Source organism: Pseudochaenichthys georgianus, chromosome 21, assembly GCF_902827115.2.
Source record: "Pseudochaenichthys georgianus chromosome 21, fPseGeo1.2, whole genome shotgun sequence".
NCBI lineage: Eukaryota > Metazoa > Chordata > Actinopteri > Perciformes > Channichthyidae > Pseudochaenichthys > Pseudochaenichthys georgianus.
The window spans coordinates 15,129,830-15,274,008 of NC_047523.1; the positions used below are offsets into that span (position 1 = coordinate 15,129,830).

At 41.2% G+C, this 144,179-nt stretch overlaps 2 protein-coding genes across 6 annotated transcripts; one reads left to right on the forward strand and one right to left on the reverse strand.

Moving 5' to 3' along the window:
• Window positions 1-1,285: 1,285 nt before the first annotated feature.
• Window positions 1,286-79,549, reverse strand: myo1b (myosin IB). Of its 4 annotated transcripts, XM_034109430.2 has the most exons (32): window positions 79,289-79,549; window positions 68,749-68,895; window positions 66,225-66,340; window positions 40,207-40,301; window positions 36,603-36,707; window positions 35,067-35,113; window positions 32,762-32,825; window positions 29,695-29,793; window positions 28,495-28,598; window positions 25,146-25,293; window positions 23,747-23,865; window positions 22,930-23,016; window positions 22,749-22,814; window positions 19,539-19,643; window positions 17,471-17,533; window positions 17,115-17,315; window positions 16,530-16,756; window positions 16,131-16,331; window positions 14,555-14,648; window positions 13,319-13,468; window positions 13,137-13,205; window positions 12,208-12,294; window positions 11,782-11,868; window positions 9,234-9,320; window positions 8,387-8,473; window positions 6,831-6,905; window positions 6,601-6,735; window positions 5,959-6,065; window positions 5,717-5,849; window positions 4,527-4,679; window positions 3,482-3,612; window positions 1,286-3,389 (listed from the first exon to the last, which is right to left on the reverse strand). In XM_034109430.2, the coding sequence occupies exons 2-32, from the start codon at window positions 68,872-68,874 to the stop codon at window positions 3,257-3,259; spliced, it is 3,501 nt and encodes a 1,166-aa protein (XP_033965321.1). In that variant the 5' UTR covers window positions 68,875-68,895; window positions 79,289-79,549; the 3' UTR covers window positions 1,286-3,256. The 4 variants fall into 4 exon arrangements, with proteins under 4 accessions (XP_033965321.1, XP_033965322.1, XP_033965323.1 ...); XM_034109431.2 differs by lacking the exon at window positions 9,234-9,320; XM_034109432.2 differs by lacking the exons at window positions 9,234-9,320; window positions 11,782-11,868.
• A 1,410-nt stretch (window positions 79,550-80,959) lies between these two features.
• Window positions 80,960-106,195, forward strand: LOC117466671 (eIF5-mimic protein 2-A-like). 2 transcript variants are annotated; one of them, XM_034110059.2, is made up of 12 exons: window positions 80,960-81,067; window positions 81,786-81,859; window positions 82,219-82,395; window positions 83,425-83,519; window positions 83,608-83,673; window positions 83,828-83,963; window positions 98,118-98,227; window positions 98,852-99,022; window positions 103,991-104,137; window positions 104,313-104,451; window positions 104,632-104,754; window positions 105,503-106,195. In XM_034110059.2, the coding sequence occupies exons 2-12, from the start codon at window positions 81,796-81,798 to the stop codon at window positions 105,532-105,534; spliced, it is 1,260 nt and encodes a 419-aa protein (XP_033965950.1). In that variant the 5' UTR covers window positions 80,960-81,067; window positions 81,786-81,795; the 3' UTR covers window positions 105,535-106,195. The 2 variants fall into 2 exon arrangements, with proteins under 2 accessions (XP_033965950.1, XP_033965951.1); XM_034110060.2 differs by having other exon boundaries at window positions 80,972-81,077.
• The last annotated feature ends 37,984 nt before the right edge of the window (window positions 106,196-144,179 follow it).

Consider the following 144,179-nt stretch of genomic DNA (forward strand, 5'->3'; position numbering starts at 1 on the left):
TCTGTCACTTTACAGCCCCGCCCACTTTTGGGGAAACCAACGCTGTCATTTGAACGGCGATCAAGTCTGAAGCCAGAGAGCTCTTCTGTTATTGTCCTTTCTTCTTAGAGGAAGTACAGAAACACGTAACTCTGGATTTGTTTTAATGTTTGAGGTGCAATAAACGACACAGCAGCTTTTTGGCATGTTAAAACTATTATGTTCTGCCTCGCTCATGAGAGTAACAGCTGCCGAAATTACAGCCTCGCCTACTGATTTTAATTTAACCATATATCGAGCCCGATTCTCGATTTCAAATGTGTGCTCTAAAATAATATTTATAAATGACTATTATCATTATAAGCAAGACAATAAATGGCAAAGATATGTAGAAAATAAATGTATTCAAGATACGTTCATAAGGAACGTAACGTGTGAGAAAATATGTTTCTAGAAGATATGTAGAAAATAAACGTATTTTAAATACGTTCATAACTAACGTAACGTGGGAGTAAATACGTTTCTAGCTAAACGTAATTCAGAATGCAGTTTAGTTCTGTGGGAACGTAATTTTTAGGAGACAGGGTTGCAAAAAGTACACAGTAAAAGTACTTGATTGTACTTTTGGTAGTAGTCCAAGTAGTACTGAATCCAACAGTACCAATTACATCAAGAACTTATTGCACAAAATCATTTTATCTCATCAAAGAGGGCAGAAAACATGCATTATTGTACTCTGGAGGGGAGTTTGACAGGGGATTACTCAAAAGTACACAGTAAAAGTACTTGATTGTACTTGTGGTAGTAGTCTAACAAGTACTGAGTCCAACAGTATCACTTTTATTAAGGATGTATCGCTAAAAATCATTTTCTCTCATCAAATATAGCAGAAGTTGCATGATTTTGTTCTCAGGAGGGGAATTTGAGAGTATTACCCAGAAAAAAGACAGTAAAAGTACTTCATTTTATTGTACCGAGTCAAACAGTGTTTTTAGTTGGGGCCAACCCCGTGGCGATACTGCTGATAAAAGGCAACCAAGGCCTTCGAAAGATGGTAAGATTCAGTCATTTTATTTGAAGTGTCTACATCATCATGCATATTGTATTCTGCCTGTTGCCATCACACAGTTTAACTCCTACCTGAGTGTTTATATCATTGTATTATATGATGTGTATGTATTATAAATATTTGAGATATATATATATATATATATAATTTCTTTCTTTTTTTCCCCGACATTCTGTATTGCTCATCGCATGCATGGTGTGGATGATGAAAATAAAAAATGTGACAGAACCCCAGAACAACATTTATTTATTACAGATTTTTATTTTTAATTTAAAAAAGAAAAAGATTACTTGTAAATGCAACACTGAGTTCTATTGAAACATGTCCATTTCGTGTCTCTCAGCACAGGTTTACATTTAGGCACACAAGAATGCAGACATCATTTTGCAGCTAAAGCCATTGTTCAAATACAAAACAGAGAAAAGGGAAAGGGATGGGGTGGGGGGGGGTCACCAAAGCAGAACTGCATTCAAACTGTCCGCAGCGCGCGGGACATCCACAACGGATTGCTCGAGTCCCTGTGTCGTGTGTGACATTAAAAAATACAAAAACTTACAAACCCAGGTTAACCGGATTACAAAACAAAACCAAGTTTGGCTGCGTTATTCCCTCACATACACCAGAGTACAAATAAAGATTATATACCTGAAAATATATCACTTATTTGACAAATTTGGCATGCATGTAAATATATACCAAAGTTGTAGCAGAACTGGTCGACTATTTCAGATTGATTATGATCATGTGCGCCTTAAATTTGGTTTTCCCCCTTGAAAAAAATACACATTTGGTCAGAGTGGGTCAAGCACTACAGCGACTCAAGCGGCAGTGGCAAGAACAGCCATTTTCTTTACAAACACGGCAATTTAAAATGACTAAAGAAACCCCTCGTCCATGCCAGGGCCACAGCACACGGAGCATATGTACAGCTAACGGTACAATGAGCATTTTATTTATTGCACACACAAAAACAGATTGATATTGGGGGTTTGGCTTTGAATCTGGCCTTGATATTACAGAAAGTGTATGTACTTTATTCGGTCTTAAATCGTGTCCCTCATAGCCAGAGGGTCTTCTTAATGACATATGAGTTAAGAATATCAATTCAGTTTAAAATTAGTCTTCACAGCAACAATTAGGTAAATGGAAGTTGATCACTTGTAATGCTGTAAAAATATTCAAAAACGTACATTAAATTGCCCTCCACAGGTTTAAAAGATTCCCCATGTCAAACATTTTTGGCAATGATGTCAAGAACAGTTACGGAAGAGGATTAGGGCCACATGTGATTTCTTTCTTTAGATCTGACCAGAAGTGACATTTTCTTTAGAGTTCAGAGATAAAGTCAGAATTTCTATAAAGAATTCTATAATCTCAGAACAAACAAAATAAACGACCTACTTCTCTTCCGTAAACAGGGAACAGTTTTATCTAAGTTTTCTATCTGTACACCGACAGGTGACAAGTCATGTGACCTGTTCAATGGCACATAAAGGAGGATACAAAAAGTGGTTCAACAATTACGTAGCAAATTACATTTGACTTATCAACTGCCCACTCTTCTTTGTTTCAGAGACAATATATAGAAAATAAAACATACAATCAAATATCAGTTTCAGCTCATCCTCTTTTGGTTACACCGAGGTGAAAACAAGTGCAGTATTTAAAGTTCTTCAGGGAGCCCCAAAAGTTCCCAGTTCATCTCAAATTCTAAAAAAAGCTGTCTGCTTAAAGCCAGAAGCTCTTAAAAAAATTGATGAGTCAAGGCCAGTTGAGGCTTGAAAAGTGTCACAAAGTTCTTATAATGACATTTTCTCTGAAGACTAAATCAACATACAGTCAGAACAATCAACATCGCCGCTGGTGGACACATTCCTCTCGTGCTCCACTAAAATGTTTCTCTTTGTTTCATCCATTTTTCAACTCTTTACCCCAGTTTTACAAAACACCAGTGAACATTTGACCAAACTCTTGTGGCATGCAACCCAGATAAGGGATTTCTTTGCCAAAAGTGGCGGCAGCTATAGTGGTGCCATAGTAAATCTGATAAGAAAGAGATTGAAGGGAAAAAAAAACAACAACACAACAAAAGGCGAATAACTGCACTGTCAGTATAGGGTGGGCACTGGGGGTGATGGTTCTTGAGTTCAGGAGTAGGCGGTGGTTTTGAATCGTCCCCCTAAACAAATCTGGCGAAGAGAAGCTGCACTATACCGTTGAAGGCACCGATACCTCCAGCAGGCGGTTGTTCTTGCGCTTGCAGGACACGCTGTTGCCGTTCTTGGGACCTCCCTGGATGAATTTCACGCAGACTTTGTCGTGTTTGAACTGCACCAGAAACCTGCCAAACAGAAACATTTAGCCACGTCGTTAAACATATTCAAACTTGGATAATTTGAGGAGAATTACTGGATTTTGACTTGGCTCTCTTACTCGTCTGAGATGTCGATGTTGAGCTGCTCGCTGTCTGCAGCCGTGGCCCCAGTGCGGTGAAGTTTGGTGATGATTTCGATCAGATGTTCGCTGCTGAGTAGGAAGTCTCCTTTGATGGCTGAGGCAGATCCCTGGAGACAAATAACACAATGGCATTTGAATAAAAAACACTGAAATTCAAGGCCACCGCATACCGTAGCTCAGTTGGTACAGATGCAGGTTTGAATCCAGCCTTAGGTCCCTTTACCCATGTCTTCCTATCCATCTCCCTCTAAAAAACGCTAAACTGGCCAATAAAATATTCTTTAAAACCTCAAGCACAGCCCTCTGTTGTTGAATAAAGATATGATACCATCTCGTTTTCCACCAAAAAATAAGATGTCAATATAACTTTGTATGGATGCACTCTGCTTAAGCTACCCATCCAAAACAACATCATGCTGAGACTAGGAAACAAGAAGTCTACTTCCCCAAAGGCAGAAATACATAACCCACAACATGACTTAGTAATGCAATACTGCCAAAACCTCCCCACACACACAACTTAAATGCAGCAATTTAGATGTTTTAGCATCATTCAACATTTCAAAACTAAATGTAAAGAACAACTTTGTGCAAAGGTTTTAATCTGAGTGATTATTGTATAATTCCAGTGCAAAATACTGGACATAAATCCACACCCAATGTAGCCTATACCTCAATGTCAGTTGTTCAACTAAACAGCTAAAAGCTAATGGATGGTATCGGATCATACTTTATTTTCCAATGAAGTGATTCTAGCAGGATCAGAATACATAGTATTGGATATTAGACACACTTACACTGTGTGCAGAAAATGCTGTATTGTGCAAACCTGTTTTCAGTGTCGTTCAAGATATTTCGATATACCAGACAACACAAATGCTGTTTAACACTTCTCTTTAGAGTCACAACAGACAACTTTTTGAGAAAATCCTCACACTTCTTCTCCTGCTGAGTTAGATGATGATCGGTACTGTATCATACCTGCACTAAAATCCCACTTCACATCGTACCTGCCCCTTACCTCTTTGAGTTTGAGAGCGAAGAAGCCGTCGCTCTGCGTGCTGACCGACACGCTGGTGAGGTCCGGCAGAGGGACACTGGCCTTCACCTGACCCGTCTTCTGGTCGGCCAGCACCACGCTGTTCTTAGTCAGAAGGAAGATCCGAGCCGTGCCCTGCAACCGGAGCAAATAAAGTACGAAATATTAATTACCAATATTCAACGACTAAACATGTTTTTTTAGGCATGACAAGGCAAGATCATTTAAATAGCAGATTTGTATAACATGGCAATTCAAACCTCTTTACAAAATATAGGATTTATTTTTGACATACTATGTCGTTTTATCAAGTATTTTGGATATACTATAGTATACTGTTGTTTTTAAAATATTTTCCACAGTTTACTTTGTCGTTTTTCAACCCTATACTATGTATTTATTAGTAATATGTATGTCAAACTATACTATTTTATTTTTCCTGATATTTTATACTATAATACAATATACTATACCATGTGGTTAAAAAAAAAAAACAACATTATAAGATTACATTTGTATACATTTAAAAACGGTAATTAAAAAGCCAAGATAATATAAATGAAACAAGTTATACAATTTAAAAAAATCAAATCACTGTGCTGTGTCTCATATATATATTGTTATTTTATTTAATAAAATGCAGTGTCAAAATAAAAATTCTTCAGCTTAGATTTAAAAATAATAAGAGTTGCAACGGAACTGCAGTTTTCTGGTAGTTTGCTCCAGATAAATGGAGTATAACAAAAACAGACGGCTTATTAATGTTTAGCTTTGACTCGGGGGACAAAAGGCCTACATGGATGATTCATAATGGGCTTTCAAAAAACAAAAGTAGTATTTTGAATTCAATTATTTTACAACCTCTTTTAGCAGCATCGTTTTATCTCATCTTGAACAGGATTTTAGAGTGAATCATAAATCCCCACATGTCTCCTATCTGCAGAACGGAAACTAATGCCAGCTGTTAAGGTGTCAGAAAACAGCAGATTGCCTCACAGCTGGGGTGAAATCCCCATCGAAACAACTTAATAGGGTTGTGCTTTACCAGGCCTGTGGGGAAAGTGGAGCTGAACTCTAAACAGCAGGGTGACGACGTACCCACAGATCAAATGTTGGATCCATTTGGCTTGTGTAGAAGCTAAAGATATTGCAGTGCGAGTGATCTCTGTTACCTTGCCGTTGGCCCTGTTGATCTTGTTGACCACGTCAGCCAGCAGGACCTTCTCGTCCATGGCGCTGTTCAGTTTCTGATATTTGGGGTTCTTGCTGATCTCCAGGTAGTCTCCCATGAAGGGCTGGCTCACACTGAGATAAAATACATTGGAGCAACGTGAGAAGTGTGAAGTTTTTGTGAAATTAAGAGATTTTATTTGTACCTATGAAATAAAGAGCAGTGTCCTTGTTAGTAAGGTACCTGCTGGCGTAGAGAGCCTTTTTATCTTTGAAGATCTCACTGGCCTCCAGCTTCTCCTCGAACACAGCCTTCTTCTCCTCTGTGAACTCGCTCCTGTATTTCTTGCACTGAATACACACATAGCAAAAGCAGTTCAAATAAGAGTTGTTGTATTAAGCATGACATATTTTGTACAGTAGGGGGTGGAAGAAGTATGTTATCTTTTCCTTAAGTAAAACAAATATTCATAATAATTAAAGGTATTATATAAACGAAGTTTGGCAAAAAGTAAAATATTAACCTTAAAACATGTAACATAGAGGTAAAGTAAGTAAAAAAGTAGTAACAGTTACATAGAACCACTGATTTTGTATCTTCTTTCAAATTAAGTTTTAAAAATCAGGATTTAGTGTGTTCTATGGAACTTGTTGTCTCCTCACTGATTGGATCTTTTGTGATTGGTTACAGTCTGTGGCTTAGATTGGTTGTTGTTATACTGCAAGTTTAATGCTTGACTAAACCATAATGCTCACTTTGTGCCTGCCCTCCAGGAGTGCACAAAATATTCACACAATATTCACTGACAGTATAAACCGCATGCATAAATATGGGTGAAGGGCACAGACAGAGGAGAGGGGTTATAGCTGGTTATTTGTGACCGACCCTCCAGAGATGGAAGATTCTCCGCAGGTCTGAGTGAACTCCATCCAGGAAGAGGTAAGGCTTAACAGGCCAGCTCTTGTCTATGGGGGACATGGAGGGCATGGTGCTCTTCAGGCCCAGGAAATATTTCTGCATCTGAATAAATTGACAAAAAAGCAGGTGAACGATGTTCTAGCAAAAATCTTTGATGAAAAGCAACACAAAGGACATTTTGATTTTGTTCCACTTACAATCCTCTGGATGGTGAAGTTATAGATCTTCTTGCCTGCGTTTGCCCTGAAGAATTTTCTGTACTCTCTGCGAACCTTTTACAACAGAGAAGGATTACAAAAAGCTGTCAATCCCCTTATGATAGCCATTAGTTGATTTGAAGCAGGAAATAGAGGGAATAGACTGACAGGGGGATGACACTAAACACAGTCCGCACACTAGAACAACAGACGTTTGGTTAGTCACAAACAATGAAGACCAGGCAGGAACAGACAACTCCAAAGCTGGTGGAATTATGTAAAATGACACTTACTAGATTCATTACAGAAAAGTCGATGATGGTTATGACAAACGACATTCATGCTGACCTTAATCGCACAAATTGAGTTGTGAACAGGTGCATGGTGGGAAATTACCACAATGGAAAGATTAACACGGCAACAGATGACCACTGTTACGAGTTATTTGGTAAAACATGGGGAGACTTAACGGATTAGCGCAACAAACTGGGACACACACACATTTAACAAACCTAAAGACAAAGATGTAAGAAAGGAAGGTAATACTGATGGGTACACAGAGCGGTGCCGCTTTATTTGAGGTTAGTTGCACAGTTTCAGAAGATAACACAGACGGAGGGGTTTAGATAAGAACAGATATGAAAAGGGAAACAGAAAGACAGACTGCCATGTGTGCCAAGCTCTGTTGGTTTCAATTTTCAGCATTAAAAATACAGAAATAAAGAAGAAAATAGCAACTTTCCCATAAAACTATCTCAGATATATCTAAAACCATGTCATTTCCAAAGAAAATTATCTTTAAATGAAATTGTTACATGTTCGTGAACTAATCTCTTCCAAATCAATCGTTGATGTGAGGGCTGTGAATTGTTTGAGCCAGTGTTTTGTTAAATATTTTGCAATGAGTGCCTGCAAAAGCTGCGCAATTCTTAAACACTTGCCCCGTGTCAATTTGCTTGCTTCTGTAGTTAGATGGGCTATTTAGAGTGCATAAGTATGCCCCAATGATCTCATTGCGGTCAAACGGATGAGTGATGACCACTGGACACTTCTCACACACAACGGCAGCCATCTTTGCTACCATTGCTGCAGGGAGCACTTATAAAAGTTATACATGTAGGTTTTTCCTGAATTTAATATAAGCACCACTATATGTGTTTTAAACAAAAGCCAGACATCATTTGATTGGGTTAATTGAGCAGTCTGTAATGATTTGCCATCACAAACGTTAACATTGCAAGCTAGGTAGATAGCTAACAGCAGGGATTGTCACTTCTGGTGAAGGCACAGCAGCAGATAGGGTAGTGTTGTCCCAAAGGCTGTCTAGATTCAGACACTTCATATGTTTTCACAGTGTATGACATGGCGGGGGACTAAAGGAAGTATCCGTACTGAGACACAGCAGTTTCCTTTATTGATAACGTGTCACCACAGCACCAGGCAGAGACTGGCTTCCTGGAGAAGCATGTATTAAGCAGATTGTTGATAAAGAGTGTCAGGGGTGATGGGTAGGTGTCAGATATGGGGGTGGCCTGCACTGGGGCGCTGGTAGGTACCTTGAGTCCCTTCCAGTAGGCCCAAATGACAGCGACAGCGTGCTTACGCCTGGCCTCCTCCTTCAGTCTTCTCAGCTCCCTGCGAGCCTGTTTGGTAAGGTGGGCGGGAAAAAGAGACGGAGAGTGGGAACAAAATGAAGCAAGAGAAAAGATGAGGAAGAAAAAAGGGACAGTTTGCTTTTGCCTGAGATGGGCAAACATCAAACAGACAGTTGCACACCAGCCCTGTGTCACAACAGTACTGCTCCAGTAACAAAATATTGCACACATTTATCAGGGGGGGACTTCTGGAACAGAAACAGACTTTTAGTGGAACTTTGAGAGGTTCAGAAAAAGAGCAAAAGTAACAGGCATCAGTGATTACCTAAAAGGGTCCATCTGAAAAAAGAAAATTGTCAAAAAGTACTGCAATGCAAAGAGAAAACATGCATTAACTACAGGAGAAGGTCATGCAAGAGGCAGGCAGCATGCACTGGTGAGGCGTGGACCTTGGAGGAGGAAGAAGCAGCTTAAAACACTTCAAACTTGACTATCATTCCTTGTGTGTTGTGTGAGTGTTATCTTCCGTGGCATGGGGGTACCTGTAACCTTGGGTCGCTAACTATTACTTACAGAGAATAATTAAAATATCCTGTTATACTGAGCTGTGAAAATTAGCCTCAAGAGGACTAAAAGACTCTTCCTTCCACTTCTGCATCCAAAGTGTGTGTGAGAGGGTGTATGGTAGAATTGTTTGTGCAGAATGTTGTTGGGGTTTGTTTTTGTTGGGGATGGGATGGTACAGTAGGGGTGTTTCGATGAAGGCGGCAAGTCACGGCAAGTCACGGTCGACAGGCTTCCAAAATACCTTGGTGCCTTGCCAGCCGGCCCAAATGACCGACACGGCGTGTTTATTCCTCGCCTCCTCCTTCAGCTGACGCAGCTCTCTCCGGGCCTGATGGGAAGCGGTGGCAGTTGCGGGAGGGGGGATGTTAATTTCAGTGACAATATAAAATATTGATTTGTTGAGTAGGTGTGACAAAGTGTTACGAAGATGAGACAACACAGGATGTCGAGAGATGGGAACACGGGGTGAGTCACATTGACATGAGCAACTTTATATGGAGCTAACAATTTGTGACCCAGTAAAAGTAATGGTTTAGAAGGACACGTGTCGAAAGAGTTTATTTTACTGTGCTTTCTCAAGTATGGCCAATGTTGATCATATTTTCATTAATTGGCTTTATATTGGTTGTTTTTATTTATTAGTTGTATTTATTTGATCTGTTATTCGGCTTATGTTTTACTATGATCTGGAGCAAGGGTGGGTAATATGAATATGAGGAAATATTCCAGTCCCATTTATATAATTGTCTTGCGATGAGTTTTCAATATGACTAAATCTGTTTTCTATTACTATGGTATTCATCTTCCCTTAATATGATTATTATTCATATCAAATACAAAATAAATTCAATTAATTAGTTAATAATAATAAGTTGGTTTGTTTTCTTTCCGACTTTCTGAGGCAAAACAAAATGCTACGGCCTGTTTCGTTATTTTGTTTCCTCCACGACAGTATATGCAAACTAAATAAATTGTTGAACAAGGTACATGACAAAATGAGTCAAGGAATAAAAAGCAAAAGAATATTGCTTCTCCTCGTTTTATATCATAATAAAGCAAATATATTTGGGTTTTGCTTTGAGAAAATAAGCTATGACATCACCTTGGATTTTAAGATACCGTTGTTGACATATTTTGTACTTTTTTTGGACATTTTATCGACCAAAGATTAATCAAGAAAACAATATCCAGATGAATCAATAATGAAAATAATTGTTGGTTGGCAGTCTGGATTGTGATTTTTCTAGAGCTCCATAAAAAAGTTGCCACTTGGTTATCTTTTTAAATGCTAAGCACAACGTTAAAATTCAACACAGAATAATCTTTAACAGCATCGGTTATGAGTCAGAACTGGTACTCATCAGCAGTCGGTGAGACCTTGACATGAAATATTGATTATTTACAAAAAAGGATGTGTCAAATGATAAGCGAACGCTGATAAGATGTTAAACATGCCGACTACAAAGTCGGCACAGTGGCTTTGATTATAAGCAGCCACTGGGATTTTATAGCAACGCGTGTGCAATCGTATTGACATATTTCCATCATCATTTATTTTGCTGTTAGCAGTACATAAAAAGAGGCGCCTCAGCATTGGAAGTCATCTGTGTGGTGGGCACAGTGCGGTTCAACTAATTAGATTAGAGAAGACACATTTAAAACACCACATTGGTTAGGAACCAAATCAAAAAGACACAAATGGAAAACATGCGAGGCGTGTTAACCCTCCGATTGGGTCGTTTACGATCCAAAAAAACACAATGTCTTTAAACTGCTATAACTTATGCAATGGTTTGAGCTAGAGACTTGTCTTTTCCTTTTTAAACTAGAGGAACAATGCTAGAAAACAAGCCCCTTTCTGTCCATGTGAGCCAAGATTTAGATGATTGCAAAGAAATATATTTAAAACAAATGATAAATCACCCAAGTATGCAAAAACTAAAAGGTCTTAATATTGGTCTCCGAGTGTCAAAAGATCTGTTGGGTTTAATGTTTGTAGAAATAAATGTTTAGCATTATTAGCAACAACGAGAAACATGAAGACAATTATACGTGTTAGACGCTACAAAACAGAAACAAGGATGAACAACGATCCGGCCATTAGCTGACGGAATGGCTGGGATCCATGTTCAAACAGAGGGGCTGATACTCCATAGAGTGGTGCAGGATGAGTCCTAAACACGGAAATGATTTAGCATTTCGGCTAGTTTCTGAGTTTTTGGTTGGCTTCCCAAAATAAGATCTATGGTAAACACAAGTTTACGAGATATTCACACTTTGTTCTACTACATCAAAAACATCAGTAATTACCCAATGGTGAATGTCTGAAGCATTTACATGTCATAAAAGAGGCGGGTGCTAACAAGTTGCAAAAGGAGAATACTAAACTAAACATCACATTTAGCTTAGCAGTGTTGATGTGAAGTCATGTCAAGTTATGTGGTTCGTTTATAGCCTAGCTTTAGCCTTCTGGCGATTTACGATTTTAAATCTTAAAAGTACTGTAAATATGTGGATAATATTCTGCTTATACACATGTCTAGGCATCTTAAATGTGGGTTTGACAGAGGGATTTATTCTGTAACAATCCAAAATCCAATGGGAAAATGTCATTGCTTTTTGTTGAGGGAGCCCTTGCGATGCCAACTTCTGAGTTGGGCTACGAATATGTCTTCACTGCACCACTCTATTAGGATATTTCATAGTGGGGATGGGATGGTAACGCGGACATGGAGAACACGGATGACAGGACATCTGGGACAGAGTGAGACACACTGCGGTGGAAATACCTTGGTTCCCTGCCAGTATGCCCATATTACTGTCACAGCGCGTATATTCCGCGCTTCTTGTTTTAGACGCCTCAGCTCCATCCGAGCCTGGTGGGAAGTGGTGGGCGTTTGGTAAAAGGAAAAAGGACCAAGAAAAAAAAGAAAAAGTGATAGAGTGGGGGGGTGAGAAAAAAGAGAGGTGGCGGTTGTGTGATCAGCAAAAAGAAGCAGAATCAAAAGGAGACAGCAGCATTTACATCAAGGGTGTTAAAGATTGATTGTAATACTGTCGGGTAATCAGGCGGGAACACTGCGTGAGATGAAAAATCAAATGTTTAAGGCAATACTGTAAAGACTACAAGGGCAGATATATAATTTTCTCTCCAACATGATTGAAACAGGTCAAAACCTTGCTCTGTGATGACTCGCGCTTTTATGACTCAGTACCTGTGTGCCGTGCCAGTAGGCAGAGATGGTGGTCACCGCCTCCTCACATCTCTTCTGATATTTCAGCTCTCTCAGGAGTTTGCGTGCCTGGTGGAAATATGACATGCAAACATTTGAATGTCTTGTAAGGATTTTGGCATGGCTACACGTGTGTCTAAATGTATTATTATTATGATTATTGTGTTCTTATTCACGTTATACTCCATACGGTAAACCTTGCACCACCATTTCTCTGCACAATGCTAATTATTTTTAAACTACACAGCTCTTCATTTTTTTTTCTTCTGATATACTGCATATCTTCATTTTAGATATATTTTTTATTGTTTTTCCATTTTAATAATCTGAATGCTTTCTTTTTTACAGGGGGAATTCAATTGTGACAACAGCTCCAATTTAGGATCAAATCTAAATGTAATAGAATATATGTATATAAACATAAAAGTGTGAAGTAAACATTAGCTAAAATGTATGAAAACATAATTTAAAGTTAAAATGTGCAAAAACAAATAAATACAATTGAAAAAAATAAAGATATTTAAATAAACATGCCGGTAAATGATAGTAAAATGTGTGATGAAAAAATTAATAAAATGTATATTTATATAAACACAAGAAGTGAAAGTTAAAATGAGCACATTGTACATTATATAACAATAAAATGGGTATATAACAATTAAAACAGTGGTGTATTAAAAAAGCTACAAATGCTGGATTGCAGTGTTTTGCATATTTATATTTCTTGTAAAGATTTTATTTTATAATGTTTTAAATAGTTTGATATATGTTAATTTTTTACAGCTTAATTCTTCTTACTATGTTCCATATGATCCAACATTATATACCAAAGCAAATTAATGTTACAGTATGTGTAAACCTACATGGCAATAAACCTGACTCTCCTTCTAAATTCAGAGGAAGTTGCTCACCTGCCATCCCCGAGTGTAGGACTGCACCACAATGGTGGCGCTCTTGATCCGTTTGTATTTATTGTGTTGCTGTGAGAAGAGAAAAGTTAAACAGAGGAATTATGAACACTCCAAGCATCCATCCATTCCATCTGTCAATCTGTTTGTTTAGCTTTGTGCGTGTGTGTGATTCTGAGCCTCACCGCGTATCGGCGATACCATGCCGCCACCACGATCTGACTCTTCTTCAGCAGCAGGAAGTGGCTGCGACACTTCCAGCCACGGTAGATCTTCTGAATGAGCGTGGCCAGGTCCTGTAGGCATTGCCTCCTCCTCTCCTCCAGGAAGAAGAGCTGTGGGGAAACATAGGGGATGTATTGGATGAGAAAACACCTGTGTGATGACTGCTGTTAAAGTTTGGAAGGTATCAAAATCAATTTTATCAGAGTATGGTGTCTTTTTAATCCCTGCAACAAGGTTACAGAGAAGTTGTAAATGAAATGTCCAACAAGTTTATAAATGAAATGTCCAACTATGAGATATATTATTTTTTGGATCTGATCATACACTGATTTATCTAATACGAAGTCCAATCTAAAAGTTACCCCTTTCCTGCCTGTCTCACAGCAATGACCCGTGTAAATCAAGTTTTCTTCATCATCATTCATGCCGTTATCCAATGTAATGTGTCCTCTTGTTAATATATCTTTGCATACGCATACTATAGAAACAGAATTCCTCAATAACCACCTGTTGTGGTAATGTAGGTTAGATACGGTCACTTATTTATAGCACATACTGTGCACATATAGAATAAATAATACACCAAGGGCTTCGTGATTAGCCCTATAAACCCAAGTATTTTTCAAATTAAGCAGATGCAAAATCGTGTTCCATGTTTAATGAAGGGAATTCCCCCTAACCTTTATGAGAATTAAAAAGTGGCTATATTAGATAAACAGCCAAAGTAAATATTGTCTGGGAGCAAGAATTACTATCCACTAATGTAGACGCTATGTTTTGCAGCTGCAGATATATAAGGCAGATCAGATAGAAAAGGCAATTATGGAAGAAAAAAGAAAATTCCCCCACAATGAGATCATGTTATTGTAAGCTTTGTTGGTCTTTTCGCAGGGTGGGGAGAACGTCCACTAAGACGCTGCAGGCTCGAGCAGTACCCTACGAGTAAAGACGCTCATTTCCCATGTTTCCGATGGGATGGATAAGTAAAACCATGTGTTTTTTTGTTTCCTGGGGGTTGCATGCTAATTGCTGAGATGAGGGGCTCTGGGTTCAGCCCACCATGCTTTGCAAACATCTTACTGTGAGAAAAGCAGCGCACACTGGATGCAATTTATTTTAAACACAGTTTGATCTACAGAAATACACATCAGATGTCAAAACTGGCGAGAAAATTATATATTTATTAGTTTTTTTACCGTTCTTGGGTTCCTGATGAAGACCTTGGAGCGACCGTAGGAGAACTCCTCTGCTGGGACCGTGAGGTCACCCATCAGTACCTCCACTCCTTCCCTGTGGAGAACCATAGGGGTCATACGGGTCATTCAAACTTGACATTTAAAGTGGCCATAAACAACATTTATAGGAGTAGTGAAAAGATTCAGGGTGTGAGGGAGGACAGCTTGTAGGGGTTTTGAGAAACAAAGAATGATTAAGGGGAGAAGGAAATCCAGAGGAACATGTGTAGGGAGGAAATAAGGAAACCACACAAAGCACAGAGGGATGTCTGAACAACAAGAGGCCGATGTGTGGTGCAGCAGATAGGAATCAGTGCATTTAGCAGCACAGAGGGACGAGACACGCACGTCTGGCTGATATGGAACAGGGGCGACAGATAAGATGAAACGTCTCAACATGTTGTGGCTCAGAGAGGGACTAGGCAAATACCTGAAACTGTCTATGTGTGTACTGAAAGTAATATTAAAGTTAGATAACCATCACAAGAAAGGACAATATTTTATAACATGGAAGATAAGAAAAGAGCATTTCCATAAAAGTACCATGTAAACTACAAGGTTGTACATCTTTTGATGACTAACGATTCGATTACCAGGGTTGGGATTTGATCCAAAAATAATATTTAATTCAAAAACAATTCCCTATTTAAAATGCATTTTTGATTTAGTGTATGGAAGTGCTGATTTCGGGGTCTTCTCCAGTCTTGTGCGCAAATTATGCCTTAAGAGAAGTGTGTGTAATATTTGGATTTTTTTTACATTTGAAAAGTGATATCAACTGATTGCAATAATATAAAACACCCAAAGGCAGACTGGACACAACGGCAACTTGAAACAAATATTAAACGTTTTACTAAATGGTAGTATGCTTAAATCCTAAGTGACTTCAAGTAACAAGTTCAAGTTAAACGAAAAATCAAAGATGCTGCCCGTTATGGTTATACACATTATTTTCTAAATAAATGTATACAAAATAATATTAAATTGGTATTTTTTATTTTTCAGCAAATCAAACAAGCTTTACACTAATATTATTTGTTGTTAAGGATAACTGTCCATCAGCAGCGATCTCTAGCTTATTTTTCAAAAGAATATTGAAAATCAATTTTTAAAAGTTGTGAATTGATCCAGAATCCTAAAAGAAAAAAGGTCAATATGTCAATATGTTGGGTAAACTTTTCTCAAGTTGAGCTAAATATGTCCTATAATTGACCTTTATTAATGCACGGAAAGCTATAGCAGCCCATCTCCAGAAATAACCTGCTTCACATTCACACAGCCCCCCACAAGCCCACCTGGGAGCTGACCACTGGAAGTGCAGCCTATTAGTGCCGGGCACAGTGCCTCCACTGGGAGTACTCCGAGGTTCAGTCCTTAGTTAAAGATACCCGGAGTATAAGTGTTGTTAGTTTTCGCACTCGCAGTTTCTCACAAAAACCTGGGAGGGATTTGTTTTGGCAACGATCCAGTGACAAGACCCGTTTTTTTCTTCTACCGTGCAATTAAGTCGCTGCTTCAGGATAAACAGCAGCATTACCTGGCAGGCCCTCTCCAATGGGGCCAGGTCCGCTTGCAGAGCATTTTGTAGCGCTCCAGGCACGGCTCGTAGGCCTGGCGGAAGGCGTAGCCGGCTCTCCGCACACGCACGTTCTCCATCAGGCCCAGGTAGCGCACCTGGTGGCAGACCAGGGAGTCGGTGAAGATGTGGGAGGCCTTCTTGTCATTAGGCTTGATGCACCTGGGGAGGCAGAGAGAGATGTTGTTCACACCGAGGTCACACTGAATGGATTTTTAGAGGGAATCAGTTGAATTTATTGGCAAGTATTCCTGAATTTCTCATTTAAAAAAAAGCTATTTTCTGAACTAGATAATTAAATAAAATGCTAGATTTTGATTAATAACTGATATTTTCCCTAGATGAATAACAGCACTTTACCGGATGTAGTTAGGGTTCTTGGTCTGCAGGTTCCTCATGAGCGTCCCGACTGAATGTCTGAACTGGAATCCAGCAGTGGGCGGTCTCTTCAGGTTGACTTTAGCGGGGTTGCCCTCAGGGAACAGCTGTTTCATGAGGCTGTGGTTGGCTTTGTACATGGCCTGCGACAGGTCCCGGTATAACAGGTCGTTGTTCTTGTCTACGAAGCCCTCGGCGCGGTAAAGCACCTTAATACAAATAGGGAAGAACATAAGTGAAGGAAGACAACTGAACAAATTGTCTTCGCTTTTTTTATTTATTTCAGTTTTTCATTCCCTACATGCGAACAGAGTAAACTTAACTAACAGCCATGAACATATTTAGATTTTAGGATTAAACATTCCAATAAAATATAAATGTTAACTTAAATGTTAACAAACTGAAAAATAACAAGTAGATGGTAATGTAATTGGACATTTTGTTGTATGTAAAGGACCCAGAACTGTGTTAGCTAACAGTATCAAGGCATTTCAAATAAAAAATGGCCTCCAACAAAAATCATCTTCAATTTCATTATCATCAAGTTCACAGAATGATGTATGGTACCTTGCCGGCATAGTGTTGGATGCGGAAGCAGTTGTGAGGCAGGCTGTGGTCAGTGAGGAACTTTGAACTCTTGCTGAGGCGACTCTCAAAGTGCAGGTGTTCAGCGCAGATGGTGTTCAGTTTGTCCAGGAAGGTCTCATCGGTGACCGTCCCCGGCCTCAGGCACTCCTCGTCCAACATGGCCAAGATGCCATTTTGGTGCTGTAGATTGAAAGGTAGGTGGACGTTTAAAGTTGGTATAAATGACCAATAATGAAGTGTTTAATACCCAGAGCTATTGCCTTTTTGCTATTGGCCTTTAGTCAGTGCTTTGATGACTAGTGGAAAAGTGCTACGGGTGCCTGTGGTGAACTTACATTCTCTATCAGGTCGCAGATAATGGCGTTGTTGAAATATTCAATATTGGTCCACTCGATGCCCTGTAACAAAAGAAATTAAGGTCAAAGGAACAATGGCTTTCTTTCGTCTTGCGCAAACAAGATGTCTTTTCTACAGCGGTAAGACACTCAGAATTGAGTGTTTGATGGTTGAGTTTCATCAGACAGAACTGACAGTACTAGAAGCAACTCCCTATGGCGTGAACTTGGGATTTTAGCAGAACATTTACATGCACAAAAAAACAATATAAACACACTACTGGAAAGGAAAAACTCAAAAAGGGCCTCTTTAAAACTCAACCTTTTGCAAAAGCAGATGCTAAAAATGAGTACCCACAAATAATTGCATTACATGTAATGTGTCTTTAACTATAACCTTAAAACCCCTACGTTTTACATTGTTATAGACTCTACAATATAGACTGAGGTTGTTCTCAGTCTATACCACCGGCACTTACCATTAACATGGGGAATTTGAGCCTAATGGGAACATATGTCTCGGAAACACTAAATTGACGAGGCCTCCTTAAAGTTAGTTATTTCTTATTTAAACATTCCTGTGATCATAAACTTTAGTGCAGTTTTTAAGGAATGATTAAATCAGTCTTAATGTTGGTACTTTGATCTTAATAGCCACATTTGTCCTTGTTGCTATATTCAAAAAGGGCTTTCTCTACTACTCTGTCTTTTCTCATCATCTGAGTAAGGACAGAGCCTTTTTAGAAAGGAAAGGGGAAATATTATCCATCTTACCCTCTTAAAAAAAAGGACCCTGAAAGCCCAACTTTGCCGACATCTCATTCACAGCTGCTAATGGGTTGGGAACAGTTCATGTAAGCAACGTGACGGTTATTTCGAGGGAGAGGGCGCAAAGAAGGCGTGGCTTAAACTGACTGGCGAATTCCTCATTGGCGGTGATCCCTCCTTTCTCGAGCGCTGTGGTATTTTCCCATGCAGTGTACTGGATAATGGCCAGCAGTGGAATATCGTTGGTGGTGGTGTTAGTGGGGATGGGGGTGTGGGCGTCACCACTGCAGCACTCACATACACAGAGGACTGAAAACAAACGGAGCTTAAAGGCCCACAACGGGGTAGTGTTTACTCTCGCCGGAGTGAGGGATCACTTCCGTCCTCGGGACTGCACAGAGGGGGAGAATAAACTCGGACTGTGATGGACGACGGGGACGGGATGGAAGACGTAAATGGAGTAGAAAATGTGTTCGAGGGTAAGCATGCAGGTTATGGCAAAGAAGGCGCAAGAGGTTTAAAAGATGAGTGACATGACCATGTTGCGATTACGCTTCAGGGGTATGCAATGATGAACGGCCAACCCGACAAGTGGAGTGCTGACATGTTGAGGGATGTAAATGTACAGTTGCAGGTGAGAGAGGGATCCCAGGGCTGAAAGCTGGGGTTGATGGGTAATCTATCCAAGTGCCCACCACCAGACTATACAGGAGTAAGCGTCAACCTCTGTCTGAAAAGTGAGGTCAATGCAGTAGTCCCCTTAACCTGCATTCTCTTTATTAAACAGCCAGGGGCGAATCTAGAAATAAGTCAATAAGATTGTATAAAAGTCGATGAGAAAATTAACCTATTTCTCACTTGATTCAGTAAACATTGTCCTGATTAATCCAAAAACGCAATGGCTAGTTTCAAGTGATCTTCAATATAGGATGATGTTCCTTTCTTATATTATGACAACAATAAAGGATTAAGGATAGGCTTTAAGGATAGGCTACCTTGTGTTTGACTGGTTGCTACCATCTTGTTTCCAATGTTGCTCTTGCCGTTCTTTGCACCTTGAAACTTTAACCCTCTCAGTGTGTTTTCAGTTCAAGAAAGTACATTTTAACAATATGCTTGACCCAGAAAATGTCTTGTTCAGCATTCATTCATACTTCGCTTAAATTCATTTCCGAAAAAACCAAGATGGCATCCTTCCAAAATGTAGTCCTCAAACCAATTGGTGATTGAATTGCACCCTTCTATGGTAAATTAATTATGTGGGTGTTGTATATTTGTGAATGTGAGTATAGTAACTTACCTCTCTGACGTACTCCTCCTGCTCCTCGCGGAGGGTCAACTCGATGAAGATCTGCTGCAGCTTTTCGTTACAGTAGTTGATGATGAACTGTTCGAAGCTGTTTTCCTGTTGGAGTAGCAACCGGAGAAAAACACCATTAGTTCCAGACATTGGTAACATGTGAAATTAAGAAGGTGCCTGTTAACTCAATCTCATTCTATATTGTGATATGGCCTTTTTTTCTTAAACTGGGGAAAGCAGACATGTTCCAGTTCTGTTCAATTTAAGAACTCATTTCTGAACATTGTTCTTGGGAGTTTCTGATAACACTTAAAAAAAACACTATTGTAAGAAAATGCTTCATCAACCATAATCAGCTTATTTTAACTATTCATTTTGCTGCAGATACTGTAGTAGAAGTCTGCAACAGGAATATCATTATATCTACATCCACCATGATGCTACCAGTCAATGACACTTTTTCAAAAACCTGCTAACTCAATTCTGAAGTGTTCTCACAAAATTGTCTGAAGATAAATCAAGCTAAGAAATACATTTTGAAATAAATTAAATCCCTGACCTTCAATCCCAACAACATATTTTCTGAGATGTGAAATCAGGAAGTATTGAACAGACTATAACCTTTAGCAGACGCATTCTACCTTCTAACGGTGGTAACCATCACTGAACAAACATGTATTCAATCTAGACAATGAACAACTTATGCCAGTAACATTTTGCAAGAACACTTCCTGTTGTCACAAAATTGTCACCGACTTTATTAAACATTGACAGAGTTTAAAAAGCTCGGGCCGTTTTAACTCCCGGCGTCACAGAATTATCATCGTTGTCAATTATGAGCATTTGGAGGTGAGTCATGCTTAGTGGCGGTCGGCCCAATTGTAGGCCAGGTTAGGTCAACATTCATTTTCTAAGGACACAACAGTGGTTAAAGCGGCATGTTTAGTCTCAGAGCTCAGAGTGAAAGACACGGCAAGGTTTCTCAGTGGCCGGGAAACAGAACACATAGCCTCCAGGACTTTGGTTATTAATGTTAAAACTTAATTTCCTTTTACTGAGAAACCTAAAGGTCTTCACCCCTACGACACACACGCACACACACACACACACACACACACACACACACACACACACACACACACACACACACACACACACACACACACACACACACACACACACACACACACACACACACACACACACACACACACACACACACACACACACACACACACACACACACACACACACACACACACACACACACACACACGCACACTCAATAGCATGTCTGTACCCAAGTGGAAGCAGCAGACACTGGACTGAAATATGACAAACTTTAACCCTACAATATTTCAGCTGCTATTCTATTACAAGCACTTCATGGCAGTTTGAGCAAACCGCCGTCGTAAAACTTTGTTTGAAGTTAATGGGCTATGAGTGTTGATTCACTTGCACAAAGGTAAGGGAAAGTCCTTGCGTCAAAAGTTTTAAATCAACTCCATTTCAAGAAGAGAAACAAATACAGTGGCTTGCCAACCATAGAGGGAGAGCTGTTCCTAACTGCACGTTTTTGCTTATTCTTGTACTGTTCTCAATATAGTTAGTTTGTTAAATGAGCATAAGACTACAACAACATCACAAAGCATCAGTCTAATATGTATCTGAAAAGTTCCCCATCATGCGTAATACACTTATTCACTTTGTTTCCAAGAGTCGGATCATTGTAGATGTCTCTAGATAACATATGAAGCTACAGTTTCAAAATGTGTATCTTTACTTAACGTAAAAAACTGGACGCAAGGAAAAAATAGCAAGCCTAGCTCTGTGAAAAGGTTGCAAAACTGGCAACTAGCACCTCTTTGGTTCACGGATTAATTTCTTAATGGTTTAATCTGTATGAAAATCTAAATCTGAAACCTAGCAGAACATTATTTGGCTGGGTGCAGCAACATCATGGAAAGTAAGGAAACCAGGAAATAAGACATTTTGTAACTAGTTAAGTGAGCTTCAGGTGAAGCTAGGTTAGCCATTTCCCAGAGTTTCTAGTCTTGACGCTTGGCTAACTAGCTTTAGCTTCATATTTACCACACAAACACAAGAGTGGTATCGATCTTCTTATATAACTCCCCAAAAGAAGAACATAAGCGCATGTTCCAAAATGGTCAACTAATGTTTATAACCAAAACACATAGGGTAGCCAGTTTATGAGGTGCACCTAGCTCAAATAAATGCAGTTTAATACAAGAGACGAGCAATACATCAATCATTCTAAAACAGTATTAGGTCTACCAGCGAAAGCCTCTACAATTTCCATTAACTTGGATCTCTCTAAAAGCCAAACTTATATTATAAACGTAATGAATGTAGAGTGTATTGCAGGGCCGCTTTACTACACTGCATTAGCACTAGCTAGGCGTACCTAATGAACTGGCAACTGAGTGTTATGTCATGATTCAAGCGATGCAAAGGCTTCTTTAACATCGCTTCAGCCGTGTGGCTATTGCTGCACACGGGGGGGCCAACGAATCATCGTTTCAATGAGGAGCTGAATTAACTCGTTGAGATCACAGCATGCACATTGGCACAGCAAACAGGCCGGTGCAGGTGTTACTTACTCTATCCTGGTGACCCAGACACAAAACAACAATGAGAGGAGAGGGAGGGACTTGAGAGTGAGTGGGGTGAACAGGCAGTGATATGAAACAAAAATAGACATGAACACATGGAGGGTAGGGGGAGTGAGGGCATCAGGCAACAGGGAAAGGGCATTTAATGAATATACATGTATTATGAAATGTATCTAACTCTATAGGGCATGTGTTTGCATGCACATACTTATTTACAAGCACTTATTATCCCAACCCTAACCCTAAGTGACATCTTGGACACGGTTACATTTGAATGCATTGTGCTTTTCCTCAGTATTTTAACTTCATTTTACTCTGTAATGCTGATTTAAGTGTTGGAATCATCATACCACGGAGGAAGAAAATAAAAAACACCTCTGGGAGCAAAATAAAGCTGAGCTAATCTGATGTGAATGTGTTTTTATCAGCCTTAGTTCTGGTTGATAAGCTCCAAACACGCACCCAAACAGCCTGGGGCTAAATCCTTTTAAATGTGATCAAATGTTTGGGTGGTCAGATCCCGTCCTTGTGGCTAAGAGCAGAATAAAGAGTGGGTTTGATCAGCCTCTTATCTTACCTCGAATATCTCAAAGCCATAGATGTCGAGCACACCCATGACCTTGTGGCGGGATTTCGGTGCTGCCTGCGGGGAGACAATTGTTGATATTAGACACACGATGAAAAGGTGCTGCCAGTTTAAATTAGCGTGAACAGCCTGAAGATGGATTAAAAGGAAAGACATTCTGGACATTACTTACTTTAATGCTTTCGTTGATCCTGGTAACAAGCCAGCTAAACAGGCGACTGTAGAGATTTTTGGCAAGGGCGTCTCTGGCATAGTAGGCCTGTAAAAAGACACATTACTGGTACAAATATAATAAATCATTTTCATTACTGCAACTTTATTTTTTTTAGCACCTTTCCGGCAAAATGTTTATAGTGGGTACTTAACAAGTCAACTTAAACACAATAACAATATGAGGAACATTCGAAAAAAGGAGGATTATAATATAAGAAATGGGGCACATGGAAGACCAGAACAACTAGTGGAAGAAGGTGGCTAAATGGAATAAAATATAATAAATTATAATACATTTCTTAAGATTTATTGAATTGGTCTTTGCAGATGTGTTGCCCTTTAGTACATCTCTGAAAACCCAACATGTCAAGAATCTGAACAGCTAATACTTGACTTTGCTACAGGTCAAACATTAAGGAAATACAATCTATCCCTGAGCGGGAACAAGGTCAGGTTAATTCTCTGAATCCTTTCCTCTTTATATCAGACCCAGCCACTTCTTATTAAAAAACAGTCTGCGTGAACTCACTAACCTCTAAAATGTGACCTACATTTGAATCTCCAGGAGGAATAAGGCTTATCTATAATGGAGAGGTCTTCCTGTTACATTGACATGGATGAGAGTCGGCAGCCAGAGGAGCAAGTCAGGGGGAAGAAATGTCCCTTTATCTTTTCATGCCCTGTGAGTGTGCAAGTGTGTGTTTATGTCAATACAAGTAGGGCAGATACGCATTGGCATAACTGGTGCAAGGCAGATTGGTAACTATGTCTCTGACCTGTGCCACGTTCAGTGTGGTGCAGACTTTCTCCTGCTTAGCCTCCACTGTGCGGTAGCTGAACGCTCGCTCCAGCACCGTCTGTTCGGTCCCCAGCAGCTCACACATCTCCTTCAAATCTGCAGAAGGAAAAATAACATGATTAACTTCGTGAGCAATATTGTATTCCAGTGAAACGTGAAGATGGTAGCCAAGGAGTATGACGGCTAGGCATGAGGGTAACATTTATTTGGGAGATTTACAAGTTTTGCACAATTTCATTTGTATTCGGCCCATCTTGCACTATTTGTTATGGTTTTATGTCTTATATATATTTGTGTTGCATTGTTGTAGGAGCCTGGGACTTAAGATTTTATTTTTGACATAACTACACTGTAGGTACTGTGCATGTGACAATAAAACCTTTGAGTATTGAATTGGATGTCAACTTGTTTTGCTTCTGAAGATTAAGATAAACGTGTTTTTCTCACTAAAATGTGCTCCTCACGTAAAACTAATCACCATGAAAAAAGTTAAGGTTGATAGTTGTGAGAATTCACAGCTACTCTTTTGGCAGTTGAAAACCTCTTGGTATTATAATGCTGCATATTTTTCAAACCAACCCTTTTTTTAAAAGTTAAACTATTTGAATATTGTTTGATGATTCTGTCAAAACACTGGTGGATTGATACATTATACCTTTGAAAATAAAATGGGAACACAGGTGCATGCAGTAAGCTGGATGTTCATATGAAAACAGACGTTTTCTTTCCAAGCAGAAAGGGGCACTGAGATGAATCATGCCAATGTGGGAGGACAATATGTAAATGCATTTGCCTAAAGAGAACAGCTGTGGATATGTTGATCCGAACAGCTATTGACAAGGAAATCATAAAATACAAAAATATGTATTAAGTCAGGACGACGACAAAGTGGCCAATAGGGGGCAGTGGCTCAACATCAGGCCAGTAGGGATTGTGGGAAAGGTGTAAATGTAAACTAATTCACAATAATTCATTGGGGTAGATTTATATGAACAGATTGATCAAATGATTCAGCATGTCTGATATTGATTGGAACATGAATACACCCAGATGGCTCAGGCAAATGTATTCACATCATTTTATTTTTGACTGATGCACTTGCAGAGATTTATATAATTAAATATTCATAATTGTTCATATTGGTATACAAGTCTATTGCTATTATTCTTTTCTTCTTACATTATTTGTTGTATCCTTATGTATCCTATTGACCTATCCTGTGCTTCAATCTTATTTCTGTTGCTGCTTTAACATCTCATTGTACCTTGGTGGATCATTAGAGGTTTATATTATCCTATCGTAAGGTTGAAATTAGTTATAAAGTCATGTTAAAAGGTGAGACTTTTTCCTTCACATTTTCCGTCTGTCAAACTCACCGTTTTTGTCTTTGATGCGGCTCTCGTCGTTGCCGTTGCAGCGCGACTCCGGCTTGAACTCAATGTTCCCGAGCTTCAGCACGGCGGCCACCAGCTCCAGCACCGACTGCACCTCGTCCTCCATGAAGCCCACGATCTGCATGGCATTCTGGGAAGAGAGGGCGAAAACATTGGAATGAGCTACAGATTAGTTTATGTTGTTAAATTACTAAGAAACATGCACACAGGGTGGCAAAGGGGAACTATGCATTGTATTGTGACAGTGTAAACAATTCCACAAGGCTGGCACATTACTACCGTCGCCTGCAGCTAGTATGGTTATGTTAATGACTTGGAATAGGCAAAAAAGAAAAAGATTGAACGAGCAGCCAATAAGCCGTGCCAACAGGATCACCATGTCCTGTTAGCCTCTAATTCAAGAGAGCAGTGCTTTCAGACTGAGGTCTCAATTGCCAGGGACTCCAGGCTAAACTACGGGTGCGTTTGATTTACATAATTCATGGGTGACGGGAAAAGAGGAGGCATGTCTAAACCCATAAAACATATCAGCTCAATCTTCCCATTTAAAAACAGCCAATTACCCAATTGAGCATTTAAATGTACTGATCTTAATTACAGTTTTCCATACAAATATGAAACAACTTCCTTTACCAAGCTAACAAAACAGACATTCAACGAAGAGCTTGAGATTATGGTGCATCATAAACCCACAGCTTTATGTTTGCTGTGATAGTGAAGCCTACGGAAGCCCTGAGAGGCAAAGTAGCTCTCTCTGCTGTTTATGGATGAAACAGGTAACAAGATCATATGTTCTAAGTTCCCATGGGAAAAAGGTGGGTTTGAAAAAAGGTGCCAGAATTCTTTTTCTGAATGTACATCTTTGAAAACGTGGAATACAACAATACTGGTGGTGGATTGTTTTAGTCGTTAGTAGTTAGATAGTTTTGTTTACTACACATGGAGTATTTGAGAAATTAACATTAATGCTTTCCCATTAGGAACATAGGGGAGGATCTTTACTTCAGTCTGTTGTGGCCAAAATGTGTATTACAACAACAACGGTTTATTTAAAGATAAAATCCTATCCAAACTTTTCTCTTTAACCGGATACACTTTTTTACCTTTGTGTTAATAGGTCAAAAACACAGTAGAAAAATACCTGAACGAGTGAATCATCAACATTTTATTTGCCACTTGTTATTTACCGGGCTTCCGTATAGTTTTTCACGTTTGTTGAAGTGTATCTCAGTATCATAGTTAGGTCAAATTTCTAAACATTAAAATAAATATTTAACTGAAAAAAATAAAGAGTGGCCATGTTTGGCTTTCAACAGTGGGGGCCATGTGGATGGACTCATTGTTTAGTGGGAATGTGCTCTTGTGTTTCCGGTGGTGGAACGCAGCTGTATGGGGAATACTGAGAAAACTGTGTGTGAGAGGTGATGAGAAGCAGGATGTGAAATGCAAGGAAACAAGTCAAGTATACTGTGACATAACACACTGCTGAGGCTTAACCCTCCTGTTATTCTTGGGGTCAATGTAATGTATTAAATTCAATGTTTAACGTATCTAAAAAAATGGTTCACACTATTTTCTTTGCTTAGTATTTCATGACTTTTCCTAATTTAGTGCGGACTAATGGGTAAACATAAAATGAACATAAAGATCTTTTTTAAATGTCCTGTCCGCACTTTGTACGCATCGGTGTTCCTTGGGGTCAATTTGACCACAGGTTTTAGTAGTATAAAGCAAATACAAATTTCAATATTTTACACATATTTGTCTCGATTGTGTCGGATGATATTGAGGTGACTATTACAATCATTCTAAAAAAAAAAAAACTATCCTCTGCTTTAGTTATTGGTCCTTTAACAACATCAAAAAGATCTTACTTTAACATTTTATTTCAATCAGTGAGATTTTAAGGTGATTTATATATTTTTCTATAGTCACATAATAGGAATTCTGGATGTATAAAGGGATCTGTGGGGGGGAAGGTTGGGGTAATGTTTTATTTAAATGGTTATTTAGGTAGTCAACTAAGATACCTAAAGCACCATATAGAATATGATCATTGTGGTCAAATGGACCCCAGAGGATAAAGGGTGTACATCTGAGGATAACAGGAGGCTTAAACAGCAGCTGAGTGGAGCATGCTGGAGCAGGACTGATGACAATAGGGAGCAGTAGCAGTCTCTTATAGACACAACATCCCATGTGTCACTCTCAGAGATAAGAAACGGTGGCGTTGTGCATGCGGACAATATCTTGCACAAACATATTTAAATAAAAGGAAGCAGCTGCCATGTCTCCTGTGGTTTTCCCCTAAATAACTACTGCTGCCAATGTGCTTTGACAAGTTGAAGCATTGTTGGCATTTTGTTATGATGCACGTGGAATTTCCCCATGTTTGATCAATGTGAAACTAGAAGCTCAGTTCAAAGTTCACCTGGTTTTGCAACATGTGGGAGGGAGAGTTGCGTGGAGTGTTTTCCCAATCCAGGGGAGGGACCAGGAGATAAAGCAAAATCAGGCCGCCTCTACCCCTCTGTACAGGATTGAGATTATCTCAGCATGTAGCAAGGGAAAGTTGGTGCTTAATGCTGCCGGAGCATGGCGCCGCTTGCGTCAAGTTTAGGCCATTGTTTGTGTTGCGTTTGTATATCTGGGGTTATAGGGAAAACTGTATTTAGGATTGTTTAGTATTTTAGATTTAGATAAATGAGATCATTTCCACCTGTACCCAACAGTTATTTAGTGGTATTCTTCAAATATCAGTTAGGATTGTGTCTAATTGAGGGTAGTTAGTAATAGACAAATGTGTGTTTTTATACAGAAAGTGTAAAGCATTCCGTTTCTTGAGGAAAAAGGCTTAACCCTCCTGTTATCCTCAGATTTACTTTACACCCTTTATCCTCTGGGGTCAATTTGACCCCAGTAGTTTAAAACTCAAGACAATGATCATATTCCACATTTTAACCTAAATGTATGTCTCTGGTGCTTTAGGTACCTTAGTTGACTACCTAAATAACCATTTAAATAAAACATTACCCCAACCTTTTATGTTTACCCATTAGTCCGCACTAAATTAGGAAAAGTCATGAAATACTAAGCAAAAAAATGTGAACAATTTTTTTAGATACGTTAAACATTGAATGGGGTCAAATTGACCCCAAGGATAACAAGAGGGTTACACAAATAAATACATTTTTGTGCATCTTCAGACAATATTGACGTTAAAGATTTCTCAGGAATCTGAGATAAATATCTTCGTACTTCAGGAAAAACTGGGCACATTTTTTATTTTCTCAACTGAATACATTACACTTCCATATAATGTCGTACTCACTCTGACTGTCCTGAAGTTGGCCGCATCATCCAGCCCGTTGACGGCGGCAGAGTCCAGACTCAGGTAGTTGTACTTGCTGAAATCCCGATCCAGCTTCAGCTTCTCTGTGACACACAAAACATGTGGTTGCCATTTAAAACTCACATTTGTTTGAAGCTGGTTGGCTGAAGGCAATGTAAGCCTCATTTACATTGAATGTAAATTACACAACTGCACATTCACAGCTGACGGGAGCTGATAAAAAAAAAAAAAAATCCTAATAACACAATCTTGTAATGATGGTGGAAAAGATATTCAAGGAGCTTCTTGACGGGAAACAAAGACATTCACTAGAATAGGTGCAATTTTCCCTTCCTCCAAAAACACTTTCTACAGTGTATGGTCCTTGAGTTACTGATGTGAAAACTGTTTCGGATGATCAAATGGCATTTTTAAAAGCCCCCCTATCTCGTTGCGAAGAAATCTATTCCTCTGGTGGGTGTATGTGTCGGGTTTCATTAGTGGCTGCATTAACTACAGCTGAATCAGGCCTCTGTGGTGTGTGTGTGTGTGTGTGTGTGTGTGTGTGTGTGTGTGTGTGTGTGTGTGTGTGTGTGTGTGTGTGTGTGTGTGTGTGTGTGTGTGTGTGTGTGTGTGTGTGTGTGTGTGTGTGTACGCTTGGGAGTCAATGACCCTTATTTTGTTCTCCCGTGTCCCGCACATAAAAACAATGCCCTCCGTCCGCAGAAAAACAAATAGAGGGAACAGGTTTCCTTGCTAGCCCTTTGTTCTCCGAAACTGTTTGTTAGGCAGGAAGATTGGCTCGTTAATGCATGGGCCATGTGTTCCGTGCAGCTGCTGGGAAATATTTATGTAAGATTTAAACATAAGGAATTGCATGCTGGTGTTTCCAGCTGAGAGTTTAGAAGAGGAAACATAGGACATTCAAATACAAGTGGCTCCAGAATCAAAACAATGTGTGAGGAGACCCAACAATGGCGAGAGTAGTTTCCTCTGTTGGCTTCTGTGACGTTTGATTTATTACTTCCTGTAAGCAGAGACGATACTCCAGGCGAACCTTATGACAACTCCAGTTTGTGGTTTTGGCCGATAAAGGTAGATTTCCTTTGTTCAGTCATTCAAACTGCCATTTTTCGCAGATTGAGGAGCGCTTCCACACTTTTTCATAAATATGTTTCCCCAATGCGTTTTACAACTTACTGAGTGTGTCATCGGAGGCGCCGGACAAGAGCTGATAAAAGATGTGGAAGTTCCTCTCTCCCCTCGGCTGTTTGACCACACGTGACTTCTCCAGCAGATCTATTAAAAGTATAACAAAAGGAAGCAATGACACATCATAGCAAAGAGCCATTTCCTCACAACAGGGAAATGTTTCTATGGTGATTCTCTGAGGTGTCCTTGAGTAGTAAATAAGAGGCTGAACTGCAACTTTAAGAATGAAAGATGCCCAAAATCTGAGCTTAGAGTGGCTTGCTGGTCCAACAACTATGTATTTGAGTTACCAAGGTGACCCGAGTTGGTAATTATTTCTGTGTGTATACATGCTACAGGAACAAGGAAGGAGCCGCTCAAGGATATCAAACGTCAGCCCTTTTTCTCCTGGGCTAGCGACCAAGTGCAACAGTACCTGATTAGAAGGGGAGCCATGGTCTGCTCACCGCATTAGGCTGAGTATGATCTAATTAAAGACCAACAGCGGAGCTCAGCATCCGAGGCTGCATGGGATCCTCTTCACTGCCACTGGCTGAATAATGGCTTTTCATTCGTCTGGTTGGAAAGAGTCTTATTTAAGGAGAACTAAAGGAACACTTCAACCCAAAAGGAGTATTTATATATCAGTAATTCACCCCGTGTTTCCTAAATACATTTGTGAAGAAAACATAGCTTTTCTCGCATGTCTTCACGGGGAATCCAAAAACAAAAGAAAGAGAAAAAAAGTAAAAGGAGGCCAAAAAAGCAAAACTGTATCAATGCATAACCAGTTCCACCTTGACTACTGTTTTGATTCAAATAGTAAGATGTAGTTTAATTTAACCTTTATTTAAAGGTGGGGTAGGTAATTTTGGAGAATCCAGCTCGAGTGCGTTATAATTTGAAAATACACAGCCGGAAGAAATCTACTACTTCCTCACAGAGCCCCTCCTCCAACACACACGCGCACATGACCAATGAGGGCACGAGATAAGTTTGTGCACAGATGAAGGCTGACAGGCAGGTAGGCCATCCAGTTATTTTAGCCGGGCCGGCTAAAATGATTGGTCGTGCTTTTTACAGTACCACGGCTTCCACAGATGATGTTTTTTTATGGATTTTTTGTCAAAGCACTTTAGATATTCATTGCTATCGGGATGTTTAGGATTCCATGGAATATAACAAAAAGTGTATCTCGAGCCGGTTTCTCAAACTTACCTACCCCACCTTTAAGCAGAATAAATCTCATTGGGATTATCTCACACCTCACGCTTGTATTGGCTAGCGCTGCAACACATTGTACATGATAGGCTAAGGGGTTGGACATCTCTAAGCGATTGATCAATTGAGAAAAGAGCCAATCAGAGCAGACTGGGCTCTGGTTTCAGACAGAGGGGGAAAAGAGGTGCTGCAGTATGAGAAGAATAAAGAGCTTTTTGAATATTAAAGTTGAGGCACAACATACAAACATGAACCTGAAAAATGAGCATAATAGGGCCTCTTTAAGGCTTTCGAAGAAAAACAAAAGTAAGTTATATACAAATGATCATTGAGAGGGTAAAGTACAGTACGTTTTTGTAAGAGTTTACATTATACTGAACTCACAGAAAAAAAAAGATCCACATTAAGTGCCTCTTTCAAAAATGCTTCTGGCTTTGTCAATCTTTAGAGAAACTGACTCGGCAGTCTGTGGGCGCTGAGAGGCGAGAAGTGCCACTTTGACTGCTTGTGTAGATACACTGCACTTAAAGAGCCCTACACAGCGACCTCAGGGCTGTCAGAGGCAGCGGGGGGGGGGGGGGGGGGGGGGGGGGTCAGAATCTGTGGCACCCACTGGCCCTCAATCACATAAGTGACTATATAAGAGCCAACCCATCAATAATTTAACATCCCTGACAGAGTGGCAGACAGTAGCAATACAGAATATGTTAAAAAGCGCAGAGAGAGTAAGCACAATACCCCTGGAGAGCCGCTTTTTCCATTACATTATTATTACATGTCATTTGTTAGACGCTTTTATCCAAAGCGACTTACATACATTGAATACTGTGGACAATCCCCACAGGAACAATTTGGGGTGAAGTGTCTTGTCCAGGGACACAACGACATGCTGACTGCAGTGGGACTCGAACTTGCTACCCCCTGGTTCGAAGTCCAGCACTCTACCCACTGAGCCACAGCCGCACAGCGTCACAGTGGATGTTCTTTAAACATTTGTTCCCATTCGTGTTGTGTCTGATTATTCAGTTTGTCCAGCCTAACCCTTCAGTCATATTGTTATTGCTTTTTTTTGTAAAGGCCACAGGGCTTCCCTATTTCGGGGAAACATCCTTAAAAGAGAATGTATTGCATGCTCTGTCCACAACATGCCCCGTCTCCCCAAGATAAGCAAACACACATTCAAGAAGCAACGTGGAAACAATATCCGGTTATGTTTTGGGTTTGGGCACGAAGTTTATGGCAACAAGACAGCTACTATATCATTAAAGCCACTTCTCAAGGAAGAAATTATCCAATTTCTTTTATAGAAAGCACTGAGGCCTCAAAATAAGTATATCTGGGGTAAAATAATGAGCTAAATTCATACAGCAAAAGTATCCTCATCCAGCGGTCTAGCCAACCCAGAAGCAGTCACATGTCAGTGGCCTCTCATCACAGACGGTCCGTTGTGTTGGACCAAAACCGAGAGACAGAGGGTTCATTTTGTCTCGGGCTATCAGCTCCTCGCTTTGTTGCTGTGACCTCTGGCGGGGAAAGTCAGCGCAGACACAACAATGTGAAGAGAGGGGAGATAACAGAGGAAAGGGCAGAGGGGGCGGGGGTCTGGGAGTGAGATCAATCAAGCTTTAATTCATTCTGAGGCTTTTGGAAAGTTGGTCAATCTACTTTAAACTGCCTTTTTTGACTGCTTTTAAAGATAAATAGCAGATACTTATTTTATTGTTTAACTGTCGTTGGGGCACAAATTGGTGTCGGTTAAGAACACAACAAGAAAAGGACACGATGTGAGACAAATATGATTAGGATTAGTAAAATGTTTGACTTTATAGGACATTTTCAAGTCAATAATACTCACAGTTGCTAATGACTCCACCCAGAGGATCTCCTTTGAAGTCAAACTCAATGTCCATGTACTTTCCCTGTGGATAAGAGTGCAACAGTTAGAACTCAATTCATAAAAGCTAGATTATGGCTGCTTTAGATTTCCAAATCAAATCCAACCATTTCCCACTTGTTTACAACTCATTCACACTCCTTCAGTTGCACTTCCTGCAAATTAAAGCCAGCGATCCGGCTAAGCGCCAGCCTTTCATCACCCGCCATTCAACACTTTTCCTCATGAATAGCTTTTTCTTGTTAGAACTAAACTTGTATTACTTTTACATTTTATGATATTTGATGTAGTGTAAGTCCAAAACTCAGTGCAGTTCAGGTCAGTGATTTTTCTGCATCCCATGCCACATTCAGGTTAGAATAAATCACCAGCCAATCATAAACGGCTATGAAATAACTAGCCTCTGTGGCGGGGAAATCCCTCTCAAGATCTTCCTACTGGAGAAGCAAAACAAAGCATGTCATCCCCTCTTCTCCTTTTCTGTCTGATTCTTGGAAGTTAGAACACAGAGTCCTGTATGTGTGTGACTTGTTCCTCCCCCCCGGTGTATTAATAGCAGACAGGCTATACTGGTGAGCCAAACTCAATAAGCCTGTTGCACTCAGCAGAATGACAGTTTGATTCACAGCCTTATGATAAACTGATGGAGCTCCGATGAGCTGGTGTCTAGTCGGAGGGTCCTTGTGAAGGAGGTATATTTACCAAGGTTACCTAAATATAAACAGATCAGGGGCATAATCCTTTATAATACTCCCAAGTACCGCCATGTGTGTGTGTGTGCGCCAATACAGGTTGATGATTGATATAGTGTCAAAGGGAATCTAAAATTAGGATTGGAAAAGCATTGGCAGTAGCTACTGTAGCTGCTACTGGCTGGTAGAACCAGTTCCCATCAAAACAAACATGGAGGTAAAACATCCCTTCAGTCTCCCAGCACCATGGCATTTCTTCCTAAAATTGACTGGCTTTTTGCAGCTAAATCAACATCCATGTAAGATTAATTAACACAAATGATTGGTGTGATAGAGGTGTACTGATTCAATGTCATGACAAAAGGGAGGAAACCGAAGCTGTGTTGGTAATAGAGAGCCAGAAATGTGTGAGAATGCCCTCTCGGGAAGAACAATAAGCAAAACACGCCCGTCTCCTTTCATACAGCTACAGCCTGGGAATTACTCGTTTTCTGGATGTGTCTATACACCGAATCATTGTTATGATGCCATCTCTGCACAAGAGATTAGCATTAGATTACCTCAGCTTCTCCTTTTTTAAAACCACAACCGGTCATTGGAGGAAACTGGAAACCTGTTAAGTGCCAATCTAGTTAAATACAAGAAGAATACTCTATTAATCCAGGGGGCAATTGGGTTTTGTGAAAGTTACTCCCTTTTAAAAAGGAAATACTTTTGTTTAATAAAATAAATAAATATATTTATCATTTATATAAACACAAGTTAAAGGGAGAATGTGCAATACAAATATAGAATAAATAAAAATAAAATACTGTATATAAATCTCTATAAAAAGGAGACGATATCCAGAAAAATATAACATTTAAATTAAATATATAGTTTGGAAAAACTGATTCCCCAATGTTAGTCTGCAGTGGCTTTCCACCACAGTTGTTAAAACCAGTGTATGCTGAATGTACAAACGCTATTTAAACATGTGTGACCGCAATTTATCAAGTGTGCAAGGCCTGCTGTACTGGAAGCAGTGCGTGGGCGGGTGTCATGTACAGATCCATCCTTCACATTATATGGTAAAGACACATTGGAACACACACGTGACGAAAGCATGTTTAATGTAGCTGTGAAACTCTTACTAACATGCATCATTTAACAAGGATGTGTGTCTGCAGGACACATCGGCCTTGACATCTTCAAACCAGTTTATATGTGCAAACCCCTGCAGGCCGAGTCAAACCATACAGCCCTTAAAAAGTCGGTGTCTAGACAGAATCATGAGGACCAGCTCAACCAGCTGTAGAAGTGAGAAGAATTAGCTACAACAACATTGTAGATCCTATTCTGAGTTCAATTAAGAGAGCCAGACTGATACCGGTGTAAATCAATCAGAATATAGAGGGAGAGGAATTTAGAAACACTGTGGCGAAAGATTTGAAGAGAAGAAGCAACACATAGATGAAAGTGGCGGATTATGCACAATCTGAACGGAAGCTGTGCATAATGTTTAGCAAATATGGCTTTATAAGGGAAGCAACATCTCATTACACAACACTAGTCATTTATTAGAAGATACTTACAAATCTGGAAGAGTTGTCGTTCCTCACCGTTTTGGCATTTCCGAAGGCTACAAAATTAGAACAATGTTGGAAACATTTCAATTATTTATTCTAATCCCTCCAGTGATAGCAAATAAAACCCCAACAAATCAAAGCTTGTTTACATGCACACCCAAACACATTCAGAATGTCGCATTGTGCCTCACTGCAAGTGCTGTCAATCATGCAAGGGCTGGATGTCGAAGCTATTTGTACTGATGAAGCCCCCATCATTCTGTATGGATTAAGCAAATCACCAGGGCTTTCCAGGCTTAGGAGAGCTGTGCTTCAATATGTGCTTATAAGCAAACAATAACAAAAGGTGACGTTCAAACACAGGGATGTAAAGGGTTAAATGCATGTGTGTATATGTGTCATGATATGTGCTTTCGATAACCTTTTAGAAAAGTATTATCCAATCCATAGTCCTTTCAATTTGCTTCCCACATTTCTACATTGAAATACCATTACTGTGTCATACTGCACGGCACTATTAGCGTAACTGCTGATAACGCCTGATTGATGTGTGTTTAAGTCTTAAGAATGAAACCAATAAAGGTTCTGAAAGAAAACAGAGTCACAGAGAGTGAACATAACGCAAGATAACTGTGCCCCCCCCCCCCCCTCCTTCTTCTTTTTCAGCAAATTAGATTGAGGGTAAGGGGGGGGGGGGGTTAAACTCTTGCAGATGTGCAGCTTTTCTGCAGCGACTCAGCCCGGGCATACAGCTTCATCATTCATGGGCATTTCCTGTCCACTGCCCCCAATTATAATACAGCTGTTCCTGTGCCAGCGCTGAGACAGTGTGTGTGTGTGTGTGTGTGTGTGTGTGTGTGGTGTGTGTGTGTGTGTGTGTGTGTGTGTGTGTGTGTGTGTGTGTGTGTGTGTGTCTGTGTCTGTGTCTGTGTGTGTGTGTGTGTGTGTGTGTGTGTGTGTGTGTGTGTGTGTGTGTGTGTGTGTGTGTAAAGGACATGAAAATAGGTGCTTTATTGGACTCCAAAAGTTATTTTGCTGATCAGCTTACTTCCCTCTGACAGCATTATTTTACATGCTTATGCGTTTGTCAGTGTTTGAAATCTAAAAGTTATGTGCTGCAGTTACTATGTGACTTTTGGTGGTGGTTAACTATTAACAATTGTTGTGCTTATGAAATGTATTTTTCTGGAGATTCTAAAACTAAGCAAAAATACATTAATAAACAAAGACATTAACATCATACTACTAATTCATCCATGTGTGGGAGACGGATAACTGAATGGTGCAAATCTACCACAAAAACAGGGCTCAAACGAATGAATAATGTCATTAATGATTAATCGTGTGTCAATAAACTGTCAGAAAATAGTGACACATTTCCTTAAAAATAAAGATTCCTTAAAATGTCATGTTTTGGTACTTTTAACCCAAAAATATTCACTTATTCAATTTGACGACTCTTTGGAATCGGACAGCTTTTGAGCTGTTAGCACAGACTTAGCCGCTGGATTAGCTTGATGAGTGTGATTGGCGTTCGCTCACCCTCCAGCACGGGATTGGACTGCAGCAGCTGTTCCTTGACCTTGTTCACCTCCTGGCCCTTCCCACACACCGCTGCCACGTATGACATCACCAGCTTACTGGCCTCTGGAACACACACACACACACACACACACACACACGGATAAATATTAGGTCAAATCCTTCACTAGACATGACAGCAACTGACGTGCCCACCCATCTAAACATCCCCGTAAAAAATCCCCCTGACCTCCTCTCCCCTGACACCCATCAAGACAGGGTGTGGCTCATCAGTTTTTTCTGGGGTGCAGAGATGAGGAAGAGGCCCAATGATGGAGACCCACTTTGTATGTTACCAATATTGCATCAGGTTATCATCATTCAAATGATTTTAATGGGAACAAGAGGACAGAACATTTATTTGGATCGACCGATGATCCCTGCTCATCTTGGTGTGTTCCAACTGAAAGGGGATCTGAAAGACTCAGAGAATGTGTTTTGAGTTCAGAGTGTTCCAAAAAATAATAATTTTCTGGATGATATAACTCGGCATGGGCTCAAAAGGCATCTTGTGCTGCCTGTCTGAAACAAGTGCCATGCCTTGTAGGATGACGGTTGTTGGCATCGGGATCATCGCTCCTGCCCGGCGAGATGACAGTGACCGACAACTGATGATGTTGCCAAGCAGGGATCAAAAAAGATCCTGACAGTAGACGCTGGTACAGACTGCTGATGAGCCTGGCATAGAAAAAAACAGCTCCAGACACGCTCACACACATTTCGCAAAAGAAGAGGTAGCACAATAAACTAGACAATAGCACCATGTTATGTCTCCTGTCCGCTATTGCCTGCATATGATAATAATGTTCGTCACAGCTCCGTGCTCCTGTACGACTCACGGCAAGATGGAGCACAATACATGAAAGCCAATGACCCATATCGATGGTGTTGGCACATTTTTGATGGCCTTATTCTGCAACATAGCTCGGAGGCCGATGAGATTACTGAAATCCAAATGTATCTCCTCGACTTGGCTGAACGGCTTCTTTGAGTTGTTTTTTATTATATCCATTCGAGGCCCGAGAGACCCCAAATGAAAGCTTGGTGCAAAAACATGATCCGTCAAACTGCACCGTTGCATTTCCTGTCTCATTTGTATTTCCCTACTGAAATGGTTTTTGTGGCTGTCGGACTGTGTCATTGACAGTGTTTTCTTGTTAAAACAGTCGTGTGGCTTTGAGATGTTTGCTGCCAAAGTGCCACAGGGACAATTAGGGTCGGTAAAATCTGAGCCACAACCAGAGATCAATGTGCAAATAGTTCACGGGCATCAGCAGCATGAAAACAGTGCGTCATATTATCAATACGGGAAATGGATATGACATCAGTGCAGTATGTGATGGATTCAAATTAAAAGTAGGGTGGTGACACCCATGCATAAACAAAGAGACATCACTTTAATGGAATGGTTTATTTATGAATCAACACTGGGGACCTTCTTGGTTTTGGTTCCTTTACGTCTAATTGAGAGGAAACTGTGACAATCACAAGTTTGAACTTTTTGCAGTATGATGATCAGGACTTATGGAGGTAGATCTGTCTTTTTATTATTTGTGTCGACAGATAGATATTTCGGGAGCTAATGTGTAATCTGTAAATGTAAAACACCTTCCAAAAATGCTAAATAATTATTTGTAACTTCACAAAAAAGTGTTTGCAAATATAAAAGTAAATCTGCAAATACATTCCACAAATAACAAGAAAATCTGTGAAAACAAACAAGTTTGTGATCTACAAACGCATTTCCGATCCACAAATACAAACTGGATTAACAAAGGCCTGAACGAGCGTTGTAAATGTAAGTTTTCACGGATTTTAAATTTGTTTATGTATTTTAAGATTTTCTTTATAAAATATTGAAACAAATTTACCCCCATAAGGACTTTAGTCAATATTCCCACGGTGGTAGTTAATGTTCATATCATATTTTTGGCTATTTTACACACCCTCTAATTAAAGCCACATGGCCAGTTTTAATTGCAACCAAATGGACATTATTACAAATCACTCCCACACTTAACTCTGTCGCACACATGCATATCCAGTGTGTGAGTTTCATGCTGACATTGATTTTTCCAGCATCATAAAGTCGAGGCCTTCTTACACTACTGTAAATGGTTTTGGAGAGAACAAAACACACATTCATCGAATGGGTCAGAATATTAAGTATGAATGCGTGTCTGTGATTTAACTGTACAGGAAGGTATTTTATGAGTGGACTACTGCCGCTTTCCTTCGGTTTGTGCTCTGCCAACTGAAAATGGCTTTTTACCTGTGACACTACACCGTTAACAGAGACCAGGAAATTCCATTCCTCTTGGGTTTCTGCAAGGTATGTGAAACTGCCTCAGAACATGGCCACATTATTATAAAATGTGACGTGAAAGCAGCTGCCTCTAGCATCAGCAGGCTTCATTTAGTACCTGTAGTCCTACACACTTTCCAACATGAGCTTTTAACTGTATGCTCCTGTTCTACTTTGATTTGTCTACCTCTATAATTTTCCACCCACTCTATAATACAGGCCATCACAGAGTTACAGTCACGTCTCAACATGAGGTTCTCAAAAACATGGGAATCAAAAGGGTAGATCTTATCAAAACGAGCAGTGTGGCTTTATACATAACAACCCTTATCTTACAGCGGCCTTTACAAAGAATTGTTGACTACACTTAAAACAAAGCACTGCACACAAGAAGAGCTGAAAATACAAGACAGCCTAATGGTACATTTACAGTCTACTGTGATTTATCAGCAAGGATAAAAAGGTACATTTTTGTCCCTTACATTTTCAGAAAAGAAGAGCTTTCATGTAAATTCTGGCAGCAGATGCATTACCTATATCAAAAGCCAGCCTTCAGGTAGGGAAAGATCCCAGGTAGGAATGGCTATAACGTTGTATAGAAGAACAGTGGTGCTCGCCGGCAGTGATATTAAGTATTATACACATAATACGCCATTTTTAAATACTTAAAGCAGAGATGTATTGTTTGATTATTTCAGTGTGCATCTCCTGTTTAGGAGTCCTTCATTGTCCATTGTTCAGCAGTGCCAATTTAGAAGCAGGAACAAACACTTAATAAAACGTAAAAATAAAATCAGTATTCTCCGTCGCTGCTCGACCGACTTAGGACGTATCGGAGGGTCTGCGAGCCACTGATGTTTTGCTCAGTTTGTTTGTCTGATGACTTAAGATGAACCAGACATTCAAGACGTTTTGACCCGGTATCTAAAATATTTACCTCCGTCTCTCTTTTCCAAAGCAAACATCCCGATGTTTAGAACCAGTAAAAACACAAAAATGATGCCATTTAAAAATGTGTCTTTCTACAATGATCTCAGTTTTCTCTGATAACGTAAGATCAAATTATGTTAAAGGCCGTTTTGGCTGAAAACAAGAGCAAAGAGGATGCTTCTCTATGAGGTCGACTAGGTTCATTGATTACACTTACATTTTGGACTCAACAAAAGGTAGGCCTATAGTGATTTTAGACAAAAACATTACATATTTTGACCTTGAATTTTCAGACGTTATGATAAAAGGAGTTACTATTTAGCCACATACCAGTTTTCCCAGCCCCACTCTCCCCTGTAATGAGGATGCACTGGTCCTTGTCCTGGTCCCTCAGTGAGCGATAGGCCTCATCTGCCAAAGCATAGCTGGAAGACAAAAAGGTACAACATCATAAGCTTTTAGATTACAATCTTATTATCCAAGTATTTTCCTGGATATTTTTAGGGGGAGGTGTAGACACAATGAGGTAAAGGAAGTTCAGAGGGAATGATCCACTCCTGTTCCAGGCCGCATGGCGTCTATCCTAAATCAATAGCATGTGGATTTATTGGAAATTAGGTCGCATCTGTGGAACAGCCACAAGACTGTGAGGACATGGCTTTATTTAGCTCCCCCGGCTGGTTCCCATTTGGGATTTTGGCATTTAAAAGTTGGAATATTGGATATATTTCCTGTTCTTTTTTGTACTAAACCTATCTTCTCAACCAAAACAGTTGCATTCTTTCCCCCCCCCTTATATAAACCGTCTTATGTCAATTGTTTTAACTTTCACGTAATAACTTCTGGAACTGTTCCCAATACTATAAAAAACAAATCTGATAAAAAAAAACTCTGGCAGGTGTTTGAATTATGCAATTAGTCAGAGTGAAACAAACCCTTGTTGGATTACTGAATGATAAAAGTAGAGCGCCTTTTATAAAGTGAAGCCTATTGTCAAACATTCCAGGACAGTGACACAATGGGAAAGTGGGCATGATTATTGTAGTTGCCCCCCCCACTGAATTGCCGAACAATATACTATTTGTTCTCTCAATTCGGACTATGCCTGATGGTTTGAGAGAAGGGTGTGGATGGTGTGAGGGCCATATCACAATGACAACATTATTTATCTAGTGTGGCACAATAGTGTTTAACTTCAATGTGATACACCCACAAAGAAGGAACACTAAAGGGTGAGGCCAAGGCAATTGCTTTTTTACGGCTCCCACTTGGCAGGCGAACAGTCACGTACAGTGCTGCGAGTAGTGAGTTCCAACTTTCTCCTCCAGCAAGACACGAGACTGCAAATTAGCTTTCTTCGTCCCCCTGTTCCTCCCTGTACTTTGGCATTCATTGCTTTGGAACTTTTTCCAAAGCCACGTCTGGTAATAAGTGGGATTGTGCTTTTTGAGAAATTGTTAGTTTGAGTTAAAGTGAAGTTGAGTTTGAAGAATGTATCATTTAAGACCTCCATGACGATTACTGACAGTGTAAAGGAGAACTGCTTTGAGTCTGTCTGCACTGGTGGCCCATCAGTGGACAAGGGGAATGTAATTGGACAGAACATCAGAGGGGTGTTGGTTGGTCACTTTGACGTTCCAAAACGAGGTCTGAGGGGCAAATTCTAAAAGAATGGAGTGCGGTGTCTAATAGCTCCATGAATTGTGCAATTATCCTTGAAGCAAAGAGAAATGCGCTTCAGATGCCATTTTAATACAATTGTACAATAATCACTTAATTTAAATATGTGCAAATAACACAAGCGCACCGAGCTGTATATGCTTGACAGCGCAGATTGCTTTGAGAATAACCAGTATTCATTTGTCTCATTTGCACAGGTTAAGCCGCTACAAAAACAGTGAAATACTATTGTAAATGTGCCTTTCATTGAATAGAATAGTCTCAACCGCTAGTTTACACTCCTCTTCAACACAGCAAGAGGTTTGTTTTAGTTGATTGAGTTCACTTTTAGAGTAGAAAAGACGAAATGAAAGTTTAAAATCCCCAAATCAAAGTCTCTGAAATATTAGTCTACCAACCAATGGGTGAAGTCTCGTTGACCATGTCCACTTCTTATAATATTCTATGGTTACAAGCTGATAAAGCCATCATCTGCCCTGCTAAAGAGGCCTCGAGCCAGACGATAAATCCCTACCCTCTATACAGGAGTGTTACGTCTTAGTAAAAGTCAATGCTCCTGGCTTTACAACCATAAAGGGCGTAATCTTCCACCTTTTTAACTATCAAGCTAAGATTAACATCTTAAGTCTTACGATTCACATTGAGTAGAGGGTAAATATAGCTTGTGGTAATTTTGGAGGAATGCTTCGAAATAGTCTCTCCCCAGTGTCTAATTTGGTCTAATTCCTCGACTGGAGGGAAGGGGCACTCCAAGAGTCCCAGGTCTGAGTAATGGCATTAATCACATATGCATATGCTCTAAAAAGTTCTAAACACGACGGCAGGAAGGAATGTCTGACATTGACAGACGCTAGCATGGGTTTTTGTACAGCACTAAATACCTGGGTGTGAAAATGTAAGGGAAATCGGAGCATGGTTTGCTGAGATTGACTTGTAGGCAAGGCTTTTGTCTGATTTAAGCACACGGCATATCAAAATGTGACATTGGACCAACCAGCAGGCTAACTGGTTATACAGGGTTTAAAGTGATTTCTAAGGGAGTTGTTCAGACATAATGAATTGTGCAGCATCACTCTACAATGTGCTCATCGTCTAGTCAGGCTAATGTCTAAAGACACATCTAATTTGGGGTACGTATTAGTGCATTGAATGTGGTTAGGGTCAGAACTTTGGAGCATATAATCACACACTGAACTAACACTGACCTCAAATTTGAAAAGTAGCTGATTGTAAGTAAGAAGTCATGGCAGAGAGGGGCCAGAGATGGACAGCCAGATGAATGCATTCCAGGCCACAATACAAAGTTAAAGCTGAGGCTGGCTAATGGGCTTAGGGTTCTGCACCCTCACACATTGTTCTGGAGCAGAGCCCATGTAACCGTTTCCCTCCCTCGTCAGCCCCCATTGGGCACTGCACCAATAGACCCTCAAAAATATGAGGGTATGCAAAATCATAAGTAATTCACCTTTAGTCAGAAGAAAACTGGTGTTTTGATATTATAATACCTGTCCTGACCGGTTGACCTCTTTTGTCTGTGCCAGTCACCTGATAAGATTGACTCCCATCCCAAAGGAAACCCGATATCCCAAATCCCCCCAAAAACGTCAGCCGCTATCCTACTTTTTAATACACGGTTTAAAAAAAAAAAAAAAAAAAAGGGTTTTAAAACCATCCTCACATGACAAGTAAGGTCATGGGAGGAAGAGTTATGATTAAGTCTTTGTCTTGGTTGCAAATATTTATTAAATAGATTAAACTTCAATTACCATGCTTACCCAATGTGTTCTGGTGAAAAATAATAAAAGTAATATTGAACTGTTACATTTCATTTGAAAAAAGAACCTTTTTTCAACAGTTACAAGGAATGTTACATGTAAACTTGGGTTGCTCTCAGTTGCATCACATATTTGTTTTGTTTCCGTCTAGCACAAGCCTCTCCCTCAGAATTCCCCACCCCCACACTTTCTGATCACAGCCCAGCCCCTACCCTGTCCTGTACACTACGTTCATATGGATGAGTCTCGCTACAGGACATTACGTCACTGTTGAAAAGTGCAGCACAGCGGAGCAGATGTCTGCTTTGTGAAAACACTCTTAGTGCCTGACCTGATCCTGACAATGAGCAAACCATCACACAATTACCTCACCCCCAGAGGAGGCCAGTGGGAGGGGAGTGTACCAGAAGAAGGTAATGGGTGTAAAATAGGAGTGGGAGGTCCTTTACCAGACAAACACATATACAGAGCCAGTCAAATGAATATGAATGGCTGTAATCACAATATGAATAGAAGTGGGCAGTAGCAAGGGGCCACACCCAAAACTGTGCAGATGAAGAAGAAGAAATCCCAGCCACATCTGATCTTTTGCAAAAAACTATTCTGTATTTTCATTCACTCGCTCATTTCATGAGCATGAAAAACGAGGCAGAATTAGAATTAATGACCGTCCCTGTGGCTAACATTAAGCCCATGAAAGCAGTACGAACAACAACTGGCCATGCCACTTCACAAACATGGCAGTCAAAATGATGATGAAGCACCAAGGTCGCCATCAAAGGCAGAGGAAGCAGTGAGTGGGGCACTGAAATCCCTCAGAGGCCTCCCTGATCAGTGTGCAGCTTGGCACCTCCCCTGCACATCTGCCTGCAGGCTGTAATTTGGCCGTGCACGTGGCAGCGGTGAACACAAAGCCACACTGGCATGAGGTAAGCAGTAGAAAATACTATAGTCTAGTCAGTTCTTTTTTAATGCTGGCCTCTGGTAACTGGGACACAGGAGGAGATGATGGGCATGCGGTGTGTGATGCGAATCTTAAAAAGGGTGGAGTACTGCGAGGGCACGGTCGGCACACTTTAAAGTTGTGATTTGGAGATGCTAATGAAGCTGTAATATATGGGCTGGAGCACAGCCCACCCAGCTAGTGGGATATGACGGGACTTCTTCCATTTTTTTTACGAAAGCAGGACTTTGAAATCCCTGGGGACACCAAAGATAGACTGCTGTAAGAATCAACAATCAAAGCAAAATGTTAAATGTCAAAACCTATTTATTCTTAAATAAAAAAAGATATTATGTTTTTAACATCGCCTGACACTAAACATTATTATACACCTTTTCTAACACTCAACTGACACTTTTGTAGTACTATAGGAGGACTATGGGATCCCTGTTGTAAGAGTCAATTATTAAAACAAAAATGTGAACTTATTTCTCCACAAAACGGATATATGCTTAGTGTAAAACGAATAGCAAAGAACAAAAGAAAATCTAATTATAGTCAGGATCTTCAAAATCAATAACAAAATTGACCCATGGAACATAATATCTATCTATGTAATCAACATAGGCCATATTGGGTCATTTTGAGTGCATGGACTGATATATGATATCTTAAGGAACAAATTGACTGTCACATTGGATTGACAAAACAAAGCTCTTTTGAAATCTTACAAAAGTACACCCCCAGGGATCTGAGTTGGCATAATTCACGTTAAAAAAAAGTACAACTTTCATCATTTTCCAGCCCTAAGATGGATAAGCTTTGAAGCTAAATCCAGCTAATGTTTCTTTAATGTGTTTGTGTGCATGATGGGGGGGCCTGTGATCTCAGTGTGATCAGGCTGCTCCAGAGGCCCCAGGAAATCCGCCTGGCGCTGACGGAGCAGCCAAGGAAGCAACGCTTTCCTGATGCTTCACGACCAGGTGCAAGAGTTTCAGTACAGTGGCGTGTATTCAGAGGTGTGTTGGAGAATCTACTGAGGGTGCGCCGGGAGCAGACACACAAACACACACATGCTGACAGAAGAACTTGGTTTTGGACAGATGTGGCCCATCTGGTTACAACCATGTGCAACTTAGAAACGTGTGGCAAGGAAAAAGATCAGAATGCGGGGCAAGAAACTAGCAAACATGACACAAGATCACAGTCAAAAGAGTACTCTATGTGCCACTTACAAGGTGCAATAACGAATAACTCCAACTGTCCAAATTAAAAGCTCAGAGTGAAGTGCTGCTGCCACAGATCTCTACTTTATTCAACGTCTGCTCTGGGTTGCCTGAGACCTCTACTTAATTTGCTCATTGATACTCCCGAACCCTTACATCAAACTTTGAGGGGGTCCAGGGCTTTAATTTACTTTGCTGCACATCAATGTAGTGTTCCACTGCAGGGGAAAACACACATTCAAGTTGTTTTCTGAACTGTGGAGAACACAGGAAATAAGCACGCCGAGTAAGTTAGCAAAACATCCTCAAACAAAAACTCAAACAAAGACGCTTTGAGCCACTTTCAGAGGGAATAGGAATCAGCACGCAGCATATAAAAAAAGAGAAAAAGATATTCAAATGACTCCCAATTAATGTGTCTTAAAAGGGCTAAAAGAGTTAGCCAGCTTTACTAAGTCATGAGGTTTCATAGTATACTAAATAAAGGCCTTGTGCCTCTGGCTAGAAGATATAGAGAAACACACTTGATACAAAAAATAAACACAGCCACATGCTCACAGCCACAGACAGGATGATGGAAACGGAGAAGCAAGATGTATTTATATAACCCAGAAAACGCAAGATGTGTCAGTTCAGGGGACTTCCTCTCTTCATCCTGCTCTCCAATGTTACGTCTCAATTTCCTTACTTCTTGACTTATAATAGTCAAAAAGTTGAGTAGACACTTTAACACTCCAAGATCGACACCATGTTATCTTAGCCAAAGTTAAACGTGTGGCTTTTCTATATTTAATATATAAATACACCATGTGTGTAAAAAGAAGCCAAACTCGATTAATGTAGAGCATTATGTAATGATTTGCCACCGCAAACGATAATACTGCTAGCTAGCTAACTAGCTAGCATTCAGCAGACATTAATTTGAGACGACAGTCAAAATGTGCACACTTTTCAAGTTTTCAGTGCATGACATGGCAGGGTAGTAGCAAGAGTATGCAAATTGAGACACATATGTCTTGGCCTCGAATGTAGCCGATTGTCCAGGCCCTCAGAGGCCTTGCGACAAATACAAAACAGATCTTGGCCCTGGAAATGGATGACCTAATATAGGCTTAACTTGTTGTTCAAAATTATAAGAATGTGTAAAGCCCTACAGGCATCGCAAGACCCTCTGCACCCACACAAAGGCTGCATATAAATAAACTGTTATGCCTAATTTAGTACAAGATCACTTTGCAAGTCTTCAAAAAGCAGAAGGCCTCAGGGGGAGCGTGTGACCCACAGAGTCCAGACAACAGCAGAGTCATTGTGGCTCTGACAAACAGTGTGATGTTGGTCCTGCATCCGCACCACAGTGGTGGGTGACAACTTATTCTCCACGCTAGGGAATAGGAAGGCCACAGACGTGTAAGGGATCTAAGTTGTCGGGTGGTTATTTTTTCAAAGCCAAAATAAATGTTGTGAATTAAACAATGACTAGGGTTGAAAGATAAAACAGGACAGGCCCTGCTTCTCAACAAAATTGGTTGATTTAATGCTAAGCTGGTTGAATAAAAAATATGTCTTGCTTGATGCAGTTACCTTGAATAATGCAGGGAACACTTGAGTGAGTCTCTAAACTTTTATGTAACGGGTTTCTGTATCACAGCAAAAGGGAATCAAACCACCGAAGCATCACAGGAATTCTTGTAGCGTTTTATAGCATAAAATTAATACTTTTTCTAACAAAAAATGAACACATCATTGTGAAACAACAACTCTTAGTAAAATATAGTGTGGACTGATCATCAGATGCTATGTTGACTTTGCATTAAAATGAACATAAATCCCTCTAAATATCTTTCAACTGGAGGCAAACAGCTCATCTCCATCATATCTGCATCACATGACTTTCCATTCAGTATAGAGAACATAAGCTTGGTTTCATTTTAAAATGACACATTCATAATTATTGATTATGTGCCCCGATTACTTTTTTATAAATATAAACTGTCAAAGCACAAAATCCCATGCAAAATACTAGCTTGGGACTGGATTAGCTGATGTGTTGGCGATCACATTTCCATAAGCATTTACAGTTGCTCTGTGAAGCCAGTCCGACCCTTAGTTAGGCCCTTTGGGAATTCATGGCCAAATGTCCCCAACCAATGTCACCAATCACATGTTGGCCCATCCTGACACATCATGCATCATCTGATCAGTGAACGCAGCCTTTCAACACCAGGAGCTACAGTACTCCATAAATACATTTATATATTAAATGCAGTACAGTACAGTCAAATAAAAGGATATTAAAGCCTAAAAAGTATACAGACCCGAAAAATGTGTCCTCGCATAAAGATAAAACATTTTTGTTGTGCTGAAAAAAAAAAATGCATAACACCTACAACAAAGTATTGGAAATATGTAGAATTTCCCTTTGACAATAATTACAGGTATATTAGTGTTATCTTTTTTTAAAGACATAAGGTTCAATAATCTACACAGCTGATGAGTTGTATCTATTTACCTCCACTTCAGTATGCCTCTCACGTGTTGTTATGCAAGCTGTGTACACAGATAAAAGCCCAGTTCCCATTGTTCTGGATGGATGAATAGAGAGTTTACAATGGTTTTTGGACAGTCACAGATTAATAGAATCTATAAAACAAAATTGTGTTTTCACAGAAGCAATAAATGACAGTGCAGGCAATGTTTATTCAGTATTGTGTAACCTATCAGTGGGTAGGTGCATTATCTTTGGAAACAAGAGGAATTCATAACCTTTGGCTATTAATGATTGCCACTAGGCTTAGTTATCTCAGATATAATGTGCTATGAAACAGAACACGTTCACAAACTATGAACAGTTCAATATGCAGCATTGTAGATCCTCTAATGTAGAAATAAAATGACCATAAAGAAAAATGTTTATTAAATACAACCTTTTAACTAGCATAGGGGCCAATGGCAACTACAAGATGTATTAAAAGTGTATGCCGGATTAGAATGTATGCATTTCTCTGGCATTTTGCCTTCATAAAGTGTTGTGAGGGGCAACATTGGGCTTATCAAAAGATAGCTAACCTAAAATATTAAGGAAACGCTTTTACCAATACACAAAAAAAAACATAATTGGGTAGGGCAATGACTTAAATGTCAATATAAAGAACATATTCTGAGTTAACACCCTACACCTTCTGAACAACAGGACTCTAAGTGTATACAAGTGTTGTATGTACCCAACAGACCTGCTTCTTGAACGCACACATTTATAAATTGATTATAAATGGTGGCATTATACAAATTAATGCATTTGCATTTTGTTCTAGGCTTGAAGAAGTGGGTGGAAAAATGAACACGCACAGATTATCCCAGTCATGTGTCTCTGTGTTCACTGAGCTCACCGTTACGCCAACACACATCCTGGAGAGGACTCACTCTGCCCACATGAGTCAAAATGCCACTTCAACGAGTGCCCACCTACGTACAGGTTCTGGGCTGCAAATTATTCAGGGCCTCCTTGAACAACAGTTTCTTATATAATACCAAAACCATGAACACATGGCATGCGTGTTACCGAATAACTGCAGCTATAATGAATACAATAACAGGATGAAAGCAACAAACACAATTAAATGTAATATTTGCTATAAATCAGAACTTCCACAGTTCCTTTGCAGTCAATTTTCCTATCATCTTTCAACTTAGGAAACGTATTAATCAAAATCAATAGTAGTGTATTCACTGAATTTTAATGAAGAATTATGGAGGTAATACTAACACAATGTAAGCTAAGAAGTTATTAGGTTAGCTAAAAGCAAACATGTTGTGTATTATATTGGACATTTTCAAGGCTCACTTATTGCCTTTTGATTACTGACAACATTGGAAAGGTAAACACAGGTATGATGCCATGACGCAGTAAACGGCTCCAAAGTCCATTCTACCAACAGATGGAATGGAAGTTTCCATGGGTCTTTATCATAATACCCAGTCGTATGCCTACTGATCACATTCTAAACTTGAAGGGCACTCGGAGAGCGCTGACCTCCGCTAAGGCTATTTCAATGATTGAAAATAATGCATGATACATGGCTCTGTTATTTGGAACTGCTCTAAAATATAATGTTTTCATTTCATTTCAAACCTTTATTTAACCAGATTGGTCCCATTGAGATCATATATCTCTTTTTCAAGGGAGACCTGCAATGTGTTCTTCATTGGCATGTGCTACACCTTTCTACAGTACCAAGTTTCATCGGGCATCGGTCACGAGGACGTCCCGCACAAACATACGTGGACGTACTCAAGAACGACGCAGGAGCACAAAGTACCAATGCACTGGCCAGATGTATGGAGAACCGGGATGACTGGAAGCGACGATGAAGGGCTCGTCTGAGGACGACCTAGAGAGAAGTTTCATACAAATTGGCCAGCAAACAAATGGGTAGCTGGTAGTTTTGCTTTAAACAATAACAACATCTTCAGTTTGCTATTACAACATTGGCAGTGGTTCAATAGAAAGAAGCCTGTACTGATGCCAGGGCATTCACACTGATAATGGATCAAATGTAGTTCAATTCAGGACTCCTTGGTGTCTTCACAGGTCTCACTAAAAAATCTATTAGAAAGCTGCAGCTGATTCAGAACGCCGCTGCTCGAGTCCTCACTAACACTAAGAAAGTGGATCACATCACTCCTGTTCTGAAGTCTTTACACTGGCTTCCTGTGTGTCAAAGAATAGATTTCAAAATACTGCTGCTGGTTTATAAAGCACTGAATGGTTTAGGCCGGAATAAAAATGCTGACCTCCTGCTAAATTATGAACCATCCAGATCTCTCAGGTCTTCAGGGACTGGTCAGCTTTCTGTCCCCAGAGTCAGAACTAAACATGGTAAAGCAGCGTTCAGTTATTATGCTCCAAATATCTGGAACAAACTCCCAGAAACCAGCAGGTCCGCTGCAACTCTGACTACTTTTAAATCCAGGCTGAAGACTTTTATTTTTGTCGCTGCTTTTAATTGAACTATTCACATCTTAGACTGCACTTTAACTTTTATCCATGTATTTTTTCTTTTAATGTTTCTTTTATTAGCTTTTCTTTTTAATGACTGATTTTAAATGCCATTTTCTTAATGTCTTTGATTTTTTGTAAAGCACTTTGAATTGCCTTGTGTTGAAAAGTGCTATATAAATAAACTTGCCTTGCCTTTAAAAGCCATGTGCACAGTTCTATGCAAAGGGTCGAGAAAAATCTGATAAGAAGCGCGTCGGGCGTTATGAACATGCACATTACGTAGGAGGTGATTGCATGGAGGGAGTGTATAGTGTTTTTTCTGGTCAGGCAGGCACTCAAGTACAAGTAGCTTACAGTACGTGTTCTTCAGTACTTTTGACATGGACACAGGCCTTTCACTGGAAAGTGCCGTGACAGTGCACTTTCCAGTGAACTCAATGTATTTACTGAATTAGTGCTTCGTGTTCTTGTACATTGCGGTTTCTTCATTTTGGGTTGTATTACAGTTTAGACAATCAAGGATTTTATAGTCAGATACTTTATATTGATATGACTTATTTACTGTGTAGAAATATTGTAGATGGTCAATAGCAAAAAGTATGAAACTTCATAAAAGACTTACTGCTACCATCCCACTTGACCAAAGGCAATGATGCATTGCAAGGACAGACACAAACAGTTACAATATTTCTTAGGGATGTAACGATATATCGAATATCGCGGAAAATACATTTCTCAATACCGTCGTGAGACTGACAAAATATACCGCAAAATATACTTTTTTTTTAAACCTCTATTCAACCAGATGGTCCCATTGAGATCATCAATCTCTTTTTCAAGGGAGACCTGTCCAACATGGCAGCAAGTAGGTTACAACATGAACATAAAACAGATAACAATAAAGGACATCGTATTTACAGGGCTACATGTACATAGAGACATTGACAAGTACCAACAGTATATTTATATCTCGCACTGTCAATAAGCCTCACCTTCTTGGCAAAAACTGTATTGTTTTTGAAGTGGTGGAGAGACAATGCAACCCACTGCTGTTACCCATGGCCAAAGCATATCTCTCTGTCCCAGCAACATCAGTACCAAGCAAGAGAGTTTTTTCCACAGCAGGGGATATTGTAAACGTCCAAACATCCCAGCTTCTACCTGGAAATGCTCATATTCCTAAAAGATAACCTTGATAATGCTGAGTGAGTTATAGTTGAGTTACTTGAAAAACTAAAGTGAAACTTGATTTATTCTATTGCAGGGTCTGTTTATTATATTGTTGACACTTTAAAATACTACTATCCTACTAAAATGCTGTACAAATCAGATTTATTATTTAATAAAGAAAACGAATTGAAGTAAAAAAAAAAATACAAAAAAGATAATTCACATTTTTTTTCTTTATTTTTCAATATCGGGATAAATATCGTACCGTGAGTTTTTGGTATCGTTACATCCCTAATATTTCTACTTTATTACTCTTAGGGAGAAATATTCCTAAATGTCAAACCTCTACCACAAATCAGATTGTACAGTCATAAGAATGTGCATAACAGCTGAAAACCCTGACTTTCGCCTTGCACAGGGCCTCTTTGCTCCATTAGCAGTGATGCCCCCTGTAGCCAATGCTCTAGTGGCACTAGGTATTGAGCGCAGAAAGCATCGGGGGTCTCAATAGCTCATTAAGCATTGGGGAAATACGATCCTACCCTAGAGACGTGGGGCAGGCCACACACACACACACGCCTCTGAATCTGTGCCTGGCATGGGCAGCAGGGGACGTACAAAAGATGACTCCAGGCCATCTGTAATGCTGCTGTGCATGGAGAAAGGCCACTGATTAGTTCATTGCTAATGCGTCGACTTTGTGTAGAGGGGATGAAACACCTGCCAGTTAATTATGGGATGCCTCATCTGGGCACAGGGCTTTTTTTGCTAAATTGGCCGGCAGAGGAAATGATGGACACATGGTGGTCCTCGATAAAGCCAGCTGGAGAAGTCATTTACACATCCATGAGCAGCCACATGGATTTTATTTTCTTTCTTTTAGGCTTTGTTTCGATGATGATCGAAATGAGATTTCAAACGGAAACCATTCACATTTATTATAAGTTTTCAATATTAAAGAAATATTGAATTGAGTGGTACAGCTAGCTGACTGAGACTATACATGTATTGATTCTGTTAATTTTTTGAGTGAAAAGAAGTCATTTGCTTCAATTCAGAATAAAATGTACCTAAATCACAGTCTGCATATTGTGACAGTCTTTTAAACTTCGTTAGACACCTGCGTTTCAACATCTTTGTCTTTCTTAATTTATCAATATGTAGTGTACTGGTCTCTGGCCTTGACAAGAGCAAATGTTTATCTGCACAAACTCTAATTAAGATGGAACTTAACAGGCAATTAGTCTACAAACAACTTTAGAGATGGAGCACCAGCTGCAGTTCTCCTTCCAGCACACATAAAGACATAGCTCTATTTGCCTGGGGATTAAGCAAGCAGGTGTGAAACGGAAACAAGCACCTGCACACACTCACCATTCCTTGCAAGCCACAAAAACAATCCAACTCACACAAGGTATTTTGCACATCCTTGGAGATGCAGACACATATACGGATGAGCCAATGATGATGCAACATCATTAATTAAGAGCAACACGTTTGACAACACTAATAATTCTCCTGGCTTTAATCAATCATTTTAAGTAACGATTCCCACAACAACAATTTGGACCATGACTAAGGCCACGGCCACACGAGGACGATAACGGTCGTTTCCGTTACCGTTCTGTGTCATATAGACCATTCGACCACACTAGGACGACAGAATACGGCACTAAAAGACTACGGTAACGATAACGGGTCCCAAGGTGGATAGAACGGCATACGCAACGCTCTGGGGGGTCCAACGGCTCCAACGGCTCCGTGTGTACGCCCTATATGATCATTTTCTGATAATGATAAGGCAATAGCCCCGCCTCTCCCCACCTCTGCTGCTCATCCCCGCGTCAAAGTAAACTGCACACTGAATTCAGATTATTTATCTTTCTCTCGATATGGACCTAAACGCGAGTGAAGTCTAATCTGACAGGACGGAGACACGCAGCTCTGCTCACCTGCAGCTCCTCCCGCTGTGATGCGGCGGTGAACGGAGCAAAACACACACTTCAAGTCAGATCATCACCCTTAGCTATTTTAATTACCTCTCAAACTCCCTAAACTAGTTATAAATATGTTCATTTTTACTGTCGGCCGGGTCACTCATTACTGGATCAGCTGCTGCATGAGACAGACACTGACGCTGTCCGAAGAGAGGGAGGAAAAAGAGAAGCTCCATGTATTTTATTATCATATTATATAGATTCGTTATTCATTTGTTTTAAAGCTCAATAAATAACAAGACCTTTGACCGGCACTTTTATAATTTTGTCCGGAAGATTTAAACTTTAATACACGTTGACAGGCGAAAAACTCTGCCCGGTTCCCTCGGCCCCCACCGCAGAGAATAAACAGAAGGGCAACCATGACAACCATGCTTCTTCGCTGCTTTTGTGGAGGAAGTTACAGCGCCACGTACAGGCTCCTGCATATGTACTGCAGCTTCTCCAGCGTTTGGAGCTAAACGGAACGGTCTCGTGTGGGCAGACACTATCCGGTGAATATTGCGTTTGGATGGAAGCTGTTTTGGGATTGCATTTGCGTTAATCCTATGCGTTTAGCCGTTTTCGTCCTCGTGTGGCCGCCGGGTACTAAACCTTGAAACATAGTGTGCCATGTGTAGTGAGGACAGAAAGGACCAGTGATTGTTTGAGGGACAGTACGTGTTTGACATATCAGCTGACTGCACTTTGTTCAAGTCAAAGAAAATATTATTCTGACAAGCATTTATAAAAACCCTTAAACCTTAGACTTTGGGTGCTGCCGACTAACATTTACGTGTTATTTGCATTGTATGTATGTGTTTTGGTTCTGGGGAAGGTGTTAATGCTTGAGCAGTTAGCAGTTTTTTGTTATTCTGTAAAATATCTCTGCAATGACAATGGTGAGAAAATTAATGAAGCCGGTAGTGCCATGCTATAAAAAGGGCAAAAATGTACCAAAACTGACATTAGAAGTCATTATAGTAACTTTTTTCCTCGTAAATATGCTAAGTAATATAATGGCCCAACGTTTTTATAAGCATAGGAGATTTTCCTCTCTACAAATCACTTTTTGTTGTAATAAAACACTGATTATGTTAGTAATAAAAGTTGACTGATAATGGTATACAGTCCAATAAGGCATGTTAAGTTAGAATATGGTCATCTTCATCATGTATTCATTTGTAAAAAATATGAAGTTATCATGATGTTGATTTTTAGACCCATTGCTTAGCCATACAGCGAAGAGAACTTCTGGGGGAAACCTTCACTTAAATAGTGTGAGCTTGACTTTCCCACCACTCTATAGAGTCAATGCGGTATCTTTTTTTTGGCCTAACATCATTGGGGGCTTTAGCAAATTCAGACACCCCAGTGAACTTTGGTCTTGACTGATGCAACCTGTTCCGAGTTCAAGTGATGAGGATCAAAGACAGGAAGAGGAAGATTCCCAGGACCTCCCGTTGTTACCTTAATTAAAGCCCAAAACTGACCCCCTTAAGTCACTGCAGATATGACATTTTTTTACTTTTTCAGTTTTCACCAGATATTGGAAGTCATTTTTTATAAATCAAAATAATGAATGGACAGTTGATCTCTCCGCGTTTCCAAGCATAAATTATGCTCTTCTTCTCAAACTAAATATTTAGCTCAAATCAAATCAGGTTGCAAATAATACATTTAAAAACAGGCACTGTAGACAAGGTTAATTTTTATTTATTTAGCTATTTGTTAGATCAGATTTAATTTATCGTGTCAAAGTATAATTATTGTTCTACCTTGGCATTTTCGGCATCCTTGAATAACTTAACAAAATTGATGTGAAGTCAAGTGCATACTCTGATAGGCAACAAATAAAATAATAGATTTGCCTAGTGTTGAAGTTGTCAAAGAATGCATTTAAATCACCAGTAGTGATGCTTACTTGCTGCTCTGCTTTGAATACCAGTCAAGTCAAATGTATTCAAAGGACAACAACCAAATGTGTTTCAAAACCACAACTACCCAGCTGACTCCAGGATTTGATACATGAATGTATTAAAGAAAAGGCATATTTCAAACATTTTATCAATCGGTGACACATTGCTAAATGGCATAAAAAGGGTGAAAAATATATTGTTCAAGGACTGCTCAATTTCCTCAAGGTGTAATCAGAGCTAGATTAGCTCAATGTTAGCTTGTCACAACCTGTAAAAGAAAGTGTAAACCAGTAGCCTAGCTTTGTTTGGTGTTTTTGAACATTGCAAACAAATAATTGTTGCTATGTGTCAATTTAAAGGGGATGCATCGTGAAAAAATGCACTTTTTTTATGTCTTTTATACGTAATGTTTGTGTCCCCGGTGTGTCAGGGAACTCATGCAGCGTCAGAAAATAAAACCCTCTCTTTTCCTCCGTACCCAAATCTCTAAAAATGGGGGTACAACGGAGCGGATCCAGATTTGTGTCCGATATGAAGTCACAGCATCAGAAACGTTGCTATCAGAAACAATGCCCGACTGTTTGGGACGTAATATGGTCGGTGTTTACATTAGCATCACTAACACTCAGAGCTAACCTGTACTAAAAATGTTTAGTCTTGTTTCCTTCGAGTTCAGTCTAAGCTACGAATGAGCCGCGTTCACACTGCGGTACTTTTCCCACAAAGGTTCATGCGAACTTAGTTCATGATCGCGTTCACATCAAAAAGAGCCGGTACTAAAAGTAGTTCATGCGAACCTTTTTACCCCCTCGAAAGTCCCTGCTAGAGAGCAGGGACTTACGAGCGGCTCTTTTTTGAGAAAAGAGCTATATTCCTGATTGGCTGGGCGAATTGCAAACCACGCCCCGTAAAACTCCCAAAAAGTTTTGTGAAGCCGCCATTTTATTATCCTCGCATTAGCATTATTAGCATTAGCATTAGCAGAAACGCAGAGAGACTAACTTATGGCAACACAAAATAAAACATGGGAGCGGTGGAGATGAGGAGGTGTCGGCGTTCTGGCGATTTACTCGGAAGGCTTCAGTAGAAGCTGCTGGGACTCCCAGCAGCTTCTACTGAAGCCAGTCCCCAACTCCGGGGACTTCCGGCCGGGGACTTTGGGCGGCCGGGGACTTTGGGCGGCCGGGGACTTTGGGCGGCCGGGGACTTTGGGCGGCCGGGGACTTTGGGCGGCCTGGGGACTTTGGGCGGCCGGGGACTTTGGGCGGCCCGGGGACTTTGGGCGGCCGGGGACTTTGGGCGGCAGTATACGCCGTGAAGTGATTTGCGGCCTGCCAGTAAACCCAAAGCAGAAGAAGAAGAAGTGACGTCAGCGGCTTCATTTGCCTAATCCACCCCCAGGGACTTTTTCTGGTGTGAACGCGATCTGTACTTAGTTCATGCGAACTAAAGAGTTCGCATGAACTAAGTTCGCATGAACCTTTGTGGGAAAAGTACCGCAGTGTAAACGCGGCTATTGTTTCTCAAACATTCGCACCGCTGGTTTTAAAACACACACACACACACACACACACACACACACACACACACACACACACACACACACACACACACACACACACACACACACACACACACACACACACACACACACACACACACACCACACACACACACACACACACACACACACACACACACACACACACACACACACACACACACACACACCACACACACACACACACACACACACACACACACACACACACACACACACACACACACACGGGGTGTTGAAAATAATCGTTTCTACGATGCATTGCGATGCGGACGTGGACGATTCGGTCTCGATGCAGTGACGGAAGATAATCGGTTATAGAGTAGTAACATTGCTTCCTGATTTTCCGGCTGCGGCTTTACTATAACGTTTTTTCTGTCACTTTAATATCAAATCGGTCGGTGACGCAGAGATCAGGGAACAGACGTGACAGCGGCACAGCAACACCGAACACGGAGCAGTCTGCTTTCTCCACCAACACACCAGTCCAGAAGCAACAGCAGAAAGAGGACCCGCTCTGAATCACTCCGTGTCGCTGCGGCTCAGAGACACAGACAGGGATTTATGTTTTTCAAAAATAATCGATTTACAATCATGTCAGGTTTTTGGTGGATTTAATTAAGTCTTGGATTGCAAAGTATGAATGTCCTCTAGCAATTTTCAGACGATATATACACGTGTGTAAAGTTTGTGAAGGCAGGAGGAAAAAAGCTTCCGCGATCACCGTCTCCTCTCCGTTCCTCCAAGCCCCGCCCCCTTCCTGAAAATAATGAGTGACATGCTGATAGTGACGCGATAGAAACTTTATTATTCACTTAATCACTGAGATATAATGAAGCTAACTTAGTCTCATGCATTCATGGGATTTATGTAACAGTGATACAGAGAATGTAAGTGTGCAGTGTGCACCCACATGCAGTATTTTAGTTTGTATATGCTGTTGTAAATACTCCTGTTGTCTGCTGTGTTCAGACTCAAGTCCTGTGTGTGAAGAAGACCGTTGCTCGAAGCTGCAGCTAGACTGTAGAAGCATTAGCTTTTTGTTTTTGAGGATGGAACAACTTCACACACGGAGGCTAGACCTATACAATTCATTTATTTTGGTTTATAAATTAATGTCAAGACATTTATGTTATTGATTTCTGAAGCACTTGCTAAATAATAAAAAGAGAGTTCATATGTATTTACTGCATGTATGCATTGATGAAAAATAAGCCATGTGCAGTAATATAGAAAATTGAGGATTCAACGCATTGGTATGAATCGTGACACACACACACACACACACACACACACACACACACACACACACACACACACACACACACACACACACACACACACACACACACACACACACACACACACACACACACACACACACACACACACACACACACACACACACACACACACACACACACACACACACACACACACACACACACACACACACACACACACACACACACACACACACACACACACACACACACACACACACACACACACACACAATTCAGCTGTAGTTAATGCAGCCACTAATGAAACCCGACACATACACCCACCAGAGGAATAGATTTCTTCGCAACGAGATAGGGGGGCTTTTAAAAATGCCATTTGATCATCCGAAACAGTTTTCACATCAGTAACTCAAGGACCATACACTGTAGAAAGTGTTTTTGGAGGAAGGGAAAATTGCACCTATTCTAGTGAATGTCTTTGTTTCCCGTCAAGAAGCTCCTTGAATATCTTTTCCACCATCATTACAAGATTGTGTTATTAGGATTTTTTTTTTTTTTTTATCAGCTCCCGTCAGCTGTGAATGTGCAGTTGTGTAATTTACATTCAATGTAAATGAGGCTTACATTGCCTTCAGCCAACCAGCTTCAAACAAATGTGAGTTTTAAATGGCAACCACATGTTTTGTGTGTCACAGAGAAGCTGAAGCTGGATCGGGATTTCAGCAAGTACAACTACCTGAGTCTGGACTCTGCCGCCGTCAACGGGATGGATGATGCGGCCAACTTCAGGACAGTCAGAGTGAGTACGACATTATATGGAAGTGTAATGTATTCAGTTGAGAAAATAAAAAATGTGCCCAGTTTTTCCTGAAGTACGAAGATATTTATCTAAGATTCCTGAGAAATCTTTAACGTCAATATTGTCTGAAGATGCACAAAAATGTATTTATTTGTGTAACCCTCTTGTTATCCTTGGGGTCAATTTGACCCCATTCAATGTTTAACGTATCTAAAAAAATGGTTCACATTTTATTGCTTAGTATTTCATGACTTTTCCTAATTTAGTGCGGACTAATGGGTAAACATAAAAGGTTGGGGTAATGTTTTATTTAAATGGTTATTTAGGTAGTCAACTAAGGTACCTAAAGCACCAGAGACATACATTTAGGTTAAAATGTGGAATATGATCATTGTCTTGAGTTTTAAACTACTGGGGTCAAATTGACCCCAGAGGATAAAGGGTGTAAAGTAAATCTGAGGATAACAGGAGGGTTAAGCCTTTTTCCTCAAGAAACAGAATGCTTTACACTTTCTGTATAAAAACACACATTTGTCTATTACTAACTACCCTCAATTAGACACAATCCTAACTGATATTTGAAGAATACCACTAAATAACTGTTGGGTACAGGTGGAAATGATCTCATTTATCTAAATCTAAAATACTAAACAATCCTAAATACAGTTTTCCCTATAACCCCAGATATACAAACGCAACACAAACAATGGCCTAAACTTGACGCAAGCGGCGCCATGCTCCGGCAGCATTAAGCACCAACTTTCCCTTGCTACATGCTGAGATAATCTCAATCCTGTACAGAGGGGTAGAGGCGGCCTGATTTTGCTTTATCTCCTGGTCCCTCCCCTGGATTGGGAAAACACTCCACGCAACTCTCCCTCCCACATGTTGCAAAACCAGGTGAACTTTGAACTGAGCTTCTAGTTTCACATTGATCAAACATGGGGAAATTCCACGTGCATCATAAAAAAACGTGTGCATGTTTGGGTGTTTTAACACTCCTGTCATGTACCTAATCTTGTCAGGGATGCAAACTAATCAGGTATGAAAAGAAAAAAAGGTGACAAGGATCCGAGCCCCCCGAATATTGGTTTTAAAAAGAGGAATAACAGATGAGAACAACTAAAGCAGCAGTGGTAATAATAACAGAAACGCTAAAGAGTCACATCTAATAGAAATATATAAAAGCATTTATTTTAATTGTGTAGCAGTCAGTTTATAATTTTGGCTGCACTATTGAGCATTTTGAAAATGTATTTTCATGCCTCTGCAAGGCTTAGTCTTTCTATCTGTATAGCCACTGGTGTTAAGTAACTAAGTTCATAAACTCAACAAGTACTATACTTGGGCACAATTTTGAGATACTTGTACTTTATTTAAGTATTTAAATGTTTTGCTACTTTGTTCTTCTACTCCACTACAGTTCAGAGGTACATGGTGTACTTCTACTCCACTACATGTATTTAATACCTTTTAGTTACTTTACAGATCTGGATGAATGATGTGAAATATAATCAAGTGTTAAATCTGACAACAAAGAACTGACACAGACGGACCCCGACTGTTGCGTCGCCTCGCGTCTCTGCGTTTTGGCCATGTGTCACACTGGAACACACCGCAAAGACTTCAGCCGACAGCCAAGAAGCACGTACGAACTGCGCATGCGTGAGTGGCAATAACTCTCCTTACCAGCAGGTGGCGGTAGTGTGTATTCGTCATTCAAAAGAGGCAACAACCGGAAGACAGACTGCGTGATAACTGAGAGAAGAAGAACAGACTGTGTGATATAAACAAACAACAAATAGCGTGTGCGTTCCATTTTCACTCTACAACGAGAAGCTCATGGGGTTTCCCGAACCTGTGTCGAGAGCTGGAGTTAAATGAAACCTCAGATTTGCCTTCTTAATAGTTTGTTTGGGTCCCTCACTTCCGTTTCAATTCATATGCACTGATTCGCTAGCTGAACAGCCAATCAGAGTGATTTATTTGGCCGACTGTTTTCGGCCGAAAAGGAGTCGGGTCGGCTGAAAAGACCCTACGGTGCGGGACACACCAATCTGAGTAGGGCGTGTCGACGCTCATCGTCGGCCTGACGCCCACCAACGCCGATAATCGGGTTGGTGTGTCCGTACCTTTAGTGACACAGGAGAGGTTGCATGTAACAGTGGATCCATTTTCTATGCTAAAAATAACATGGAGTTAGGGAAAACTGTGCTTATATATTTTTGACAGGAATGAGGGGTTTAACATTACTCGAGGACGATCAATGCAAAGCCACAAAGCTTGGTCCAGATGGCTTGTCCTGAGGATTAAGATCAATTTAAGAAGCATGTTGAAACAGTCTGCCTTTGACAAGAGCCCGTCCTATTAAACGGGGCCTTATGTTCTTTACTTACAGACTAATGTTAAGATGCTTTTCAGCATGTTCAGAGGATGTCCATTTCAGTCAATGGAAAGAATCTCTTGGAGCAAATATAACTAACTCATCCATGATACAGAGCTTAAGAACAGAAGGGGCACATTGCAGGCTTCTTTCTTTTTGAGAACGATTCTAGTTTGGGCTTTTTTAGCTGCGATGGATGGGGACACGGTTCATTAAATCTTAGCTACTCTGGGTTAGCAAGTACTTTATCAAACTGGTTCTGTGGCTAAGATGGCTAAAAAGTAGTCGTGGTTGTTAAAGTTTGAGCCAGATTAGTTGAAACATCTCAGACAGACACCAGAGAAGGGATTGAGTCTCACGCATCCAACAAAAAAAACATCTCATGAAACGGACAATAAGCATAACATCTGCCATTTCTTAGCCAAGAGCTTTAAATTAGCAGCTTTAACGATCATACTAGTGTTTTTGCATGTTAAACTCTAATAAATCCTTCATCACAGCCTTTCTAAACCAGCCACTGCTTTCAGTTCAGTATGTTATGAAAATGATCTTGCAAATACTTTGACAAATTGTTGGCCATTTAGCCTTCTGCAACTAATTATCTTGTGGTATTGCAGTTATGGGAAAAGATGATTATTTGTTTGAGAATGCTTGCTGCAAAGTTGTTTTAATGCTCGACATTAGGGCTTATCCTTCTAGCAATGTACATGTTTGGCTATAGTCAAAGTCCACTGACGTGAGTATACGGTTGGGACAGAGGTCGCGTTAACCGAATATTTTTTATATGACGGAATTTTTCCAAGAATGACGGAAAAATCTGAAAGCAGTCCGTCATTTTGACAGATTAGAACACAACCTGGAACAGCGCCAAACTGTCCACCAGCGGCCCACATTATATTACATCCTTAGTGGCCAGGTCGACTGAGGGCGATCTACTGTACTCTACTGTAACTATTATTTAGTCATTCACACCCCTGTCCAGTTGGTGGCGAGTGTGTGCATATTAAGTAGCTATTGTCTAGTCTTGTATTTGACCTCGTTGATTACCTCGTTGTTTAACCGGCTTTAGAAATCACAAAATGTCACGGCAGCCGAGTGTCTGAAGCTTTTTTAATAAGCCCAGTAATTGTGATGGTGTGGATAAACGAGGTGAAAAAAGAGGGATTGATGCAGTGGAGCAGTGGTTCCCAACCTTTTTTCCCAAGAGCCCTGTTGGAAGGGCCGCCCCCCCCCCCCACACACTCACCTAAAAACTGATCGTAAACCCTGGCTACGATGGATATCCCAAATATCCTACTTTCGAGCAGTAGTCCCTCTCATAAATATCATGGAGAAATTAATTACGTTTAAATTTAAAACATTAAAAGAAAAAATACATGGATAAAAGTTACAGTGCAGTCTAAGATATGCATAGTTCAATTAAAAGCAGCGACAAAAAGAAAAGTCTTCAGCCTGGATTTAAAAGTAGTCAGAGTTGTAGCGGACTTGCAGGTTTCTGGGAGTTTGTTCCAGATATTTGGAGCATAATAACTGAATGCTGCTTTACCATGTTTAGTTCTGACTCTGGGGACAGAAAGCTGACCAGTCCCTGAAGACCTGAGAGATCTGGATGGTTCATAATTTAGCAGGAGGTCAGAAATGTAATTTGGGCCTAAACCATTCAGTGCTTTATAAACCAGCAGCAGTATTTTTGAAATCTATTCTTTGACACACAGGAAGCCAGTGTAAAGACTTCAGAACAGGAGTGATGTGATCCACTTTCTTAGTGTTAGTGAGGACTCGAGCAGCGGCGTTCTGAATCAGCTGCAGCTTCCTAATAGATTTTTTAGTGAGACCTGTGAAGACACCATTGCAGTAGTCGAGTCTACTGAAGATAAAAGCATGGACAAGTTTTTCCAAATCATGCTGTGATTAGTTAGTCTTTTAATCCTAGATATATTCTTTAGGTGATAGTAGGCTGATTTAGTAACTGTTTAATGTGACTGTTGAAACTCAGGTCAGAGTCCATGAATACACCTAGATTTCTGGCTTTATCTGTTGTTTTGAACATTGCAGACTGAAGCTCAGCACTCACTTTTATACGTTCTGACTTTGCTCCAAAAACCATTACCTCAGTTTTATCTTTGTTTAATTGGAGAAAGTTCTGACACATCCAGTCATTGATTTGTTCAATGCACTTACTCAGTGTTTGAATTGGAGCATAGTCTCCTGGTGAAATTGTTACGTAGATTTGTGTGTCATCTGCATAGCTATGGTAACTTATTTTGTTGTTTTTCATTATCTGAGCCAGTGGTAGCATGTAGACGTTAAAGAGAAGAGGCCCCAAGATGGAGCCTTGAGGAACCCCACATGTCATATTTGTCAACTCAGAAGTGTATTTACCTATTGAAACAAAGTTGTTTCTGTCCTTTAAGTAGGATTCAAACCAATTTAGAACTGTTTCCGAAAGTCCCACCCAGTTTTCCAGTCGGCCTAGTAATACGCTGTGGTCAACAGTGTCAAACGCAGCACTGAGATCTCAGGATTAATTCATTTGGATTCCCGCTGAATGAAGAAATTAAAGGACGGCACAAGTGGAAACAATTTACAAAGGGATTAAACTGTTTAAAAACACATGCTCAAAGTAAGCCAGATTTTGCCGATGTGTTTATGTGGATTCAAAAGTCGTAAATAATCTACAAAATGGAGGAGACCGATCTGATTGGAGCAACTGTGACAAATAATCCAACTGAAACCGGCATGGACAATGACTGTTTTAAAAATGCGCTTATCCAGACAAGCCTGGTTTGGACACTTTATGGGCAGAAGAAACATTTCTATCAAAGAAAGAATTATACATTTTTGTATTTTTATGCCTTTAATACCAACTTGAATTTTTATTCAAATTAATTAATCAATACTTTTTTATATTGTATTGTAATGAAGAGACAAGGCTTTTAGTGACAATCATGTATTGAGTTACAATATGTAAAAAAAAAAAAAAAAAAAAGTCTAAATATGATTTGGCCTCAAATCATCTGAAGCCTGGCGCCCCCCCTGCGATCTGGGAACCACTGCAGTAGAGGATGAAGGACAAGCCAGTATGACTAAAACTGACAACGTTCAGCCAGCGGCAGAGGGACAAGCAAGTGGCTAGGAAAAATAAATCATTCATATTAGTTTTGACATGAAAAGTGACCGTATGGTCGGTGTCTCTGTTCATCTTTTTTTTTCTCCATGCCCTTAAAAGTTCTGTACGAACCATAATAAAAGGAATGAATGAACATTTGCTGCTTAGTACCCAAACATAAATATTAAATATGTCTCATCATTAAAACATGAAAAATAAAATGAGGGGTGATATTGGATTATGACGGAAATGTTACGATCCTGTCCGTCAAAATGTTTTTCATTTGAATTTCTTGTAAGGTAAATCAGGCCATCCTCGAAAAAACCTAATGCGTTTCTTTAAAAGCCTGCACCAAGTAGCTGACTATAAGCAAATCTTGAACACACCAGCAATTGCTACCATAACACAGAGGCAATGGGGGAAAGCCAGGCACTGTAACCCTAAAGCAGGGTAGAAAAGGGGGATAAAACAGCCTGAAACTGTGTCGTGTCAGTTGTGTATAGTTGGCTGTAAAGTTAAGCCAAGGATCTTGCTTTTGTCTGCAGGGAGTATGCCTGTTCAGGGACAAGGGCACTCTCACAGTTTCAGTCTTTGTCTCTGAGGGGTTTTGCAGCAGCCTAGAGACACAGCAGGCTAATTGACGAGTGTCGGGCTTTGTTTTATCTTGGCAGCCTTGCAGCAATGCCAATGTAATGTTGCCAATGGACAGATGGCATGCCATGGTCCTGAATGGCCGGCACGAGTTTCAGACTGATTCTCCATGCAAGAGCTAGAGTCCCCTTCTGATCTCAACACCCCCTCCATGCCCCTCTGGATCCAACATTGATAATCCTTACAGAGGTTGGCCATACACTTAAAAAGTCCCCGATTATATTGTTTTTCATCAATATATTATAGGTCTCAGATAGAAGTGTTTGGCTCGAAATATCAAACAGATCATGCATTGTAGCAAACCATAAACCCCTCTGTTTCAACCCTTTTCCAAAAGGGCTGTGTTTGTGTTTGATTCTGTGTTTGTTACTTTAGATGAAAATAAGGAGCCACTCCAAACGCTCCTCTGAGAGATATTTGGTTAAAATAAACACAATGGTGCTCTAGGAGGAGATTCAGGTGATAAGGTGTGGGGGGGGTTTCCTTGGTTGGTTGTTGGCTAATGGTTACACAAGCCAAACAATCGTTAACGTGGACAAAATCTGATCAGCTCATTTTCAGACAAGTTTTTATATATATATGGATCAGGACAAAGAGAGCGAATTTTTTTTCCTGAAACTTTCAGAATCTCTTAACACAGAAGGGGACACATGTTTATGTATAAAAGACATGAAAAAGTAGATTTTGGTGACCTTTAAACAGTCAGATGCAAGTTCCTAAAAAAAACCTTCACACTAACAAAGCCTTGAAAAAGCTCTTGTGAAGTGCCATCCTCACCAGTTCTTCGTTGCACCAACAAAATAAATGTCCCATGAAGGAAACTTAATTGAAAACCTTGCTGTCAAACTAAGTGCTTGAGCCTTAAGCAGTTTTAATTACAATGTGGATAGATAATAGGGATTGGATGACTCACATGTGTGGACTGAGTTCGTAGAAGTTCCTGTTGCGATACTCCTCCACTTTTTCTGGTGTGAAGATGGGCAGGGACCTGTAGGGGTTCATGGAGATCACCACACTGCCAATGTATGTCTGGAGAGAGAGGAAACAAATGAATCAGTCGGTGTTAATCCACATTTTCTGTGTTTTACAGACTTGTCCTAACCACCTGTCCTCCCCTCACTTATATCTTAATACATATTCAGTGAAATGCAAGATAACATGTCAACAGTGGGTTTTTAAATCAAACATTGGCAAACATAAAAAGCGCTTGTTTTTTCTAGTTTTGTTTATCCGTTTCACAAATAAAATCCTTTATGCAACATTCGCATAGGTCCTTTTCGACACATAACACTTGTCAAGCAAAGGTAACCAGACATTATTGTTCATTGTCTTCCTACGCTCAAAACAGAGCCCAGAGAGCACTTTCAAAACATCAACCTGAAACATTTTCTGTGCTTTCCATGGTAATGGCTGTTGCATAACCCACTCTGACAAGAGTAGAGCATGGCCTTCCCCGTGGCAACCACGCAACCTCCCACAGCCTCTCGTTCAATAGCCCACCAGAGGCAAAATGAGGCCTTTTCAAGGGTAGGGGATGGGTGTAAAGGGGAAGAATGTGCAGTGTAAACAAAGTATCATGTATTAATATGTGGTCTCTTGACCAAAACCACAAAGAATATTTTAGTATATATTTAGTTAGTTCTGCAGATCATTGGGACTTAGGGACTCGGGAATATTTTCATCAGAAGTCATTATTTAAAATCAGGAAATCACTATAGAACTAGGGTTTATTAAAAAGAAAACGAAAAAGAAAGGTGTTTCGTCAAACTTCTGACAGGATTTTTAATAAATGGTACTGTGTCCATCAGCAGAGATCGTTAATATATGCAGGTTCTTTCCACATTAACCATGGTAGTTGAAAAATGTTCTGCTGTCTTTTCTTTATTTTGCATTTCTACACCTGCTGTTCTGCTTGCCATCTTTCCAGACACTAACATTAAAGCTGCTTGGATGATATATTACTTGCCAAACAGCTTGATAAATAAATATTTGTATTTCCTTATCACTACGTTTTTTTTATCGCAACATTTCAAATCCATCACTAAAGCATGACAGTGGGGGAAACAGTGCACAAGGCAGCATATCAATGGCTTCTGTTGCTTTACAAATAGCAGGTTCTGATGTGAAACATTAGTCGGATAAAGATTGGGTCTGATCAGCTACATATCTGGTGTGAATGTGGAATGGCATTAGTGCAATGCGACCAACAATGCAGATAATTAAATAGAGGGCTTTGGGAATTTAATAAAACATGCAAGAAACACAGATTGATTCCTCTTGCTCACAGAAGATGAAGAGTCAGGCATAAGAAGTGGGGCATCGGTTAACAGAGCGAGTTTCCTTCCCTTTGATATTCCACAGCGTTATTGGATACATGACGTGCTGTCCCGCTGGAAAACAAAGCCATGCTTCTTCTGCTGCGAGCTGTCATATGATAGTTTTGGGGGTGGGGGTTGAGGGCCGTAAGGAATGATGCCACATGAGGGAAAAATACATTCACATGCGAGGACTGTACACCACAGATGTATTGGATAAGTATAGGCTTGAGTGCTTCTCCTGGTCATCGCTTTCGAGGTGCAGCTTACGCCACCAAAAAGCTTCCATTATAGACTTTAACCATTTGATTTACCTTTCCATTAAGATGCCATTTCTACTTTTACTTCATAGACAGTACTAAACAAAAAAAGGTGCAATCAGAAGTAAGGTTTTACACCTCTTGGAGGAGCTTTTATTACCTAAATAATAAAAAGAATGATTATTTATCTAGCTCCACAACGTTAAAGTCAGCACCATACAGGAAGTAAAAGCTCTGAACTTTTTTGACAGAAAATAAAGAGCATCTGAAATGTGAAAACGTTATTCCCTTTCCTCAGCAGGATGTGGGCTCCATCTCGGCAAAATACCCAGCGCGCCGCTAAGGAAATTATCGCTATATGAGGTGACATCATCCCTTTAGCTCTGAGCCATGTGAGCCAACAGCAACCAGAGCAGAGCTATAATCATGTTTGCTGACGTCGAGCTCAGCCAACCTGCGGAGAAGAAGAATCCATAGAACAAAGCCCAGAACAACTGATGCAAGGAGGATGGTTCACCAACCCCGTTTATTCTTCTAGTGATAGCCAGCTATAGCCTGCCAGTCCATTCTTTTCCATGACCTCTGCATTATATGCCTCATAAAAAAAAAAAGGAATCATCTACATTCCTGTGGTGTAATTTATTGATTGGCTGGTTACTGCGGTTTCTGTATCTGTAACACTTCTGTAGCCAATACTTCAATAAGTGGGGGGATGGATCACAATAGAGTTATGAAAAGTATCCGTGTGAGTCCTTAGGGAAGCCATTTGTAATGACAGCCGAGAAGTGCAGAAGAGTCTAACACAACACAAGATTGTTACACTGAGTTCAGGCAAATTGGATCAAATCAATGGTAGACTTACGTAGATCTCATTGTGGTCAAAGCGGTTCCTCAGGTTCGCGATGAACGAGTCTTCAGACAGGGGTTCTAGGAGGACCATGTCTCCAACCCCGATCATGTTGTCCAGAAGGGACGTCTTCACCTCCATTTTGGCTGTAGGTGTGGCCCCCTGCACAGAAACACAAAGAAAGAGATACATTCAACTTTTTGATTTTTAGTTTTCTTACCACCCATCCATCAGGACAACTTGGGTATGAGTGGGCCCCAGATTTGTTTGCATGGCACAGAAAAATAAATCAAATGCACAAGCACTTGTCCACTAATGCTAAAAAACACATGAATGGACCAGAGAAGCAAGTGCAGAAGAAAACCGCCAACAAACAAACATGGTTGTAACAATTATCAAATATCATTTTAAAATCAGCTTAAAGAATAATCGCATATAACTCATTTGTCAGACCCCAAAAAAAAAAATCCACATTTATGTGTTTTGGTACTAAAACATGCATCACCTCTTTACACCCATTGGGCCATTACTTTACGTTTGTTGTCCATTATTTCTGAGTTCTCTGGCAAGATCTCTTAGGAGGCATTCTCTGATCACAAAATAAACAGTCCTAAACGTAGCCAATGCAAATAAACTCCGGGGGTGACATGTTGTTCAGCAGTGGTTTGACTCCAGCGGAGGAATCGGGGCCTTTTGATTGGCTATCCAGCCCTGTGGCATGTGAGAACATCCCATAAGTTATTACATAACTAAAGAACTTTGCTCTTGACCCCATGGTGTCTGCTCCGCTGGAATCTGCTCCTGTTTTCGGGGTTTCTTAAAAAACTCAAAGAAATAGACCCCAAAAACTAGTAGATCCCTTTATTGCTTTTCTGCAACCCCGAAAATGTAATATTGCTGGATCTGGGCTGGGGTCGCCGTGACAAAGACACTGCTGGGGATGGCAGTTTTCATTCCAGCGTTGCCTCCCGTCTCCCTTTGGGACAGTAATCCCAACGGTATAGGGCAGGAGATAAAAGAGGGGCCTAGGATACATTCAGGGCCTTAATACAGGGCTTTGCCACGCTGAAAACCCCAATGTCTGCTGTCGCCACAACAGGCTAATAGATGAGGACATCCATTGTTCACTGCTCTCCAAGCAACCATTACTTTTATTTGCAAACTTAGAAACAGACACTGACTGCAATATGATGTTTAAGATATGCTTTAAACTTAAAGTAAATAAAGCAGTGATGCAAATGTAACTTATAGAAACCTCCAAACAGGACACTCTGCAGGGGAAAATAAAACGTTCCGCATAGATTTACATCACAGACAACTCACGATATCTGATAATGCAGCCACAGATGTGGCATGTGAAGTTTGTGTCTGGGGGATTAAACAACTGGATCAGAGGATAATACAGTATGTGATCTGAAACAATTGGCCGGCAGCCAAAACACGATTCGAAGCTCCAACGTTTCAGCACAAACCCCTTACTTAGCCCTCTATCAGTTGTCAAAATTGACTTTTAGCAGCAACTTCAGAGCAGCTTGACATTCCTGGGAGAAAAAAAGAAAAGAGGATTCCCTTAGCAGACTTCCACTCCACTTCCCCCCGGTTTCTGTTCCCCTGCAGGGCACAATGTTATTGGACTATAAAGAAGTTGCCCAGCTCTTAGTGGGAGGCAAGACTCAAGTTCCACTCTCACACTCCACATGAAAACAAATCTTTGAAAAGGTGGGCCATCACAGAGGGGAGAGAATGTCCTTTTTGCAATTAAGACGTTTAAACTACCGGACTTGCTGAAGACCGGCACATCTAAATCTCGCCGGTCAAAATGTCCGGTCAAAAAATAATTTCCCCTTAGCACAATACCACATCAGTTGCGCCACTTATGTGACAGACAAGAATAGTATGTGACCGACAAGAAGAGTCAATTCTAATGTCTAACATTTAATGTGGAGAAAGAGATGTCCTGTATGGGTTGATTGTGCGTTGATCTTTTGGTAATGCCTCTGGGTTCCGGTGGGCATGTAAACAAATGCATACTTTGCGGCCTCACCCGGTTGCATAGCGACGCTTATTGTTTAGGTGTCTTCTAATAAGCAGGCAGTCATATCATTAGCTATAATAATTAGCTAGATCTGATCGATAGGTCAGCGAGTGAAGTCTAATCTGACGAGAGAGAGAGATCAGCTGCTGCTGACGAATCGACACGCAGCTCTGCATGATCACTTGCAGCAGGAAGCAAACACACACAATTCAGGTTAGAAAATCACACGTAGCTGTTTTAAATACCTCTCAAACTACCTAAAGTAGCTATAGATGTTTAGTTTCACTGTCGGGTCACTCATTACTGATCCGCGAGCTGCATGATACTGATGGGCTGTCAGGAGGGAGAGAGCGCTCCGTTTATTATTCCTGTGTTATAAGTTACTGTACACTTTTGAACAATGTAGTTAATCTACTATAATTTGTTTGTATAATATCAAATCATATCAATTTGTTTTAAAGCTCAATAAATAACAAAGAAGACCTTTGACCGGCACTTTTCTCATTTTGTCCGGAAGATTTAAACCTTAACAGACATGTTGACCGGCAACAATCTAACGGAAACTGATGCAAGTACAAAGCAAGGGGGAAAATATTTGCTTACTTGTCTGCCCACAGTTTAAGTGAGGTCTGGTACTAAGTGCCCGCCGACTAGTGCAATATGCCGGTCTGATGGCGTCGTGCCAAAGCATTCCCCGCGACGGCTTATGTCTACCAGCTGCTTTAGTTGTCTGCAGCGCAGTTTAGAATCGACTCGTTTCCTTTTCACATAGTTGCAGATTCTCTGGGGGGATTAAACAGCCATCACATGCTCTGCTATCATACGTTAAATATAGGGCTTCATTGTAGTGCTGTAGCATCTTAGGTTTTTACATTAGTTCAAGAGATTACTAGAGTGGGCCTAGGACGATATGGAAATGTCAGTATTAACCTGGTCAAAAATAACTATAAGAAAACGATATTATTCAGATAGCTATCAAAAATGTCCCAAAAAGATAATACAAAACATAATCTGACTTCCGTCTGCAAACAAATATTTTCTTTTGCATCCGAGATCTCCTTAAATCGTAATCCCTCACTCATCAATCATAATCCCAGCATGAATAAATATGTTTAGAAAAAGGCAACATTGTGAAGTATGTTACTTTTTTTTATGGAAATCCATGTTTTATTCAAAATCAGGCTTCATCGGTTTCATCTCTAACAGCTTTTGAAGTATATTCAAGTTATTTTTTGTTATTGTATTCTGATAGTGGAAAATCACCATGATCAACATATAGAATTTATCCGATCTGTAAAAAAAAAAAAATCTAAATTCTAGAATTTAACTTAAACATAAATGTGTATAAATTACATGTGAATATACTCTAATGGACAAACGTTTCATGCCCCTCATTGAGTATTGGCCATCCATTGCATGATAATGAATGCCCGCCACAATCAATAATAATCAAACCAATTACTACAAAGTTAACTACCCAGCTACAGCAAACTTACTGCCTGACAGTAAGTACATGCATGCTACAGTGGAAATGCTGAGTCAGGTCTGGTATAAACAAACAGGAGTTAAAAGGACAAAGCCTCCTCCTCAGTGAAAACAGATGCTGTAGACTCTAATGACCCGGGGGGGAGGAGAACAGTGTGAACTCTGAGTGTCTGTGCCACACTGTCCAAAAAACATATTGCATGCGTCTTCGGCCTGCGTGCCCTCGGCTCCTCTGCTGATAACCCACTACCCCAGATTTAAAACTGGCTTCTAGGCCGCCGCTGACACAATCCCATTAATAAGAGTTGGTGCCTGCTGTTAACTGGTGTACTGGATCCAAAGAGGGGGGGAAACCTGACAGCCTTGATTAAACTCAGGGGATTATCCTCACCGCTGGGAGATGAGGAATATTACCAGTCTATGTCAGTAAAAGAACAGATTTGCTTCAATGTACACATGTATGCTAAAAATAACTCCCAGTTATTATTTTCTCCCAAATACAGTCATTTTCTAAAGCAATTTGACCCCGGTCTGAACCTTTGACGAATGACTCTTAGAAAATGGATTAGAAGTGTGCCGCTTTATCAATGTCTCTGATGCATTTTGCATCAAAGACATTGATTAAACCTCGTTGATGCATGTTTAGGAGGGAAAGTGTTTGCCCACAAAGTTATGCTATTAATCTCAAATAAAAAAAAACGTATGGTTCAATATCATCGTCTGGATGCATGTCACTTGTTTTGAGTCTGCTTTCCAAAACTTGATGTTCGGACATTATTTGACCACATTTTGAATCTTAAAAACAAACGTATATTTCTAAATGTCTGGATCTAGACGTCTTTCAATAGGATTCCCTTAATAGTTACTCTCGCTACTAGGGATGTCCCGATCATTTGATTTTGACAATCTGCCGATACCGATTTTTCCCGATCCGATCTTTATGCAATGCATTAAGAGAAAAAAAAGGTAACAGATAACGGCTGGTCATCCAACGCGATGAATTCAGCTATCTTGGCTGTTATTGTGTTGGCCTTTTCACTGTTCTGGGGCAGTTTCTCTTTCCTTTTAAAAGTCTCTGAAAGTGTCGGTTGTTTCAGTGCCGTTACCTGAGTGGCCGCTGTGTACTCGCCATGTTGTTGTTGGCGTTTGTTTCTCAGGTAGCGTATTAGATTGGTCGTGTTGAACGTAGCTCTGTTCTTTCCACCACGCGGAACCTCTGCCTTGCAAACATTGGATCTGGCTGTTACACTGCCTTCGCTTTCAATTTTATAATACTTCCAAACTCCTGACATTTTCTCTGTCCCGACTCCCGAGTCACCAGCTGAACGACCGTAGCCTCTCGTTAGCTTACTGCTACTATTAGACACTGCGCCCTGCCCACTCTGTTGCCAGATCTCAGAGAAATAAGCAACCAGGTCTATGAAAACAAGCCCAAAGAAAGCAACACATACATGATGTTGTGTAATTTTAAACCAAAACGAAGTCCTCAGGATGACTTTAAGACGTGAACATGGTCATTTTTGTTTTGTAACATTAAATAAAAAAATAAAAATTCTAAAAAAAAAAAAAAAAAATCCCGATCCCCGATTTTTTGAAAATCACGTGATCGGCCCCGATCACGTGATCGGATCGGGACATCTCTACTCGCTACAACTTCCTGGGTAACTTCCTTAGTCACCATCTGCTGCCAAAATATATAGTCAACAAATGATCTGCTGCTTGCACCCCCCTCTCCTCAATTTCACGCATGCGGGTGTCAACTAAAGCAAACCTTGAATGTCAAGAGAAGGACGCTACTGACTTGATGTTTTGATCCTACATACATACAAAGTCACCGAATTGGAAATCAGAGTTGGATTTATAATTCCCAAAGATTAAAGTGCTGTATTAAGAAGAGCCAAGTTGCTCAACAGGGAAAATAAAACCCAGAGGGAGAGGTTTAATGCAATGGGGACCTGGATTTCAATGCAATATTATGGGACACACTTTGCTTCCTGCCGCTGACATTGACCTAGATATCCCAGTCAGATCGAGCTCTAAGGGCAACATGAAAAAATACCATTAAATGTACATACATTATTTACAGACCCTCGACTGAGCCCACGTGTATCTATCTGTCCTTTAGCGAGGAGGAAAAGTCACTGAACCAAAGGTCAACGACCGAGCTGGCGTTTTAAACTCATATTTAGTAGAGAAAATACAAATAAATTAAGCCAATAAACCAGCTGTTGTACTTGACAGGGTGCATATTAAAAATAAGTCAGCTATTACTTCAAAAGAGATTCTACTGGACCCTAAGTTTTTTCTGTTGGGTTTATACCCATAAAAAAAAAATATAGCAAACATTTATAGACCTCAACTTGAATCCTGACCAAACATGTACTGAATTTTTTGCGAAAAAGGTTCACAGTCCAAACATTGGTTACATCAAAGGTTATCAAGCCTTCCATAAGAGAGGATTTCCTACAAAATAAAGTCTGGACAGCATATATTTGAGAATAATATGGAGGCCATTTATTCATTTATTAAAGATTAGGATTTGACTGCCGATCACAACTAATTACACTGACAATTCTGTTTCAAAGCTTGTATACCTTTCTGATAAACATGTTTTATTTGTAATCTTTAACAAATAGTATACTCTGCTGCATACTACCTACATTTCCACTTGATTATTTCAAAAGGTTTGCCCTTTTTTTAAAAACACTTGTTATATTTTTGTAGGTGAATAGGGCAACTGTGTGGTGCGATATATGTGTAATGCTCTATTATATGTAGTAAAATAAAAAAATATTGTAGGGTAAACAATAGAAGTCAGCTCAGAGTCACTATCAATTATGTAATGGTCAATATTGTCATCATCAACGAAGCAAGCTTGCATTATATAAAACGTCATGAGAAAGCAAATGAGCATTGTGTGAGCTACACGAAATGATGATTGGCGTCATTCTTCCTTGGGAGCGGTTGTTTGAGAACACAGAGTGTGTATATAGTGCAAACAAATGACAATAAAATGCATTATGCAGTGGACTGCTCTGCAAAATTCCCTGCGGATCCAGTTTGGCCTTGTCGAATGGGGGCAGGAGTCACAACATCACAGGCTGCTGGCACTGATGGAGATTAAAGTCCCAATAATGGAGCAGCAGCAGGGCATGGGGCTGTGCCAAAGAGCAGGGACAGAGGTTTAGCGGGGCAGAGAGTGAGAGCAAGCTGCCTGACAAAGTGACCTGGAATCTAGAGTTTCTACACTGCTCCAGGTGTGAGCAAAGGCTGGCACACTGAAAACTCCACTTGCAGGCCAACTAAAAGACTCAACTGACCGAAAACCCCTTACAACATGCACTTAATGACTCCTGATTTCTATCTTGTGTCACACAGTTTGCGTGTCGAATGGTCTTTCAATGCCACGCCACCTTTCAGTCTGGTTAAACATAAACCTGTAGCCCAAACAAACCGTGCTCTTTATTTACAATACAGCTCACACAGCAGGGAGGCCGGAACATTTGCAAAACATGAGCCTACAGCCGGCAAATAAAATTACAAAGAGTTCAAACAACCATACCATAATTAATCCAGTTAGCAAACAAATTCTTGATTGAATAGAGACCGGATGACTGATAGGTACAACTCTGTGATGGGTTGGCCTTCAAGCCCCGAACATTTTCTCTGTCAGCTTCTTTCTATGAGCGTAAGTCAGAACAGTTCCGGTAATGTTAGAGATTGTGGGTATTTTTGTCTGTGCTTCTCAATGATTAGATTTATAATGGGCTCAGTTGGACTTTGAATAATAACTTCCAGTAAACGAAACCCAAGGTAAAAATAAACGTGGATACTAGATTGCGCAACACAGCAACTACGATAAGGTTCCTCCTTTTTGAGCTCTTTGGCTTCCATTTGCCAAAGTTGAAAATCGATGCAAGACTTGAGTTCTAATGTTAATCTTAATATTTGTAATTTCCCCCTCCTCTTTTCTACTGCTAATGCTGCATGATATGGGTTTTTATTGTCTGTTTTTTTTCTCTGAGGAGGTCGGCGTTCGATATATTCTTGAAAAAGGCCTGATCACATCCTGTCTATAACTGTCCACAAACAATTGCTCTTTTGGGGAGTTTACACTCCCACAGTGGAGGTTAAATACATTAAACTGGATTGTGCGCAACATAGCTACTAAGCTAGCTTCCTCCATTTTGGACTTTTTGGCTCTGCATTCTAAGAAATATATAAACATTGATGGGAAAATGTTTACCATTTATTGAAATCCAAATGGAGCAGATTATTATTTGTCATTTACCCCCTTCTCTTTATATGCAATGGGTCATGACTCATGAGTGTGCTAAAATTGTCCATAATATGCATTAGCCTTTGTTGTATAAACACAAAAAACAAGAGTGATTCATACATAATACATAGACCAGGTGAAAGTTATAGGTCTTCAGCACTGATTTCAACTGCATCATGAAACAGGTGGTAGTTACCTTTGTACTTTTTCACACTTGCAGATGGCAATGTCGTGCGACCATATCTTGTAAAATGCCATTACAGATGGAACATGGATGCTATTATCTATGCACACAGTCCACTCGTAAGGCTCTAAAAAGAGAGATATGGTGGTGATTTATTAGTACGGTGCACAGTCCTCTTTCAGATCCTCAGGGTGCAAGCTGTTGGAGTAGCAATAGCTCTGAAGTTTAATGGGAAAGACATTAACGACAATATGCGAGTTAGAACCCTTTGAACTCCAAAAGTATAATTTACTAGAAGAAAAAAGCTAAGGTGATGATGAGTAGGGGCTGCACGATCGGGACAAAAATACATTATTTTGACTGATATTGCAATTGCAATATTACTTGCGATGGATGAATTATCTTTTGTATTACATTTCCATTGAAAAAAAACCTTTAAATTATCAGTTTTTAAGAGGATCTGTACCACAAAAAAACGTTTTCATTAAGACTGTAGAATACCATCTGTTGTCAGGAAATTCTCTGCAGCATCACAATACTCCATTAACACACATGCAATATTTGTAATGTACATATTTGGATACTGCACTTGTCCATATTGTGATTTCGACAACATTTTGATTATGTGTGCAGCCCTAGTGATAATAAGGCACTAAATTGGAGATGCAACTGCCAACTACTAATCATTCACAGGACTATGGATGCTTCTTGCGTTAACGGAGGCTACTGAAGGCTTTTCATGGTCCAGAAAATGGGAGGGGGGGCACCTCTGTTGATGCAGGGCCAACACAAGACGCACGCCTCACTACGCTAAGCTGCACGGGCAGACAAGTGCAAACACTATTCATCACCACGGCACTGGCAGAGGGACTTTGGTCTTGTACAAACACCACATTATTCCTCTGCATCCAACAAAAATAGGCATTTGGCACATTAAAAGAAACTTGGTGTAACTTTTTAAAGCACACCGGCCAACAAGCTCACCCTGAGGAGAGCTACTGTAGAAGCCAACGCTCTCACGTCTTCCAAGTCTGAGCTAAACGGTTGTTACTTTTTTCCAGGAGAGTCTGTGCAATTCAGAAGGCTTACCACAGCGCTGTACCTTTCATAGTCATCTTACATCACCGTTTGTTTGATCAGCGCGGCCGGGCAATAAAGTTCCCATCTGGCTTCCCAACTGAGACTCTGTGGTCAACAGAGGCGGGACATGTTTGAGGAACACGAAAGAGTGCTTTAAAAAAAAAAAAAGGGGGTCTGATCCTCTTGGGATTTGAAGTTCAGGATTGGAATTAGGATTTGAAAAACAACAGTGCCAAGCATGGAAGCAATCTTCCATCAAATGACAAGCTTGAACATTTTCCACTGAATCCATGTTTTCAAATCGGTTATGGCTCAATACTTACCTGCTATTTTTAGAGTGGAAATTATGGAACAGTTTGGACTACACTGTTTCAGTCTAAAGTCAAAGTAAACTTGTGTTTCGTCTGAGTACAATCAGCAGTTTCTGAAGACCTTGACTCACAGTTGCTGTTTCCAATTACAAAATGCAGACACATTCAAAACCCTTCCATTGGGATTTTACAGCAGCATTTCTCCTTTGGTACAACCATCTATTCTCATCCAATACCAGAGTTTAATAATGTAGTGCGATGTAGCTTTTTCCTACATCTAGAACAGTCTCTCTTCCCATCAAGGCATTCCTCTCCTCCTTTGATTTTACAAGTTCCCACAGGGGATCCCGGCAGAAAGAAAGCAAGCATGCAGGTTGACTCCTACCAGAAGGAACTTTTGGGATATTTCTCAGAGGTGAATAGCTTTATTCATGCTGAGCAGTAATGTATTCCATTCAGCTGCATTAAGATTTCTGAAAACCATGAAGAAGATGTTGAAACCACCTTCAGTCAGTTTAAATAACTTTTTTTTATCATGCAAGTGTATCCACAGATCATATAGGGTAGGTCCACATGGTTTTACTTGTAAAGATCCCAACATGGATGTCTAAGTTTACTGTTGGTGCATGTCTTTAAAATTAGAAAAGTGCTTTCGGTTCACTTTTGTGATGATAAGATTATTTCCAGTTATGCAGCCTTACTTTATCATATTGCCATCTGATAAGACTAAACTTGTGTTTGTCTGCTACTGTCCTTGTGTCAGGGGTATGCACGGGTTTGACTCTTGAGGGACACAAATGGTACTTAAACCCGCAGATGTATGCAATTAGCGACCACACTTTGCATTGCTAAAATGAGCCTTGGTTTAGATCAAAATATTTTTTTTAAACGGCGAAGCTAAACTCTGACACACTTAATCTTACTAGGGTTATCCTCCAACTATTACAAACCGTCCACAAACAAAAAGAAAGATAAACAAAAAATCCCAACCCCCTCCTGCACGAAGTGAGGAGGAATGAATGAGTTGGGGTCTTGGGGAGCATACGGTCTGAAGACAATGCAAAGTTAACTTTGGAGAATACAATGTTGCAACAATGTCAAGAATATGACCCAAACGATAAGTAAGTAGTTTTACATTTTACAACACTTAAACGATAAGTAAGAGAAGATGTCAAACTTGCCTCTTTATCTCTGCAAGAGTTGCTTCCTCTCGTGCTAAATCCACTCGGCGGGCAAAAGTAGGATCCCAGAAGTGATTCGCCCAGTGTGGAGTGGCTCCTGAAACCCTTCCCGGCGTGCCTTTAGTGGAACTCGGGTCCGCTGTGGTGGATGAGGCTGTACGTGGCTCTCATCCGGATCTCAGCACTATGAATGAAGCTCTGGATGGACTTGAGCATGCAGTCTGCCTGGCGTAGGGAGTGGCTGAAGCGGCGTCTCTGGGCTAGTCCAGCGTCCCTAATCACCTCCAGCGCGGGGGGAGGTGGGGCGGTGATGCGTTCATATACTGTCGGAAATATTGGTGTTTATTTGATTTATTTATTTTTTCCACAATTTATCTTCAGTGGTAGAAGTAAACTACTTACTTTAAGTAAAAGTAGCAGTAATTAATTGGAAAAATTATCTCTTATACATAGCAGTCATGAATTATAAATCTGACCTAAGAAAAAGTACAAAAGTACTAGTAAAGGATGATGGTTTACGGGATTATGATTATTGATGTGTCTATCACAGCTGGTAAAAGCGGAGCTAATTTGAATGACACACTGCTGCTGGATATGATAACCTACACACTTAGATGTAGCCTAAATATTTCTTTGTAAGTCGATGTACATTTTTGTATTAGCTAATAATCTAAATATGTAAAGTAACTGAGGCTGTCAGATAAATGTAAATGAGTAAAAAGTGAAATATTGGCTTGCAAAATGGAGTAGAGGAGAGGTATAAAGGCCTAAAGTAGAATGAACAACTTGATTAAAGCAGGCCTACATAAATGTAAGACTTGTAGGCTTCTGTATTACATTGCACAACGGCTGTGTATCTGTTTAACTGCTATATCAAAACCATAGACTGTGGTCAAAACACGTTTTCTAATAAAAGGTGACACTTCAAAATTACTTTTAGACAGAAGCACTGAGATGATGGGTTTTTCATAACTACACCTTGTGGTGTAGTTATGCATAGTTCTTTTTAAAATATACAGTCATGCATTGTATTGCCTGACGAAGGCATTTAAGTATGTTCACTCGTTTTTGGCATAATATCAATTATAGGGCTACAATTTAAATGTTTGTAAGGAAAAGGAATAAGTGAATTTACCAAACATGTTAATGTAGTTATTGGAATTACAACCAAGATTTACGAGGTGAATTTTAACGCAACATTAAAGTTTCCGTTCATCCCGAAGACAGCTACTCCATCCACCCGACAGCCCAACACCTCCCTCCTGTGTCTTAATGCTAGATAGCAACGACTTGTTGGCCCATTATTTATTAGTATTAACTTTAGGTGGGTTTGGTGGGTCAACAGAGGGTCGATGAAGAAATACAACCATAAAACCCCTTTTCAGTTTTGGGGGGAGATGAAACTGTCTCCCATTCATTGACCCTTAAATAATATCCCTTCTAAATGTAGAGGGGGTGTATTACACTGATACGTGTTACCATACACAATTTTAGACTATACAAAAAGAGTAAAAGCAACCATATCGCATTAAGTACTTTATTTCCCACCTAATTGGTCATAGTTATTTCATTACGACTGCATTTTATCTATCCTTTTACAGTTTGTGAACTTTACACACCCCCACACCAGTGGAATGACCCACGTAGACTCCGTTTTAATGCGCATGTGCTGTTACGTCCACAATTTCCTCTTCCCTGGAACTGATAGTAACGTTATTGGAGTCCAGTTATATTATTCTTTTATTTCACGGTCTGTTTTTGCTCATTAAGAGGATTTCGGTGAGTTTATGTATGTATTTTGCTTAACAATATGTTAATGTGTTGACGGTCGTACATGTAAGCTTATTAAGGCACTGCGTCATGCCGACTCTAGTTAGCTAACCTAGCTTAGCGGTATCCGGTGTTGTCTGAAGCCAGGCATCCGTGGCTTTAACGTATTAAATTCGGTATTACCACAGTTTTCGCTTTATTTCCAGACCATGCTAAACCAATATTTACGGAATGTGTAATGTTAACGCCAAATACCACGTGGTTTGACCGATTCGCATCACAACCTTAAACAATGGTAGACATACGGCGAATCGTGTTGCTGTAGTATCGATGCAGAGTTACTATGGTGTTTTTATTTAAGACAAGCAACTTAACATCACTACATGGCCCTTAAAATATGTCAGACCAGGAAGTAAAAACAATGGCTAACGGCTAGCTTGTTTTTCATTGCATATATGTGTGATCGTTACATCCACTTTAAAAACGACAATGTTGTCCCATTGTTTGTTCCCATTACAATTCTCTTTGGATCAACGGCCATTTAAAACGACCCTCACGTTTTAATGTTGTGTCGCACTATGTTAAAACCCGTTGGGGATAACTGGACTAGTTAATTTCAGCCACGTGCATCACCATGCATCCCTTTTCAATGCACCGTAGATCAATCGAATTTGAAATAAATGGTATTTTATGTGCTGATAGTTTCTTTTCCCTATGTGTCTCCTAGAGTGTCTTTTATGAGTAATCAAAGGCAGCAGAAGCCTACGCTAACAGGCCAGCGTTTCAAGACCCGCAAAAGAGGTGAGAAAGTTTAAGGGATCACACTTTTATGCACACTGATTATAACCAGCTTGACTTTGTTCTGGATTTTTTTGGTGGTAATTTTATCCAACAAATAGGTACTTTAACTACTTAAAATCACATAAATGTGATTGTATTTACTGAAAGTCAGTCATCTGTTCACTGACTAGATATAAAGTATATTTAAATTGTCACTTTGTATTCCAAACCAAAGTGTCTGTACCAAAAACTGTGTAAAATCTCCCTATATACTTGGAGATTTAACTTAAATGCCTTGTGCAAGGGAGATAAAATGTGACTTTTGACACGTCTTGTAGAAATGATTTGATCAGCTTTATTCAATGTCTCTTTTTCCACAGATGAAAAGGAGAGATTTGACCCTACCCACTTTCAGGAGAGCATAGTACAAGGTCTGAACCAATCTGGCACTGATTTGGAAGCCGTCGCGAAGTTCCTCGATGCCTCTGGTGCTAAGCTCGACTACCGACGCTATGCTGAGACTCTGTTCGACATCCTGGTGGCTGGTGGAATGCTGGGTAAGAAACGGGACTCTTAAATGTAATACATCGTAAAGATGAAAATTGTTGGCACGAGACTTGTAGTACCCAGGAAATCTTTAACACTAAATAGTAGTGGTGCACGATAATTATCTGTCCGATATTAGGAATTATGACGTCATCCCGATAAACCCGATAAAAGTATTAATAGCCCCGATAATATACAATATATTTTTTGGTTTAAAAAAGAAAAGAAAAAAGTACTGCGGTGTGGGTGGATTGGGATGAGGGCCGCTTGTTTTTCACTCGGCTCCTCCCGTTTTGCCAGTATTGTGGTATAGTGGTTTAGGAAGAGGGGAGTTTTTCACAAATCCAGCGTTCCCTAACTCATGCCTGGCTGTGACGTAAATGGTGTGCGGCCGTGAAGCCAGGACAGTAAACAAACATGTCGTCGGTAGTATGGGACTATTTCAAAGTTTCAGAGTTAGATAGTTTGCTTGCTATTTGTATTAACAAATGCAATGCAGAAGTTCCACGAGGAGGGAAAAGGGCAACGAGCTATAATACTTACAACCTTATTAGTCACCTGAAACATCGCCATCGCTACGATGGTGTGTTAAAAGCGTACGAAGACGCCTGCGCTGCTAAACTAGCGGCGAATCCAAAGCCAGCTGCAAAGGCACCGGGGCTTTTACCTATCGACGAGGCTTTTGAAAAAGGCAAGAAGTTTGCCAGATTTGTTTGGGAAAATAAATATGGTCACTTTGAAGAGTCAAAACTGTTCTTGGCTTTGTTTTGTTCATAGTAGTAATGCTCATGTCATTTGCTCACTACTAGTCTTTTTTTTTACCACCAGGTGTGCAAAAACTACAGGTACATTTAATTTATATAGTATATTAGTATCGGTCTTGAGAAGCAGGAAGTTATCGGTATAAAAAAACCAATATCGTGCATCCCTACTAAATAGCAAACACACGACCATGCAAAGTAAAATTAACTCATTGGTGCTATGGAGCATCATACTGGCAGAATATAGCAAGTGTCCTTTTATTTTTTTTATTTCTTTAGCCCCAGGCGGAACCTTGTCGGACGACCTGACCCGGACAGAGTTTTGCCTCTTCAAAGCACAAGAGGACATGGAGACCATGCAGGCATATGCCCAGGTGAATACCATCAATTACCTGCTATTTTTTCACTTTTATCATTTAAAAAAAATAAAATATATATAAATATGTCTTATGCTTCCTGTAGGTCTTTAACAAGCTCATCAGGCGTTACAAATACTTGGAGAAAGGTTTCGAGGAGGAGATTAAAAAGGTTTGTCTATGGTAGTGCATCTTTACAGGAACACAACCTGTCTAGGTCCATTTAAAACCATGTTATTCCAACTCAAATGTAAACAGTTTGATAATATTTCTGACTCGATTCAGCCTTGAGGATTTCTTTAATATATTTTTTTTCTCTTTGTCAGCTGCTGCTGTTTCTCAAGGGCTTCACCGAGTCTGAGCGCAACAAGCTAGCCATGCTAACAGGAATTCTGCTGGCCAAAAGCAATCTGTCTGCAGCTATTCTCAGCAGCCTCTTCAATGAGAACCTGGTCAAAGAAGGTACATACTCTTCTTTCTGCAGGCATGCATAGTTTGTTCATTGTTTTTGTTTTTGTATGGCTAGCGCTCCAACACATTGTACGTGATATATTAAGAGTTCGGACACATCTCTAAGCAGTTGAACAATCATAACAGAGCTGGCCAGGTAACCAATCAGAGAAGACTGTGTTCTGGTTTCAGACAGAGGGTGAATAGAGGTGCTCCAGCACAGGCAGTATGATAAATAAAGACATTTTTAACATTAAAGTATGTTAACATGTCACAGTAGAGGCACAACATACAAATATGAACCTGAACTTTTAGCATAATATATTCTCCTTAAAATGTAAGTTGTACATTATGATGGCTAGATGTTTTAGGGCTTTTTCTTGTGCTCCCCTTCAGAGTTTCTATTAGAATCTCTTTTTTTTTGCCGGTCAACATGTCCGTTAAAGTTTAAAAAAATTAGAAAAGTGCCGGTCAAAGGTCTTCTTTCTTATCAATCAATGTTTATTTATATAGCCCAATATCACAAATGTTACATTTGTCTCGGTGGACTTCACAGTTTGTACAGAATATCAGTATGACAATACGACACCCTCTGTCCTTAGACCCTCACATCGTACAAGGTACTTATGTATTGAGCTTTAAAACAAATTGATATGATTTGATATTATACAAACAAATTATAGTAGATTAATAACTACATTGTTCAAAAGTGTACAGTGACTTATAATAACACGGGAATAATAAACGGAGCCAGGGTTTCCCACACATAGACTATACTTGGGCGGGCCGCCCAAGTATAGTTCGCGACCCATTTAGGTTTTTTCTTTTTCTTTTAGAATTTTTTTTTTTGTATCGGTCCGTGACCACACGCCATCTGAGATCGATTAACTTGTGGACAATGATCCCTCGCTCCCTTGCTCTGCTCTCGCCTCCTTCTGGCCTGTTAAGTGGCCTGCCTCACACAGGGTGACTGGCTGTCCACGTGATGTGGCCTCCCGACATGCCACTGTCATACAGATCATAAATCAAAGCCCTTGATTGGTCTCTGTGTCATTCAAGCTCGGGATAAGCTCAGCTCAGGTGAGGTGAGGTAAAGGACTCTCTGAGTGTTTAGATAGTTAACTTAGTCTAAGTTCTCAGTGGGTCTCAAACGGTGTGGTCACCTTTTATGTAAACACATATTTCCATTTGAGAGGGTAGTGATTGGTCTAATGCAGGGGTGCCCACACTTTTTGGGCCGGTGGGCTACTTTTGAAATGACCATGACATGTTAACCTCTCTATTTCTCTCTCTCTCTCTCTCTGTTAAGAAACACATAACAAGCAGGCTAAGAAACCACTCTCCATGTCCTGAAATCTTAAACATAAAACACAAATATAAGTACAAGGAATACAATAAACGAGTAGAACAGTCAACTTAGACACCAGACTCAAATGGGTCCTATGAACAGTCTCTCAAAGTTATAATGAAATAGGCATATTCTCTCTCTCTCGAACGACGGGAGCCGGCTCTCGCCCGCGAACGAGCCGTTTTTTTGTTTTGTTTGCGGAGGGATCTAGATCGGCATGAAGGCACATTATGCAATCTGCAATGTGCACATTATCCCGCTTATTACACATGGCCACATTCTCAACAAAGTAACGACATGACTCCCAATATTAATTGAAATGCTTTTATGGATTTAGAAAATGATTTTATTGATTTAAAAAATAGTTTTATGTATTGATTTAAATTGACATGCATCCGCTAAGAAAAGTAGTCCGTTGTTACTGTTTGAACTAACGTAACAAAGGCAGGAACTGCTTCGATAGTGTTTTTGAGGAGCTTTTTGATTACAGATTTGAAAACATCGTTTCTTGCACAATGTGCACAAAGTAGCACAATTGCTGCAGCCTAGCAGCTGATCTCAGAGCAGTGTGAGAAAAAGTTTTTAGAGAGTACTTGTCCATGGACAAGTGAGTTTGGCAATTTACTTGTCCGAATACATTTTTCACTTGTCCAGAATGGACAAAAATTTGGGGCCACTGGAATCTTCTTCTTCGCCATCGTATTTTACATTTTCCCACGGTTTTTACGACACCGCTAACGTAAGTGAGCGGTAAGATTTTACTGCATCACACTCACACATAGGGTTGGGTATCGTTTGGATTTTAACGATTCCGGTTCTGCTTTTCGATTCCGGTTATTTTTGTTTCTCGATTCCGGTTCTTTGAGAGGGTAAATAAGTCCCATGACAAACTGGGAGAAAAATATATTTATGAAAACATTAAGTAAAATCTGTATTCCTATTTACAAATCACTTCATACTGTTTAATTTCTTTCGGTTATTGAATACAATTATATAAAAATAATCTCTGCATTGTTTAGTTAGTTCTAAGTGGTGCAGTTTGAGAATGTACAGTTGGCCCAGTGTCCTTTGATGTTACACTGCAACCTGCCTGTGAGACACAGTCCAATCACACATGTCCAACACATAGGACATAACCTAATAATAATAATAATAATGACACATTAGATGTATAGCCTAGAGGCCTAGCGCTTTTCTACAACTCAAAGACGCTTGCACGCTACACATGTCCTGCAATCAGGGCCGCTATTATTAATAGAAGTTGTTTATTTGCATTAATTATATTTTAATCTTTTTGAGAATAGTATTTGGCAGGAAATGCAGACGTATTCACCTGTAAACGCATACTGAACGACATACATGCACAACCATTTACCTCACTGCATAAAAAGTGTTGATAATAATAATAAACAGGAATTATATTTATATTATTATATTAGCCTACTTTGTTTCGAAGAAAAGAAAAAAAAAGTTCACTCCTGTCGGTTGGGGGGGGGGGGGCCTCATCTCACAATGTCACTTGGGGCCCCAAGTTGGCCAGGGGCGGCCCTGCCTGCAATACACATGCTGCAGCTGATCACTGTTTGTAAAAGTAAATAAATAGTATTTTCATTTCAATAATGTACTTTCTATACCCTGCTTCATAAACAATACTGACATCCCTGTGCTCCTCCGAGTCTGGGGGTCCGGGAATGTGAGGACAGCGCGAGGACACAGACAGGGAGGCTACTTCATAAAGGAAATGGCGGGCAATATTAACAACATAGGAGCTTAATAACGCTTAATAACTTTCATTATGTGTTAGAGAAAGAACATAAGAAAGTTTGACAAAGATGAGGCTGTTAAACGGGCTGCGGATCCGCTGTGTGGAGAGAGAGAAAGACGCTGAGCTGCACCGCGCAGCGATCAGCTGATACGGAGCATAGAGAGAGAGAGCCGCGGGGCTCGGCCTCGCCTCCTGTCCTCACAACTCTTATTAATCCCGGTACCGGACAATTGTTATTTGTTTCCACCCCGCTCCGCCCCGCCCCCGTCTAACTGTACAGAAAGCGGCGAGATGCATTTCCTTAGGAATCGACAAGCAGAACCGAAACTAACATTTCTAAACGAACAATGGCGGGCACGTACAATTTGCGAATGAGTTCTGCCTTTTGTAAACTGAATGTATCAATAATTTGTCAATAAATCAGGCCGAAAAACGTCACTTGTCCACCGGACAAGTCAATTGAAAGATCTACTTGTCCGATATTGTAAATAACACGTCCCGGACGGTGGGACGTGTACTTTTTCGCACACTGCAGAGCACGCTCCCCTCTCCTGCAGGGGGGCGTGGTCAGCTGCAGCTCACAGAATCAGCCCCCTGCAAAAACAGCGCTGGAAAGAGCAAATGGAGCGAAATGAGGCATGGCATTTGATTTAATTATAAAAGGTATAATATGTGGTAAACTGAAGAGCCCTTTGGGAGCCGAAAGAGCCGGCTCTTCTTGGTGAGCCGAGCCAAATGATCCGGCTCACCAAGAAGAGCCGGAATTCCCATCACTACCCGGCACTTGACTGATGTTATATCGCTTTGCATTCTGGGTTAACAGACTGGAAAGCGATAGGTCGCTTTTTCTGTCAATCAAGTAAACTCCTGAATTAAGTGGCAGGGAGGACAAGGGAGGAGGGATCAAAACCTGTTTTGTCTATTTTAAGCTTGATTTTTTTTTTTTTTTTTTTAATGAATGACTCTGGTCTACCAGCATTGCCCCCGCGGGCGACCGGTCGCCCGCGGTCGACGTACTGGGCACCTCTGGTCTAATGGATAGACCCTCCAGAAAAACGCGGGCTAAAATCCTTGATTATGCGGGCTAAAATCCTTGATTATGCGATCAAACATGCGGGGTTTTATGTGATTTTATGCGGTGAAATTGCGGGGAGTTGCGAAATATGCGGAAAAAATAAATATTGGTCTGTCTTATTTATTCTCTCTCACACACAACCTGCCACTAACGTTAAACCCCTTTACTATTCAATTAAACACATTCAATGTTTATTTATTGTAAAAGCAATTGGGCTATTTTAATCACACTCTCTTTCTCTCTCTCTCACACACACACACACACTTCTCCGCCTCATTCTGTTTTCATTTACTCGTTCGTTATCTGACCAGCTTCAGTCTTGTAGGCTACTCACTTCGTTTCGTGTAGCCCTCGAAAGGGTTTTGGAGGTCGATGTCTCGGTGAACGTGAGTTGTTTCGCTTTCTTGTCCGCAGCAGCAGAAAGCATGTTCGAATGAATCAAAGTGGGTCGTCACCGTCGATGTTCTCTTATGCTCCAACACAGTTGCACGGGGTGCAGAATAGTTTCCCCCCAGACATCGGGGTACTGCTTTGCCCGGTCTTTAGCAGAAATGTTCGTTGGTAAATGAGATGGATTAGATTTGTTCATCTTGGTGAAGAGAAACTCTCGTGTGAGCTCCACACGTTCACTCTACGGTGTTGTTTACCTTCTGTGATGCGTGAGCTGATGACGTCGCGCATCGTCATCACTTCACGTCAAGACGAGTTAACTTCTTTTTTTTCAACTTTGTGTGGAAAAATGCGGGGATTATGCGGCCTTTTGATAAATATGCGGCTTTTTAAAAAATATGCGCCATTTTGCTGATTATGCGGTAATTTCTGCGATCGCAGAATCGCGTTTTTCTGGAGGGTCTAAATGGATAGTGAGGTGGGCTGAAGATCGGAAGGCTGTGAGTTCAAATCCCGCCAGGAACACCACCACTAGTGTGCCCTTGAGTAAGGCACTTAGCCCTTAGTTACTCCAGGGAGAATGTCCCTGTAATCGGTCATTATAAGTCGCTTTGGATAAAAGTGTCAGCTAAATGTAATGTGATTAGTAAAATATCCATGAATGAATAAATAAATAAAAAGTTAACTAGGTGAAAAAAGGTAAGATACACTTTTAAAACTTGTTGAGAGAAAACTAGTCTTTGCTGCTGCCTCAAAGAGGAGCAGGGGGAGAGGAGAGGCTGATTCAGGAGCACAGACACACTCACAACTATAAATGAACCAAAAATAAATTAATAAACAAGTTTCAGTGTTTTTTCATATTGGAAATGGTATGTTATTGGTTATGGCCATGATTTTATGATTATTGAAATGTATACAGTTCTGTTTAATATAGGTGTTTCCATAGATCTAGTCTCTTTATTTTCCCCTCAAAATGTACCAGATTGATGCATTTAACTCCAAAATAAAATCTTACCGGGGGCATGCCCCTGGACCCCCCTAGAGGGTTTGAGGTCGACCCCCACTAAAAATCACATGGATAGGTTCCTAAATACATTTATAAATACATTTATTTTTTTAAATAGTAACCAATTTCCATATGTTCATGTGTGGGTAGTAGTTTTAAACTATAGGGCGATCATTATGGGCCCTGCCTGTACCTGTTCGCTCTGCCATTGCGTGAAGGGTCTGCTAACAAGCGACCAACAGAAAGGTTAATGTTACCACCACACCCCAAGTATATTTCAGATCTGTGGGAAACACTGGGAGCGCTCTCTCCTTCTCCTGACAGCCCGTCAGTATCATGCAGCCCGCGGATCAGTAATGAGTGACCCGACAATAAAACTAAACATATCTATAACTAGTTTAGGTAGTTTGAGAGGTAATTAAAACGGCTACGTGTGATATTCTAACCTGAAGTGTGTGTTTTGTCCGCTCACCGCTGCAGGTGATCATACAGAGTAGCTTGTCGACTCGCCAGCAGCAGCTGATCTCTCTCTCTCCCGTCAGATTAGACTTTACTCGCGTTTATGTCCATATCGATCAGATCTAGCTAATTCTTCTAGCTAATGATATGACTACCTGCTTATCAAGACTAGGGTTGCCAGAAACTGACCATGATCAAAATCGATTATTCGGCAGCCCTGGCGAATAATAATAGATTATTCGACCGCCCCAGGCTACAGCTTGTATTAATAATGGTAGCATTGCAATAAATATTATTATAGCAATTTATTTATTGCAATGCTATTATTAATACAGGCTGTAGACTGTATTATTAATAATAGCAGCAGCATTGCAATAAATAAATTGTGCGCGCATCTTCAAATAAAGGCAATGGCAGACACTTTAGACAATAACAAAAAATAAAACCACCATCATATCCTGTATTAATAATAGCAGCATTGAAATACATTCAATAAATAGCCTATTGTGCGTGCATCTCGCATCTTCAAAAAAAAGGCAATGGCAGGCACTAGCACAATAGGCCGTACAATTTCACCTTCATAGCCTAGTTAACAATCATGAATAAAATAATAATGCAGTAATCAGTCAACAAAAACAATAGCATCACTTGCTTATGCATCGAAATAATAAATCAAAATGGCATTATAGTCTATAAATAACAGTAGGCCTATTGTATTGAACATTCTAACAAACAGTAGCGAGTCAGTCTTTTAGGCTATATAAATTAGGCTCCAAATAATACAAATTAAAGCTTCACTTGCAACAACAAAACGTCTTACTATTTAGTTGTTCTTGTTCAAAAAGATGAGGTGGTCAGGGTGTAGCCGAGAGCGCAGCCGGTTAAGGATTAGTCCTGCCGCCGAGAAAACCCTTTCCGAGGGCACAGACGTGGCCGGCACACACAAATATGACCTCGCAAGTTGTGCCAACCTTCCGTACTTCGTCTCATTTACTCTCCACCAATCGAGGGGATTCAAATGGGGAGCGATGCACTTTTCATCACAGTAGTGGCTGAACTCCATTTCAGCCGTTACAGGTTCCTCCGCGTGGTATTCTTCTCCAAACAATGTTAGCATTGCTGACTTGTTGTCGTATCGTGGTCTCTTGGTCGCTGCAGACTCCCTCGCTGACTCAGTCTCAGAGGAGTCCTCCTCGGAGCTGGAAACCCCTAACTCTCCACACAGGGCAGTAGTAGCGCATTTCAGGGAGCGCAACACCGGCAGCATCTCTTCCATCACGATCCAGCTGTCATCGGCCAGGTCAAGGCTCCTAGCGTCTGACAGAGTTGTGACACTTCGGTCAGAAAGAACCGCAGCAACAGGCCAGCGCTGCTCCAGCAGGTGATCAAACATGTCGTAGATGGAATTCCACCTTGTACGGCAGTACTGTATCAGGCAGTGAACTGGCAGTGTTTGATCAATCTAAAACATAATCAGAATTAGCTTTGTCACATCACAGGTTTAAGTAAAAGAAAAGAAGCAAAAACGTGTTTTTATGAAAGTTCTATCATTTTTGTTACTTCCATAAAAAAGAAAAGGAAAAAGAAAAGGGGTGCAAACAAAGAAACCTGTTTCTGACACAGCGCCTGTGTTGCTACTGTGCTGTGGTGGAAATGTGACACAAGTCGACTGGCACCAGCGACAATATGATGGATGGCCTTCAGCTTGAATCCATCATTGATTGCAAGTTGGAGTGTATGGGCATAACATGGACTTGAATCCCAATCCAAGTACTCATTATTGGCGAGAGTGACATTGCTCGCGTTGTCATGTACACACGCAGTCACTTTCTCCAGCAGGGCATGACATTAAGGATTTTGGGAGATGGCCCTGTGGGCCATCTAAGCTAATTTACAGATGGCCCTGAGTCCAATAGAGATGGCCCTGAAAAATGCGCGCGGACGAAATGACTCAAAGGTTTGGGGGACCTGCAGGTCTTAGATGCTGTCTGGTGCATTCTCTAGAATTATAAGATGAACCACCACAATATTATATTGTACAATTTCAATTGTATTCTTAATTTCACTTCTTCTTTGTGTTTGCTGATTCAACGACTCAATGGCCCTCTGTGTGTCAGAGGGCCACTGACTGGGGTTGAAGATGGAACATTTTGAAGGGACACTCCCTTTCTGGAGATCTTGGAATCTTTTCTCCAGGTGCTTGATGAGCACATCTGCAAACACATACAAAATGTCAAATTATAATCCCTGTCTCTGGACCACCATAAAAAAATCATTTATATCATAACAAATGTGAAATTATATTCCTGTCTCTGGACCACCATAAAAAAATTATCTATTAAAACATGTTATGCCCATATTTACTTATGAAGAAAATATTTACTTTTGAAGAAAAAATATTGAATATTTACTTTGAAGAAAATATTATTGGGCACATACCTATCACTTTGATTCTCTTTTTTTGGGGGGGGGGGGGGGGCTGCAGCTCAGTCCTTCTCTTCTTTCCAGGTTGTTCACCTTGCTTTGGTGGACTAACAAACTGAAATTCCCGCGAAAATGTGGTTGCATTCGATTCATTGTCCGGGTAGTATTCAGTTGCGCCACTTATGTGACAGACAAGAATAGTAAACTCTAATGTCTAACACTTAATGTGGAGAAAGAGATGTCCTGTATGGGTTGATTGTGCGTTGATCTGTTGGTAATGCCTCGGGGTTCCGGTGGGCATGTAAACAAATGCATAATGCTGCGCTATACTTTGTGGCCTCACCCAGTTGCATAGCGACACTTATTGTTTAGGTGTCTTTTAATAAGCAGGTAGTCATATCATTAGCTAGAACTAGCTGTATCTGATCGATATGGACATAAACGTGAGTGAAGTCTAATCTGACGGGAGAGAGAGATCACCTGCTGCTGCTGACGAGTCGACACGCAGCTCTGCATAATCACATGCAGCGGTGAGCGGACAACACACACACTTCAGGTTAGAATATCACACGTAGCTATTTTAATTACTTCTCAAACTACCTAAACTAGTTATAGATGTGTTTAGTTTTACTGTCGGGTCACTCATTACTGGATCCGCGAGCTGCATGATACTGGCATAATAGATTGCCCGATCGGGCCACCAGCAGGTGAGGCTTCATTGCCCGAGCTAAATGCTAGATGGCCCCGGGCCATCGGGCCATCCTTAATGTCGAGCCCTGTCCAGTATCCCCCAGGACTCGGTAGCACTGCGGAGCCCCTCGGCTAAATTCTCTGCCGTGTGCCGTTCAGGCGTTGCACGGGTCTGTGGAACCGCACTCTTCATCTCCCATTCACTGTCGATGTAATGGCAGGTTATGGTAACGTACGATTCTGTTGTGAGTGCTGTCCACCCATCGGTGGTTATCGACACCTTTGAGACAGTTGACAAGCTTCTGCGCAGATCTTCTGCCTTATCCTTGTACAGCTTTTCAATAAGTTTGGTCATTGTAGTACGGCCCGGGACCCTGTACTCTGGTTCCACGCATGCCATAAGCTTAAGGAAACCCCCTCCTTCCACGAAACGTATTGGCAGCATGTCCTTCACTAGCATATTGGTGATTAGTGCAGATATTTCACCTGCACGCATGTCATCACAACGACGTGGCCTTGAAGTGAAGTTGGTAATGGCCGGCTGTGCTGCGTCTTTCTTTGTAACCTCTTTGGCGTGCTTCGCACTCAAATGCAAACGCATTGTGGAGGTTGAGCTATGATAGACCAACGTCTTTTCGCAGAGCTTGCGTTTCACTTGCTTTGGACTTGTAAGTTCGAAATAGTTCCACGAGGAGGAACACTTTTTACCTGCCGCTTTGTTCATCTTTAGTCGCACGTGTGAGGGAGGGGTGGGGGCGGGGTGTGTAGCATGCTGCAGCAGTGTGCTCTGCACGTAGGCTTCCTCCAAGTTTACAGTAAAACAAACTGGTGGTGTGACCAATGGCCATTTACAATTATTAATACTATTACTATTATTAGCATTAGTCTATATTTTGGTTGAAACTAAGCCAGAAAAAAAAAAAACATAAATAATAATAAATTATATTAAAAAAAATCGATTTTTATAGATAATATTCGATTATGGAGACTGTAACGAATAATCACTGGCATCCCTACTCAAGACACCTAAACAATAAGCGTCGCTATTAGAGATGGTTATCGTTAAGGTTTTAACGGTACTACTACTCTTATCGGTTCTTTTGGAGAAAAAAAGAAGGTAAACAAATTGTGAACAAAACTAAGATTGCTTTTTATTTAAATTAAATGCATAATATTTCACATCAAAAGAAACAACGTTTTAACAAATCGTATTAAATAATCTGATGACAGAACTGTAAACAAAATAGCTGAAACTTTAACAAAATAAATAACTCGGTTACCTCTAATCATTAACCTATGCTTGTATTATTGAGTTAACTCTGTGTGTTGCTGACGTGGAAACGTTACTCGTGGATGGGGCAACAGCGCTACTAGAAAGACAGTCAAACTGCATTTCTCATGAATTTCTCTGAATGTGGTGCACTTTTGCTAAATGTTTAGACAAATTGCTCGTGTTACTGCCCTTACATGCTAAACTCTTATTGCACTTTAGGCAACGAGCATCGAGACGGGTAAAGTTTACCAAACCTCGGAGCGCGTTCTCTCGGCCATCTCCTCCGTGTGTGTGTGTTGCTGTAGCAGCTGCGTGTGTGTGTGTGTAAACTGCCCCGCCCCCTTGCAAGCAGGCGGGGGAGAGAGAGATCGAAAATAATCATAGAAGCATTTTGTAGTCTTTTTGCATGTTAGAAACGGAGTTGGCGACACTAAAACTGCAATATAATGTTTGTGTAGCAATATGACATATTTTTTTACATGTCTCCAGTACCGATAAAAAGACCGCCAACATCGGAGCTTAACAGTACCACGGTCTTTAATAATTCAGCCCCGGGGCCCGTTTAATACCGGGGCTCGGTACCATCCCTAGTCGCTATGCAACCGGATGAGGCCGCAAAGTATAGCGCAACATTATGCATTTGTTTACATGCCCACTGGAACCCAGAGGCATTACCAAAAGATCAACGCACAATCAACCCATACAGGAAATCTCTTTCTCCACATTAAATGTTTGACATTAGAATTGACTCTTCCTGTCTGTCACATACTATTCTTGTCTGTCACATAAGTGGCGCAACTGATTTTGCTAAGGGGAAATAATATTTGACCGGAGAGATTTAGATTTGCCAAAGTCCGGTAATTACCGGCTAACGGAAACTCTGCTCCCCTTACTGTATTTCTCTTAAACACAATTACAATTATCCTTTGCTATTCCAATGATGACGTCATAACTACATAAATATACTATTTGGACTTCATCAGTTGGCAGTGACGAATGCACACTTTGATTCAATAGACAGACATGCCAAACTGGCTGACACGCCAAGCTAGCCTCAAAGAACATGTGTCAACAAAGGGCAGCTGATCAAACTATAGTGCAGATTTGAGGCCAATCTTTTTGTTGATATTTGAGTTTAGAATTGTTTTTATTGTCTTAAATGCAGGACCACACACACATTTTTGATAAGGAACCCCTTAAAAACTGAGAATTGGCAAAAGGATATGTATTGAGTTGGACAATTTACACTTGAAAAATCTACTTTTTTTTATTGCTTTCTGATTACAAAACCGTGACAACTACCTCTAACGTATTTTAAATTAGTAAATCATATATTTATATTATAATCTGTGCAAAAATTGTTTAAATACGTGAGTGAATTAAAACAATGTTTGCATAGATTTGTGTGAGCAGATGCTTCTTTCAATAGTTTTGACTGTCGTATGATGGTAAATCATAGGTAATAGTCTCGATTCCTAATCCAAAAAAATAAACCTGAAGACTTCAGATTGAGAAAAGGTAAAAATAGCTAAGATATCGTGTCATTAGTAGGGATGCTCTGATCAGGGTTTTTGGGGCCCATCACCGGAATCAGTATTGTCCAATCATAGGGTGGGTGGGGGCTATGGGGATCTTCCATTTAAAGTGATGTTTAAAACTCAAGTTAATGGGGCTCATTCACTGGGGTTTCCACAAACAACAACCAACATAATTATTAAATTCAAAGGAAGTACATTATTCAAGTTTACATTAACTTTGGATAATAACACGAGAGAAATGAGCGGAAGCGCTCTCTTTTCCTCTCCCCTCTCTCTCTCTCCTGACAGCCCGTCAGTATCTCATGCAGCTCACTGATCCAGTAATGAGTGACCCGACAGTGAAGAATAAACATATTTATAACTAGTTTAGCTAGTTCCAGAGGTAGTAGGGGTGTAACGGTTCACAGAAGTCACGGTTCGGTTCATACCTCGGTTTGGGGGTCACGGATCGGTACGGGTTCGGTACAACAAGGAAAAGCAAAAAAAAAGTCCCAAATGCGGGTTTTTTTTTTAACAGTAGTGCAAGTTTTGGTATCAAAATAAGGAACTCTAACATTTGGAATCATTAACTGTATTACACACTCAGGTGGCAATATTATTTATAATGGCTGATGTCAAACTAAAAGGTTAAATAAGCTGAACAACTAAAACAAATGTCTTGAAAATATTTAAATAAATAATAAGAAAGTGTTTCAATCACACTCAATAAAAGGCAATACAGAACTGTATAACATCTCCTGATGTCAAAATATAAAATAAATACAATAAAATAAAATCTGTACCTTTTTTTTTAGGAGCAATGTCTAACATGTGTAATTAACTTGTGTGTGTGTGTGAGGCCATTATGCCTAAATAAAGGTACTCAAGCTTTACTCTATTTTCAAGTTTTTCATCAGAAATATGAGTTTGTCTACGTTGTCAGTAGTGAGGGCAGATCTGTTGGCGGTAACTGTCTCCTGCCGTTGAGAAACCCCTCTCGCTGGGGACTGAGACTGACTCGGATGTGATTGAGCATGTTTGACGTGTTACCACTAGCATACCGCACCGCTGTCGAACAACGCCGACACACCGTCCTCGTCCGATCCACAACTCGCACTGCATCATTGTTGTAGTCCACAGGGAACCCGAAATGTTGCCACACACCTGATTTAAAAGAAGCAGGTGGGTTCTAGCTCCTGTGTGTTGTGTGAACTCGCCATAGCTGTTCTTCTTCATGTATTGTGTTCGTGTTGTTGTTTTGTTCTTGTTCTTCATTTGTTATTTACGGGTGGCTGGCTTTTAGGCGCAATACCGCCCCTGGATTATATATAGTGTAATACTGCCCTGAATGACAGACTTTTTTCCCACTCGTAAAAAAAGGCGTATTCGTCGTGTGACTGCATGTGCCGAACCGTGACGGTACGGGACGAATACGGATACCGTTACACCCCTAAGAGGTAGATAAAATAGCTAAGTGTGTTAGGACTAACTCTTAGTGTGTTTTGCTCTGCTCACCGGTCCGTCACAGCGGGTGGAGCTGCAGGATTTCTGCTTCACACACGTTGCATGCCGCTATTTTACTGTATTTTTCGGACACCTTAAAATACTTCCAGACCAGTGAAGCCATTTTGGCGAGCTTGTTTTGCCGCCGCGCACAGAGAAAAGTGTTATATATTTGACGTCACGTGATCGGCTCTCCTGATCGACCTTTATAGAGAGCACCGATCGGTGATCGATCAGAGCACCCCTTGTCATTAGTATGAATAATATATGGGCTTGTTAAAGGCTTGGCGTATGGATTGATAAATATCTGAACAATTATGAGAATGGCGCTTTGCTTTGATCTGCTGTCTTTTAAGTCAAAGGGAAAAAAGCTGATGGATGGCTTTAAATAAATCAAAATGTAGCCCAATTATCGCCATTTTGCTAAATGAATCGACACCCTCAAGATGGATGAAAAAGATTTGTCTTTTTCATATTTGCAACCTGTGCTTGAAATTGATTGCTAAAACATTTCACTTAAAAAAAATATATATATTTACTACACCTGTGTTCCAAACAAATGTTGTTGGCAGCATCCTTGTTTTTTATGATTGTATAGCTTAAAACCTGTCTAATCGCCTCCTGTGGCGTTGTTTACCGACGCATTACTCAGGCCTAACTTTATCCTGGCAGGTCTGTCGGCAACAGCTGACTCCCATTTTTATGCATTTGTTCAGGTGTTTCTGCGTGCTTCGCGGTGAAACTCTTCAGATCCTGGCTTACTGAGAAGGACATCAACTCCGTTTCTGCCAGTCTCCGAAAGGTTGGCATGGACAGCAGGCTCATGGTGAGAATTACGTCTAGTACAAATTCTTTAACACGGCTCAGGTGGAGCTTCCCAGAAGCATTTAGCATCAGCAGCCTGCCTGCGCACTCTTAAGTTGTTTTATGAAAATAAGATTAGTAACCCACATGACTGAAAATGTCCCAAGCTATTGTAGCATCCAGCCCTCTAATAAAGAAAGCATCTTTAATTCGAGGAGCAGAATTGGTCGAATTGTAAAAAAAATATTGTATATATTTGATCAGTCTGCTGTGAGGAAACAAATTCTCAAAACATTACCTGGTGCATTCTTAAAGTGTGGTTTCATCCGGGCTTTAAAAATGTTAGAAATATATAATTCTTTACCACGGTTTGAATTGAATAAAAAAGTGGTTTCCGTGAATGTCTGTTGCAGCCTCAAGGACTCGTGTAACTCCTTATTTAAAACGATGGTCCAGTGTATCCCAAGTTAAAGGAACCTTGATGCTCTTTTCATATCATCTGGAGAACTCAAACGGCACTTATCATGGCTAGCACAAATACTTCTAGATCCTTCCACTTCAGTAGGAACCTTCCTAAGCAAAAAAGACAAGTGCACCTCAAACAGGTTTTGCCTTAATGTTTGACAATGTGCTTTTTCTTTTTCAGGAGCTTTTCCCTGCCAACAAGCGTAGTTGCGAGTACTTCTCAAAGTACTTCTCTGATGTCGGCCTGAAGGAGCTTGCGGACCATGCCAGAAACCAGCAGTCCATTGGTGCTCGCAAGGAGCTTCAGAAGGAGCTTGAGGAGCAGATGTCACGCGGCGACCCCCTCAAAGATGTAAGCCCTCATTCAATTTTCCACTAACCGAGTCCCACTCTGTTAACCGACCCCTGAGGATGCAGTTGATCAATGAAAAGTTCTGGAAATCCTCTCAACCCTCGGTGTCCTCCAAGCGTTCCTCAGTCTTATGCAGCATAAGCTGTCCGCAGTTTCCACATTAGATATAGATATATATATTGAAGTAGCCTGTCGCGTTGTCAACGTCTGCATGTAATCAACAACTGACTGCCAATCAAATAAAGAAAGTACAATTCTAAAACAACTATTTATTGTCAATTAACATTGAAATATACTGTGGATGTGTAATGTTCCTCTCGGGCTGCATTTAAAAATTAAATAGGTTTTGAAAATGTGTGCACCTTAAAAGTGCTTAATTTTCGATAAATAAAATAAAGTGTAGCAGCAGCTTGAGTTTCTCTTTGTCTTTGTTAACCGTTACACATCATGTCTGAACAGTTTCAGACGATTATAGAACAATATCAGTTTTTACTAGAGCCGGGACTCGATTAAAAAAATTAATCTAATTAATTAGAGGCTTTGTAATTAATTAATTAATTAATCGAAATTAATCGCATTTTTCCTGTTTGTGTTTGCTCGCTTGCATGCCCTGCATAGCTATAAGAAATACTTAAGTTGTTGGTCAAAACACTTTCCATCTGATGAAGGCAAATGCCTTCCCAGATGGAAAAAAGTAGAAAACATTACATTCAGTTATAACTGCCAAAACAAACATTATTTACACTATTATGGCCCCTGTTAAAAATGTTTGTAATGTTAACTACTGTAAGTTGGTCGAACGAATGCCTCCTCATCCGGAAGCTGACCGAGCAGACCCGAGCAGCAGTCGAGAGGAGCCGAGCGCATCCGCGAAGCACACGTCAGAGCCGGCAAATCTAAATATCTTCGGTCAAAATAATTTCCCTTTAGAGCAATACCGCTTCAGTTGCGCCACTTATGTGATAGACAAGAAGAGTATGTGACAGACAAGAATAGTCAACTCTAATGTCTAACACTTAATGTGGAGAAAGAGATGTCCTGTATGGGTTGATTGTGCGTTGATCTGTTGGTAATGCCTCAGGGTTCCAGTGGACATGTAAACAAATGCATAATGCTGCGCTATACTTTGTGGCCTCACCCAGTTGCATAGCGACACTTATTGTGTAGTTGTCTTTTAATAAGCAGGTAGTCATATCATTAGCTAGAACTAGCTGGATCTGATCGATATGGACATAACCGCGAGTGAAGTCTAATCTGACGGGAGAGAGAGAGATCGGCTGCTGCTGACGAGTCGAGACTCGACATGCAGCTCTGCATGACCACATGCTGCGGAACAAAACACACACTTCAGGTTAGAATATCACACGTAGCTATTTTAATTACCTCTCAAACTACCTAAACTAGTTATAGATATGTTTAGTTTTACTGTCGGGTCACTCATTCCTGGAGCCGCGAGCTGCATGATACTGGCATAATAGATTGCCCAATCGGGCAACCAGCAGGTGAGGCTTCATTGCCCGAGCTAAATACTAGATGGCCCCGGGCCATCAGGCAGTCCTTAATGTCGAGCCCTCCAGTGAGCCAGGGAGTTGGTTATTTTCTCAGACGTGGACTGACTTATCCTGGCCCTGAAACCAGTCATCTGGTTGAGTGTGGGTTGGGTCAGGGTGTGGTTCCTTGCACTCGGAGTTGGGCTAACGTCCACGCTAGCTGCTACATGCTTTGCATTTAGGTGATACTTTAGGCTTGATGTGCTGCGGTGATATGCAAATTCTTTTTTGCATAATTTGCACTAGGGCTGCAACAAACGACTAATTTGATAATCGATTAATCTATCGATTAATGAAACGATTAATCGACTATTCGGACTATTACTGTACGCCTTGCACAATTTCTCAAACGCTCTTATTTAGCCATCAACTTTTAGATTTAGCTTGAGGTTGTTTTAGGCATGTGGAAACTAACAATGAAGACAATAAAGATGAATACTTGATTCCAAAATACATATATTATTGAAATAACTTAAATTGTGAACAAAAAATAAATAATATTTAGGGGAAAAAAGGCAGACAGGTTAAGGGGGTGGGGGGGAAAGTAGCGGACAAATAAACCTATTAAACTAACTATACAGTGGGGAAAGCCTTGGTAAAAAGGTGTGTTTTGAGGGCTTTTTTGAAAATGTCCAGGGTTGGGGCGCTGGGGATTTCAGGGGGGGGGAGAGAGTTCCAGAGGGTGGTGGATGCCACACTGAAGGCTCTGTCACCAAAAGTCCGCAAATAACTCTGTTACCTCTAATCATTATGTTTGTATAATGTAGTTAGCTCCGTGTGTTGCTGCTAGCATACATAACACCTGACGTGGAAACGTTCCTCGTGGACGGGGCTACAGAGCTGCTAGAAAGACAGTCGAACCCGGTGCATTCCTCCGTCTGGATGTGGAGCACTTTTGCTAAATGTTTAGACAAATAGCTCGTGTTACCGCCCTTACATGCTAAACTCTTATTCCACTTTTGGCAACGAGCATTCTCCACATCGAGACGGGTAAAGTTTAACCACCTCGGAGCGCGTTCTCTCCGCCAGCTCCCGTGTGTGTGTGTGTGTGTGTGTGTGTGTGTGTGTGTGTGTGTGTGTGTGTGTGTGTGTGTGTGTGTGTGTGTGTGTGTGTGTGTGTGTGTGTGTGTGTGTGTGTGTGTGTGTGTGTGTGTGTGTGTGTGTGTGTGTGTGTGTGTGTGTGTGTGTGTGTGTGTGTGTGTGTGTGTGTGTGTGTGTGTGTGTGTGTGTGTGTGTGTGTGTGTGTGTGTGTGTGTGTGTGTGTGTGTGTGTGTGTGTGTGTGGCCCCGCCCCCTCGCAAGCAGGCGGGGGAGAGAAAGATCGAAAATACATAGACGCATTTGTTTGTCTTTTTGCATATTAGAAACGAGTTGGCGACACTAAGACTGCGATATAATGTCTTTGTAGCAATAATACATGACATATATTTTGTAAATGTCTCCAGTACCGATACAAAGACCAATAAGGTTAGAGCTTAACGGGGCGTAAAACACACGTGATGATGTCACCAACGAATCGACGACTGAATTAGTTGGCAACTAATTTGGTAATCGATTAAGTCGATTAGTTGTTGCACCCCTAATTTGCACACACCCGTGCTCTTGTCGACGCTTCCATCCGTCCGTTTTTTTTTTTTAAATGTCCCATCCACGGGGCCGACCAAAGCGGTCTCATCAGCTTGTTCGTTCATGTTTGACTATTGTTCACCGTGGTTTGTTGTTGTTGTTTGAAGTCCCATGCTGAAGTCATGAACGTTAGTTGGTGCTCCAGTATAATCGGTACGCCTGTAACTCATCCAGTGAGAAACGTTCCGCTGTGCAAAAATAAGTGCGATTAAAATGTGTTAATTTTTGTGTAATTAATCTTAATTAACGCGTTAAAGTCCCGGCCCTAGTTTTTACACATAACAATTGAACAGTTTTAAAGTTTCTCTTTCTTTCCCTCTTATATTGCAGTCCCTGACTCACTTTTTTTGTATTCAGTGCGAGAATTGAGCTCGAACTTGTCCTGCCAGGAGTTTGTAAATCTGGGATGAAATGGTGTCAGTGCCATTCTCATACACATGCAGGTGCTCATTGGTTACAGTGATGCAAACACAGGTATGGTGAAAAAAGAGAGAAGTATTCGAAGCAGAAAAAAAACTGCGTAATATACCATCTGACAAAGGCCTGTGCTATAATGCTTCAATTACCTGCTATTCTTTATAATATACTCAAATCAATAGGAGACAGAGATGTTAAGTTACAAATAAAGGGTTTTTATTATTATTTACAGCAGGGGTGGGGAACCTGTTTCCTTTCAATTTTTACAACATCCTCCGAGGGTCGTACAAATTATTGAACTCAACCTCTGCTTAAAAAAACTAAAATCACAGCCCATTCATTTGGCCTTGCTTTCATGCTGTGCAAAGAAAAAGCAACCTCTTAATCCACATATCTCACCATGACTCGTGCATGCATGCATGTGCACGGTGTGGCATGACCACCACTGCAAAGATATGGACACAGGATGTGTGCAAATGTATTTAGTATCCTATCCTGATTTAAGTCGGGGGGGGGGGGGGGCATGCTCCCCCGGGAAGATTTTTTTTTTTAATTTTTTTTTTTAATATAAATATTGAAGTTAAAAGCATCAATCTGGTGCACTTTGAGAGCAAAATGAAGAGATCTATGGATACATCTCTCATCACCCATATGAAACAGAACTGGAAGCAGATTTTTCTTTTTGGATATTTTACAAATCACTCCCCTTTTTAAACTCTATTCTTGTTATTTTTAACAACTTTTTTGCTATTGTCATAGTATTTTATACCTGTTTTTCATTTAGTCTCATTAATAACTATAATGATCATATCAAGGTGTGCCTTAACCTCACTGAGCTGAGGTTATTTGAGCCTCTCAGGAGAGAGCTCTCTTCCACCTGGTTGTAGGAAAGTTCTTTAAATTTGTTAGCATAGCTAGCCAACCAGATGCTAACAACAGATCGCCACTGTGTTTACAACTAAAGACACAGCCACGCAAACACTGCGGCATGTGTACGGCTCCTTATGGGTACTGCAATATTTGCAGGGCTGGAGCGGCGTTTCCGGTGCTCTCCGGCAGCACTCCTTTCAGACGAGACGTATACCACGTGAAGACACGTTACGCTCGTGTTGTGTTCATGGAACCTGTCCTTGGCCAGGAAAAACAGTTACTCGCTTGTGTAATTATTTTTGCGGTCTAGATTTCTTGGTCTTTTTTGAAGTGAGAAGTTGTCCGGACTTCCCCCCCCCCCCCCCCCCCCCAAGAATTACACAAGTCACCCAAATCAGCGTTAAAAAAGCGGGAGGCGCTGAAAAATCCCCTATTGATTATAGGTCCGCCTGTTGCCGACGCCTGTCCTATAACATGTGTTCCATCTCTGGACTCGTTTCTTGCAGATCATCCTCTACGTCCGAGATGAAATCAAGAAGAACAACATCTCCGAGCAGACTATGATTGGGCTGATTTGGGCAAGTGTAATGAGCTCTGTGGAGTGGAACAAGAAGGAGGAGCTGGTCACGGAACAAGCCATCAAACTCTTAAAGGTGACAACTTTGATACAAAAAAAATTATTAATACAATCTAGGATGCTGTAAGATTTCAATTTAGCAGAGAAGATAATTGTCTAACTTAACCACATTGTTCCCCCGCTCAAAGAGAAAGAACTCATCAAACAGATTTCGGTTTCTAATTTGTATTCTCCCCATTTTACTTACTCAGCAATACAGCCCACTGTTGAAGGCGTTTACCTCCCAGGGCCTCTCTGAGCTAACCCTCCTGCTGAAGATCCAGGAGTACTGTTACGACAACATCCACTTCATGAACTCTTTCCAGAAAATTGTTGTTCTGCTCTACAAAGGTAAGCGCCTTTTTCCATCTTTGCCTTTTGTAGGAAAAGTTAAGTTTGATGGTGTGAAGCCAGATGGCTACGGATTATATCCAACATTTTGTCTTGATGTTGTCATCCTGCCTGGAGACCTGGGCACATATTTGTGCTGTTGGCATCATGGATTATAATTTCTTCGTTTTCTTCAAACAGCGGATGTCTTGAGTGAGGAGGCAATTCTGAAGTGGTACAACGATGCCCACACTGCTAAAGGAAAAAGCGTCTTCCTTGAGCAGATGAAAAAGTTTGTCGAATGGCTCAAGAACGCAGAGGAAGGTAAGCACCGCAAGGTCTTTTTCCTACCTTTTTTGTCTATTGGTATTTTTAGAGCTACCTTATTCATGGGTATGGGCTGCATAGATTGGTTGATGTAACTGTTGGAGTGGTGCAGCGATGAATGTTTTTTTACTGGTATCCAACCTGGAATTTGGCATCGCAATGGTTCATCTACTAGTAGCAATGGGATTTTCATTGGATTTTGGACAATGATAATAAAATATTTGGCAAACTTACGTTTTGATCAAATAGTAACAACACTTTACAAAAGTTGAAGCGTAAATGCCATCACTCGAAGAAAAAAAAATAGCGATTGGCTATAAACAAACTTAATCACGGTCACATGACTAAGCTAAAGGCGGCTAATGGTCCACGTGATGGCGTTAAGTAGTCTCATTTAGCCATTTGTATGCCAGCTACGAGTGGGGCGTTTACTGGCAAATTGTCGTAGAATAACGTGAAAATATCGTAAGCTTGTATTAAAGATGGCCTTATTTCTGGAATGTAACATAAATCCTATTTATAAAAAAAAAAAAAAAAAAAACATTGTCTTTGAGACATTGGAGGCTGGTAGTGCTAAAATGCTAACTAATTTCTGGGTTTAAGACGCGTAACTCATTTCCAATTCAGGACTCATTCCTGCGCCACTCTATTTGCGCCTTCTTTCTGATCCATATCCAAGGGTTGATGGTTATTGTGCGTCATTGTTTTAATCTCATGCTAACTTTTTTTTTTCTTTATTCTTCAGAGTCCGAGTCTGAGGAAGAGGAGACAGACTGATGACCTCTGGCTAAAACTACCATCTTGATTTGTATTTTTACATTATCATAGCACCAGATGCAGTAGACTTATTGCAGAAGTCTTGTCTGCATTTAGATTTTCCTTCTTTATTAAATCCCTACCTCCTAATATCTAGTTCAACTGTAATGTAAGGGCTTTATTATTGTTTTTTTTTTTTTTAAATGTTTCCTGTCTCAATCAATACTCTTTAAATTCCTTCAGGAGCCGTGCCGCATTTCGCTAAATTAATCAAAACCCCTTTCCTGTGACAAAAGGGGACTTGTTTTTTTGGACACCGACGGTTCCCTGTAAAATGAGCCAGTTTGGAGGCATATTTCACAGCTATTGTCTTTAGTCATGGAACTCTTACTAGCCAGAGGTCCATCTGTGTAGCCCTGATATTTGAGTCCTCTGAGGCAAACCGTTTTTGTAACCTCACTCTACATTATACTGCCAATTATGTGACTTTTCCCCGGCAGATTCTGTCTCCCCTTAATGGCGATGGTGTGCCATGTTTAAAAAGCAATGGTCACGGTTGCAATGCCCCATAATATGAACTTCAATTTTGTTTTATACATCTTGTGTAACAACCATGCAAGCATTGTATTTGTTTACCTTTGCCATACAGTTTGACTTTTTAAATAAAGGGGAATTAATGGTTTTCATTACTGCTAGATTTATTCCCACATTCACACCAAATTAGATCATGACAGAAATATTATCAGCAATTAGAAGACATTTGAATAATATGTAAGTCGTATACACACGGCTAATGGTATGAAAAGGTTATTGTAGAAATTTAGAAAAATCCATCCGTTTGATTTTCCGATCTCCTCTAGCCTCACCTAATCAAGAAAGGCAGCCTAGCATGCGTGACCTGAGGTGCAAACAACCATCTCATTCACCCCACTTCTATCCCACTTTAAATGGTAATTATGGCGCAGTCAAGCATGCAAAAACCGGAGTGAGATGGTGATTCAACATGTTATGAAAACGCAGGTCCGTGCACATTCATTATGACGAGTCATTTTCCATAGTCCTAGAAACAGCCTGCCTTTTTTACTGACTTGCTGCTAAACTAATTCTGAGTGAAATGTATCTTGTGCGTGACGGGCAGGTCAAGTTGTGGGTAAACTTATTTCTCCAACCAACGACAGAAAAAAAATCCACATTTATTAACTTTTTTTCTCCCTACTGGAGCCATTATATCATTCCCTGAAAACATCCATTCATTCTTGAGCATTCGTTTGCATTTTCTTAAGAAATTATTCAGTTCCGCAGCAGCCGTCATTCATGCATTTACCCGGGCCTTGAATGTGTGAAAAGAGTGGTTGTTAAGAAGTATAATGGGTAGGGGAAGCTGGAAGACCTTTGTTACATTGCCACGAGTGTCTCTACAATGGCCTTGCTCCATAGAATGCGTAATACAGTTCAAGTCTGCATGCATATCACCAATGAATAAACCGTACAGTACATAAACAATATTGACTGATTACCAGTTTCCCTCAGTACCAACAGATGGCAGTAAACCCTTTAGAGCTGCGTCCTCCTTCCAGTTAGCCTCCCACAGTTTAAAAGAGTCAAGCTCAAATAGAAAAAGCCATTTTGAAGAAACCAGACTAGAAAGTTTTACACGCAGGCACAACTACAAAGTATCTGACACCAGTGTTTTCTCTGTCTCTGGAGAATTTGTTTGCCTTGGTTTTTATTTAGTCACTCTAAAGAACATGAAACAATTTGAGTGACATGCGGGAAGGGAGGGAACATGGCTGCTTTTAAGATTACGCTGTGTGTGCAGCTCTGAATGGCAATGATGCTCCCCCATCCCCTTGCTGTGAAAAGCGCCGGCGATGCCATCTTGGTGGGATTATCTGCCTGTCACCAGTGCCTCCACACAGTGATCTCCACCCTTTGCTCTTCATTTTTTGTACAGGCACCGTGTTGAAAATAGACACTGTGCCCCTGACATGTTTGTTTTGCCCCCGTTTCTAAGAAAGCAGCTGGATATAAAGCAGGTGTCCCCAGGCTTCGCTTTTTCACAGACGTTCCTCCAGAGTATTTTCGTATTCATTTATTTGCAATGACATCAAAATTGTCAGAGGAAAAATAAAAAGAGAATTTTTATTTTTGGAAATGTCTGCCTCACTGACTTCCTGCTTGACTTTAGTAGACCAGAACACTATGCCAGGGGAGTTTTGGAGAGCAATTATTCTGGATTTCACACTGCGGCTTTGGTCAGTAAACATGACTCAGACTGCAATGCACAACTCATCTGAATAATGCTGTCAGAAAACAGAGGGGGACGGGGCAACAGTGCTTTGAATGCCAAAAGAGAGACTTGCGATGACTCGCATCATGACAAAAAAACGCAAACCGAGCGACTGAGCCCAAAAGATGCACTGTTTTTCGTTTATGGCTAATTCAAAGAGATATCCGTTTGCTTTGCATTTCAAGCAGCATTTTGTCGCAGGCCAGTTTATTTGGTTTTCTTTTGTGTTCATGGGAGACCACTCAAATGCTTGGCTTAGCATCCAGGTGAAATATGGAAATGAGGATCAACATGGTGACTCACTAAATGCTGCAAATATGTCCCCGGATCAACTCCTGCCAAACATCTGAGCGCAGCACAGCCTCAGTCAAAACCTCAATGTAGTCATATTACGGTCAACTGAGCACCTCTCTGACAGGAAATAGCCGCTAAGCTCTTAAAACCAAGAGGCCTGATGAGTTTTTTGGGCTCTAGGCTGACAGCCTCTGTCTTTTGGCAGTCCCTGAAGGTAAAACTGCCACCCTCACCAGCTTGTCTCCTGGAGGCAGGTAGCTGCCTTGTGTATTGTTGTGGCCTTGAAATGTTATTCTCATGGTTATCATTTATCAGAGGCAGCTCCAAAACTAAGATTATGAACCCTTTAGAATATTAGTTGTGTATTAGTGAATGTTTCTTTGAAAATAATAATCTTTTGGGTTACCAAAGTGAACTGAATCACTTCTAGAAATGAACTTTCTTTTGTTTAGGTAATCTCAACATCTTAACACTTTTAAAGCCTGAAAACAATCAACAGAACAAAAAAGCTCATGTAATGAACGACCACATCCAGGTCACCTGACCCACACTAAGCTAAAGGCGGACTATTGCTAGCATCTCTTAAGCGTCTATTAACCACAGAATGTATTTCATCTAACCAAATATCTATTAAAAAAAACCTTTAACTATGAGACTCAGGAACAGGAAGTGCTTACATGCTAACTTATTTCCAGGTTTGGGGAATCATTTCTTCAACACTCCACAAATTGGCTGCTCCATGACTCGAAGCACTATACTGGCTGTTTCTCAATGTCGAGTAAAGCTATTTCAAGCATACTACGTCATCGAGTGGTGCCGAATCACTGTTTTAAATGCCCAGCATAAATGTGCTACCAAGCAAGCCTCCTCGACATTGAGAAACAGCCCCAGTGTTTGTGTTTAATCTCTGTATACCTTTAAAAGTTGAGGTTATAGTAAGACATGCTTAAATAACTATCTAATGTACAGGCAGTGTAGTAGATAGGGCCCAGGTTTGTGTGTTTTAGTTGATCTACCCATGTAGGTTTTTTCATCTGTTGAATTGTCAGGCAATGCTGGCATGATAGATTCTAGTCACATTTTTGGAATAACCTGCTGTGTTCCAATCTGGATGCAACCAGGCAAAAAAGCAACGTGAAAACACACGGAGCATAAAGGAGATATAGGTGCATGCAGCTGTGTGTTGTAATACATTGCAAAAGCTACTATTTATTTCATACCTCACCTGAGATAGATTAGATTTGATCAGAAATATAGAAAACATTCAATAAAATCCTACCAAACATGAAGAATGTTGACCTTTTTCATAAATGCAAAACCACCTCAAATGATTGTATCACTGCTATGCTTTTTGTCTGTCAATTTTCTGTCTAAAAAAACCTCTCTGGTCCTGGTAATGCCAAATCTATATTTCTCTTAAAAGGAAATCAACAGGAATCCGAACAGTCAGTGAAAGATAATTTCATGACCCAACTTTGGCTTTTGAGCTCCTCTAATAGGTTGTCCAATGCTATTCAAACAGAGAGATGAAGCAGGAAAATTGCTTTTCTATTCTTTAAAAAATCAAACAAGACAGCTTAACAAACAGTGGAATAATAAAAGGTGAGCACTGCAAAATTGGTTGAAAAAAGATATTGAGAGGGTGAAAACGTGCAAGTTGTGCAGACAGGGTTCATTGATCTGGTGGCCACCCCCACAGCCTCAAATAAGAGCATCTTGGCCCCCTTAAAGCCGCTCTCCCGGCTTATGTGGACCACACCGAGTGTCTGTGTAATGGCCTGATGGTGGGAGCCAAGGGATTTAGCATCTAGACTTGAGTCAACACTGAGGCTCATCACAAACATCATTACTTTCTCCTGGCTTGTCATTTTCCCTCTTCGGTGGCCCAGGTTTGAGAGCTGTATACAAAAGATTGGGAGCAAAAGGAATGGATGGCCTGCTTTGATAAAGAATGATTGACTTTGCTCGTCTCCGGAATCCGTATCCACTGGAAAAAGCCCTTAAGGGCATCTTGAGGCGCATTTCTGTCTCACCTTCGCCATCTGTCATCGATTACTCAAGAGCTTACTGATGATTCATACATCTCATCATTGTCATCAAGGCTACAAGGCCACTGTTGGAGGTACAGTAAGTGCAGATTGAGATGCGCATGGAGGGAATGGGAAGGAGTGGGCACTTTGACGGAACCCTCATGGGAACACCATAGTTACATCACAACACTTTGGCTTTGACAAACTGCTCTGATAACTTGCAAATGGAATGAAAGTTTGCATCTCCAGAATGTTTTTAACGAGTCTCCCTGGAGTATGGCATAATGACTGTGGAACTCAGCAACGGAGAGAGAAAGAGAGTGTGTGTGCGTGTGCGCGCGCAGCTCTCATTCACCCGTTTATGCACCAGTGGCTCTAGGGACTCAGACAGGCTGTGGAAAGACATGAAAAAGCCTCTACAAAACTGTTTGTTTTTGCAAGGAATGGTAGGGAGAATCCACTTAATATTAAATACAGAAACTACTTTTTTGTTTATCAGAAATGTAGAAAATATTCAATAAAGCCAATCCAAACATGAAGAATATTGACTTTTTCGAAACTGTAATTAGCAAAGCCCCTCGAGGGAGAGATAAGGTATCAGGGAAAGCTCTCCACTTACTTTCCTTTGAAGGTTCTGAGTTTTGTTCACTGTACATTACAAATATTTTTTATTTCTTTGTCTGTTCATATTTATAAAAAAATATTTCTTCTCAATACAAATTTGATGGCAATCACTCTCCAAAGGATAATCGCTCGTCATCACAAGGTCATTTCTCTTTTTTCATTTTACTACGCTAAAAAGGTACTTCTTTATTTATTATCACCCATTAAGGCAGGGAAAAATCAATGATTGTTCAAAAGAAAAGTTAAAATAAAACAGATTTAGATATAGTATGCTGGTACACAACCCAACAGGGTTTGTTTGATCCTGCTTAATTGTGGATATCATATTAGTTTTTAAGGATATATTACAAATCATTTATACATTTAAAACATGGTCTGAAAGAGCAGCGGACTTCATGTTTTTGTCATTATGACCATCTGTCACTGAAACTATCCTAAAACCTAAGTTTGATTTTCTCATTTTAACAATGTGATCACATGATCCCTTCCGATATTATTGCAGATCTGCTGTAAACTAGCAGGAGGACCTTGATCAGCATTATTACAAGGCCACATTCTCAACAATGTAACTGGATGACTCCCAATATTAATTGCAATGCTTTTATCGATTTAGAAAATGTTTTTATTGTTTTAAAAAATAGCTGTAGGTCTATCATGTATTGAATTACATTGAGAAAAATAGTCCGTTGTTACCTTTTGAAATACGTAGCAACGGCAGGAAGGCGGAGCTTTTTGATTACAGATTTGAAAACATCGCTCCTTGCTTTAAAAGTAGCACAATTCATTATGTCAAACCTTGGAAAGTATCTAGATATCCCTGCCCTAATGCCAAAGGAACTGGCAACTGAATATGGTTTGCTGTTTGATGTCTATGTCTGGACCGCTGCGTAAAAAGGAGGGTTTCTGCCTGTTACTTCTCCGCTGTTTTCTTGTCGCTCTTGTCTTGTCAGTTTGAAAAGCAAACTGCATGCAGTTTCAGCCCAACTGTATACAGTTACATCGACCGAACTTCTTTCTGCAGATGTAAGCGTCCTTAACAACGGTCAATAAATCCATGACAGCGGTCTGTACTACTGGATTAACAACGTGTCACATGTTCTGAATTGACCAATCAGAATCGAGTATTCAACTAAGCCATGTGATAAAAAGGTTATAATACCTCTGCTTTATGCATTTTGAGGCTGTTAATTCAACAACACAGGAAAAACCTTGCTATTAAACTTGAATAATACCCAATTTGGATACACTTTGCTTAATCTAGTCTAACAATGCTTAAACAAATGTGGTATATTGGCTTTCTTTATTATTTTGGTATGTAACCATAGTATTTAACTGCCAGAGTTAAAAGTGGGGTAGGTAATTATTTTTATTTTTTTCCTGTGGCGCAAACAGGCTTCCATACATTTGGAGAAACCAGCTCGAGTGCGCTTGAATTTGAAAATACACAGCCGGAACAAATCTGCCACTTCCTTACAGAGCCCCTCCTCCAACACACACGAACGTGCACATGACCAGAGCCCTCTCTCTATGGCTCTGCACATGACCAATGAGTAGGGTTGGGTATCGTTTGAATTTCCACGATTCCGATTCCGATTCTACTTTTCGATTCCGGTTCTTAACGGTTCTCAATTACGATTCTTTGAGGGGCAGGGTAAACAAAATTATTAAGTTCTTGTTGAGAAAAACAAGCATATCTGCCTTCTCAGGCATACCAGGAAGAAATGTTTGAACATTTTAAAGCAAAATGCTTCAATCTGGTGCACTTTAAGCAGAATTACTAGAGACTAGATCTAGGGGGTACATAAACACCCATATGAAAAAAATCGGTTTACATTTGAATAATTAAATAAGTATGTGAGCATAACCAATAACAAATACATGTAACGTATTTTATGTTTGTTGTTCATTTATATCTTATTTGACTATTTATGCATATGTTTTTATCTCTCCAGTTTAAAACGATATGTCTGGTTTACTGTCCTATACATTGGAATGATTTCAAACCTGTTTTATCCCAATAATTATAAAGGAGTGCCTTGGAAATATGTGTTTACATAAATTGTAATCAAAACGTTTGAGACCCACTGAGATAACTTAGACTAAATTGAACTATCTAAACACTCGGAGTCCTTTACCTCACTGAGCTGTAGTTATCAGCCTCAGTCTGACTGGAGAGGACTCTCCCTCCACATCATTGTAGAAACATCTTCTTCTTCCGTTAGAGCAGCTAGCACCAGATGCTAATAACAACAGCGCCGGTTCCAGTGCACCCTCCCTTTCTCCCTCCTCACTCGCACTTTGGCTGTGAGCTGCGGGCGCCAGATAAGCCAACATCCCCGACTTTCATCACTTGCAGCGCTCATCGTACAGGGCAAATGAAACGTGTAACCGGGGTGAAAAAGGGTGTTACATGTACTTAATTATGAATGTTGTTACATCAAGGCCGAACATTTAGTATGAGCACCTGTGACACTTGGGTCCTGCTTTGCTGTTGCTTTTTGTACTTCACCGGAGTCAGTTTGAGATATCAATTAGTTTATTCTGCAAACCATGGAATAAACACACAGATCCACAGTTTAGCCACAGGTCAGTGAGATGTTGCTCCAAGCTAAGAATCCTCTAATACTGACGGATTCCCAAAATGCACCACATTCAGCGCAACACTAGCTTCCGGTTGCGGCTTTTCAAAATAAAATAACAAAATTATGGCTGTAGTCCCAGTTTAACAGGATTTAATAAAACAAACATTCATTATTTACACTGTTACATACACCCCCCTTAAATTATGTTAAACTCCAGGCAAATACTGAACATCAAGACAAGAGGGTAAGAAAAATAAATATATATTTGTGGTGGCTGTTTAAGGTGAAACCAAATCAAAGACACAAATTACAGTCAATACAAAATCCTCCCATAGGGAGTGAAAAAGGATAGGGAGGTACCAGGCCCAATACCTTTCTCAGACCAGCAGAAGATGCCATTTACACCTTCAAAGCATCTCATCTAAGGCAACACACATAGCATACCCACAAATCTACAAACGCATACAAATACTACTCGGATATAACCCATAAAAAAACTGGTAGAGTATCCTGACTGCTTAAACCTCAAATATCTTGTGGAAGAATGCAAAAACTGAACTAGTAACAGATGAGGTATCTTCAACCTTAGCATTGGTTTCATCAACAACTTCTGTGAAAGTTAAACGAGAAACACCAACTGAGTCTGGGTCAGTCAAGTCCGCAGCACTCACAGGGTCTGGGTCAGATGGTAGAGTCACACTGTCAGGGTCTGGGTCGGTTGGTAGAGTCACACTGTCAGGGTCTGAGTCAGATGAGTGAGCCTCACTGGCAAGGACTGGGTCGGGTGAGTGAGCATCACTGGCAAGGACTGGGTCGGGTGAGTGAGCATCACTGGCAGGGACTGGGTCGGGTGAGTGAGCATCACTGGCAGGGACTGGGTCGGGTGAGTGAGCATCACTGGCAGGGACTGGGTCGGGTGAGTGAGCATCACTGGCAGGGACTGGGTCGGGTAAGTGAGCATCACTGGCAGGGACTGGGTCAGGTGAGTTCATGAGCCAGTCCACAGTGCGATCGTAGCCATCTTCATTGTCCACATGCACAGAGACTTGACCACTTCCACATTCCTCATCCCCATTATCTGAGTTGACAAACGAGGCAGGAGTTTCAACCTTGTCCATGAAAAGAAAGTCAACCGGGAGAAGCAGGTTCCGATGCACAACTCTCTCTTTTCCAGATTGGGCATCTCTTATCCTGTACACGTTAATCCCAGCCCTCACCGACACAACATCATAGGGCGTAGAAACCCACTTGTCAGCAAGCTTTCTTTTGCCCCTCTCACCACGGTTGGCCAACAAAACTCGATCACCCACAGCCAGCGGAGAACCCTTGACTTTGTGGTTGTAAAGCCGAGCATGACAGGCTTGCTCCTTAAAGCTGTGATTTTGAGCAATCCTTGCAGCTTCACACAAGTCCTGTCTCAACTGAGAGACAAACTCATTATGGCTGACCACTCTTTCATCCCGAAGCCCATGCTGGAACACAATGTCAATAGGGAGACGTGGCACCCGGCCAAACATGAGGTAAAAAGGGGCAAAGCCAGTTGTCTCATGTACTGTGCAGTTTTAGCAAAATGTCAGCGTCTGTAACACCCGGGGCCACCTGGCTTTCATTGTTGGGGGAAGGGTTCTCAACATATTCCCCAGAGTCCTGTTAAAGCGTTCTGTCATGCCATTACCCATGGGGTGGTAAGGTGTGGTGTGACTTTTGCACCCCCGCCACTTCCAAAAGTTCCTTAATTAGTCTGCTCTCAAAGTTGGCACCCTGAACTGAATGGATTCTCTTGGGAAAGCCGTATACACAGAATAAATCATTCCATAACCGGCAAGCAACATGTTTTGCAGACTGACTCCGACAGGGGAAAGCATGTGCCATTTTTGAGAAATGGTCAGTGACAACCAATACATCAACTGTCTTCTTGTCACCAAGTTCAGCTGTCCAAAAGTCAATGCACACCAGTTCCATAGGTTCGGATGTCTGAATGCTTTCCAGAGGCGCCCGGGCTTCGGGTTCAAGTGTTTTGCCAACAACACATCTCTCACATCGTCGCACATGGTCATTTATATCTCTTTCCATGCCAGTCCAAAAAAACCTTTCCCTAGCAAGGAACAGTGTTCTCGCACGGCCCTGATGACCAGCATTGTCGTGGAGGCCAAGGAGAATCTGAGGCTTGAGATCATCCGGCACAATGAACTGGAAAAGCTTTTTGTTCAGTCGATGGCATGTTCTCATTCTGTACAAAATTCCATTGTGGACTTTAAGCTTTCTCCAGTGTCTGAGGAGTTTTCTGACGCCGCCTGGTTCAGATGTTGCCTCGCGTCTGGTAGGTTTCCTCTTTTGATGCATATAGAACAGGACCCTGCTTATGGTCTTGTCTTGCTCCTGGAGATTCAAAAGCTGGGTCTGAGGAATAGGAGTGGAAGAGTCTTCCTCAGGCAACTGTGGCAGTGATAAATTAGCACTGGGTAGGCCACGATCACCATGAGCCCTCAATGCAGCTGACACTTCTTCTGAGCTGATGGAACTTCCCACAGACTGGTGAACAGGCCCAGCACCAAGGTCAGATGACGTTGATCGAGTGTCTTGGACAACCTGGCAGTTGTTTGTCAGCCGAAAAACATCCTGCACTGTGCCCTTGACAGCTCCATTGACTTCGTCCAGTAGTGCAACATATGGCTCTTTCAACAAGCGGTAACCAACACATGACTGGACAAAAGGCTCACGGCTCAAGGCATCTGCAACAATGTTTTTAACACCCGGAACGTACTTAAGATCGAAGTTGTATGCTGCAAGCTTGGCCACCCACCTTTGTTCACAGGCATCCAAACGTGGTTATTGTCAGAATGTACGAAAGGGGGTTGTTATCTGTCCAAGCGGTGAAATGTCTCCACTTCAACCAATGGCTGAATTTGTCGCACACAGCCCACTTCAGCGCCAAAAACTCCAGCCTGTGTGCTGGATAGTTCATTTGAGACCGGGTCAGCGTCTTACTTGCAAAGGCGACAGGCCGTGCAACTGTCTCACCAGGTGACACTTGTGACAAGACCGCTCCAATACCATCAAAAGAAGCATCAACAGCGAGGATGAAAGGCTCATTGAAGTTCGGGTGAGCCAACGTGACACCATGAGTGAGCTCACTTTTCAGAGTTTGTAATGATTCCTGACACGCAGGTGTCCAGTCATTAGACGTTAGAGCTGCTGGGGCCAAGGACTTTTTCTTGAATTTCTTGCCTTTCTTCGCATGTGATTGAACTTGTCGGCCAGAAATGAGTCTGAACAGAGGTTTGGCCTTCGCAGAGCAATCGGCAATGAAATGCTGATAATAGAAGACCATGCCCAAGAATGACCTGATCTTCTTCCAGGAAGGCGTGACACCATCGCTCTCCATCAACTCTGCTTCCCCCACATCAGCAATGGTCTTCACTTTGTCAGGGTCTGTTCTCACCCCATCTGGACAAACAATATGACCCAGAAACTTAACTGAACTCTTCAAGAGATGACATTTCTTAGGGGCCAGCTTGAGGTTGTGATTTTTCAGACGGGAGAACACCATTTCCAGACGTTCAAGAGCCAGCTGTTCATTAGGGGCAAAAACCATCACGTCGTCAAGGTAACAGAGTAAGCTGCTGAAGTTTTCATCTCCGAATATTGACAACATCATCCGCATGAAGGTTGCGGGACTGTTGGACAGGCCTTGAGGCATCCTATTGTACTCATGGAGGCCGAAGGGTGACGAAAAGGCTGTGTACTTTTTGTGCTCCTCATGAAGTGGCACGTTGTAGAACCCAGAAGTCAAGTCCATGGTAGAGAAGAAGACATGTCCTCCCAGTGCAGCAAGAGCATCAGCTTGATGAGGCAATGGGTGTGCGTCTTTTACAGTCTTTGCATTGATCCATCTGAAATCATTACAAATGCGCAGACTGCCATCCTTCTTCCACACCAAGACCAATGGGGATGCATACTCACTGTGAGATTTCCTGATTATGCCCTTTTCCTCCATCTCATTCAGTGCAGTCCTCAGCTTCTCATACTGGCTTGGTGGAACCCAGCGGTAGGGCAAGCGAAACGGCCTCTCATCCACAAGGTGTATTTTGTGGACAAAGTCTGTAGCCTCCCCACAATCCATCTTGTTTCTGGAAAAGATGGACTCATACTTCTCAAGAAGCTGAAAAAGTCTATCTTTCCACTGCTCAGACACCTCACAACTCTCCAAGTCCAAATCTTGTAGCCCCAGCTTGTTTAGAGCGTCCTTTCTTTGTTCAGGGGTCTTTGTTGTCGAAGAGCACTTTGAGACACTATGGCTATTGACTGAAACCTTTTCAGCTGGGGGCAGCTCTTCAACTGCAACACATGGGAAGACATCTGCAATCTTACAGTTTCTCCTCAGAGTCACCGGCTCACTGCTTGGGTTAATCAGTTTGAGGGGAACCCACCTGTCACCCCACAGAGGTGTGACTACACGGCCAACCAACACATTTCTGGGCCTTGATCTTGAGTTAGTCGGTTCAACAACCACTGTGCTCCCCACTGACAAAGGTGCTGATGCGGGCAATTTTCCCCAGACAAGGTGTTCACACAGTGGTTCAAGAGTAACACTCTGCCTCAACTTCACTGTGCCGATCTTGTCAGGCAGGGGTCCCCCACGCCATTTCTCAGAGTTGGAAAGCAGGGACAAAAATTGGCAACAATCATCATCTGCAATGTCAACTGGTGTAGCCAGAAGTCTCCAATAATCGTCAGACTTTTTCATCAGATGTATGAGAATCTTGATAGCATTACTACCAACAATCATGTCGTCTGTTTGTCCAGGCATGACTAATGTTGGGATGAGCAACTTGAACCCATAGATTGTCACCTCCAAATCATAGACTGCTGTCGGGTAGATATGGTGACCACCAGCACCAACAACAACAATGTCATCAGCAGGACTTCTCTTCAAATCAGGGCATTGCTGCAAGAGGCGTGCAGCTGCAACTTCGCTCAGAGAGCATGACATAGAGCCACTATCAATCATGGCCTTCAGTGGAACTCCACTTGCAGCACTAACATTTGTGTAGAACAAGCTGTCGGATTTCTGAAGTTTCTGCGTCATTTGGAAAATGACAGTCTTTCCAGACGGTGCAAAGGAACAAAGAGATTCATACAAAGACTCCAAGTCATCACTGTCACAGCTGGGAGGGTCACTATCATGATCCACACTGTCCTCCCTGAAGTGCGGACCCATTAGTTTTACGACTGTGGGGGAGCCGCAGGCGACGTACGACCAGGACAAGTAAGTCTAGAATGGTTTGGTGAGTGGCACTGAAAACAGAGTCTATGGTCACGACAGTGGTTGAAAGTAGAGTGTGCAACGTCATGACAAACAGAGCAAGGCGTCTCATGCAGCCCTTCAATCCTGGGACGTCTTGGGCCAGACTGTCTGGCTGGACTCGACTGAACAGGCCTCTACAGAAGCACCTTCTCCAGCATGCCAATAAGGCGTTCCAGGGTAGCAGAGTCTGTGGCGTGTGCTTGTGGTGCACCCTGTTCCCCGGTAGGTGGCATCTGTGGCATAGGGGTAGTATGCTGTGTGTTCACCCTTACCTTGTCTTCAGTTACGTTACTCATCCTGGATGTCTTCACTGAATGATACTCATCTAAGATGTCCTGAACCTCATGAGCAGTCCATTTGTCCATCGTCTTGGACCGAAATGTCATAGAAAGCTCAAGGGAGGGACAGTTCCTTATGAACATTCGAGTTACTTCTGTGCCAGGACTATCGAGCGTCTTGCCCTGCTCCCTGAGACGCTCAATGGCAAGATCCACAGCACGGTGCAGCCTGAGCCAGTAGTCAAATGCATCCTCACCTTTCCCAGGCAGTGTGGTGTAAAAGTCTGCTAAAGGGAGCTGTGAGCATGGTGCAGAGTCAAAGTGCTTTCTCCTTTAAAGCATGGGGGATCTTTTAGCTTTCTGTGGGATACAAACTGCATGTGAGAGGCACCAAGCACGTTTGAAGTCGACATGTCAACATTTACTGGTGAGGTGGCAGTATTGGTCAGAGGGGCACTAAGAGATGGGCTTAGTTGAGTCATAATGTTCTGTACTACTTTCTGACTAACCTGCTGAAGTACATCTCCCATCTGATTAGCAATCTCAGTAGCAAGGGCATCAGGGCTAGGAATAGCAGTGCTTGCATAACGAGGCTGATGTAAAATGCCTACAGAGGGGCTAAGAGAAGGGGCTACATCCCTACTGGCCAAAGTGAACCCTGGCGTACCCTGACTATCCCCCATTACAATACCACGCCCACAAACAGGGGTCTCAAACATAGGAGAACCCAACATTCCCCTCCCCCTGCCAAAACTAGTTCCCCCTAGATTAAAAGTCATCACGAAAAAAAAAAAGACAAAGATATTCAAAATACAAATGTCAAGCACAGATCAGTAGCAGATTAAAAAAAACTAAAACAAACGCCACATGTGCTATATATATAGAGCCAAAGTACTGTGTCCACCTGACAACACGGAGGAGCAGCAACAGCAGAAACAGTCCCCGGGCCGGGCTGAAGAAATCACCATCCAGCCGGAGAGTCGACGGGTCACGGCACCAATGTGACACTTGGGTCCTGCTTTGCTGTTGCTTTTTGTACTTCACCGGAGTCAGTTTGAGATATCAATTAGTTTATTCTGCAAACCATGGAATAAACACACAGATCCACAGTTTAGCCACAGGTCAGTGAGATGTTGCTCCAAGCTAAGAATCCTCTAATACTGACGGATTCCCAAAATGCACCACATTCAGCGCAACACTAGCTTCCGGTTGCGGCTTTTCAAAATAAAATAAAATAACAAAATTATGGCTGTAGTCTCAGTTTAACAGGATTTAATAAAACAAACATTCATTATTTACACTGTTACACACCAACGGTCAAAACATTTGTTTTCCCTCCCAGAGCTGTCAGCGCAGCGCAGCACCTCCACAGATCTGGCGAACATCTATAATGCCAGCGCAACGGGCCGGCCCTGGTCTCAGGTTACACTGGAACCGGTTCTCGGTACCCAACCTTACCAATGAGGGCACGAGATAAATTTGTGCACAGATGGAAAGCTGACAGGCAGGTAGTCCATCCAGTTATTATAGCCGTGCCGGCTAAAATGATTAGTCGTGCTTTTTACAGTACTACAGCTTCCACAGATTAATTATGGATTTTTTGTCAAAGTACTTAAGATATTCATTGCTATCGGGATGTTAAGAGCATTCCATGGAATATAACAAAAAGTGTATCTCGAGCCGGTTTCTCAAACTTACCTATACCCCACCTTGAATAAGAATTAAGTATGTATTTGTTTCACTCTAGTATGCACTGCTATATATTAGTAGGCCACAACAGAGAGTAAATTGTGTCTATTCATGTAGCTTGTCAACATCAACAAGGTAAAGGGGGCTTAGGAAACAGCTCGTTCAGACTTCTCATTGGTATTCTAGTCTGCTTAGACTTTCCAGAAAACTGTTGACTAAAAGCATAGAGTTATGTCTCCAAAGGTGTGCTTGTAAAAAGTCTGATTTAATTTGAGAACCTTGATCAGTTCCACTGAAAGGAGGGATTATTGTGCATTTTAACCTCTGTTCAGCTTTGAGTAAGTGTATGAATTGCTGTCAAATACTAGGGCAAACATTCTCTTTATATTCTGCTAGTAAAAAAACGACACTTTTCTTATTCTACTCGGCTGGTAGAAAAAGGCAATTTTTTAAACAAGGATGGGAAAGGATTTTTCCATAAAATTAACCCTCCGGTATCACTGTGGACGTTTTTGTCCATATGAGTCATTTTTCACTTTTCATTTTGCAATAACTTTGGTTGTGTTGGTGCAAATGGCCTGATTTTTTGTAACAAGGCTATTTTCTCGATCTATTTTGGAATTCCAATTTCAATTTTTCAAATCAGTCTTTAATTCACTGTGTAACAAATCGACTACGCTTATTGACCATTCGAGACAAAAATGTCCACTGCAAAAGACTTTGATAAAAACAATATATTAAAAGGTTTTTTTCACAACTTTTTTGAGTTCAATCTTTAAAGCAACTTCCGCCCTAATAGAAAATATCAAGAATGTAATAATTTTCAGGATTTTAACCCTTTAAATGCCATTTTGAATACATGGAACCGCTGGGTTTTTTTCATGATGAAAACAGAGAAAATTAGTTATTTTCCATAAAATACATATCTGGGGACTGGCTCTTTTTTTTATAACAGTCTTGAATATGTTAAAGATTAGCAACAATATTGATTTTTTTGCATTATTAGTTTTTGCAAAATCAGATTAAACAAAAAACTCACACATTAGTCATTCGGGACAAAAATGTCCACTTCCAAAAACTGCTCTAAAATGACTTTTTGGGGTTAAATCTTTCAATCAACTTCGGTCCTGATCAAAACTACCAAATGTTAAATTATGTTCAGGATTTTAACCCTTTTAACTGCCAGTTTGAAAACATGAATTTGCATTTTCTATGAAAAACATGCACAAAAAGGCAGTTATTTTCCATATAATGAATGTTGGGGGGGTCGGCTTTTTTTTTTTATCACAGTCTTGGATATGTCAAAGAATAGCAACAACATTTATTTTGGTGGATTATTAGTTTTTGCACAGAACAACATTAAACAAATAACTCACATTATAGCCTCTCGCGGACAAAAATGTCCCATCCACTCCCATTATAACCACATCTTTTGATCTCTCCGCCAAACCGGTATAAAATCATGCATTTTGTAATGTCAGGGTTTTATATTGGAGGAAAATAGTTCAATGTGTCCTTTTTACTGTATATCACCAGACGTGACATTTTACCATTGAGTTACATGCTTGTCATTTATTGGTTTCTTTGCCTGTTGTATAATGGGGCCATGCCAGCCATTGGAATGTGTGTGTGTGTGTGTGTGTGTGTGTGTGTGTGTGTGTGTGTGTGTTTCTCTCTCTTTTTCTCTCACTCCCTCATTCCCAAACTCATACATATTAAACCTCCTTATACCTTGTATATGTGTGAGTGATTGTGTGTGAGAATGAGACAAGACTAAGGCTGCGGCCCCACGAGGACGAAAACGGCTAAACTCATAGGATTAACGCAAACGCAATCGCAAACGGCTTCCGTCCACATGCAATAATTATCCGGATAGTGTCTGCCCACACGAGACCGCTCCGTTTAGCTCCAACCGCTGGAGAAGCTGCAGTACATATGCAGGAGCCTGTAGGTGGCGCTGTAACTTCCTCCACAAAAGCAACGAAGAAGAAGGTTGTCATGGTTGCCCTTCTGTTTATTCTCCGCGGTGGGGGCCGAGGGAACCGGGCAGAGTTTTTCGCCAGTCAGCGTGTATTAAAGTTGAAATCTTCCGGACAAAATTATAAAAGTGCCGGTCAAATGTCTTCTTTGTTATTTATTGAGCTTTAAAACAAATGAATAACGACTCTATATAATATAATGATAAAATACACGGAGCCTCTCTTTTTCCTCCCTCTCTTCGGACAGCGCCAGTGTCTGTCTCATGCAGCAGCTCATCCAGTAATCAGTGACCCGGCCGACTGTAAAAATAAACATATTTATAACTAGTTTAGGGAGTTTGAGAGGTAATTAAAATAGCTAAGGGTGATGATCTGACTTGAAGTGTGTGTTTTGCTGCAGAGGGAGGAGCTGCAGGTGAGCAGAGCTGCGTGTCTCCGTCCTGTCAGATTAGACTTCACTCGCGAGAGAAAGATAAATAATCTGAATTCAGGGTGCAGTTTACTTTGACGTGGGGGTGAGCAGCAGAGGTGGGGAGAGGCGGGGCTATTGCCTCATCATTATTGCTGTAGATGTTGCACAAACAACTGTAGCATGGTCAATAGCGTCCGGAGCACGATAGCAACTCTGCGATCCGCCATTGTTGTTGTTGTTGGTGGCGAAACACTTCAGCACTGGCGCGGGGTAAACGGAGGTGAGCAGAAGAGGTGGGGAGAGGCGGGGCTATTGCGCAATCACTATCAGTGATCTGAAAATGTCCGTATAGGGCGCACACACGGAGCTGTTTGACCCCCCAGAGAGTGGCGTATGCATTTCTATCCACCTTGGGACCCGTTGTCGTTTCCTCAGTCGTTTAGTGCCATATTCGGTCGTCCTCGTGTGGCCGAACGGTCTATATGACACTAAACAGTAACGCAAACGACCGAATTCGTCCTCGTGGGGCCGCAGCCTAAGTGTGCTCTCATGGCGTTTTGTTTTTCATTTGTGCTGTTTCATGTGTCTTTGTAAACAGATGATCTTGACCCAGCTTGACCTCGATGTTTTGAATTGTTTGGAACTTCAGAGTCCTTTGATAATGTCTCTTTTGCAAACAAACATACACAGCCATACATACACTCCTTCAAGTAAATAAAAACACCTGGCTGCAAAGCCAAAGCTTCAAATATGTGTAGTTTGGCTGGCTGGTCATTTCATTCCTGTGATATGAAGATGAGATGAGATGAAGAGGAGCTTCTCTGTGGGCAACCCACTCTCTTCAGTCTGCGTACAAATGACACGACTTTACACATTGGAAAATGCGTGCAATAGATACGCTAAAGTCCAATTTTGCATGCCTATCATACGCCAACTATTCCCATTGAGTCTGAGAAGACCGGAAGCTGTGTGGTCCATAAAAACATGTTATTACTCAATATCAAGCCACGATTATTGATTTTATTTTAAATCGTATAATGTCGGACTTTTTTTGCCGTCCGTGAGGAAAAGAAATGCGGCTCAGAGCCTTAGGATACTGAAATCTGTATTTTTTTAAATATTTTTTTCCTTTTAATTTGTTATCCTTTTCTAAATAACACACTGTTATTTACTCAACAATAACACACAATCATCCTTGTTTTTATTTATTCATTTAATTCTATAATATTGGGCTTTTTAGCCGTCCGTATCTATTGCATGCATTTTCCAATGTGTAAAGTTGTGTCATTTGTAGGCAGACTGAAGAGAGTGGGTTGCTGTGGGACAAGAGGTCTCATGCAGCCAGTGGCGGCGCCAGGGTATGGCTGGGGGTACACATATGATGTTTGTCAATTTAAAAGATAATTTTGCAAGTCAAAAAGATTAAAATGTGTCGTAAAACTGTGAAGTAACAATTTTTTTCGTGTGAAACGCTTAATGAACTACATCTCTGATCTTGCAGACTCGCACAACAACACACGTCACCAAGATGGCCGTCACTACTGTCTTGTCAAAAAAGTGATTGACTACCCTCACTATGACCACAATGAAACACGTCCAGAAGAATGTCATGCAAAGCTGCCTGCCTGCCTTTGATTCTCTCTGAACTGCCTGATCTTTTTAATGTTTAATGTCAACCATTTGTGCAGATAGCATGAAGTAGAACAGATCGCCGGTGCTAATGTAGCATTAGCGTTAGCATTTCTCCCCCGGGCTTAAATGGTGTATTATAGAATGATCACACCGGTGTGACAGTACTCTTCAAAGGGTTCACAAAATATGACTACTACTCTTACTGTTTAACATTTTTGGTTACTTGATGTTACTTCATGTTAAGACTAATAAAAATGACAAGGCTAAGCCGGCTGTGATTCTAACTAACGTGCTTGCTACTAGCTAAGTAGCTAACTCGATCCAGCCACTCCTGGTCCTTTCATCAGACGGGAAAGAACGAGCAAGACCCGTTGCTGATATGATAACCTGGTACTATGCACAGAGGCATCTTGTTGAAGTTATCTTATCTTAGCTATCTCTTATATTTAGCGGAGGAAAATAATTGTGACATCAGTTATGACATCACTTAGGCGACTCTGGGATTTGTAGTCTTTCTAGTTGCGTATTTTTCATAGTCTTATATTTCAACAGTTTTACAACAAACTGTGACTTTTTTGACATGGAAATGATTTTTTAAGATTGACAAACATCATATCTGTAATTCGTGGCACAATTTAAACGGGATCGATAGATACGTTTTCTCTCTCCATTGACTTCAATACATAATTTTTCCGAAATAAGGTCCCATGGACCGGAAATAGATGGGCGTGACTTCACCACTCTATGTTCAACTTTTGAAGCCTCGGCGGAAACGTCAGCCAATCGAATCATATGCCAGTACAAGCTCTAGCCAATCAAACCGCTGCTTGTGTGTCAGGGGCGGGAGATTCATGTGATTGGTTGTTGGTCGAGTTTCAGACACGCCCACCGGCAAGCTTCAACGCACGCCGCTGTGTGGACGGGCCGTTACTCTTTGGTTTATAAACTACCACCCTCCACGGCTTTATAACATAACATATACTTCACTTGTTTAATTTACAACTTTTGGGGGGGGGGGAGCACAGTAAGTATATATATATACCAGCACCTTACATAATAGCTACGTTCAGTGGCGGACTGGGACTAAAAATCAGCCCGGGAATAAAATAAAATAGTCCCTCCGTTGTGTTCTGCACAAAACAGTGCGAGGTGGTTGCTATGCAACAACAATAACAGCTCGCGAACATATTAGGCAGACAGCATTGTCGTTGTTTAGGTGCTTTTTTTTTCTGGAGATAGGCACTTCTCAATCCACTCCTCCATAGTAAGGCCACCCGGAGGTCGAAGTTAACCTTAAATGTTTCCATCTTAAGCTTTGTTAGTTAGTTAGTTTCGTAACGGACGTAATGTAACAGTTGTACGGTTGTATCTTTTCTCAGACACGGAGGGATACTGAAAAAAGTAACTACAATTATACCCGGGATATGTATACGCTCATTATATCACGACTAAGAAACATCAGATTGCTTGATTTGACTTGTCCGTTTTATAAATATATACTAACTGTACTTACCCCCGCCCCCCCCCCCAAAAAAAGTTGTAAATTAAACAAGTGAAGTACATGAAGCCGTGGAGGGCGGTAGTTTATAAACCATAAGTAAAGCGAACGCACAATAAGTAAAGCGAACACACCCGCAAGGACACCAGGCCTCCTATTGGTTGAGGGATTTTGACAGGGTTGTTGCACAAAAGATCAGAGTGTGCACAGAATAAATCTGAGAGCAGACATTTCACGAGCGCACAGAAACAGCCTGAGTGCGAGGAGAAGGTTTTAAGCTGGAACACAGGAAATCTGTAAGCAGCAATATAGTATCTGAGTGCATGCGTACAGTTTGAGCAGAAGCAGAGCAAATCTAAGCGCAAGCAGGCACTATTTGAGTGTGAGGACAGGGTTTGAAGGAAATAAAAACATATTCCGAACGTGAAATCAATAAAGTATGCTCTCAAATTTAAAGACCCCGCTCTTGAATAAAGATAGGGAATAACCCCCATACTAGGGAGCGCTACAGAAAGAGGCGTTTCAGAGACTTAAAAATTAACTGAGCTCTTCACGTGTGCTAGCCCCATACTCACCCACAGCAGAGACGTGTGTCAGCTGATGCATCATCATTTGGTCTGGGGGCCATCATCAACCAACAACAAACAGATGGAACATGGAGGCTGTAAGGGAAACTTCTGCAGCAATGGAGAGTCAGGACTCAGAGAGACACGAGGAGAGTTGGAGCTTTGATGTCAAACACTGGTAGTTTATTACAAGTATCGGCCGGATAATTCATATCACAAGTCACAGCAGCAAGAGGTTCTGACTTCCCGGGTGGGTTGCCACATCAATTCTGCCCAGCCTCTCTCTCGATAGACCTTTTAACTAGTTTACAGAGAGTTAATCAACAGCTGGGAACACTGGAGACATACTGAATCACTTGCCGACTCTTAGGCTCTGTGACCGAGAGTTGACCGGTCATAAAACTGAGAATGAGTGCAGCAGCACATTCTTTAAAGGAGATAACGAGTCAGGGTTGGTTAGAAACGTCAACAGGCGAAAAGGTTAAATATCATAGGAGTAAAGACAGAATTATTCCCTAACAGAGGCCCATCATGTTCATCTCCAGAGGCCTGACTGAGGCTGAAAAACATTATGCACAGATTGAAAAAGAGGCTCTGGCTGAAACCTGGGCATGTGAAAGACTGACGCCTTATCTCCTGGGACTTAAGTTCACATTATAGACTGACCCTAAGCCTCTTGTGCCCCTTCTGAGTACCACGAGTTCAACGATCTTCCTCCCAGAGTGCTGAGGTTTAGACTGAGGCTGATGAAGTTCACATTTGACATTGTGCATGTGCCAGTCAAGTGCCTAATAACAGCAGACACCTTATCAAGAGCACCTATAAAACACACACTCACACAGTATGAAAAGGACAAGGAAGCAGAGGTCAAGGTGTTTGTGGACGCAGTAATACAAAGCCTTCCTGCCACAGATGCCAGATTGAGAGTAATAACAGAGAAACAGAAAACTGATCCTGTGTGTGAAAAACTAAGCAAGTACTGCAAGACAGAGTGGCCTGAGAAACATGACCTTCCTCCAGAGCTGGGGCGATTCTGGCCTGAAAGAGAGACACTCACACTGGCTGGAGATCTGCTCCTCAGAGGCTAAAGAATTGTCATTCCCCAGAGCACCATGGTTATCAAGGCATTGTCAAGTGCAGAGCAAGAGCCCACCAGTCTGTCTGGTGGCCGGGTCTGTCGGTATACATCGCCAAGCTGGTGGAGAGCTGTAACACATGTTCACAGCACAGAGCAGATCACAGAGAGCCTTTGCTGACAACCCAAGGAGAAACCCTGGCAACGTGTGGGTACAGACTTATTCTTCTGGGAAAAGAAGACTTATCTACTAATAGCAGTGGTGAACCGTATCTATCACAACTGGACCTTCTGTAGACACACATCCCCCCTTCCGCAGCATTATAATGTCCGTCTTTTCACTGAATTGTCGTCTTGAAAAGGGTACTCACAACAATTCCGCAACAACTTCATCTTCACCTGTTGCACTTGTCATTTCAACGGTAAAAACAATAAAACGGCATGAATTGCTTCGTCACATTCATCTAGATCTTCTGTCTCGAGCCAGTTAACTAGCGGGCCTTCTAGAGTACCCTGGGACCGAGGGGAACTCTGAAAGAATACGCCCATTGGCTACAAATCAATATATGATTGGTTGATCAAACTGTCAGTCCAAACGTACGCTCTCATTCAGTGCAACGGCCAGGGCATTCGATCAAGGATGTAGAATACCTTGGTTGAAGGATATTTTACCCAGAGACCCAGAACAAGATCTGATTGGTTGCTTTCTTTTCTAACATAAAACCACTGAAATGCGTAGTGCCTGGTCCGAGAAGGACAAACAAATCAACGTAACACTGTAATATTACAGATCAACAACACAGATACGATTCTCATTTATTCATTTTATATACATTTTATTTATATAATTAAATCGATTTTTTGTTTGTTTTATCTGAGTGTTCCAGGGTATTCTCTGAATACCTTGAAGGCCCTGACGGTTCCCCACTGACTAATAGTGGATAATTTCTCACGCTACATTGAAGTAGCACAGCTCAACATTGCCATTGCAGCTCTCAAATAAGCATTCAGCCGCGCCCGCCACAGGATACCTGAAATGGTTGTCTCTGATAATGGACCTCAATACAGCAGTAGAGACTTTTCCAAAGAGTACGGGTTTACACACACTACCAGTAGCCCCAGATACCCACAGGCAAATGGAGAGGCGGAGCATGCAGTGGCAACAGTGAAAGGTCTGTGGAAAGGAGGTGGAGAAAAACTGAAAGCTCTTATGACATATCGAGCCACACCTCTTGAGAGTGGTTATTCCCCTGCACAACTCCTCATGGGGAGACAGTTACGCACCACCATACCGCAGCTTCCAGCAACCCTGCGTCCCCGATGGCCAAACTTGGGAGAATTCAGGAAGACAGAGAAGCGGGCAAAAGAGAACAAAAACCACAACTACAACCTGCGTCACAGAGCCCGTCCTCTGCTACCACTGCAGTCTGGTCAAAATGTGTGGCTTCCACGAGAGGAAAAACAAGGGACAGTGATTCAGCAGGCTACGACTCCCAGATCTTACGTCGTTCGAACAGATGAAGGACAGGTCAGGAGAAACCGTGCACACCTGCGCCCTATGCACCATCCACAACCTCAGGTGCCACCGGATGAGACTGTTACAACTACAGAGCAAAGCAACACTGCCTTCTGCCTGTCATGAAGAGAGTCGCAGGCATACAGTCACAAACGACAACCCATATGTGACAACCTCAGGAAGAGTTTCCCGCCCCCCATAGCGTTTAAATCTATAAGAGACTGTTAGTAACAATAATAATGCAGTCCGAAATGTTCCGCTTTATATGAATATGCCAAGAGTATGTTTGTTGTGCTAAAGAGCGTGGTTCCTACTTAAGAGGGGAGGTGTTAACTAGTGGAGAAATACCCGGAAATGCCAAGCAAATGCTACCCCGACGGTCGGTTATTGTCAATATTAATATAATAATGATTTATTTTTTAATAGTCACACTCGATTATGCCAATTTTCTTGTTTCCCCAGCTGGTCGACACCTCTTTTAGCAGAAACAAAGGCTACATTAATGTATTAAATCGATGTTAATCCATGCGTGTGGATGTGGAATTAACGGACGTGATGTTGTGCGATTGCGTTGCCAGGCAACAGCTTCGGTTCATGTTCATTTACAAACTCTTCAACTACAACCATAGTTATATTTAAAAACATATTAGAAGGCCTCATGAAATACTTTAATGTAAATTTAAATGTGAAGGAATGTGTGTATAACAAAAATAAATCCGTCATAAACGAAACCGGAAACAGACGTAGGCAAGATCCTCAGCTCGATGATTGGATGATTTAGCCGCAGTGCACGCTGGGATTTGGTGTTTTTGCGATGTGAAATCCAAAAACATTTAAAAAAAATAAAATAATACTTTTTTCCGAGTGTGCTTGCTTTTCTCTTTGAAAGTCATCACATAACGGCATTGTAATACACGGTTCGGGTGCATTAAATATTACATATCTGCCGTAGTTCAGCCCTGCTGAGAAGACTTCTAGACAAACAGGAGAACTGCCGCCAAAACTGAAAACGTGACGTGGATCATAAATATATAAGCAACATCATACATTTATTTTCACACATATTTCATCCAATTGGTAGATAGGCTGTATTTACACCATAAAGGTGCACAGCTGATAGAAAGGGACACCTGGTGGTTAAAGCACATTATTGCATTTTATAATTGTATTATTAGATAAAACGCCATCCTGTTTAAACCACGTCAAGGATTATTTCTGAAATAGTATGGAGCTCAAATGTTTTTTTCTCTTGCAGGTTTATCACAAGGTGAGTTCTTTTTTTATTTCCTGCTTTTTAAACACATGTGCTCTTCAGTATAGGTTAGCTCTGAGTGTTAGCGAGGCTTGCTAATGTAAACAAAGACGTCCAAAACACGTCAGGCATTGTTTCTGATAGCAACTTTCTGTGGGTCCGCCGCCGCTATGACGTCAGAGCGGATGGACACGTCACAGCGGATGGAAATCTGTATCCGCTACGATTTGGGTATGGAGGACAAGAGAGAGGGTTTTATTTTCTGACGCTGCGTGAGTTCCCCGACGCACCGGGGACACATATTTATGTATAAAAGACATCACAAAGTGCATTTTGCATGATAGGTCCCCTTTAATTATGTTCATTATGTTCCCCCTCTGTGGTAATATTAAGGGGTATATAAAATAAAATAAAAAGTGCTAAATTATTTCCCCAATTACTGTACATTGTAGTGACAAATGTAATTGCGTCCGTTCGGGTCGCAACATCTGAAATCCAAAAGGATCATCTGAGTTTTGAAATCTAAGATCCTGTAACCAGTCGACTGCAGATGTTTTGCAGGAAAGTAATTGAGGATTGTCCGACACGATAGAAGCATAGTTGCCACTGTACTCTGCATTTCTCCTTTTGAGTTAAGCTTGCATTATAAAACATGCAGGCAGAGTTCATTCTCATGTTTATTACTGATATTGCCTTTCCCCGTTTACTTTATCATGTCTTCCTGTCCTGGGTTATTCTCCTTAATAAAAGACATGGTGAAAAATAAATAGTCAAGAGGTGGGGTCGTGTATGAAATTGATTGATGAACTATATGTTTCACACATAATGTATGAATAAAAGTCCATTTCCATCCCTCTGCCATTATCTGCTTTCATATGATGCTTCAGAATTGTGATATTTTACAGCATACACAATGAGGAAATGTTGTCTTTGTTACTGATGAGATGAAAGAGATGTGAAAGCCATCATGCCTTATTGATTTAGCCTTTCAAAGAAGGAGATGAAGAGGAATAAAGTGGAGTAAGACTTTTAAGAGATGGAGCGAGATTGTGCGGCTGCAGCTCTACAGCGGGAGCACGGCCATAATTGTACATACGGCGTATTTTATCACAGGCGGTTTTGTGCAGCACATTAAATTCAGTGTGTGCTTCCTCAGCCGGATCCAATGAGACCTTCTATAGTTTTATTAGATAACATTACACACTTTTCCTAATTTTATTTTCAAAGTCATGGCCGTATAACCTGTATAACAGCCCATGGAATCAAACTGAAGTGTGTGAGGTGTTCGCTTCATTACTCAATTAAAAAAAAACATGTTTGCATAGGCTTCTCTCTGCAGTACATATGAAATATACAGTGTATGCCCTTACCATGCATCATTGCACAGCACTGGGCAAGCAGTTCAAAAGCGTCCCAATTAAAGAAGCTTCACGCTGACATCTTCTGTCTGAGACAAGTTTTTATGACCGAGAAGTAATTAATCATGCAGTAAAATATACTGTAACATGGAACAGTCAACATGCTTTTTTTGTAGCTTTTCATTCTACCAAAGAAGAAGAAGCATGTTTGAAACGTTAGATCTTGACCTAACACATTCCAGTTTTACAATTTGTTTATCCCAAGGTTATTCAAAGTAGATTTGCACCAATAATGCAAAGCACTCGCAGTCACAGCCAGCACTCACTTAACTGTAAAATGTTTCTTCTGACCCCTATACTGTATTTTTTTTAATCTTGCCGAGGTTACTGAGAAGGCAGTACCGTACAGTGACAATGAACTTGCTAATTTCAAGTGACTTTGTCAGCACTGATCTTGTTGTCTTTAGTTTTAATCTTTATGGTTTATGGCAGTTTTTGAACACCGCTTTGCATAAAAACATCAGTTAAATGCAATGTAATGATTAAACGTCCCCTATTTTTATTCATTTAAACAAATGTGGTAAATTATTGCTAATGTACAGTTGGATGTTTCGAGTTTATGATTAAAATAAGGTATACATTTAAACATGAAAGTATCAGTTACCAGCAAAATATTAAACCGTCATCTTTTTATAATATAAAAGTCCGAAGTATACAACAGCGTGAATTAGTCATCTTCCAGCTAAAAAAGCATTCAAATACCGCATTCAAAAACTGAAGAACCAAGTGTGCATCTAGACCGGGTGACGACAATACCTATTGACGCAGCAACCACTGTAAGTTATATTCTTGTTTAATTAGACTTCTCTGTTTCATTTATTCTACTCTGTATAATTGTTCTGTAGTTATTGTAGCTAAAACGGCGCTTTTGAGAGATTTTAAATCTCAGATCTGCTCACGTGAACCTGTTACACAGGTCTCAGTAGGCACTCAAGCCTGCATTACAATAGGCAGGGCCTCTCAGCTGTCGCCCATCAGCTGTAGAGAGTTAACTAATTAGAGGGGCGTGGCCCCACAGCTGTGAGAACTCAGCAATCAGGCGTCCATTTTAGGTAGCTCTTTCCTGGAGCGTCAGACAGACAAAGACATTGGAGTCCTGCTGGAGTCACGAGGATGGCAAAGAGGAGGCAAATCCTACTCTGATTGAGCTAAGTATCGCTGGTGTCTTATTTTATTTAGCTTTCTAGCCCCTCATGCTATAATCATGTGTATTTTCTCCATTCCTGTTCATGTGTCTTCTCGCAATTATCACTGGCCCCGTGTATCTCGTAATCGCTATAACCGGCCTGCTCTCGTCTATCCCACGTGCTCCACTGAGATCCAACATCTAGTTTCAGGTGGCCTGTGGAACTGCCAGTCAGCTGTTCCTAAGGCTGACTTCATCTCTGGCTACGCCTCCCTGCAGACCCTGGATTTCCTTGCTCTCACTGAGACCTGGATTACTCCATTCAACACATCCACCCCAGCAGCTCTCTCCACAGCATATTCCTTCTCCCATACACCCAGACCCACTGGCAGAGGAGGTGGCACTGGTCTCCTGCTCTCTCCCAAATGGAGCTTTTCCCTCTTCGAGCTACCTAACTGCACTCCTTCCACCTTTGAATTCCATGCCGTCACAGTAACCCATCCTATACAATTAACCATTGTTGTTCTCTACCGTCCACCAGGCGCTTTGTGGGACTTCTTGGAGGAATTAGATCATCTCCTCTCACACATCCCTGAAACTGGCCCTCCCGCTGTACTTCTTGGAGACTTCAACCTCCAGACAGGGAAGATAGACGAACTAACATCTCTGTTAACCGCCTTTGCTTTCTCACTGTCTCCATCCCCATCAACTCATAAAGCTGGCAATGTCCTTGATCTCATATTCTCAAGGAACTGCACTACTTCTAACCTCTCTGTAAACCCGCTCCACACATCTGATCACTTCTTCATTTCATTCTCTCTACCCCTTTCCAAACATAACAAACTAATCTCTTCTCATCCTGCACCTGTCCGCCGTAACCTCCGTTCCCTCTCCCCCTCTACCCCTCTACCTTTGCCTCATCGGTGCTCTCAGCCCTCCTTTCCTCTGACTCGTTCCAACTCCTGCCTCCAAACTCTGCTGCAGAAACTCTCCTCTCTCCTCTCTCATCCTCTCTGGACTCTCTCTGTTCTCTCACATCTCGGCAGGCTCGCCAGTCCCCTCCTGCTTCCTTGCTAAATGACGCACTGCGTGCTAATAGAACCATCCTTAGGGCAGCAGAGCGGAAACGGTGGAAATCCAAACACCGCGACGACCTCCTAACCTATCAGGCTCTCCTCTCCTCTTTCTCTGCTTCGATCTCTCAGGCAAAAAGCACTTTCTTTCAAGATGAGATCCAATCTTCCTATTTCAATCCTAAAAAACTATTTTCCATCTTCTCCACCCTCTTGGACCCTCCCCCCTCCTCACTTCTGTCAAGCGACTTTGTTAACCACTTTGAAAAAAAGGTTGATGATATTCGCTCTTCTTTTTCTGACTCACCTTTACTCACCGCTGGGTCACCAGACCCTCCTTCCACCCGCACACTAACCTCCTTTTCCCCTCTCTTGCCAAGTGAGGTTCTTACCCTCATTACCTCTGCCCGCCCTACCACCTGTAAACTAACCTAAAACACTTGAACGCGCTGTCTTTAAACAACTCTCCTGTTATCTCCATCAGAACAACCTTCTGGATCCGCACTAGTCTGGTTTCAAGGCAGGTCACTCCACAGAAACTGCTCTCATTGCTGTCACTTAGGAACTGCACACTGCCAAAGCAGCATCCCTCTCCTCTGTCATCATCCTTTTGGACCTGTCTGCTGCATTCGACACGGTGAACCATCAGATCCTTCTTCGCACTCTCCGAGAACTTGGAGTTTCAGGCTCTGCACTTTCCCTCCTCACCTCATACCTCAAAGACCGTACCTACAGGGTAACTTGGAGAGGGTCCGAGTCCGACCCTTGTCAATTAACTACATGGGTCCCTCAGGGCTCTGTTCTTGGTCCCCTCCTCTTCTCCCTGTACACAAACTCGCTCGGATCTGTCATTAGCCCGCATGGTTTTTCATACCACTGCTACACTGACGACACCCAATTAATTCTGTCCTTTCCCCGCTCAGCGACCCAGGTCGTCGCACGCATCTCTGCTTGTCTAGCTGACATCTCTCAGTGGATGTCCGCTCATCACCTCAAGCTCAACCTTGACAAGACTGAACTGCTTTTCCTTCCTGGAAAAGATTGTCCCACTCTTGACCTGACAATCAACATCGGCACCTCTGTTGTTTCCCCGACCCAGACTGCAAGGAATCTGGGTGTGATCCTAGATAACAACCTGTCTTTCACTGCAAACATCGCTGCTACAACCCGTTGCTGCAGATACGCTTTACAACATCAGGAAGATACATCCCCAGCTGACACAGAAAGCGACGCAGCTTCTGGTCCAGGCTCTCGTCACCTCACGCCTAGACTACTGCAACTCCCTCCTGGCTGGTCTGCCTGCATGTGCCATCCGACCTCTGCAGCTCATCCAGAATGCAGCGGCTCGTCTGGTCTTCAACCTTCCTAAATTTTCCCACACCACTCCGCTCCTCCGCTCCCTTCACTGGCTTCCGGTAACTGCTAGAATTCACTTCAAGACACTGGTACTTGCATACCATGCTGCGAATGGATCTGGCCCTTCCTACATCCAGGACATGGTTAAACTGTACACCCCAGCACGTGCACTACGCTCTGCATCAGCCAAACGACTCGCTGCACCCTCGCTGCGAGGGGGACCCAAGTTCCCATCAGCAAAAACACGTGGGTTTGCTATCCTGGCTCCAAAATGGTGGAATGAGCTCCCCATTGACATCAGGACAGAAGAAACCCTGCACATCTTCCGGCGCAGACTGAAAACTCATCTCTTTCGACTCCACCTCGAGCGATAGAATTACTAACAAAGAACTGCTAACAGAGCACTTATATACTAATAAAGGACTGGCTTATCTATAGCCAGTTGAGTAGCACTTGAAATTAGGGATGCACGATATTGGGTTTTTGAAACCGATACCGATAACGTCCTGCTTCTCAAGACCGATAACGATAACCGATAATAAAAAAAGATTTACGCCACTAATTATTTTAACGCGATTAACGCATGTGTATTTTTTTTCCTTGGCCGCCCGTAGTTTCAGAGCGCATCGAGTTTAAAATACCATCTACAAGCTGATGCTGACGGCCCCGCTCCTGCCGCCCGCTTGTGGCAGACCACACTTCCACGCTCACCGCCAGGCACCGACTTGCCATCTGGAGGACCGGGAGGGTGTGTATGTGTGGCCCGAGCGAGCGAGAGAGAGACCTTACGTGCATTGTTGTTGTTGTTAGCATCTGGTGCTAGCTAGCTACGCTAACGGATATAAGGAGCTGTTTAAATGAAAACAGAGGAGCGACATTTCGCCACAACTGCGCCGAGCACTTGACTTTATGCAGGAAGCCAGACAGTGGGACATTGTACGAAAAGTCAGCACGGAGAGTGCACAACATGATTGCAGCGTCCAGGCAGCTCCGGTTCGAGCATATGTCTTGAGTTGCACATAGCTCCGACGCGCGCACACAGACTTTGTATTGTATTATTTTCTTCGTACGCTTTTAACACACCATCGTAGCGATGGCGATGTTTCAGGTGACTGATCAGGTTCGAAGTATTAGGGAGCGCAGGATTTGTGAAGAACTCCCCTCTTCCTAAACCACTAATACCACAGTACTGGCAAAACGGGAGGAGCCGAGTGAAAAACAAGCGCCCCTCATCCCAATCCAACCACACCGCTGTATATTTTTCTTTTTTTTACCCAAAAAATATATTGTATATTATCGGGGCTATTAATACAGGTATCGGGTTTATTGGGATGACGTCATAATTCCTAATATCGGACCGATAATTATCGTGCATCCCTACTTGAAATGCTTGGCTCTATGAAACCTGATGTACTTGTATGATTCTGTTTTCTTCAAGGTTGTGTCTTCCTGGTCGAATGTACTTATTGTAAGTCGCTTTGGATAAAAGTGTCAGCTAAATGCAATGTAATGTAAAAATTCAGCTGCATTTAAACAGTAGAAAAGAGTGACACAATATTTTCCATGTTCATAGAAAAACTGCTCCAAGCTCAGACCAACCAGCCCATTGGCTCATAACTAAAATGTTTTCTTTCTACAATAAAGACCGGATTTGCCAGCTGCCTCAACAGCTGGAGTTATGTTTTGTTATTCTTAGTGTAGAGCTCTGCATTATCAAATATCTGCCGGATCACTGACTGAAGACAGGCCATGTCTCTGTTGACGATCTACAAAGTGAATGCTATTTATTTATTTATTTATTTTATCCGCCCCAATTTAGATAATTATAATCGGTTAACATATGCAGTTTACATGTGGTTACTTGTGCTGACAACAGTGTTTTCTCTCGCTTGTGTGACATAGTGTTGCATAAGATGGAAGAAATCTTTATTGCCAAGCTTTTTTTAACATAAATATGTTTTCCTGCCACAGTTTACCTTTTTCTAGACTAGCCACAGGTATGATCCTAAGTTAAAAAAGAAATGAGGTTATCATGAGGTTGTTAACATCGCAAGTTATCAGTGGATGTTTGCTGGAACTACTTGTAAACAGCGTGTTTCCTGACAGACACACACAGCGTTGAGACCGCGCAGAGGCGCGGGAAGGTATTTTGAGTGGGGGTGCTGAGGTGCTGGACTCCAGTGAACACTATTACGGGCACTATAGAGCAGTGGTTCTCAAATGGGGGTACGCGGACCCCTAGGGGTACATTGGAGTACTGCAGGGGGTAAGTGAGATTTATTTTATGTTAATGAAAAAAAAAGTAACGAAGTTTGAGCAGTGTGGGTTTTATATTAACAGAGTTAAACATATTTCAAAACACGAAGTGTAATAACTGCAGTTTCCCTCCCTGTCAGAATGACAAAGATCCTCAGTGAAGCACAAGCCCATGATTCTCACTAAAGTGAACAACTTATTAAAAAGATCAGTTCAATGCAACTAATGTCGTCTTAGTGTTATTGCATGATGTTAAAATTGGTTTGCCATGAATTTAGTGATGGATTGTAAACATTTGAAATGTAGCATTTAAGTGTTTCTCAGTTACAAGGTTGTTGTTTTAATAAATCAGACACCGATGGTGCTGTACTGTACCTCTTTAAATAGGCATGTCTTCCCTAACAAATTGTGTTTGCGCTGATCAGGGGGTACTTGGCTGCATTTTGTTTTCAAAGGGGGTACATTATTGAAAAAAGTTTGCGAATCACTGCTATAGAACAGGCACAAAAGCACTCCCCACACGCAAAGTACACCCGCGGCTGTTACAATGAAGGCTCGATAATCAGCTCAGGCAGGGGTAAAGTGCTATTTTTTTTTACGAGTGGGGAGCGGACCTCACCTCCTCTAGGGGGGTCCGGGGTGATGCTCCCCCGGGAAGATTTGTTTTACATATTGAAGTTGAAAGCATCAATCTGGCGCACTTTGAGAGCAACATTAAGAGATCTATGGATACATCTCTCAACACCCAGATGAAACACAACTGTAAGCAGATGTTCTTTTTCTTTATGGATATTTTACAAATCACTCCCCTTTCAAACTGTATTCTTGTTTTACTGCCATATAGTATTTCATAACTGTTTTTCCTTTATTCTCTTATTTTGTTTATAACGATAATGATCATATGAAAGTGTGCCACGGAAATAATCTTTTCAATAATTTGTGACCAAACCGTTTGAGACCCACTGAGATAACTTAGACTAAAGTTAACTATCTAAACACTCAGAGAGTCCTTTAGCTCACCTGAGCCTCTCAGGCTGAGAGGAGAGCTCTCTTCCAGCTTGTTGTGGAACAAACAGCTGTATGTCCGTTAGTGCAGCTAGCTAACCAGATGCTAACAACACGGTCCCTCTCTGTCTCTCCCTCTCTCCCTCCCTCTCTCCCATACACACACTAAATGTGCTATTTCCACACACACACACACACACACACACACACACACACACACACACACACACACACACACACACACAGGCGGACCTAGCACATTTGGTGCCCTAGGCGAGCTTCACCACTGCGCCCCCCCCCCCCCCCCCGAAAAAATCAAAACATCTTAACAGTTATACAGTAAAGTACTGCACCTTTTATTTATTACAAGCAAGAACAAGAGCTAAGAATAAATGTAAAGTTCACACTAAAGAATTAAAACAAACAACTTAGCTAACAAACAATAATAATAACAATAACAAACAATAAAAGAATGTGCAAATCTGCTTTCAAAGAAAATTAAGAAGAAATGTCAAATAATCAATATATAATAAATAAATAAAAATTAAGAACTATTTACATTCCACTCCCTATCATCACACAAGGTTAGCCTACATATTAGCTCCTACTGGTTTCCATTTACAGTGCAATCCTTCTGGCGTTCCTCGCTGCAAAGTCATCAATCACATCATCATATGAAATCTGACCACCAACCGCATGGTTAATACTGATTACAGCCAGACCACTGAGGCGTTCTTGAGCCATGGTTGACCTCAGGTATGTTTTCAAGAGTTTTAATTTGGAAAAACTCCTCTCGGCTGAAGCTACTGTTACTGGTAGCGTTGCACTGATCCGCAGAGCAATACACAAGTTGGGATATATTTCGGTGAGCTGCTTTGTGTGTATGAATTTCAACAACTCAAGAGTTGTCATGCTCTTTGATGGCAAGTCAGGTAAATGTTCCAACTCCTGAGCCAGCTCCTTCCCATCCAAATCAGATTGCCCTCCATGGCTTAAGGTGTGTGCAAGTGCCTCTGCTTGCTTCATCAGCTCTTGGTGTGGCAGGTCTGGGAAGTTGTACAGAATGCCAAACTTGTCTTGCACATGTTTAAGAGTGGTAAACCTCTCCTTTTGTGCTGACACTGCAGCATCCACCACCACGTTAAAGAAGGTTACCTCCAGATTTTGCAAGGCATCCCTCAATGGCTCATCAGGAGACTCATATGAGAAGTGCCTCTTTGTTGACTTCAGCCGCTTTTGCACAAGGACTGCGTCCACATTCATGTCTTCACACATGTCCTTGGCTGATGTTTGTGCAGCCACAAAGCCTGTGGCTCTGTAGGATTCGAGAGCTTTTTCAGTCTTTTTCAGTAGACTTACTGCTACATCCACTTGCATTGTTTGGGACTGCAGGAGTTTGCTCACCTGCTGAATTTGACTTAGCATGTCATACCAGACCACTGTGCACAGTGAAAAGCGGAATGACCCCACTTCTTCTGCCAGAGACTGGGTTTCAATCCTGATGATTGGGTCTTTGGCCTGGTTTCTCACCTCAAGCAGTGCCTCTCTCACAGCTGCGGCTTCATATCGCAGAGGCTCCACAGCTTTCACTCTGCTCTCCCATCTGGTTTCTGACCACATTTTGAGTGAAAGGTTGACATGTTTCTTGAGGATGGCCCATCTCTGTGTAGAGGCAGAAAACAGGCAGTATAGCTTCTGCACAATGCCAACAAATGATATGGCATCTTTGGAGCTTTTGGCAGCATCAGCAATGACCAAATTGAGTGTATGTGTCCCACAAGGCACAAACAAAGCTCTTGGGTTCAACTGCAGTAGCCTGGCCTGTACTCCCTTGTTCTTCTCTTTCATATTTGCGCCGTTGTCATATGACTGTCCTCTGCAGTCATCAAAGGCAATCTGCAACTCCTCCAGCCTCTTCAAAATCAGGGTGGACACACTTTCACCAGTGGACTCCTCTGCTACTAGGAATCCCATGAAGTGCTCTTTAATCTGGGGGTCTTCTTCCAGTGTCACAATTCTGATGACTACTGACAGCTGTTCAGTGTGGCTAACATCCGGGGTGCAATCTAAAATGAGGGAAAAGTACTTGCATTTCTTTATTTCTTGCACTATTGTTGATAGAATCTTTCCACTGATGCATTCAATCAACTCATTCTGAATGGTTTTGCCCAAGTAGCTGTGGTGGGATGTTTGACTTTTAATCTTGTGGATGTGGTCTTTCATCACTGGGTCAAACTGCGCTAAAAGCTCAACCTCTTTCAAAAAGTTTCCATTTGAAGGAGAGTGGAGTATTTCTGTCTTTCCTCTCAATGCCATATTTCGCCCTGCCAGAGACTGTACAATAGCAACCAGTCGTGTCAGCACTGCTCTCCACCGACTCTTCTCTGCCTCAAGGAGGGCCTGCTCTTGTTTGTCTATTGTTGTACCTTGTTTTAATCGAACTGCCAATTCTTTCCATGACGCCAAATTGTTCAGGTGTTCCGGACTATTTTCATGGCTGGTCAAAGCAGCACTTGCATTTTTCCAATCCGACAGTCCTGCATTTGTTAAATGAATTTGTTTTGGAGAGAAAAGTTGACAACAAAAACAAAAAAGACTGTTCTTCTTTTTTGAATATGTCACCCAACTTCTTTTGATCCTTTCTCCATTTACTAAGGTCCTGCTGAAGTACTGGTGGTGGCAACTTCTCCCATCATCTCTCCTTGGGGAAAATGAAATCAGGTGTTATCTGATATGGTCCTCTGCGAACAAACTCTGTCCTCATTGTGTCTGTGAGATGTGAAGGGCATCGGTTGGTAGTGGATCGTCTGTCTTTGTTGCATCTGGAGGGCATGTGAAGCACATTTTCTCACCTCATATCCACAATATCTTCACACACACACACACACACACACACACACACACACACACACACACACACACACACACACACACACACACACACACACACACACACACACACACACACACACACACACACACACACACACACACACACACACACACACACACACACACACACACACACACAACCCCAATTCCAAAAAGGTTGGGACAGTGTGTAAAATGTAAATAAAAACAGAAAGCAATTATTTGAAAGCATGAGGACAATTAGGTTTATAGCTAAACATCTTTACATTCATCAGGCACACACCTGAGAAGAGTGTATGGGTGGAATCTGTGGTGCAATCAGGATGAGATGCAGCAGGCTGTTCTGACGTTCCTTGCAGTGGTTCTGGGCCTATACATATATAGAGAACACACAAGAGCAAATATATTGGCTGGATTAGAAATGGTACGACAATCATTTTTACATTCAATTATTTATCATCACATCAGGAACATCTATTGACGTATTGTACTCACCAGAACAAACGGGCACAGTGGTCAGTGGCAGGGTGGAATCAGTGGTCATTTCATCAGGATGATTAGCTTGCTGTTCTGACGTTCCTTCATGTGGTTCTAGGTCTATAAATATAGAAAGAACACACAAGAGAAAATATATTGACTGGATTTCACATTAAATTATTTATCATCAGGAATATCTATTGACACATTGCACTCTCCTGAGGAAGCCGGCACAGCTGAGGTGCATGGCTGTTCCTTGTCAACTGATGCAGCAGGTGGTCCCAGATATTTTAAAAGTGAATCTAAAATGATATAACAACATTTGTATTATCAACATTGAATAATTTCCATTTGTTAAATGTAGCTATTATTTAGTTAATAAGCATTTGGACAGCCTGACAGGTCTGATTCAACTAATCAAGAGCTATGCCTATCTTATTAGAACAGTTGAATCAGGTGTGTTAGTTCTGGGTTGGAACGAAAACATTCAACAGGACTGGAGTTGAGAACCACTGAGCTAGTTAGCTAACGTTAGCACACATTATGACAGGGTTGAATTTGGCAAATGTTTGACTCGGATAGTCAATGTGCTTTCTGAGGTAAACTTAACGTTAGCTAACGTTACCAACTAACTAACATTCCACCACACTGGCTAGCTCGCTACACCAAAACTAACATTGTTATTATTACTAATATTTCTATTTCATGACACAACGAAAATAGCCTTATGACAGTTTTGACTGAATGGCAATAACAAACGCTGGCTAGCTAACGTTGGCTTGGCTAACTAGCAAGATTACATGATCCATTCGCTAATGTTGACAATACAATCAAAATTGCATACCTTTCATCTTGGCACGTTTCTCTTCTTCTTTTCTTCTGTTTTTATACTGCGCCCCGGATGGCTTTTGCCTCTTCATAGTTCTCTAACGTTAGTCTTTCTTTCCTCAATGCTCAATTTTATAAACACTTGACCGATACCCATCAATGCACAGCGCTCTAGCATGTTCTGACTGTGAAAACCTAAAGCAGAGGCTCTTAGACTGACCGTTTTAGATTTTTGGCTCATTTCCCCCTATGTTAAAATTGTTTTTGTATGTAAGAATAATGGTTGCAGATATAGAGGGGGGCGCCAAAACTACACCAAGCAAAACAAAATAAAAATTTTTTTTTTTTTATTTGTGTGCAATTGGCAACCGCCTGTATCGCCTGTAGGAAGCTCCGACCCCACACACAGAGCTTGAATGACACAAGCACACTTTTATTTCCATGCAACTCTCTGATTGGTCTGGTGTCTTCTTGCCTCTGTTGCATTCACTGAACACGGGAAATTACAGTCCTGTCGTCCTCTCTAGTGTCATGATGAGGTTCACGTAAAGCACGGTTAATGTATTATATTATTGAGGTATTTGTCCGGGGCGACATTCGGGGCTGGCCAAAATATTATTTTACCAACAATGTGGAATTTATTGGCTACATATTACACAGATTATGCACAGCGCGAGCAGCAATAACCGTCAAATAATAATTCAGACAGGGGAGCTCCGCACCCCCTGCCTGCCGCTAGGGGGTACTGCAGCGCCCTCAGCACCCCCCTTCCCGCGCCCATGTCAGGTAGAGTATGGGCGTTATTCCCTATCTTTATTCAAGAGCGTGGTATTTAAATTTGAGAGCATACTTTATTGATTTCTTTCCCTTAAACCCTGTCCTCGCAGTCAAATAGTGCCTGCTTGCACATAGACTTGCTCTGCTTCTGCTCAAACTGTACGCTTGCAGTCAGATATATTGCTGCTTACAGATTTCCTGTGTTCCAGCTTAAAACCTTCTCCTCGCACTCAGGGGCCCCGTCTCAGGTCGGTTAAATTAAATCCTTGCTTCCCTCACTTGCATCGTTTCCCTGCGTTTAGTCCCTCCCACCAGGGAAGCATGGAGGGACGCAAGGAAACCACGAGAGGCAGGGGGCCCTTCTCACTTTTCTTATTTTTAATTTCCTCTCTCCTCGGTCTCGCCGGAAGTTGATTTGTCTGCGCCATTTTGAGTAGCGTCCCAATGGCCTTAT

Coding starts and splice junctions, on each gene's coding strand:
- myo1b (XM_034109430.2), bottom strand. CDS start 68,874: ATGGAGGTGAAGACGTCCCTTCTGGACAACATGATCGGGGTTGGAGAC. Junction 5,850..5,958: donor AAGGCTCTCTACGCCAGCAG/GTACCTTACTAA, acceptor ATTTTATCTCAG/TGTGAGCCAGCCCTTCATGG. Junction 3,390..3,481: donor AACATCGACATCTCAGACGA/GTAAGAGAGCCA, acceptor TCTGTTTGGCAG/GTTTCTGGTGCAGTTCAAAC.
- LOC117466671 (XM_034110059.2), top strand. CDS start 81,796: ATGAGTAATCAAAGGCAGCAGAAGCCTACGCTAACAGGCCAGCGTTTC. Junction 104,138..104,312: donor AAGCCATCAAACTCTTAAAG/GTGACAACTTTG, acceptor TTACTTACTCAG/CAATACAGCCCACTGTTGAA. Junction 104,452..104,631: donor TGTTGTTCTGCTCTACAAAG/GTAAGCGCCTTT, acceptor TTCTTCAAACAG/CGGATGTCTTGAGTGAGGAG.